Source organism: Phyllostomus hastatus, unplaced genomic scaffold (genome assembly GCF_019186645.2).
Source record: "Phyllostomus hastatus isolate PE091 unplaced genomic scaffold, TTU_PhHast_1.1 phas_contig_34, whole genome shotgun sequence".
Lineage (NCBI taxonomy): Eukaryota > Metazoa > Chordata > Mammalia > Chiroptera > Phyllostomidae > Phyllostomus > Phyllostomus hastatus.
Window position 1 is genome coordinate 16,317,861 of NW_025333857.1, and position 144,179 is coordinate 16,462,039.

The 144,179-nt window shown below is 37.5% G+C and overlaps 2 protein-coding genes across 2 annotated transcripts; both read left to right on the plus strand.

The window, feature by feature from the left end:
- Window positions 1-7,212: 7,212 nt before the first annotated feature.
- Window positions 7,213-9,801, plus strand: CER1 (cerberus 1, DAN family BMP antagonist). The gene is made up of 2 exons (XM_045840480.1): window positions 7,213-7,719; window positions 9,487-9,801. Exons 1-2 carry the CDS (start codon window positions 7,213-7,215, stop codon window positions 9,799-9,801), a joined length of 822 nt encoding a protein of 273 aa, XP_045696436.1.
- Window positions 9,802-26,713: 16,912 nt separating this feature from the next.
- On the plus strand, window positions 26,714-96,725 carry ZDHHC21 (zinc finger DHHC-type palmitoyltransferase 21). The gene is made up of 9 exons (XM_045840332.1): window positions 26,714-27,135; window positions 33,998-34,128; window positions 40,632-40,830; window positions 48,538-48,636; window positions 57,341-57,452; window positions 60,686-60,824; window positions 77,286-77,402; window positions 88,181-88,224; window positions 88,766-96,725. The coding sequence occupies exons 3-9, from the start codon at window positions 40,677-40,679 to the stop codon at window positions 88,896-88,898; spliced, it is 798 nt and encodes a 265-aa protein (XP_045696288.1). The 5' UTR covers window positions 26,714-27,135; window positions 33,998-34,128; window positions 40,632-40,676; the 3' UTR covers window positions 88,899-96,725.
- The last annotated feature ends 47,454 nt before the right edge of the window (window positions 96,726-144,179 follow it).

Here is a 144,179-nt window from a genome sequence, read left to right on the forward strand (position 1 = left end):
CATTGTGTAAGCAGAAACTGGCCAGGTGGCCAGTGGGGAAGCGGGTTTCAGACAGATGCCCCCTCCACTCGTTTTTGTTGGTGATACACCACCCCCAACTTCCAACTGGAGGAAAACAATTTACAACCTGCGTAAAGTCAATTAACACTCAGAGTCCTCTGGCATGACTTACATTTACTAGGAGTGTTATTCTCCTTCAGGAGAGACTTCCTGGGAACGGTGGCTGGTATGACCAAGTTCAAAGACCTAGTCTGAGGCTCTGGCCAAGCAGGGAAATAAAGGTGCATTCTGAGTCTTCCCAGATTCAATGGAAAGTTGATTTTAAAATGGGTCTACTCACCAAGAATTAAGGATATGTTCTCCAGGACAAAAAGTTGCCTTTTAGAGAGTAAAATACACCTAAGAACTGTGTCAGAAGTTTCTGTTCACATTTTTATTGGATTTGGTATGTTAAAACAAATACTCACTAACCTCCTAAGTGTAGAGTGAGGGGCTAGGAATGGGAAATAAACAGAAAAACGTCTTGAACCAAATCCCTGTTCTCAAAGTTGCTGACAATACAGTCTCCTGCAAACATAGCCATTGCCTCTGGGGAGCCTTCTCTCTCTGGTTAGGAAGACACACGCACACCCACACTGAGCCAACTCTGTGGAGTCACTCACTACATGGCAGCACAAATAAGGAACTTGCTTTGCTGGAGGCCCAGATAAACCCTGGTGTCATGGGTAAAACCCTGTGTTACCCTAGGAGCTGGCTGGATGGCAGGTCTGCTTTTGCAGCTTAGGACTTCAGGATTCTCCTAGTTCTTTTACTCATTCTGACCTTTTTTTCTTTCTCCATTTTATTTAGGACTAAATTCTTGATAAATGAGTTAAATGTTGCAGTGAGTTCCAACAGCTGCAAGAAGGTGCGGGTGACCCTGGGAAGAAAGATGCAAAGGTGTCCTGGAGGAAAAAGCTGGGCTTCAGTGGGTTGCTGTGTCAGTGGTTGGGGTTTGGACAGTTCTTTCCAAAATTTGTCTGTGAAGGCAAAAGACAGCATGGAAGCACAGAACCTGAAAGCTCTTATGAAATCAAAAGACATTTTTAAAAGATTCAAAACAAGCAGGCCTTATATCCATGCTGAGGGAGACAGCCAGTGAGTGAAGGGGTTTGACTGTAAAGGGGGAGACTGTTCAGCAAAGTGGGCTGGACAGGATGGAATTCCAAGGACGGAGTGCAAGGGAGAAATTAATTGGTGTGTTTTGATGGTCAGGTGGGAGGAAATTGTCCTGTCTGATCACCTCTGTCTTTTTGGGCGGAAGAAGGGGTGAGGTTATATAGAATAACAATAAAAATATTAAAAAATAATAAAAATAATTAAAAAAATAAAATCCTTCTCAGGTAAATAAAAAAAAATTATAAAAGAGGCAGAGAGGTCAAAGTTTTGAGATAATTAGAGAAGTTTTAAAATTATCTATATGGGAAATAAAGAGAGTTGACTAGAGCAATAAGAAAGATTCCTGCACCCATCAGTAAAACTGGAGATGGTTAATTTATATAGAATGGATTTTTGCCATTTTGTCATCATCTCTGCCAGTATCCCATAGCCCAGGTGTGACCCAGGAAATGTGGATAGCTGGGTGTTTCCGGGGTTAAAATTTTACTAGATGGGTGCAGGAGAAGGAAAAGAGGGCAAGAGAGTTAGGAATATTGCAAAAGTTTGAAGTAATGGACCATGAATACAACCTGGATAGGGAAGGAAGTGAGGCAGAGAACTTATAGACATTTTTCATTCATTCATTTATTCACTCATTCATTCACTCACTCATTCATTCACTCACTCATACATTTATTCATTCATTTTTAAACCAATATTTTGGAGCATCTACTACATGGAAAGAATTGTTCTAGGGCCTGAAATAGTGAATAAGTAAGACATAGTCCCTGTTCTGACCAGTGTGGCTCAGTTGGTTGAGGTTGCCAATTCAATTCCCAGTCAGGGCTCATGCCTGGGTTGTGGGTTCCATTCCCAGTCAGGGCACCTCCAAGAGGCAACCAATCAATGTTCCTCTTTCTCTTTTTCCCTCCCTTCCCCTCTCTCTAAAAAGTAAATAAAATCTTTTAAAAAAGAAAGACATAGCCCCTACGTTCATGGACTTTGAGTCCAATGTGCAGACAGATGTGAAACAAATGTGCACACCAATAACTATTTAACCACAAATGTGGCAGTACTGTTATAAGGATGGAGCGGAAAACACATGCTTGGGGACCACTGGGTGAGAGCACTGAAACAACAGAATGTTGCCACAAGAGAATGGAACATGGAAGTCCCAGTTTAGAGCGCGAGTAATTCCTAGTAACAGCAGGGTCAAAACAACGGGGGTGGGGAGTCCAGCTGAAGTGGGGTCATCAGATTTAGCCAGAGTGTTGAATGCAATGTCACATACACTGATGGCACGTTATCAATCAGACCTATCCATGTGGAAGCTGAAGTCATCCAGAGTGGGAGAATTAGGAGTGAAAAGAAAGGCAATGAGCCAGATGAGGAAGGTAGGGCAGGTGGTATTGTCCCTGCCAAGGTTTAGGGACATGAAGTTAAGTACCTGAGCTCATGTAGCTTATAAACTGTAAGGCAGAGTCAGGAATCAGATAAAGTTCTTCCAGCTTCAAGTTCAGAGTTACTTCAACTTACAGCGCTCTCTCTGAGAGCAGCTTTCTGCAGAACAAAACACGATTGAGGCAAATGTTAAAGATGGGGAAGAGGAAGCGTGACAGGGGTTAAGCATCAGTGAGGCCACCCTGGAGGGTGGGCAGTGGGGGATGGCTGGACCACGGGATGGCGAGGCACATGGTAAAGTCATCTCAGCTGCCACGGCCTACTCTTCAGAGTTGCAGGAGCCCTCTCACGATCTTGGCAAGTAGCTGGTCACATTCAGGTATAGTCCATGAGTTGTGTGCGTAACAGAGAGTGTTTTGGGCAGAGAGGCATAGGATGGCTGAGGCTGCAAACAGGATAATCAGATGCTAAAAGGTAACTCAGGGATCAGTGCCCAAAAGTGGAAATGGAGAGATTTTGTGGCATGCTATGCCATTTAATATTTGTCCTTTATCGGCTATAGGCTATATATTTTCTTCTCTTAGTAATTAGTTTGGTAGGACTGCCATAACAGAGTACCGCAGGCTGGGTGGCTTAAACAACAGAAATTCACGTTCCCACAACTCTGGAGGTGGGAGAGCAAGATCAAGATGTTGGTAAGGTCACTTCTTTCTGAGGGCTCTCTCCTTAGCTTGGAGACGGCCATCTTCTTCCTATACCTTCACATGGTCTTTCTTCTGGTCTTTGTCTTTGTCTTAATCTTCTTTTCTTATGAGGACACCATTTGTTTTGGAATAGGCCCACCCTAATGACCGCATTTTAACTTAATTACCTCTTTAAAGGCCCTGTCTTCAAGTATGGTCACACTCTGAGGGACCAGGGGTTAAAATTTCATCATGAATTTTGGGAAGGCATAATTTAGCCTATAGTAAGTGAAAATTTGAAAACATTGCACGTAAAGAAGTTAGTAACACTGATTGGCTCCACAGCAGGAGAGGTAGCCTGGGAAGTCAGAAGAAGAGTTGTTGGTCATCGTGCAATTTTCTGTATTACAGTGTTTGAATTTTGTTACTACAGATATTTAATACCTAGTCAAAAATAGAATGACTGCATGTCTATTGCACTTAAACATTTAGTGAATACAATGAGCAGAAACGCAGTGTGACCGTTCGCTGAACCTGTGGAATTGGGATCTGAGCGCCCCAATCAGTGCAGGAATGGGGCCTGCCTCGCTGTTCCTTGTGTAACTCGCTTTGAGTAAACTCGTCTCCCCGCTCCGTGGACTGTGGACTCCGCCGGACTCCGCCGGGCTTGGAAAAGGACACCGTCACTGTTTTACCCCCAGGTTCTCGCACAGAGTTGGCACTCAAATACCTGTTGTAGGAATGAACATACCCATGCTTCCGAGGAACAGAGCAGGTTTGGGGAATGAGCCCTTTCTGATCTGTGTTCTTGCTACAGAAAGTGGCAGGAAGGGTGGTGCAGGGCGGGGAGTTCTATGTTTTGAGTAATTTAGTAAACTTAATTATAACAAAAGATTCAAGGGGGAACCACTTAGTCTAATTTGCCTTCTTCTGTGTCTTTTGGAAAAGACACAGAAGAGAAGGATTCTGCCTCTTTGGGGCTGTTTTTAAATAATCTAAAGTCTCTTGACACCATTGCTACTCTTTATTTTGAAAAGAGAGGTAGTTATGAGGCAATGACATGCACCCTAAATGGATTTCTTTCACAAATCCATCAACCCCAATTCCCTTTCTGTCTCTTAGTTTAACTCCAGTGCCCACCTTCTACCCTATTGCTGCCTCTCACCTTTTGTTGATTTAGGCCTGGGGTTTTCAGGAAAAGACTCAGCCTTTCTGGTTCTCCCCAGAAAGCACAAGGCTCCCTTCTGAGAGCCTGTAAGAGAGGCTGAACAGGTGGCTCTGCACTGTCCTCTTACAGGCACTCTGGGAGCTCCACCTGGTCCTGAAGACATCTTAGCGCTTTGGAAAACCGGATTGGGTTGAAATGAGAGCGTTCAGGTCATGCTGTGCATGAGGTGTAAATGGGAATGAGTGAGTGAATGATGAGATCTGGCTCTCGAATGCAGGCACGAGGTTGTCCCGCAAGGAGGACTGAGCAGATTGGGCACAGGTAAGTACCAGCCTGCCTTCTGCTGTGGCCTCTGCTACTGAGAACACCAGCAGTTTGTGGAGTTCTCTCCTCACATCAGCTTCCTGCTGTGTCTGGGGGCCTCTCCAGACCCACCTCCATTTGACTTCTTCCAAACTGGGGTGGGTGGCACTAGATGCCTGTATCACTTGAAGATCCACACAGGCAGCATATTTTTGCTAAAAGCTGCAAAATGTCCTTAAGAGTAAGCTATAAAGTTCCTCATTCTTAGCTCTCAAGTTGATGAAAGGGTGAGAGGTGAATATCATCTGCCTTGGTGTGACAGACAGGGGCCAAAGACAGGCGTGTGCACCATAGTTCCCATCACAGAGGCTGGGCTTTGCTAGGTTAATCGGTCAGGATATTTGCACATTTTCTCAACAGGAATGACAAAACAGCAAAAGGAAATTCTCCAGTCCTCTTTAAATGACATTTATAAACACCGAAATTAGGATCAGAAAAAGGGGAGTTTAGGACTAAAGAAAGTTAAAAACGGATAACTGACACCCCACAACTAATATAACAAAGTTACAAAATGTACAAAACCACTAGGCTATACAACTTGTTTGAGGCCACGCACTGAGTGCTTATCATTTTGTATCATCTTCTAGTATCTAGGAGGACTGACCCACAAACTGAGTCTTCTACAAATTTTAATTCAGCAGAATTATTTTAATTGTATCCCATGTTTAGAGCCGAGCGACCTGAGACCCTGTGTGGAATCTCTGTGATAGTCTTCAGTTTGGGGCAATGCAAGGTCCTGTGATAGATGGCGATGGAACTTCAGGCATTAAAGTAAAGTTTAAAAGGAATCAGGAAACGTGTCCTAGTTCGCTTCTGTAGTGTATTTACAATTAGAAAAGAGTGTCCAGCTCTGAAAAGTCTATTGCATTCGCTAGCTGAGGGAATTAAGAAATCAAAGAGCAGACAATTAGAAAAACACCTGTAAAGAAATGGCAAATACTAATGCTCATTTAGGGTGGATTTACTGTATCTTAACTAATGGTAATCAATGGTATTTGGTACAAGTAAAATATATTTCTCCTGATAGAATTCTGAAAAAAAAATGATGGTCCATTTAAAAATAGTTCATCATTTCAAGTAAAGGGACATATTTGAGGCCTTATCTCACAGAATCGGGGATGACTATTAAAAATAACACGAGTCTGAAAAAGATTCCAGTGGAATTAAATCTTCGTAAAAAGAAAGCTTAATCAGTAGTCAAAACTGGGGTGGGAGGAAGGATGATCCAGGATGAGGTGTGTGACAAAAACCAAGGACTATGGTGATTAAACTAAAAGGGCAGAAACATAAGCAAGTATTAGCTCAATTCCCAATGGAAATACTGTTGAAATGGTGGGGAGGGTTGACTGGGCAAAATTCTGGCGTTTCAGTTCATGGATATGTTCTTTCTCGTATCTTAGCCTGCTCTACAGTGTTTCTGAAAGACAGTCATCTAACTAGTTTTCCCTTATTTGTCCTGGCCATCAATTACTGGAGAATAAGGAAGATGATGTGGATTCTGGAAAGTAAAGAATTGATCAGCCAGCTTCATGCCTGAAGCTATCAAGCCTGGTGCTTAGAATCCACGTTCTCAAGTCTGGCTCTTTGTTTAGACAAAGAAAAAAAAAGTCAGTGGGGAGGCTTGAGAGAGACATTTCCCCACCCCCAGTGAAGACTGAGGACCTGTCAGTCTATTACTTAGTATCTTGTTGAGAAATTGGTGAACAACTGAAAGAGTTTATCTGATGACTGACCAGGTGTGAATTTAGCACTGAGTATTTGATTCTTAGAGTGTGGGGATTAACTTGAAAGTTGTGTGTTTCCCTTCACTCTGTTTCCACACAAAGTCAACGATCTCAGCCACGTCTAAGAGGGAGAGTCCTCTGCTCGGCAGAGGATGCATCTTTCTCTGTCTTCTTTTCCCTTCCCTACACTTTTGATATTCTTCTTCAGTTGCTTGTTGGTGTATTGTGGGTGTGCGTGTGTGCATTTAGAACCTAAAGGACTGGATTTTTCCCAAATGTATGCCTTTGATTTTTATCTGGCATACTTCTCTATTAAAAACATGTTTTGTCTATTTGATCCCAGCACAAAGCAGATGCGCTGCAAATGTTAGCTGACTCTGGTCTTTCTAATAACAGTGATGGGAAATCCGGGCAAAGAATGTGTTGTTTTTGCAAATACTGCTCTTCAAATCTCAAGTGATAAAAGAGTCAGCTAATGACCCCCTGGGTCCCAGGCTTTCACTGGAGTCTTCTAAAATACACAAAACCGAAGTAAAGTCAGGACTCCATTAGCACTACATAATCCAAGCAAACAAATGTATTTACACTGCCTGACTACTGACCACCTGCCTTCCCATCCCACAAGACAGGTATCTATATATGGAATCTGATCTTCTTGTTCACAGTCCTGGGGGGAGAGAGCCTCTCCTTTGGGCCTCACCATCTGTGAATCTGAAGGAAGCTGGGCCCTGACAACATGACTCTCCTCTTACTTCAGCTGCTGGTGCTCTTGCCTCTGGGGAAGGCTGCAGGGCACCCAGGTGGCCTCCAGAGTCAGCGTTCTGTTTCCCTCATGCTCCTAGAAAGAAATCGCAGGGAGCTTCCCATGGGCAACCCGGAGGAGGCTGAGGAGAAGCCGGACCTGTTTGTTGCGGTGCCGCACCTGATAGGTGCCAGCCCTGCGGCAGGAGGCCAGGGGCACAGAGAGAAGATGCTGTTCAGGTTTGGCAGGCTCTGGAAGAAGCCTGAGAGAGAGCTGCACCCAACCCAGGACCCGGTCAGTGAGCACTTTTCACTTGGGACCCCAACCCTCACTCAGTCAGAGGATAGGATGCAGACAAAGAAGTCTCCTCTTCAGGAAGAAGCCAAGAAATTCTGGTACCACTTCATGTTCAGAATGAGTCCGGCTTCTCAGGGGGTCATCTTGCCTATCAAAAGCCACGAGGTGCATGAGGAGACCTGTAGGACAGTGCCTTTCAGCCAGGTATCTATTCCGGGTGAGAGGGGATCGGGGTTTGCAGGCAGGGGGTAGACATCTGGGACAGGTGTCCCAGAGGGGAAGAGGCTGCCAGGAGCCCAAGTCTTGCCTAACTCCCAGACTTGGTGCTTGGCCATTCATCATAGGGTTTGGCAAAGTATGATCATACTTCCTAAATTTCCTTCTGAACTTTCCATTATTGCTTGCTACTCTGGAAATGCTGCAGGGATAGTATAATTGATAGTATAATTAGTAATCATTTATGCTGATGGCACAGAGCTTTGTTTTATGTGATTTTATTTATTTATTTTTACAAGGGCGGGGTCAGGGGGTTATGCAGCGAGATAGACTTATCCTCAGTTACAGAACTGGTAATTTAGACCTATTAGCAGAACTCTCTCTAGCTGGATCTCTTTTAGGATGTGGATGGGCAGGTCCACTCGATTCGTAGCTAAGGAGGGATACACTGGACTCCCCCCATTCTTATGCCTGTGTATGATGGTCTTAATGCCTGTATTTCACTAACAGGGGTTCACTATGCAGTAAACACTGCATAGGTCTACAAAGTATGTTGAGGTTGTCAGGCATAAGTTACAATATTTTTAGCATTACCAGAGCAAGGTTGATTTAATTTATTTTTCCATAAGCTTTTAAAAAATAATCTTGATGTAAAATCACATTTTCTCCCCTTAATAACAATGATCTCCTGATTCATGTTGTGTTGGTTGATTTGTGGTTGACACAATTGATTCCACACTATTAAGACAAAGGGGCATTCTACCATCTATTTCCTACAGCCAGTCCTGGCAACCCCCATATTCCAAATGTTAAATTTAAATGGACAAAATTGCATCAGGTCCTTAAGCCTGAAGATACTGAAACAAAAGCAATGCTAGGTAAAGTAAAATTTTACAGTCCAGTAATGCTACCCCATTGGGCAGGTGGTATTATAAGGCAGTTGGGTATGCAAGGCCATTAACTATTCTGCCTAAAAAGGCAAAGATGTGTAGCAATAGCAAGTAAACTACTAATTAATAATGACTGCTTTGTTGGCCCCGTGCAGTTAGAAACTTGCTCCTAAGAATTGTGTAATTAAATTTCCTTTGAAACTTATATTTTGAATTCTACTGCTAATTAAATTGAAACTAAGATGTTTGGCTTGCATATTTTGAAGGCCACATAAAGCTAGGGGCACGGGTTATGGGCGAGGCACAGGCAGTGTCATGCATGGTGATTGCGGGCATGTGTGCTGCAACTTTGCTCCCAGCAACCTCATAGATTTAAATGTACTACAGGCCCTGCAAAGTAGAATAGCATTAAACTCATTGTATTCCGATCTATTCTATGAGAGATTGAACAAACATGTATTGAGAATCTATTATGCACAATGCTCTGTGAGGAATAGAAAGGTAAGGCGCATTACTTTCATAAGAAGCTAGCCCTTAGATTTTTTTCGATTGATAATATCCCATTAGACAAAATTTCTTAAAGTTTGGTAATTAAAAAACAAAAACTAGAGTAAAATATTTTCATATTAATTTAGGGATTTCTTAAAGACTAACTTACTAATTTACTCAGTAGAAGAAATATTTAGTTGAGGTGGCATTTTGCCCTTATAGATAGCATTACTTGAATATTGCAAAACATCCATAATTGGAAAGGTTTTGAAACTTTAGTCTAAATTATCCTCAGCCTTATAGTCTATAGCTTCTGTATCGTGTGTGTTAATGGAATGAAACAAGATAACTTAATAGAGATATGTTTGCCTTTTAGTCTATCACCCATGAAGACTGTGAGGAAGTAGTTGTACAGAACAACCTTTGCTTTGGGAAATGTGGGTCTGTTCATGTTCCTGGAGCTACACAGCACCCCCACTTCTGCTTCCACTGCTCACCTGCCAAGTTCACCACAATGCACTTGCAGCTGAACTGCTCAGACCTTGCCCGCGTGATCAAGGTGGTGATGCTAGTAGAGAAGTGCCAGTGCAAGGTGAAGACGGATCACCACGAGCATGGACACCTCCTGCAGGCAGGCTCCCAGGCAGAATTTCATGCCCATGATCCCTTTATCCCGGGATTTTCAACTTGAAAAGCTATCCCATTATTACCTTGAAAAGTAGAACCACAATTGCAAAGTTACTGATTATTCAGTCTAGAAATGTTCAGTGGGTACATAATACTTTAAAGGAAAGGTGGTTTAAAAAGTAGTAAGATAGAATAATTGAGAGGAAATGGCATTCATCTAGTTATCAGTATACATTTGGTATCTAGTTTTGACTCTGCTACTTGCTGGTCATTGAATATTAACAAGTTGCAGAAGCTTTCTCCACTGCAAGCTGTTCATCTGTAAATGAAGGACTTGAACTAGATGGTTGCTGAAGTCCTTTCCACTACTAATATTCCGTGATCCATTGTCTCCAACTTTGGAGAAAAGCCATCCATCTGAAGGAGTAAAAGAAATAAGCTAGACCATAAAAATGGGCTTCTTTAATAACTTGTTGAAGCACCAGCAAATGTATATACACATTAAATTGGTAGAAGGATATCTTATATTTATAGCTGCCTTTGCATCTCAGGCAGTATTTTATTTGAGTTCTATCAGATGATTAAGTAGTTCCATAGATATAAGTAGTAGCTTGTTTGGTTGCCTCTTTATTTTTGATACTCCCCATATAAAGTTCTCTGGCTTTGAAGAAGATCATTGATGTTAGTTTTAGTGCTTTACCTGGAATGAGAAGCAATCATTGGTAGCCAAACAAGTGCCTATATTATGGGAGAGAAAAAATAGGCCAATCCAGGTGTAAAGGTCAATCCAGAGATGCTACTGAAAGTAATCAAAGAATTCCAGTAGACATCAAATTAAATAAACAGCAAATGATTTAAAATTGAAACAATGTACTAGTGAAATCCTTCATCCACATACATTTTGGATTAGGTGTTAAGGGTTCTGTGTTTGGATGACTTTTTTTTTGCTACTGTATTTGAATTACAAATTTTATTCTGCAAATGCCACAGTTGCAAGTCCTGCAAATATTCTGAATATTTTAATGTATTAAATTTTAACATATGAAGCATTCTGGGAAACGTCATGACTTTCAATCATCTTATATTTTGTCCTTATTTGTTTTGTTTTGTTCATAGTTTAAATGCACTATCTGGAGATTACCTAGCTGGAAATGTTTTGGAAATGGCCTCAGAGTCCAATGACAATAGCCCAAGTGTTTTTTCAAACACCTTTCTGTCAAGGTCCTTTAATCACTCTCTTCTGTGATTACATTTGTCCTTCTGTATTTATTTCTATGTACATATTATGCAAAACTGGCTTTCTATAGCTGTTTTTTTCCATAATCATTCTTTAAAAATCCAGCTTAGAAATTATTTTAATTATTTGGATCCCTTTGTTTTCAGTATACACATAAAATGTGTTTCCGAATGATTATTTTCTAAAAACAGAAAGCAATGCATATTTTAATTCTATTCCTCTTTAATCACACTGTCCTGATGATCTGAAGAGGTGAATGCATTTATATTTAGTGTATATTCCATAACATCAGTATAATGGAATATGTGCTGCACAGATACACATGTGGCCTTTACGTCAGTATATATTATACCCTTTGGTGGTCAAAGACAACCTAATTGACCAAGATATTGTCATAAGGATAGAACTGTTAAGCATTAATGATATCCCAGCTGGTCAATATATTTTGGTGCCAAAAGCTATTGAGCAGCTGTCTGGTTTGCAATTGCCTAACCCTGATTGTGTAAACCTATCTCTGCCAATTGGACTACCCTTCTCTGCCTTACCCACTTGCAGACCCCTTTGATCTGTCCATGCAAACAGACTCTCAAGCCCTAAACAATTATCAGTTTTATTTAAACTCTGGTTTGCCCTTTCCTCACATGTGAATTCAAGATGAGATAGCTGATAGTGGTATCAGAGCTTACATTCACAGAGTAATACGTGAAACTCACAAAGCTGCCCACATTCAACCATCTTTACTTACAAAAAAGGCATTTCCAATGGCTCAATAGAACACATGGGAACATGAGAAAGCAAGAGGAAACACACAAATATTGAACATCTATTAAATGCCAGATACAGTGTTAGGTCTTTTATTTTTTTATTTAATTAAAATAATTAATTAATTAGTTAATTAATTTTAGAGAGAGGGGAAGGGAGGAAGAAAGAGTGGGAGAGAAACATCAATGTGAGAGAGATACATTGATCCGTTGCTTCTCATATGCACCCTGACCAAGGACCGAACCTGCAACCCAGGCACGTGCCCTGACTGGGAATCTAACCGGTGACCTTTTGCTCTGGGGGTTGATACCCAACCAATAGTGCTGGATTTTTCAAATAAATTATACAATTTATGCAATACAGATATATACATACATTACTCCCAAAACTTATGAGTTGGGCGAGTACCCTAGTTGAGAAGTGAGGAAAATAAGTTTTAAACTTTCCTAAGAAGCTCTGGCCTTGTGGCTCAGTTGGTTGGAGCCTCATTCCATATACCAAAAAGTTCGAAAATTCAGTTCCTGGTTGGGGTACGTACGTTGGTTGTGGGTTTGATGCCCAGTTGGCAATCAATTGATGTCTCTGTCTCTGTCTCTTTTTCCCTCCCTCTCTCCCCTCCCCTCTCTCTCTCTCTTCCTCTCTCTAAAATTAATGGATATCCTCAGGTGAAGGATATAAAAAAGTTTAAGTAACTTGCTTAAGGTCATTTGGAGTATCTTTCCTATTTGTGTCATGACTATAGGCCTCAAAGCTTATTTCCCGTTACCTCTGTCTGGCTCTCATACTTGAAGGATGTCGACGTCACCCCCTGAAAGGAAAGCGTGCTTGGGTCTGGTCCTCAGCCAAGCAAGCATTGTCGGGACCTGAGAGGTGATCCCTGCAGCCCCCTCATCAATCTCTGCCTCATTTTTCTCTCGATTAAAATAAGGCTGATAATGATCACTTCACAATAACTGGGATGGCCACGTGTAGCTGATTGCATCAGAAAGCTTTAGATCCTGTAAAATTACCAGGGGTTAATTCACTCTTCTCCATTCAGACTTTAGAAAAAAATGTTTGAAGATATTTAAAAGACGGGAAAATGCAAAGAATAACATATCACTCAAATTCTCACTGCCAGAATAGTTAATATTTTCTCATCTTGTGCTTCTTGTCTATTTTTTAAAAGAAAGAAACCATTTCACATGTAAGTAAAGTTCCCTTTAGCCACCATGCTGAGTCCCCATCCCCCAAACCCCTCACCCCTCACACCCTCACCCCGAAGACTCCTGTTTATAATTCCAATGTGTTTTTGCAAAGGTGCACACATGTCCATAAATAATATGCAGTATGATTTGTGTGTATATGTCCCTTTATCCAGCAGGTATCTACTTGTTCCCCAGCTGTGAGTAAGACACAGCTCCAGGGGCTGTGGATACAGCACGGAAACAAGCCAGACGAGATCCTGCTCCTCATTGGGGAGACAAGAAATCTTAAAACCAGTCAATTCATCAGTCAATCAACTGTAAAGGAAAAATATCAGATAGCTACAAATGCAATAAGTTTTTAAGTACATGCATGATGTTCTATTTGAATTTTCTGCAGTTATTTTTCTCCTCACACAAGATTTGGGCTTGTTCTTGTATGTTTTTGTGTTTTTTAATGTATTTTTTATCTCTATTCTAAATATTTGGCATTAAGTATCTCCTACAGAGAATGATTAAATTAGCTTCAAAATTTATTTTTTAACGTATGTAGTCTCTTTAACTTGTCAACTTAATTCTCAATTAAGAATTTCCTGTATCATTTGAATTTTCACAGAGAATTTCTTCGGTATAAGGCACTGTGCTGAGAACTCTGGGATAATCAAAGGTGAAAGGACGCATTCCCTACCACCCCAGAACTTACATTACAGTGGCAGAGATAATAGATGGGAATTGTAGATTATTAATGATAGCAATGATAGTAACAGCTACTAATTATTGAGCCCTTACTATGTGTTCAAGTGCTTTATATTCCTTATCTCATAGAAACAGACATTTTAAACCTATTTTTTTTTTGCCAAGGGGAGTGAGAGTAAGAGAGCTTCATTTATTCAGTTGCCAACTGTTTATGATTGTGGTGAGCCTGGTTGCTCTGCTGGACACAAAGAGTATAAATCAGTGAATATATGATTGCCTGAGTATAATTACTGATTTTAAGAATTTACAGTCCAAGAACACATAACTAAATATATTTGTTTCTGTAATGCTAGAATGATGATTCCCCCATCACACCCCAACCTGGCCTCAAACATCACTTTCCCAGTGAAGCTTTCCCTCACCCTGAGAAAAGGTCAGAGTCACCTATCATATGATTTCATGATGCGGTCGGTACGCCTTCACTTCACAGCACTCATCTCAGGTTATAATCATGCCTTTATTTGTATCATTATTAGTCAAATTGTAACCTCCATAAGAGCAGGAATTATACTGGGTTTCTTTCACCATTGTAACCAATGCTAGGAAAGTGTCCAGCACATTGTAGATATTCAAGAAATACTTTTTGTCTGCATAAAAGAAACAATATCAACAGATGTCATATGCTGAAGGTATACATGTTTTAGGCACTGTGCCAAGAACTTTATATAGATCATTTCATTTAACCCTCGTGAAATCCTATGAGGTAGGGAGTACTATGTTATTTTATAGAGGAGGATGCTGAGGGTCATATAAATTAAATAACCTACCTGAAGTACAACTGCTAGGAAGTAGCAGAAACTGAGTAACTCCAAAATGCCATATCTTTACTACTATGCTGCAGGGCTTCAAGATAGAAAAATAAAAATATATAAAAACAAATATGCTTACCACATTTTTCAGATCACAAGACACACCTGGGTTTTAGAGGAAAATAGGAAAAAAATTTTGAAGTAAAAAATGTGGTAAAATATGTAATAACATAAATAACATATTTCACCAGTGTAGATGTAAACAGAGCTCAACAGCAGCATTAACAACCATTACTCCTCCCAAATTGGGGTGTGGGGTGTGCGTCTTATAGTCCGAAAAAATTTATGGTATATACACATATACATGCATATCACACACACACACACACACACACACACACACACACACACATTCATATGTAACCAAGGTTAAACACCTGATTCAACTACTAGTCTGTTCCTTCTCTTATTCCCACAGCCCATTAACTACACCTGTCTTAAGGCACTTATGTCAGTGAAGATGCTTCCAACTCAAGTACCAGGAAACACAACTCAATGTATTAAGTTATAAAGGGATTTGTTATTTCACTGACAAGAAGTCTAGAAGGCAGTCAGTTCACTTATTGGTCAAGTCAGAAGTTCTACCATTCCATCCATGACTTGGGTTTCTTCTATCTTTCTTCTCTGTCCCTCTGTGCGTTCTCTGCCAGCTAAAACTCCCCGCAGTCACAATATAGCTGCTGTAGTTCCAGGCATCACATTTCACTGTTCACACATCAATGTCTGTAGTAGAAAGAATGGATTCTCTACCACTTGTGTCCCTTTTAAATAGCTGAATAAGGTCAATTACTTTGAGGAAGATTAAACAATGGAACAAAATCTTTGCCAGCAAGGAGTGAAGAGAACATAGCTATTGAATAGGCAAGCAGGGTGTCTACAACAGCATTTGCCACATTTTAACTTTTGCTATCATTACTTATTTACCTATTTTATCTATGTTTCTAGATTATAAACTCCTTGACAGCAAGTTCTGTATATTAAACATTTTTGTTATCCCTTTGCCTCTAATTTAATGTTTTATGTATAATATAGTGTATTATTTTAATATTATTAAATACATAAATATGTTATTTTATATATTATAAATACATATTGATAGAATATTTATGTATTTGCATGTATACATAAACATGGACATAATGCATAAAATGTATAATTTTTGTATTTTATAAGAGATAAATGTTCAGTACATGTAAGCTAAAGCTATGAAATTTGGGAGCAGTTCTTGGAAGGAAGGTAGTGTACCTAGTGTGGAGAATTTTGAATGGCAGCCAACAGGTTTTAAGAATATATTTGGGCCCTGGCCAGGTAGCTCAGTTGGATAGAGGGTCATCCCAATATGCCAAGGTTGTGGGTTCTATTCCCAGTTAGGACACATACAAAAATGAATAAATAAGTAGAACAACAAATTGATGTTCTCTCTCTCTCTCTCTCTGTTTTTCCTCTCCTCTTTCTCTCTCTGTCTCTCAAATCAATAAAAAAAGAGAATGTATTTGTTAGGCAACGGGAAGTATTTGAAGGTTTCTGAGCAGATTAGAAGGTCATAGGTTTCTAATAGTTGCTTCAGAGGGGCTCATGAACCCCCTGAAATGTGCACAAATGTTCTGTATTTGGGCATATTTCAGGGGAGAAGGTCCAGAATTTTCATGAACTTCTCAAATATTTCCATGAGGCAAACATCCTAATATCTGTATGATAAATGAGAATGGAGAGAAAGCACAGATGCCAGCAGAGCTGGAAGAAATCTTGGAAATCATGTGCACACATCTCTTGTGACTGGAACTCAGGAAAGTCAAGTTTCCATTTTAGGAACAAAGGATGGACTTAAAATACTCATCAGCGGGTCCACTTTACCTTGTGTAATCTGGTGTTCACATTCAGGAGTGTGCAGTGGTGAAATGGGTGAGTAATAATAACCTAAGCAAAGGAACAGACGTTCCTGTAATACTAGTTTTCCAGTGGCAGGTCCTATTTATCCACCCACATTTCCGGGAGGGAGCTCCAATTTTCATTTTATTGCGTGCCTCCCTCTTACTCTGTTTTGTTCCTCCTCCTTTCCTCCAAAGGAAACAATCGCCAGTTACCCACCTGTGGGTGGGGACTTGGGTTAATATTTTTCAAAGAAATTGTCACAACTTCCTCTTGTCTACCAGCTAAGGGAAACACACCTATTTCTGTCCAGTATCCAAAGAACAAGAATTTCCAGTAAGTACTTTTTTTGTAAGTCATAATTCTGTCACCAAAAGGAAGCCTGCATCCTGTCTAAACCTCAGGCAAGAAATAGGCGGAAACATAAATGGATAGGCAGGTTCACACCTTACACCAGCTCAGCTGAGACACTACAATGATGCCCCTTTCAGGGGACCTGGGATCCATGGGATTTTGTAGTGTCTTTGAATGTAAGAGAGAAATCAAGGTGAATTTATAATTGAAAGGGCTCCCAAATGTGAGTCTATGCCCCCATTCTCCCGCTTGTCTGTAAAGGAGATTATGAGTCCAGGCAGAGCTCTAAGAAAAACTGCAAAGCAGGTGGAATTTCCTTTGGCCTCTATTTTCTCTCCTTCCTGCCTATGATCTTTCCTTTGAACTCTCTCTCACCTTCATTTCAGGAAATTCAATTATCTACAGTTGCCCAGAGCTTCTGTTTCCTGTCCACTCACCTATTTGGCCCATCAATTGTATTCATTCAACTGATATCTATTTAGAACTTGTTAAATGTCAGGCATTGTGCTGACCTACTGGGGTTCCAAGATGCTGTGACAGGTTCCAGCCCTTGAGGCGATGTAATGTGCCTGGCTGAAGGCTTTGGATTCATTGTATGGTGAAATGCTTCTTAACCTAGAACCACCTATGAGCTTTTAAAATATAGACATACTGTCCCAAAAGGTGGAGGTGGGGATAGGGACAGTAGGCAATAGCCAATACATTTGCAAAGCTTCACAGGTGATTGTGTCACCAGGACAGATAATGAGGAAGTAGGAATCACTGAAGAGTTCTGGTCACAGGAATTCTGAACATTTGCTCAGATTTTTTCTAGAAGGAAAACATTGTGCTCTTCTCCCAATCCTTTTTTATTTCCTTGCTGTACCAAAACTCCTTCTAAATTTTTCAAATTTCATTTCTGTATGATTTCTAAGTAACATTACTCCTGCCCAGTTAATTAAATTGCATTTTCCCCAAGAGGAAATATAGGTGTTTTATTGAGTTGATTTTTCTCCCCCAAAGAAGTTGCTCTTTTTATCACAAACCTATTGCACTTACTCCTCCACCAGCATTTAGTACTGTAGTTCAATAATTCTCAAATATTAGTGGGCCTAAAACCTACTTAGAGTGCTAAAAGCAATGCTTTCTTGGTTCCACACCACCAAGGGCAATTGACTTACTGGTATGCTCAGCTACCTGCATTTTTCTACTTTTTCATTGTGAAGATTTTTAAAAACACAAAAGATTGAAAAATAGTACCAAGAATACCTCTATAGTTGCCACCTTAATTCAACAATTGCTGACATTTTGCCATGTTTTCTTTATTTCTCAGGTTTGTGAATGTGTGTATGTGTATTCACTACATATTTTTAGATTGTTGAACCCTTTGAAAGTAAATTACAGATATCATGACACTTCCCCCTTAATACTCCAGCATGCATCTCCTAAGAATGAGGATACTCTTCTACATAATAAGGATAATGATATCACTATTACTCTTAAGAAAATTAACAATATTTCCAAAATATCATCTAGTCATTTGCATTTTAACAGGTATCTTCTGAATCTAGTTCTTTAAGTTTCTGGGGCAGAATGTTCAGACATTATGGTGGACTAATGAATGAGACCTTCGGGGAGCAAGCAAGATTCCTGGAACAACCCAAGTAAGTCCTGAGTTAGCTGTGGGTAGATTTTACAAATCAGAGCAGACAAATCTTGCAGAATGTCTATTCCACAGAGTCTGAGGAAGCCAGACAGGTCATACAGCTCCTAGGATCACTCCCGTGCACATGTTTTAACTGTAGCAAAGGTGAAATGTTCTTTCTGCCCAGGGAACTTCACAGAAAATCCTTCCATCCTCATTTTTACAGTAGAAAGTTGATTGGTGAGTCAACTTTCTACAGATTTAACTACCTACTTAAGGGATACAATGAGCTTCAGTGGAAATAATCAGTTGAGTGATTCCCTGCTGTGATTAAAGAGTTAAAACTGTGGCCCTGAGTCTTGCCTCTGGGAGCTGTAAGAAATAGGGATCATGGGAGTTGTAGTGTGACATTTCTGCCCACTCTCTGATGTTGTCTCTGTAAAACAGCATCAGCTGCTGCTGCACATGGTGTAATTTTAACATGCTTTTTTAATATTTACAGTGTGCCCATAAAAGACTTCATGATGATAATCTGGTAATTCCTGTGGCATTTGGTCCATGACAGCACAACTGTGATCAGATTGCTTCAAAAACAGAGTCTCTCAGAACGCTGGTTTACACAAATCTAGGTATGGGGATCACTCCTGGGTGTAGGATTTTCTAAACCTAATAGAAACCCCATTTTAATGCCTATATAGTTCAGTCATGTCATATGTTCAAGTCCTTCCCACACCACAAAGGTAGAATAAGAAAAGGGAGTGAGTAAGGAGATCACTTGGTAGAACAGGCATAAGGTTGGGACTTTTTGTTTTTGTAATGCAGTTCCAGTGACAGTTACTCCTTGATTGAGAGAGCAAAGAACACAGACATTAGCAGAAATTGTGTGTGTGTGTGTGTGTGTGTGTGTGTGTGTGTGTGGTTGTGTGGTATATGCGTGTCTATGAGTTTCGCTACTATCCAAGGCGGCCACAGGTACTTATTAAACACATAATGTGGTCAATGCATTCTGAGTAGTTGGTCTTTCACCATTGCTTCCACTGGATTCCTCAAATATGTGTTTCCTTGCCCCATGCTGTTTGGCATCATGACACTCTGAGCCTGCATTGCCCATTGAATTTTCTCAAATATCGCTCCTTATTGTTGCACCCATGTTAACCACATTTTTACCAGCTAGGGCTAAGGCTTCCTGCTGTGGCACTGCAGGCTGTCAAAAAAATAAAACGTCCAGTGGCCTCGATTTTTCATCTATTGGACATAGATGCCATGAAACCGAAGCAGATCTGTTGAGTCAGTATATCTGGAAACCAATGAAAGGTGATTCTCCAAAGTGTTTTAGAACCTTATGTTATAACAGGAAATACTGTTTGTTATTACCTTTGAAACTTGGGTTTTCCTTGAAGGACTCAGATTATTTTTTCCTCAGTCAACATTATCTCCACATGAGCCATGTGAGCTGTCTCAGCTTCTTTATCTCCTTTCCTGGCACTGAACACTCCCTTCTTTACTTTCTTTTTCTGAGAGCTCAACATCTCCTGTTATTTTGTCTACATGGAGATGGAAACCATTAAATTTTAAATCTCAGCTTTCTTCCTCTCCCCTTCAAAATTTCCCACTTGGTCACCCTCTGGCTTTCCTTTTTTCTTCCTTCCTTCCTTCCTTTCTTTTTCTTTCTCTTTTCTTCCTTCCTTTCCCTTCTTTTCTTTTTTCTTTCCTTCCTTCCTTTCTTTTTCTTTTGTTGTTCAATTACAGTTGCCCTAATTTTCCCCCTGTTGCTTTCTCTCGCCCCACCCCCCACCCCTACTCCCTCAGTAAATCCCCACCCTACTGTCCATTAGCATAGATCCTTCATATAAGGTCCTTGACTAGATACTTCTCCCTCTTTCCCCTGTTTTCTTTTTCCCCTTCCCCTCTGATCACCATCAGTTTGTTCTTTATTTGCATGTCTCTCTTTCTATTTTGCTCATTTGTTTGTTTTGTACATTAGGTTCCACTTATAGGTGAGTTCATATGGTATTTGTCTTTCATTGACTGGCTTACTTCACTTAGCACAATACTTTCCAGTTCCATCCATGCTCTACCGAATGGTATAAGTTCCTTCTTTCTTTCTGTTGCATAGTATTCCACTGTGTAAATGTACCACAGTTTTTTGATCCGCTCATTTACTGATGGGCACTTAGGTTGCTTCCAACACTTGGCTATTGTAAATAATGCTGCTATGAACATTGGGGTGCATAGGTTCTTTTGAATTGGTATTTCAGGATCCTTAGGATATAATCCCAGCAGTGGGATCCCTGGATCAAAAGGCAATTCCATCTTTAGTTTTTTAAGGAAATTCCATACTGTTTTCCACAGTGGCTGCACCAGTCTGCATTCCCACCAACAGTACACTAGGGTTCCTCTTTCCCCTGCATCCTCTCCAACACTTGTTGTTTGTTGATTTCTTTATGATGGCCATTCTGACTTGTATGAAGCGGTATCTCATTGTGGTTGTAATTTGCATCTCTCTATTGGCTAGTGATGCTGAGCTTTCTTTCGTATGTCTATGTGCCCTCTGTATTCCCTCTTTGGAGAAGTGTCTGCTTAGGTCCTTTGCCCATTTTTTAAATTGGATTGTTTGTCTTCCCAGTGTTGAGCCATATGAGTTCTTTATATATTTTGGAGATCAAACCCTTTTGAGGTATCATTGACAAATATGTTTTCCCGTACAGTTGGTTCCCTCTTCATTTTGCTGATGTTTTCTTCAGCCATGCAGAAGCTTTTCAATTTGATGTAGTCCAATTTGTTTATTCTTTCCTTTATATCTCTTGCCCTAGGAGATATATCGATGAAGATATTGCTATGTGGGGTATCTGACAATTTACTGCCTATGTTTTCCTCTAGGACTTCTATGGTGTCACGACGTCTATTTAAGTCTTTTATACATCTTGAATTTATTTTGGTGTCTTTCTTTCTTTCCTTTTTTTATACCAAAGATAACCTTCTTATTTTGACTCTTGTATCTAGTAGTTCTTTGCTTTATACTTTAAGGTCTCAATTTTAACTTGTCTTCCTTTTTTCTATTTTTATAGTCTTGTCTTGGCAACAAACCCAGGGTTTCCACATTTCTTTTTATCATTTTCATTACAATAAAATCTTTCAATGAAAATCTTACTTATCAAAAGAGTTTGCAATAATCAAAATGGCCCTATTTTTAATGTGTTCCTTATGTTGAACCAGGGCAGAAATTTCCCTGGTGCTAGACTCATTTTACTTTTTTCTTGGAACTCTGTTCATTCACTTACTTAACATTGTTTTCTAAAATTACCACTCACAAAAATAGTTTTTTCTTAAGGCTAGGTAAGTATTTATTTAAAAAATTAAAGATCTTTTTATTGCCAAAAATCTTACATACTTTTCACAAGTGGATTATTAGCCCTTCAGGAATACAGATTTGAGTCCTGACAACTGTACTGATCTGCTGACGGACTGCTTTTACAAAGCATTTTGGCATCATAACTGGAAATTTCTGTTTCACAAAAGAATTTGATTCCACATTTAGTGCAACCATTTAGATATCATGGTATTTAACTGGTGAGAAACTATTACGATAAATGTATATGTGTATTATTTTTGAAATTTAATAGGCCAGTGAGTTCTGAATAGAACATAAAAGAATTATTGTTTTCTCTCAAAGGGTCAAGTCTTGCTTTGTAAGTTATCTGTCTTTGGTTATATAAATTTTCCTGGAGAATATTTATGCCATAAAGTTGCTACAAAAATAGTTTTTAAAAGCATTCTGCCTTATAACTTGATCCAAATTTCTCCAAAGGATGAGGGATTAGGGTGACCTGTCCAAAGCACAGTTCCTCCCATTTTGGAAGGGTGAAGCTGATGAGTCTTGTGGCTGAGAATGGCAGCTACTATACTGTGCCATGGACACAGGAAAGGAGACCTCTTTCCTGAAGAACCTTGACTTTGAATCCTGACTATGGGTGGCTTTCATTATCAAATGGGTTGTTAAAACTTAACGAGCCAAGCACTACCAGGAACAAGCCTGTAGCCTGACAAAATAAAATTTATTGCCTTGTGAGGAGGGAAGGCACTTCAGAGGAGTGCCACCAGCAAAGAAGGAGGAGTGAGGCATCTTCTGTGATTTAGGTCCCATTGAAAGATTTTGAAGATAATCTAAGAGAAGGACAGATCAGGTCTGGATTAGCTGTTTTGAAATGGGATTAGGAAAAAGGGAATTAACCAGGAATTGGGTGCTGTCATGAGGTGAAGGTGGCTGAGAAATTGAGATTCCCTAGTAATACATGAAAATAGCAAGTGGTCCAGGGCATCATTGGTCAGTAATCAGCCAAAGAGAGGGTCATTATGGTAATGCGTTATATAACTGCTACATGACCTTGGCAGAAACAGTGTTTTCTATTAACTTTGCAGCTGGCTTTATCTGTGTCTGTTCTCCCAGCCCAAAATTAGTGGCAGGGCTTCTTTTCTCTTTTCAGTCCAAGCTGATTGTCATTCTTCCCATTCCAAACAGAGTTTAACTCTTTAAAATCCTGGACTCTAAACTCATCTGATCATTCACCAGGATACATTTTACCACTGGTACTTAACCAACTGTAAGCATCTCAGGTTCATTTTCATTTAAGTTAATAGAAATCTCTAGAGCCCTGACTGGTGTGGCTCAGCTGGTTGAGCTGGTCATGCTGCAAAGCGAAAGGCTACAGGTTTGATTCCCGGTCAGGGCATATGCCTGGGTTGCGGGTCCAGTCTCCCACTGGGGCACTGGCGAGAGGCAGCTGATCGATGTTTCTCTCATACATTGGTTTCTCTCACTCTGTTTCTCCCTCCCTTCCCCTCTCTATAAAAATAAATAAATAAAATCTTTAAAAAAGAGATATCTCTAGAGCAAACATCAAGCAACTCTAAAAAGCTGATGCAAAGCTATGTGGCTTCACTAACAGGTTCCAATCTAGGACATTAGAAACATTTCCAAGTTCCCACCACTGTGCCTTTTAATGGTGCCACTGCCCTCACTGATAGTCTTTCCAGATTAAACTACTCTTCTCCAAAAGCTTAATGGCTCCTCATTGAAAATAGCATTGTATTTGAAGCTTATCATGATTTGATTCTGTTCTACCTTCCCATTCCCCTTTGTCTTTCCATGTAATTTGCATTTGAACCACACTAGATGGACCATTGTACTTTCATGCTTCCATGCCTTTGCTTATACTTTCCCTCATCCTGGAGGGATCCTTTGATAATATCAAAATCCTATTATCACTTGTCTGATGCAAGAATGTTTCTCCAGGAAGTTATCCTGAATCACCCTGCTGACAGTAATCACCCTGCTGACACTACTAGCTGCTTCTTTTGCACTCTCATACCACTTAGCTGGTAACTCTGTTTAGCATTACTTTTGTTCTGTTTCCCATGCACACAGTGTTTTCTTAGAGTTATCCTTGTTTTTGAAAAAAAGTTTGTTTTACCTACTTTCTATGTCCTAGGACAAGTTCTTAACCTGATGTTTACGACTTCATTGTAGTCCTCTGAAGGCGTGGGAAGGTGGAACACTTTGTGAAACTTCATATATAAATATGTATATATAAATTTATATAATTGTGCATCAATGTGTACGTATGTATACTTTGTTAAGAAGAGGGCCCACAACTTTCCACAGATGTTAAGAGATGTGTAACCCAAAAGTGGTTAAGAACTACTGTTAGAACATCAGACTGTTGTGGAATGGGCACTCTGCCACTCAAACAGATGAGGGAGATGACTATAAGCAACCAAGACATTATGAATGTGCATCAAATGTGGGTGCTTAGGGCATGATACCCAGATGGGCAGGTGGAGAACACCATCCACCCAAAGCTGCCAAGGGCTATTAGCCAGTACTGATTAAACTCTGGACTGTACTTGCACTCACTTTTGGAAATTGCAGTAAAATCCAGCCCTTCCCAGTCATGGCACAGAAACACAGGAGTTGGCTGAGCTTGTCCACGTAAATGCCCTGACTATGCCTTTGTTGAGAAGCCAAGTTGGCAGTGGCAGCCATGCTACTTGTCCTTGTCTATTTTTTTCAATTCTCAGATAAGTATTAGTTTGATTAATAATCATGTTCCATCAGTCACAGGCACCATGAAGTGGACTAGGCTTGTGGAGGGGAAAAAATAGTGCATGATGTACATCTTCTCTCTACCCTTATAGTACGTAGAAAAACTCCCCACAAGATTACATGGTGCCACATCTCTCTAAGCATATGGGTTACAATACAAATAGTCATGTTTATCATGAATGACAGAACTAGATAACTTGACCTTCAGTATAAAGAATAGATATAGATAGGTCCTTGATAATACTTCTTAACTTTCCATGCTGAAAAGGCTCGCGATTTTCAGAATGTTTTTTCTGCTACTTCTCTCTTTCCATGCCTTTTGAAGAAAATTCTCTGTGGTATTGATTTGGCTGAAAAGAAACAAATTAGCTCATAAAAAAAGCTTGAAAAATATGTGCACTTTCAATTGTCATGGGCATTCATATGCCTGCCCACTAATTCTCTTTTGGGCATGTTGAGATTATTTGCCACAAATTACTATGTATCACAAGGATATGCTAAGAGATCAACATTATGCAACTCAGTTATCTGACTGTAGGAGGTAAAACTCAGCATATTTCCTCTTTCCCTAAAGTGACGAATTATCTGTATTATTTCTTTCTTTTCAAACAAACCAAGTTACAAACATTCTACTACATAAAATGCATTGTGAAAATCAAAGATAATTCTTTCAAAAATAATTGTCACGGCCTTCTAAGTAGTTATGCATGAATTGAGCACTTGATTTCTTAATCTGAAAGGCAATAAAATTTGCATATAGACAAGCATTGAGTTCCAACTTGCATAAATCCCAAACCTTGAGTTCCTTTGGAGGCAGAGACTATACACTAGGTTAGTAATTCTAAAACTTGATTGTCCACTAGAAAGCCTTGAGTGTCACTTGGAAGGCTTGTTCAAATGCAGATAACTGGGATTCACCCTCAAGTTTCTAATACAGTAGATCTGGGGTGGAGCTGGAGAATATGGAACTTCTCACAAGTTCCCAGGGAACGTTGATGTTGCTGGTGTGGGGGCAACACTTTGATAACTACTGACTAGATCTCTAAGGTCCTAAGGTGTTTGTAATGAATTCAGAAACTGGGACGTAACACATTTTAAAATACTTAGCAAGACAAAATAACATAAGGGACCAGAATAATGTGTATAAGTGCAGTGGTGAGAGAGAACTTTGGGGTGCCAGGATTTGAGCTAACTCCAAAGTTTGTATAGAATTAAGATCATCAGAACGGAAGATGAAGGGCATTCTGGATGGGTAAATGAACCAAGTTAGTAGTTAGAGCTAAAACTGGTGAGGGTGGTAGGGACCACTTTGTGAAGGGCTTTCAATGACGTCGTGTAAGGAGTTAGATTTTATGCAGCAGGTCATGCTTCTTCCATCCACACATTATCTCCTGTGGCATGCAGGCACAAAGATTTACCTCCAGATTACGCCAATCGTTTTAACCTTCCCAAACTACTGTTCAGTTGAGGCGAGGGAGGAGATGGGAGGGAGGTTTTAAAGTCTCACTGGTGTTTGATACGATACCAATTATTTACTATGGTGGGTCCACTTATTTTTCCTTGGTTGCAGGATGGGAAAGCCGGTAACTTTTTTGGATGTCTCCTGAAATCCCAAGAAAACTTGTTTGGGTCTGAGTTTAGGTTGTTGAGAGGAAGAAAAAATCTTGGCTGGGTTGGGTAACATTGGTTTTTGCCCCATGGAGAGTCTGAAGTGGGCAAGACCATTAACTAGAGTCCAGTGCTTTTCAATCTTTAAGGTGCGGATGTAGTAATCATCTGGAGATGTGTTAAATTCTGATAAGCAGGCCTAAGACTGTGCATTTCTTACAAATTCCCACAGGATGCTGATGCTGCGGACTGCACTGTGGAGCAAGATACCACAGGACATTCGGAAGGAAACAGGCCGGTTGAGCAACTCCCCTTAAAGAAAGAGGGTAAATGCAATCCTTTAAGGAAGGCTCCTCGCCTGTCTCTCGGGAGAAGGAGCCAGTGAGGGTGTGGGGACAAAGAGAAGGTCGGCCGGGGCAGAGCTGGGAGGGTGGCACGGGTTGGAGGTGGGGGTGGGCCGAGGCGCCCAGGTGCTTCAGGTACCAGTACTTGGGTGACTTGAGGTCCGGCCAGGCCTGCGGCCGACCTCAGTCTGGGTGCGTCTCTTCCCGCCCCGCGATTTCTGGTCTTTCGACCCTCGGCGGCTCCCATCCCGGCTACCGGCGCGAAGCGGGACTGCGCTGCGGGTAGCCCAGCTCTCCGCAGCGTGGGTGGATACTCACCCCGCCGGTCTGGAGTTCGGGATCCCGGAAGCGGAAAAGGAGCACGGCTCTGCCTGGGCGGCGGAGGTACTGGAGGAGGAGGAGCTGGAGGAGCCGCTGGCGGCCCCTAGAGCCAAGGCGGCGAGAGGAGAGCCAGCCGGCGTCTGTGAGTGGTGCAGGTGCGGGGGCGACAGGCCACCCTCCCCTGGGCCCCGCCCGCAGCTTCTCGGCGCCCCGCCGCGCTCACCTGGCCGCGCTCCCGCCCCGCGCCCAGCCCCCTCCCTGCACCTGTCTCCCGCACCCGTGCAGAGCCCCGGGTATTCTGGGTGCCCTGCTTGCCCCTGGCCTGGCCTTCCTCAGAGCATCTTCAGCCAGAGCTGCGACCGTCCGCCAACTGCTCCTCCCATTAACTGGTGATGAGAGGGTTCCTGCTCTAGTCGAGGTCGTTTGGGTAAGGTTTTTCTTTCTTTTTTTAATTTATTAAGTCCGTGCCATGAATTTCTCGCCTGTGAACTACTGTTTACCTCTCTGAATCCCGCATCCAAGACCTGCGCTCAGGGGTCTCGGATTTATGCTACCATAGCCTTTCATTCATTTCCTGATCGCTGTGGTGAGACTGCATAGATAGGATCAGCAGGAAGAGATAATTTACTCCTTTATTGATCTTCTGCCTCCCTCTCTTAGATCCTAGAGTGATTTTTGAGAAACTGGCTTTTAAATGGTAGCAGTTGGCACTTGTTACCAGTCACTATAACAGGTCGCTGGATTTTAACTGGAGAGTCCATTCAAAGTTGTGGTCTTTCTCAGGCTATATTTGGGTCACGTTTTATGATCCAGTGTGGGCCAGTGGAGGATGTCTGTAATGTCTAGGACTGAGAGAACCTGACTAGTTATTACTTGAAAGTATTGCAATATAGTAGTCTATAAAAGTACAAGAAAGAAAAAAATCAAGGTCATTGTGGGCGGGTAATAAATCATAGTGTAAAGTTACAGTCTAAAGTAAAGAGGACTAAGGATAATTAAGCAAAAGTTAAAAACGGGTCAAATGGGTCCTCAGCCTCATATGCTAATATGTGTATTTAAAAAAAAATCACAACTTTCATTGTGGTGGTAATAACAGTAATGGTGATGATGATAAGGTAGTATATGCCATCCCTGCACTAAAATGCTTTTTATGTAATATCTTGTTAAATTCTTCCAACTTTTAGATTTGATTTATTTTAAAGATAAAACCCAGGGAGGTGCTTTCTTTTGTTTAGTTATGTCTTAATGTCAGAAAGGTTTTCGTAGGTGAGATGAGATGAGATGAGATGAGAAATTAACCAGAAAGAAGGAATGAAATGAGATTTGGTTTTCTGGATTTTTGTGTCATTACTGTCACAGTCCAGCTGTGGGCTCTTGGGTAGGCCAGTGACCTGTGCTGTTTTCTCATCTGTGCTAGGGAGTCAGGCTGAGTTCTTTGAGTAAGGCTTCTTCGCTTTTCCTTGCTTACTTGGCACAGGTATGTTTGTAAATAATTTAAGACCCTTTAACTGGTTAAAGGTGCATTTAAAACATTTACTTGAAGAAATGTTAGTAAAATTACATCAAAGTATAAGTTAAAAATGTATAATTCCATACTTTTGGAATAGTGATTTGTGGAGTATTGTGCTTTCCCAGAATTCCTCATTTTAAATGTAAAGCAATAGGATTATATTAGGACCCTTCAAACTGTTGTGATTTCTGTTAAGCCTAACATACTTTAGAAGTTGTAGTTGGAGTATATGAAATAGACCAAATGGTGATAGTTGTGTTACATTCCCTATCTCTAGGTTGTTTTGCTTAATAAAAGTAATGAGCATTTAAAAATGCGTACTCATAACCACTGGCTTAACAGGTAGGTTCTGAAACAAGATAATCAATGAACTGTAAAATTTTTACTTATTTGCCCACTGAGTCATTTCTTTAATTCATGGGGACTGATTCAGAACTTTTGAAACAAGCATGGGTAAAATAGTGCCATGTATTAGTGAAGAAATGAATGGAAAAGCCTAATGTCTCTATGGAGCTTTTTTTCTGGCATTGTAATTGAGTGTGAGTCAAAATCTTTTTCAGCTTAGAAGGCCACGTAGTGGTGGTATCAGTACTACCAGGCATACATAACAGGGAAGGCAGAGGAAAAGCTATCTTTATTACCAGAAAGTTGTTCCCGAAACTCAGTTTTACTTTTGTATTAAAGAATGAAGATTTTTTATTTAGTAAACTGTTAGGGCTCAGATTCAACTTTTAAAATGCACTAAATATAAATGGCATTTTAGCATTTAGTAGAATAAGCAGTGCATTAATACTGCTGAAGTTGAAAATGTTTGAACTAGTTTGAGTCAGTAAAAAATATAGGTGAAAAACAAGAATGGAAAAACACCAGTCATTCTTATTGTCAGAACAGTGATTTTTTGGTTGAGAATCATTGGTAAATTGGATCATTCTAGTTTGAAAAGCCCATCTTCATAGACATGAAGTAGCAATGCTCTCATTTTCACAAAATCTTCCCGGAGAACTCAGCAGTTGAACTAGAATTCCTTACTTCAGTTATGCATTCCTCATTAGCTCCTTAAATCAGGTCATGATTTTTTCTTCATGCTTCATTCCATAACTTACCAGGCCTCTGTTTTTACCTGAAAGAGATTTAGTTTGCAGGCTTCAATTCAGTTCTCTCTATTTTAGATTACTTCTCTATTTTGGGATTTCTGCTTGAAGAGACTTCATGTCAACCTCCCGACATGCTTACAGAATGATACTAGCTGAAGGGCTGTACCATCTGAGGTTTCTCATCTGAGACAAATAGTTCTCCGACTTAAGTGTTAGAGAAAGTAGGTAACTGGGGTATGATTAAATTGTGGCACCACTGTAATGATTGGGATCCAGAATCATTTTTTGTTCTGGAGTTTATAAGACTAGAAGTAAAACTCATCTTTAAGTTTCCCTTCCTTTCCCCTCTCGCATCTCCCTGTAAAGTTACCATTTTTGGAGGTGCTTATTTGTTAGGCATTTTCCCATTTAAGGACAACAACCTGATGAATTAATATTTTTTATCAGCATTTTACATATGGTTAACTGAAGCTTGAAAAGAAACTGAAGAGGCTGTGCCATACTTTGAATGTGGCTCTCTTTTTGCTATCGGTACTAAACTGATTTCCTCTTCTGCCGATATGCACTGACTACTGATGTGATAGTCAAAAAATTAAATACCTCGTTGGCTAATTATTAATGATATTTTACATAGAATTATTTAATTTGACCAGTTTTCAGAGTAGATGAAAATCAGAAGTTAAATAGTTGTATAAATATATGTTTAAAGGTATATAGTTGTAACTTTGTTTTTAGAACTTTGAGCTGAATTACAGGTTTACATATTATATATTCATATATATTTTAACAATTTTCTTTTGACCCTATGGGGAAAACTTTTTTCCTTTCTTGGTGTGCCCTATAAATTGTTGATTATATTCTTTTAGATACAGCAATGTTAAGAATATTTAGTTAACATCCCTGGCTGGTGTGGCTCAGTGGATTCACCGCTGGCCTGTGAACCAAAGGATTGTTGGTTTGATTCCCAGTCAAGACACATGCCTGGGTTGCAGGCCAGGTCCCTGGTGGGGAGCGCATGAGAGGCAACCACATATTGATGTTTCTCTTCCTCTCTCTCCCCCTTCCTTCCCCTCTGTCTAAAAATAATAAATAAAAAAAATAAAATAAAAAAGAATATTTAGTTAACATTTTACAGTTACGAAAGTTTGAGATATTCTTTGTTATACTAAATTTCCTAGGTTTTTAAGGCTAACATTGCTTTTATACCACATAGAGGAGATTTGATTCCACAATGGTTGTGATGTTGTTGAACTAGATGAAGTTTTCATCTCATTTTGTATATTATGGCTGCAATGAAGCTCTATTATCTGTAAGTGTGAAGTAGGATTTCTTTCTTAAATTTAAGCCAGGAAGTGACTGGGGTTTGACTCATGGATGGTTGACCTGTGCTATTACCTAATACTGTAACTGACAGGAACTGCTGTGCTGAAACATTGGAAAGCCATTGTAGAGTCATAGTCTTCATGGCATTATTGACCTTGGCCATGTTTCAGAATATTTTGATGTGCCATATTTAATTCTGCTTGAGATTTTTTTCTAGAAGAAGATGAATTCATTTCTTTCCCGTTACAGCAACAGTTTCTTTACTTGGTAATTCCATATTTTGTCTTTAAGAAACAAAGGTACAGCCAAGGAGACCACTTTACCTTAGTTTAGAAAGTTAGGGTAGAAATAATTACATTTGACAATCTAACAATCATAGACCATAGAAAAATTGACTCTGGGAGATAATAGTTTAAAACAAGTCTCTAAGGGGAATGGAAATGTAATGATGATTATTTTGATGTATTGTTTATATCCTCACTATGTAACAGTTTCTCATTGTTACGGTAAGCAGTGTACTTAACAAACGTGTAACTTGTCCTTTAATTCCTGTCTTGGAGAATGGGTCCATCCTTCACCCAGTCCCTAGGCTGAAACTTGGGAACCATCCTAGCATGTGCTCTTTGCTTCTAGTTGTTCACCAACTCCTATAAATTTTACTCATGAGTAAAAAAAATGTTCTTAATTTTCCTTTTCCAACATGCCTCCTATCTTAAGTGTTCCATCCTCACTTCCACCCCTCCCAACTGCTCTTATAAGTTACCACTTTGGGGATGCTTACTGTATGCCCTCATGTTTCTTGTGGGTTACTGCTAAGCCTGTCTAATTTCATTTAGTCAGTCTTGGAGCCTTATCATCTACCTAAGTCCATTTTTCAAAGTACTGCCCTTTTATTCAAAATGCAAGTTTTGTCATGGCATTTTATGTCTAAAATTCTTTAATGGTTCCCACTGTGTTTAGGGTGAAATCCAAACTCATGGACATGGTTTAACAGTGTTTTCTACTTTTAGATCATACTCTGCTTGTGGGTCATGAAATAATATCAGAGTGTATTGCATACAGTAGGGGTAAATATTTCATTAAACCTTTCCAGTTATATATTTCATACATGTAACATATACTTATAAAGCTTATATATTTGTGTGTACTAGTAACATTATGAAAAGCATTTTTTAGAGTGGATTGTGGTGAGGATAGACATAATTTGTCTCATCTTTCCACATGCAGTGACTTGTGCCATTTCAGCTTAATTGGATTTTTGACTGTTTTTATACCTTTGCTTATTTGCTCCTTGTTCAGAAGAATGTCCATTCTTCAATTTAGCTAATTCACAGATTTCACTCTCTCCAGAAATCTTTCCCTGCTGGCAGTTTACCATAGTAAATACATATTGTGTTGCAACCTAGTACACATATAAATTCCCACATAAGTGAAAAAAAGGTCCATGAAACAATATCCTACCTATATGAGATGCTTTCTTTCCCCCTTGCCTTCTATCTTACCTTGTCTCACATGGCGTTATTCTTATGTGTTTACTACTCTTTTTCCACTGAGGATAGGGTCCCTCTCTGGTATTATATCCAGCACCAAAGCACATATACAGAGTCAATAGATGTTGATTAAATTAAGGGAATATTGAATCAGTGTATGCTTCTAAAACTCTTACTGTTACAGGGTGCAGCCAAGAGGGGGACCCCCAATAGGCATTTGAAATGGGGTCCAGAACTCAAGGTGTCTAGGAGATTTTAGGACGTCTTCACCCCCCACCCCCAGGGTGTGGGTTGAGGGAAGGGACAAATGGAGCAGGGCCTTTGAGAGCTGTTTTGTGTAGCAACAGCCTTGTAGCTAACCTCTGATGTGGTCATTTAACATATCTATAACCTTTGGCTGGTGGCTTAGATGTGTTAAAAAGCTGTGGCCATGCCCTGAGCCAGGGGGATGGAAAGGGACCTCCCTCCAAGATGTGACTGGGGGGCAGGTCCCCTGAGTTACAGCACCTGTGCGGGAGCTGGGAGAAGATTGGCTCCAGGACATGGGGTCACACCTGCCCAGACCCACGATGGCGACCAGAAAAGCTGGAGAAGACAGCAGATTGAGGGCAAGTGTGCCCAAGTGTAGGAGGAGTCGGAAATGGGGCTGCAGAGGAAGATTGGCGCCAGGGATTTAAACCCAGAGGCGGCAGCCATTGAGAAGGAGAACCATGTGCAGCCCTGAGAGGGGGAACCATGCAGCTATGGAAGTGCAGAGAAGATCACAGCCCTGAGAGAGAGAACCACGCGGCCTTGACAGAGTGGGGACTCCCCCTTCCCGCAGCCCTGAGAGAGAGAACCATATGGCTCTGGCAGAGTGGGGACTCCCGTGGCCCTGGGAGAGAGGACCACGCGGCCTTGACAGAGTGGGGACCCCCGCAGCTTTAGAAGGGGGAACCACCACCTGGTTTTAGCAGAGATCCTGGTGGCTCAGTGGAGGGTGCCTGGAAGGAACCCAGGGAGGTCTCCCAGTGGAGATGGAGTACTAACTGGGAAGAACCAGAGGACTGCCTGAGCCATGGACTTCTATTTCCTTTCCTGAGATATGGTACTCTGGACTGGGCAAAGGGGGAAGGAAGGAAGGACTGTGCCTGTTTGTGGGTGTTTTAAGGGACTTTAGGATTTTTTGATAAAGACATTAGGTCACTACTTGAAGTTTGTATAGCATTAAATAAACATTTCCTTTCCTTTTCACGAATCTCTGGCATTGAGAGATGTCTTTCCTCGGGTGGCGGACATAACGGACCCGGGGCCTTCTTTCAATAATAGTATATTGTCCCAGGCCCCCCTTGTTTGTTCTGTAACATTACCAATATTAAGCCTTTAAGCTTGAGCTGTAGAAACTAACTTTTATGGTTGCTCTTTTAATGGTTTTATTACAGAAGTATAACTTTTTTCCTTACATTTTAAACTAAGACTTGCTTCTATTTTAAACTCTTAATTTTATGTTTATCAATTATGATTAGATAGTTCTAGCCTTTCATTATGATAGACATTACATTGCATTTTGTCCCATTAGTGACCTCAGAATTGATTGTCATTTTGTGATTTGTGATCAGGAAGTTTGACGAAGCCCAAATGCTGGATGCATAATGCTGATTTGTTTTATGGGAACTGAGTAGTTTCAAAAGAGAGAACTTTTCATGTATAATCATGAATCAAAAGCACATTTTTTAGGGGTGGTGTGGGATATGAAAACACAGAATAAGGTGGAGTTGAGTCATTTAATTTCTGAATTTATAACTTCATAACTGACATTTTTAAGGTTAGGTTATTTAGCTGCTTATGGTTTTCATCTTTGTGAGAGATAATTATTTGTTAAACCATTAATAGAGTCTTACGGAAAACTGTCATTGAAGAGAAATCCATTTGTTGGAATGCAGTAAAAAAAGAATGAATCAAGATCAAACCTCTAAATGCAAGTACCAGAAAAATTACAACACATCACAGTGAATTTGCAAGTGGTGAGTCTGTTTAATTTTACATGGGAATAAGTTTTTGAATTGTGTGGCATAGTGTCCTTAATTTTTATGTTTAGTTGTATTTAATAGTTGTTCTTTGCAAAAAAGTTATACTTTATTTAAAATTATTCATATTAAATTGTAACATTTTCTTTTTTTTTAAGATTTTATTTATTTGTTTTTACAGAGGGGAAGGGAGAGAGAGGGAAAGAAACAGCAATGTGCGGTTGCTCCTCACATGCCCCCTACTGGGGACCTGGCCTGTAACCCAGGCATGTACCCAGGACTGGGGATTGAACCAGTGACCCTTTAGTTCACAGGCCAGCACTCAGTCCATTGAACCACATCAGCCAGGGCTTACCTAAATATTTTCTTAAATAAGACATTTTTTAATAGAGAAATATAATCTGTAAGTAATACAAGTTTTAGAAACATCCTTCTGGATTATCAGTCTTACATGGATTTATAGCTGATGCTTCTGCATAGTTTTTTAAAAAATATTAACTTTAAAAGTATTTAAAGTCCCCTGGCTGGCGTAGCTCAGTGGATTGAGTGCAGGCTGCGAACCAAAGTGTCGCAGGTTCGATTCCCAGTCAGGGTACATGCCTGGGTTGCAGGCCGTGACCCCCAGCAACCGCACATTAATGTTTCTCTTTCTCTCTCTCTCTCTCCCTTCCCTCTCTAAAAATAAATAAATAAAATCTTAAAAAAAAGTATTTAAAGTAAGGATAACATATAGTGATAAAGAGAGGCTTAAATTAAACATTTTTTGGTAAGGTTGTAGTGTCTAATCAGACCCCCTAGGCTATCTTTATTTTTCAGTTGGCTAAAAACAATTTAGAAGTACATATGCTAACTAATAAACTTAGAAGAACACATTAATACATACATAAACTGTGAAAACCTTCTTTCTCTTTGCTCTTTTCTTGCTCAGCCCAGTGATAACCACTGTTAAGAGTTTTGTATGTGTGTTCTCTTTCACGCATTTTTCCTATTCATATACAGAAATTACACTTTTTTTCTAACAGAACCAAAAATCATTTCCTCCCCTCTTTCTCCAATACTTCAGCATACATATTATTAATTAGAGTCCGGTATTGGTTTGTAGGGGTTTTTTTAAAGGTAAATTTACATATCAGGAAATGCAACAGTCTTAAGTGTATGTTGGCTGAGTTTTGACTATTCGTAACCTGTGTATCTCAAACTCATATCAAGGTAGAGGTCTTTATCAGCACCATAGAAGTTCCCTTCTGCCCTTTCCTGGCTTGTCTTTTTCCACCTCTCCTTTCAGGAAACCACTGTTAAGGCCCCCACCCTCATTCCGCAATAGATTTGCCTATGTAACTTCTTTTTTCACTCAATACTATATGTGGATAGCTATATGGAGATCTAGATCTACCTTCTCCCCCTACTTTTTTTTTATTCTAAAATTGCAGTGACTTGGAAATAGTTTACACTATGGATATTATAATTTATTTAATCATTCCTCTCCCTCTACATGGACATTTAGGTTGTGCTGTATTTTTGTGGTTACAGAAGTGCTGTATGCCCTGGCTCACCACCTTTGGAGTATCATTAGCAAAAGGTTGCCAAATTGATTCTTAATCAGGACATATTTCTAGGTTACAGGTTCAGTCCCCCATCGGAGCACGTGTGATCTCTGGTCTGGGCTCCTACAGGAGGTGACCAGTCAGTGCCTCTCTCTCGCACCAGTGTTTCTGCTTCTCCCTTCCTCTCTCTAAAAGCAATGAAAAAATGTCCTTGGGTGAGGGATAAGAACATGCTATATACAACATATATCTGTATATTATAATAAGTATTTTTTAGGTATTACTAGAAATAAAACTGCTGGGTTAAAGAATTTGGTATTTTAATACATGCTGTCAAATTGTCCTCCAAATGATTGTATCAGTTTATATGCACACCAGTGTGACCTTTTCTGTTTGTCCTCTGAACATTGGATATTATCTGTCTCTCTAAATTTTGTCAATACAAAGGGTGAAAAGTATGCCTAGTTATTTCACATTTTCTTTTTTTTTTTTTTAAGATTTTATTTATTTGTTTTTGGAGAGGGAAGGGAGGGAGAAAGAGAGAGAGAAACATCAATGTGCTGTTGTTGGGGGCCGTGGCCTGCAACCCAGGCATGTGCTCTTACGTGGAAATTGAACCTGCGACACTTTGGTTCGCAGCCTGCGCTCAATCCACTGAGCTACACCAGCCAGGGTTTCACATTTTCTTAATCACTAGTGATGAGCCATTGGATTTTTTTCTTTTATGAATTGCCTCTCTAAGTATTTACTTTGTATGTTTCTTATTAGTTATGTGTTGTTATTTTCCAGGGATGCTTTTTGTCTTTTACCTTGTTTTTGGCATGTCCCGGGCTTTAGAACTTTTTCCTTTACGTGGTCAAACTTGGCTTATGAGTTCCATCTGTGAAGCCCTGCCTCATTCCAAGATTATAAAACCACTTGCTATTTTCTTCTACTAGCTTTGCTTTTTATTTGGAATTTAGAAGATAAAGAGAAATCACTATGAACTGAGGTGCCAGCAATATTTTTATGTGGAGAGTGAGATTCACATTGACCTTGAAGTATGAATTGAAGTTAGAGTAAGCAAAATGGCAAGAAGATTTCAGAGAGGAGAAATGGGAGATGGGGTGTATTTTCATATTCATGGAACAGTAATAAGACCACTGGCTGAGGTGGAGAGTCTGATAAAACTGTACTTTTAGAGATATATATTTTACTACATTTCTTGTCAATTATTTTGGATTTTATCATTTTCTAAAATCGGCATTCTGATATTATAGTTTTATGTCACTTTCTTTTTATAGTGACTTGAATGTTCCTCCTGAGGAAAATGTGAAGTTTAGCTGCCTGAAAAGGCAAAAAGGAAAGGTAATTTGCTGCCAGAGTAGTTTGAACATTGTAAATATTTATGTAGTCCAGTTTATTAGAGTTGAATTATAATTTCTTTAAAAAAAGTTTGTGCAGTAGTAATTTACATCATTAATGAAGTTAGTCATAGCACTCAAGTATAGTTAGTTACCAGATATCAATCTTAAAAAATGTTGCAGTACCAGTATGTCCACGAGTTACATCAAAGTTTGAGTTATGAGCTCACCATTTAATATGCAAATTAATATGTTGGAATCTCTGGCTAATGAAAGTATGTTACAAATGCCACCCTCAAGACGGAATAGCAGCATCGTGTTGCGTTTGGATGTTGCTCAGGATGTGCAATAGTTTCTGTTCAGCCACGAGCCACGCCTGGTGGATGTTACCCGAGAGCAGTGGTCCTGCAGCTCTGGTTTCTGGTGGGGATCTGCTTTGGAGCTCTGGGAAGACCACTGTTTTCTTCTCTACAATCTAATTGTAGGGGTGATGTGGCACTGATTTTCACTAATCAGGTATTTTTTTAATATTCAACATCTTATTTCCTTACTGTTTTATTTTTCTATCCTTTGCTCACTTTTTCTTGAGGATCTGTTCCTATATATCCGTGAGGATATATAGACAATTTGTTGTCTATGTATGTTTATATCCAGGAAAAATAGATACATTTTAACCTTACTTTTCACTGATGTTTTCTGTTGTGAGGAATCTCTCTCTTTTAGTGATAAGGAAAATTTAATCTCTGATAGAGGAGAATAAAAATAAAGCTCGAAATGTGAATGAGTAATTGATAATTTTGCTGCTTGTTTTGTTGGCTTGTTTACTCTCCTGTTTCTAATACTAATGAATTTAGAAATAAATAATGAAATTACCCTGTTCTGTATAATTATTGTAATGCATAATCTGTTTAGTCCTGAATGGAACTGAAACATTAAAAGAAAGTACACGACGTTAATAATATTGAATATGTCGAGAGACAGAGCCTTCTGTCATTTCTTTTAGCACTTGATGGTTGGCAAGACTGTAAATATAAATACTCTTTTTAATGTTTCTCTTTTTAGCTATGTAGATAGCTTATTTTTATTTGAGCTCCTTTAGTTTTTAAAATAATATCTTGCAAGTTAAATAGCATATTTTATCCTCTGTGACCTTTCTTGCTTAAATGATACTGATAGGTATATGAATTTTCTAATTAAAAGGTAATAAAGTTCAACTTTTACTTTTCTTAAAGACCTAGGGTCTATTCATATTTTAGACTTCATAGGTAAGGATTAATTTAGACCCTATCTGATGGAAGCAGTTGAGTGGTGTTGCATTTGAGTTCCTGTCTTATTTTCTGCATCCCCAACATTTGTAGGTTTTAGGGATGATAACATAGGGTTATTCTTTTAAAATTAAATAATCCTTAATCTTTTTTTTTCTTGTTCTGGTAGCCTTGTAGCTTTAAAGAACACTGTCAAGGTCTGTAAGAGATAGTGCCCTGAGGCTTTTCAATTAATGATAAATTATTCTTAGAATGAAGTAGTTTGGGATATAAACTGAAAATCTGGGCATCATCCTTGACTTTTTCCTCTGTGACCCCTAATATCCAGTCAATTAGTAAAAGTACTGGTTTGATTCTAACCATTTCTTTAGTTGATTTTTCTCCAAAACTAATTTTGGCTTTTGTCGTCTTTTACACTAACTGATCTTTTCACCTTCCTCACCAGAGCTTCAGTGATTCCTTTAAGGTATAAATCTTATGTTAACCCCCTGCTTCAATAGCTTTCTAATGCCTCAGAATGAAGTCTAAGCATTCTAACACGGCATCTTTGTGTACTTCGTGACACAGCCCCTTCTCACCACTCACTCTCTACTGAAGACTTGTGGTTTATGATGGTAATTTGTGATACCTCCTACAATTCTTACTCTTGGGTACCTCTTGCTTTTCCCTCTGTTTGCAGTATTGTCACTTTGCTTGGGTAACTTACTCATCTTTAAGACTAACCTCAGGTTTCAACCCCTGTAGGAAGTCTTGCCCTGATTTAACTAGCCCTGTGTTTGGTGCCTGTGGTAACAACTTGTCCACATCTCTGGAACTTACTGTATTATATTAAACCCTTTTTATGACTCTTTTCTCCATTAGATGGGTAGTTTCTTTCAGCAAAGACTATGTCTTATTTATCACTGTACCTACAGTGTTTTGCAGGTGACTGCTATGTAGTGGAGGCTCAATGAATATTTGTTGAACCTGAGTTCAGCTCTTGCTGATGCTCCTGGATTATGGATTCCTGGGTACCACTCAGCTGTGTCATACAGTTGGTGATCATTTTAAACATTTCGTTGGTGTTTGAACTGTACTCCAAAAATAATTATGACTTGATAGATCTGCAGTGGGACCTGGAAATAGCATACTTAGAAAGCTTCTGAGTTGATTCTCATTTGCTTACAGGTTTCAGAAACATCAGCCTAGTTTATCATTGTGTTATTCCATTTTATTTTATGTAAAAGTGCCCCTAGACCTTATAAGTAATTTATTGTTTAAGCTTTATGTCTACTAAAGTATGGACTTCTTTAAAGTTACTTTTTTGGTACCACAAGTATAGAAGTATCTTAACTTGAAGTACTTCATTGGGAGGCCTGTTTGCGTTTGGCTAATACTCAACTGACAAAAGCCCCATTTAAACAGGAGTCTTCTTGAGTTGATAGTAAGATTAGTTGGACTTTATTCCATGAATTTAAATATTTTTGGCAATTTGTAATTACTTTCCACTTTTTATGATTTTTCAAAAATAGTTTTTAAAGCATTTTACTATGGTTTAAAATAAACTAAATTGCGCAAATCTTAAGTGTACAGCTCAGTGAATTTTTATATAAGTTTATATCCAGAAAGCACTAACCATGTGAAGAGAGAGCATTTCTAGTCCCACAAAGGTTCCATTGTGTCTCTTTACAGTAAATAAATACCCCTCCTACCACAAAATTACTATTTTGACTTGGATGATCATCATTTAGTCTTACGCTTTAAGCTACTAAACATTTATATACACATATATCTATTTTGGTGGATATTTGTACCCATTTCTTTTGGGTTTACACATGGAATTGCTAGGTTAAGGTTAAGGACAGACTTGTGTTTAACTTCAGAAATTAGTACCAATTTGTATTCTATGATACGAGTTTATAAAGGAAATTGAAATTAAATTATTTGAAGTTTATGGTGAAATTTGAATATCCTAAAACTCCCCTTTATTTTCTAAAACGTTTTATTTTGTAAAAAATATACAAAGATGCCCTGGCTGGTGTGGCTTAGTGGACTGAGCACAGGCCTGCAAACCAAAAGGTCCCAGGTTTGATTCCTGGTTAGGGCACATGCCTGTGTTGCAGGCCAGGTCTGCAACCCAGTTGGGGTCCCTGTGAGAGGCAGCCAATCCATCTTTCTCTGACATATGGATGTTTCTCTCCCTTTTTCCCTCCTTTCCCCTCTCTCTAAAAATACATTAATAACATCTTTAAAAATATATACAAAGAAAATACAAAAAGTATCATTTTATAGTTGCCACTAAGGTAGTTTTGTTTTAGTCAAATAATATTTTTAATATAAATAACTTTTACTTTTTTCCCTCTCCTTAGGGTCATCCTTCCTTGTGGGTCAGCAGGCAGTTGTAGGACTGCAAAATGGGTCTCCGGATTCACTTTGTTGTTGACCCACATGGTTGGTGCTGCATGGGTGTGATTGTCTTTGTCTGGTTATACAATATTGTCATAATTCCAAAAATTGTCCTCTTTCCTCACTATGAAGAAGGACATATTCCAGGCATACTAATAATAAGTAAGTTTCTAGGTCTTTATTTCTTTATATAATTAAAGATTTTCCCTCATTGTGAATGTTTTTAGAATATAGCATTACTATGATAACCTTACTTTTAATATTAGTGCTATTAATACTAAGTTATTTCTAAATTATGCAAGTTTTAAAACATGATGGCCTTTATATACTACTTGGCAGGTTTAGGTAAATGTGATTATCTCTGTATCTAACTCTGGAAAATATATAAAGATCATTTTATTTAAAAGAAAAACTGGTAGAGTAGTGCTAACTTGTGTGTAAATTTTTGATATTTCTGGTATTTACTTATTGCAAATGTAGGCGTTTTAAGAATGAAGATGGTATACATTAATGAGAAGTGAGATTTTTATGATTTAGATATTATTATTATATTTGTTCTAACACTTTGAACCACTACATAATATTTTCTGCTGTAGTTCATTGGTAACAGCTTGCTATGATTAAGTTCGAAGTGACATATTTTACATGTACATGGCATTTATAGTTTCCATGTACATTATGTTATATTGACCTTGCAAGAGCTGTGGGAAATGTAATCTCTGATGTACCAATGATAACACTGAACAATACCATACGGACAGCCCTGGAGTTAGCACTTAAGAATTAAGTTTCCTGTTACAGAGGTAGTGCCTGCTTACCCCTCCCCCCAACAGAATGCTTATTTTTTATTCACTTAAAAGGTAGAATTGTGATGAATGAATCTGTCTTCTCTTACTGTTATTTTGACTAGTTTTGTATTTTAAAACTTGTAAAAAGTTCCTAGATTCTTTATTTGCAAATTAAATATCTTAAGATCTGTTGAAAGCAATAATTTAACATCACTAACTCAAAATAATTTTGAAGATAGCTAGTTAAAGTTAATGAAAAAGTTTAATTGTAGAATATGTTTTAAAATGCTACTTTAATTCATTTATAGTCCATGTAGTAATTAAAAGGGAACTCATTCATTTATATAATTATTTATAGGGAATCTCTGTAAATAAAGAACCTGATTTATAACAAGTTTATCAGTTATTCAAAGTAACATTTAAAAGTGGTAAATTTAAGGTAGTCTTCTTGGCAGTATTATTTGATGAATGAAATGAATTATTTAATTTTTTCATCTTTTGAAAATTATAAGGGGGACACCCCAAAAAACCTGAAATTTTTTTCTGGAGGGTGGGACCCTTGTAATATAGGCTTCCCCTGCTAGGTGAGTGTTCTAGGAACCCATCGGTATCATTGCACCAGCTGGCATTATTGTGAGAGGCTGCGTTCAGCTTCAGTGAATTTTTTTTTGAAGACTCTTTCATCTGGTTTGCCCATGTCATGATGGGTGATTTATGAGTGCACCTAACCACACCATGCTGAGTGTTCAGCAGTTTTTGACCCAAAACAGCATGACATCCATGCCCTACTCTCCCTATTTTCCCAATCTCGCCCTGAGTGACTTTTTTTTTGTTTCTCTGGATAAAAGAAGTCCTCAAAGGGAAACGTTTTGCTGATATAGAAGAGGTGAAATGAAAAACAGCAAAAGCACTAAAAGGCGTCAAAATAGATGAGTTCAAAAACTTGAGCAGTGGAAAAATGTCTCAGTAGGTGTATTGCATCAAATGGAGAGTACTTTGAAGGTGACTGAAGTTTAAACATGTAAGAATAAATACACAATCACTCCTACTTTCATGTGAGAGCTGGAGAAAAGACAGTGGCCAAATGTCATGCCAGCCTGTGAGAGGTGACAGGCACCTGTGGAACCCATAGGCCCTGAGATGGTGGAAGAGTAAGTGGAAGATACACTAACCTCCTCCCAGGGCTAGTCTGGTATTACAACTAAATTGTACAGAAATCATCCCAAATAACCAACTGAACACTAGTTGGAGAGAAGCTTTATAACTAAGGACAGACAGAAGAAACCACTTCACCACAACATGACTGTTGGGAGTGCAGGGGAGGTGTGAGAGTGCTGGCTGGGCTCCCATGGGTGGCAGCTGAAGTCCCGGAGGGATATTTGAGCAGCAGAGGGGTTTCCCCTGAGTAATGGGAGGTTTAAACCCCAAGCTGGGCTCCCTAGTTTACAGCACCAGAGGAACTGAATACAGATAACATCCAGCTGTGAAAAGCTGCAGGATTTCTGTCTGACAGGGAGAAATGGCTGGAAATGCAGAGAGCCTTTTAAAGGGCCAACATGCAAAATATTGTTTGTAGCCACTTACCCTGGGCTCTGGCAAGGGAGGGTGGGGAGGACTAGAGACACTAGAGGAGAGTCAGGGGTTGGTGGCTCTGGGGAAGGAACTGAAGGAGCAGCTGCCAGGATCCCTGTGCTGAGTCATTCCCCACACTGCAGGAGCCATCTTTCTCAGGCAAAACACTCCCGCCAAGTAGCATCAGCCTGAGGGGAAGCAGTAGTCCCACCCTTTGGAGCTTAAGCCAGACTGCTGGCTACAACTTGAGGCTATATCATTGATTAGTTTAACAACTAAGGGGGATCTTTGGGAGCTCTGAGATTGAAGCTGGCCTTCCCCCTGGGCCCAGTGCTGATACAGACTGGCCCTAATGCATGGCCAGGTTCTTTTTGCACAGAGGCCCAGCAAAGGGAGCCACATGCTGTGGCCCCAAACAGTTTGACCAGGGTCAGTCACAAGTAGCACATGACAAAGGCCTACATCAGAGTTTTTGCAGATCTACCTAATACATAGAAACAAATATAAAGACACAGCCAAAATGGGAAGACAAAGACACAGACCCAAATGAAAGAACTAGAGAATTCTCCAGAATAAGAACTAGATAAAATGGAGGCAAGCAATTTATCAGATAGAGAGTTCAGAGTAATGATTATAAGAATACTTAACAGCATGAAAAAAGACATAGAAATTAGACATAGAAAAAGACATAGAAATTATGAAGTAATACACAGGCAGGAATAAAAAGTAGGTTACATGAAGCAGAGGATTGAATCAGTGATTTGGAACACAATGTAGGAAAAACATCCAGGGAGAGCAGAAAAAAGAAAAAAAAGGATTTTAAAAAAAATGAGAAGAAGCATTTTGGACACCATGAAACAGAAGAACGTCTACATTATGTCAATACCAGAAGGAGAGGAGAGCAAGCAAGGGATCAAGAACCTATTTGAAGAAATAATGACAGAAAACTTTCCTAATCTGGTGAAGGAAAAAGAATAGAAGTCTAGGAAGCTCAGAGTCCCAAACAAGTTGGGCCCAAAGAAGCCTATCCCAAGACATATCATAGTTACAATGACAAGGCTTAAAGACAAGAGAATCCTAAAAGCTGTAGAGAAAAGCAGGTAGTTACATACGAGGGAATACCAATTAGACTGTCATCTGATTTCTCAACAGAAACATATCAGACCAGAAGGGAGAAATTTGAAATACTCAAGGTGATGCAAAGCAAGAATCTACAACTAAGGCTACTTTACTGAGCAAGGCTATTAAAATCGAAGGAGAAATAAGGAGCTTCCTAGACAAGAAAGCGCTAAAGGAGTTTGTTAACACCAAACCAGTACTGCAGCAAATGTTAAAGGGCTTGCTTTAAGAAGGAGAAGAAAAAGAGAAAGAAAAAAAAAGAGGAAAATAGTCTAACATGGTACTAAAAAAAATGGCACTAAATACATATCTATCGATAATAACCTTAAATGTAAATGGCTTAAATGCTCCAACCAAAAGACAGAGGGTAGCTGAATGGATAAGAAAACAAGACCCACATATATGCTACCACCAAGAGACCCATCTCATATGGAAAGAAGCAGATTAAAAGTTAAGGGATGGAAAAAGATATTTCATACAAGTATCTTGAAAAGAAAAAATAGCTGGGGTGGCAGTACTTACATCTGACAGAATAGACTTTAAAATCAAGGCTATAGTAAGACACAAAGAAGGATACTACGTAATGATAGAGGGAATAATCCAACAACAGAATTGGATGACAGAAATGTTTAACCCTAGTAAACATTTACACACCCAACATAGGGGCACCCAAATATGTGAATCAAATCTAGATGGACATAAAGAGAGAGATCGACAGAAATACTGTCGTAGTCAGGGATGTTAACACCCCATAGACTTCGAAACCCCATAAATCTTCCAGACAAAATCAACAAAGAGCCAGCAGCCTGAAACAACACACTGGATCAAATGTATTTAATTGGTATCTTCAGAGCCTTTCACTCAAAAGCAGCAGAACAGACACATTTTTCAAATGCACAGACAGTGTTTTCTAGGACAGACCACATGTTCGGACACAAAACAAGGCTCAATAAGTTTAGGAGTTTGAAATCATATCCAGCATCTTCTCTGACCACAATGGTATGAAACTAGAAGTCAAACACAAGAAGAACACTGAAAAACACACAAAGACATGGAAGCTAAATAACATGTTACTAAACAACAAATGGGTCAACAATGAAATCAAGGAAAAAATTAAAAGATACCTTAACAAAGGAAAATAAGGACACAACATTCCAGAAATCTGTGAGACACAGATAGCAATCTTAAGACGGAAATTCACAGCATTACAGGCCTATCTCAAAAAAATAAGAAAAAGAAAAACAAAGCCAGAAGTGACTGCAAGGAAGGAAATAATGGTCAGAGCAGAAATAAATGAAATAGAATCTAAAACAATGATGCAAAAGATCAGTAAATCCAAGATGTGGTTCTTTGAAAGATAAACAAGATTGACAAACCTTTAACCAGACTCATCAAGAAAAAAGAGTGAGGACCCAAATAAGTAAAATCAGAATTGAAATAGAAATAACAACTGACACCAAAAAAATACAAAGGATTGTAAGAAAATATTATAAACAACTATATGCCAACAAACTGGACAACCTGGATGAAATAGATAAATTCCTGGAAACATACAATCTTCCAAAACTAAACTAGGAAGAATCAGAGAATCTGAATAGGTAGATTAAACCTAGTGAAATTGAAGCAGTAATAAAAAATCCCAACAAACAAAAGTCCTGGACCATATGGCTTCACAAGGGAATTTTACCAAACATTCTGAGAAGAATTAACACCTCTCCTTCTGAAACTATTTCATACAATTCAAGAGGAGGGAAGGCTCCCAACTCGTTTTACAAGGCCAGCATTATCCTAATTCCAAAACCAGATAAACACACCACAAAGAAAGAAAATTATAGGGCAGTATCCCTGATAAACATCGATGCTAAATTTCTCCACAAAATATTAGCAAACTGAATACCACAATGCAGCAAAAAGATCATACACCATGATCAAGTGGAATCAAGGTTGGTACAACATTTGAAAATCAATAGGCGTGATTCACCACATAAACAAAAATAAAGGATAAAAACCACATGATCATATCAATAAATGCAAAAAAGCATTTGATAAAAATCCAGCACCCATTTATAATAAAAACTCTCAGCAAAGTGGGAATAGAAGGAACATACCTAAACATAATAAAGACCATATATGACAAACTCACTGCCAGCATCATACTCAACAGGCAAAAACTACAGGCAGGCCCCTTAGATTCAGAACAAGACAGGGATGTCTGCTTTCACCTGTCCTATTCAACCAACATAGTACTGGAAGTCCTAGCCACAGCATTCAGACAAGAAGGAAAAATTAAAAGCTTCCAGATAGGAAAGAAAGAAGTAAAACTGTCTTTATTTGCTGATGACATGATACTGTATGTAGAAAACCCCAAAGATTCTACCAAGAAACTACTAGAGCTGATACACAAATTCAGCAGAGGAGCAGGATACAAAATTAATATCCAGAAATCAGTTGCATTTTTATATGTCAATAAGAAACAAGCAGAAAGAGAGATTAAGAAAACAGTGCCATTCACAGTTGCTTCAAAAAGGATCCAATACCTGGGGATAAACCTAGCCAAGGATGTAAAAGACCTGTACTCAGAAAATTATGAGACACTGAAGAAAAATTGAAGAAGATAGAAATATGTTAAGTGGGAGCACTTACCATGTTCACAGATAGGAATAATTAACATCCTTAAAATGTCCACACTACCCAAAACAATCTATAGATTCAGTGCAGTTCCTATCAAGATTCTAATGACATATTTCACAGCACTGGAACAAGTAGTTCAAACATGTATATGGAACCACAAAAGGCCCCACATAGCAACAACAATCCTGAGGAAGAAAAACAAAGTTGGAGGAATCATGCTACCTAATATCAGACTATACTGTAAGACCACAGTAATCAAAACAGCATGGTTCTGGCATAAAAACAGACACACAGATCAATGGAACAGAATAGAGAACTTAGAAAAAAACTACACCTTTATAGTCAATTTTTGACAGAGGTAGCAAATAATACAATGGACTAAAGACAGTTTATTCAATAAATGGCAGTGGGAAAATTGAACAGCTATGTGCAGAAAAATGAAACTACACCACCACCTTACACCACACAAGAGCATAAATTCAAAATGGAGTAAAGACTTAAATGTTAGAACTGGAACCATGAAAATTCTGGAAGAAAACATAGGCAGCAAAATCTTGGACATTGCTTCTAGCAATATTTTATCAGATTTTCTTTCCCAGGCAAGGGAAAGAAAAGAAAAAATAAGCAGATGTGGTTACATCAAACTAAAATGATTTTGCACAGCAAAGGAAACCATTAACAAAACAAAAAGAGAAACCACAGAATGGGAGAACATATTCACTGATACATTTGATAAGGGGTTAATATCCAAAGTTTATAAAGAACTTATGAAACTCAACACCTAAAAAACAAACAACCCAATTAAAAAATAGGCAAGTGGACACTTATCCAAAGAAGACATAAAGTTGGCAGATCGACGTATGAAAAGATGCTCAATGTCAGTAATCATCAGAGAAAATCAAAAGAACAACTATCATCAATAAATCACCACCACCAAGTGCTGGCGAGGATGTGGAGAAAGGGGAACACTTTTGCACTGTTGGTGGGAATGCAGACTGCTACAGCCTTTGTGGAAAGCAGTATGGAGATACCTCAAAAAACTAAAAATGGTCCTGCCTTTTGACCCAGTGATCCCATTTCTGGGAATATATTCGAAGGAACCCAAAACACTAATTCAAAAGAACATAGCCACCCATATTTTCATCGCACTGTTACTTAACAATTGCCAAGATATGGAAGCAGTCCAAGTGTCCATCAATAGATGAGTGGTAAGACAACTATGGGACATTTACACAGTGGAATTCTACTTGGCTGTAAAAAAGAACATGTTACCCTTTGCACGGTATGGCTGGACCTGGAGAACATTATGCTAAGTGAAATAAGCCAGTCAGAGAAAGGCAAATACCATATGACTTCACTCATATGTGGAAGCTAATGAACAAACTGAACAAGGAAAATATAGACTCAGAGCAGGATGACAGCTTGTTGTGGGGGAGGTGAAGATAGCAGGTGGAGAGACTGAGCAAAAAGGAAAAAGAACTCCTGGAAATGGATAACAGTGTGTGATTGCTGGGAGGGAGGGAGTATAAGGGGACTAAGTGGTAATGGAAAAAATAATACAATAAATACTAAATCACAGAAGAGTAAATATATAATTTTTTATAAGTACTGGGTTTTGGGTCCTCCTTGTATTTATCTGGGTGGTAGTAATTAAAATATACATTTAAACTTTAAAATATGCTTATTGGTAAAATGTTTTAAAGGGTAAGTGACTAATTTTCTCCCTTCTCTTCCCCTCTCCCCTTCACTTTTCTTCTAGTATTCTATGGCATTGCCATATTTTGTCTGGTTGCCTTAATAAGGGCCTCAATAACTGATCCAGGAAGACTTCCTGAGAACCCTAAGATCCCACATGGAGGTATGGTCCTCTTCAGACTTATCACTTTTACTATGCCAGAATTATTATTTTTATTAAGGTATTTATTGCCTTTAGTTGTATTAGCATATATAGTTAATATGTTATAAATGCATTTTAATTATATACATATATTAGTTATATATGCTAATACAACTTTCAAGTTTTGTTCTCAGATTTTACCTTTGCAGACTTCTCTATTTAAAATTGCAGATCCCAGCTGATTCCTCATACCCTTGCTCCCCTTTTCAGTTTGTGTATTTGTGTGCCTCTCCTCCCACTCTAGATCTGTACAACCTCTGTGAGGGGGCAGCTTTGTTGTTTTGTTTCCATTTGTTCAGTGCTGTATCCTTAGTGTCTGGAACAGTCTCTCTATGTCACTTAGTAAATACTGAGTAAATATTTGTTGAGTGGCATATAATTATTTGAGAAATTATATTTTTATTTAATAAAAGAATTTTTGATGGTGCCATTTACCTCATGATATAAATATAATGTTGCCTATAGTAAATTATGCAGTATTATCATAACATTGCCTGCATTTGTCTAAATTCTAACAGTTTGAAAGCATTTAGTGTGAATTGAAGGTAACTTTTAATCACTTTATTACATGGTAACCATTCATATCCCAAAAATAAATTGAAAAGTATTGCTTGTTTTATTACATGCTGGATATAGTAAACCTCATTTACCCTTTTTACTGAGTTTTACTTTTTGACCATTTGTCCTGTAAGCTTTGAGAACTCTCTGAACTTTGTTCTATTAAGAAATTTATGTCTTTGTTGTACATTATAGAACCAGAATACTTTTTAGAGTAATTCAATGGTTTCCAAACTTGCTGCACATTGGAATCACCTGGTGGCTTTTAAAACTGTTAGTGTCCAGATCACATTCCATTTTAATTAAATCGGAATGTGTGGGGGTGGGAGCCAGGTATCAATATTTTTCAAAGATCACAGATGATTCAGTGTGTAGCAAACTTGGGGAACCAGTAATTCCTTTCAAAATTTGATTAAGTGGCAAGTCACTTTAGAGCCTCCCTTGAATCCCTGATTGTTGTTTTTTGAGACCTATCATTTCCAGGCTTGCTTACTTGGCATTGCAGGTTTTAATGATTAAATGGGAATGATATAACACTGATGTTTACACAGCTGTAGAAATGTCTGAAAACTATGTTGAATATTTAGTTTTTATTAACTTAGAGAAACAGTATCACTGTCACTTAGCAGTTAGTGTGTGTGTCTTTGTGTGTGCATGCACCCACAAGCATGTGTTTGGGCAGAGAGGGTGGTGCTCTGCAGTTTGTATGAAATCCCTCTTCTCAATTAGCCTAAATCAGAAGCTTAAAATACAGATAAATGAATTGTCTACTTCAACTTTAAAACCCAGTGTTTCCAGAAAATCAGAGTGGCAGGCTATTCCTAACCTAGGACCCATTTCTAATAAAATCTTTACTTTGCAGTGGTCTGACACTCATGTACTTACATGTGTCAGATACTGCAAATCAGGGAATGGGGCCAGTGAAGGTTTCCTGCTGAAAATTTCACATCTCTCTCTCTCTCTGTCTCTGTCTTTCTCTCTTTTTTCTTATGCATTTGAGGCCATGTGTGGTGGTGGGGGGAGAGAGAAAATCTCACATCTTATGTGAGGGGAGAGGCTGTTCCTCAGCTACAGAGAAATTGTCATGTAGTTCTAGTATTCTTAAATCTACCATTTTTGTAGTCAAAATAGGGAATCTCAGTTTTTCTGAGAAATTTCATATTTTTAAAACTATATTGGCAACTAATTCAAAATTTTAAAACATTGGTTTTAAATGAATACCGAACAGATTATATTTGTGGGCTTAATTGAGTTTACATGAAACCACTGTGTTATGGACTGGGGCTGACTCTTTGGATGTCTGTATTGTATCAGCTTCCAGCTGACATTTGAACTATTTTTCTTCACTGAGTTCAGAAGACTTCCCTTTTTCCCAATTGATAAAATACGTTAACTTATTACATTTTAATGTTTACTGAGTCTTGTGGTATCTCATGTCGTATGATTTTTACGGTAATTGTGTGGGGTAGCCTGGGGAATCAGGAGCATAGATTAACCATTGTAGGTCACACAGCAGCTTGTTACAGAATTGATCTGAGGCCCAGATCCTTGTATCTACCAGCTTTTACCATGGCTGTATATACAGAGTAATAATTTTAGCTCTGTTTTCACCTTTGATTTGATTGTGGGGAAAATTAGAAGTTATCAAGTGTTTTTTGTGTTGGTTACCTGATTATTTTGTAAATATAGTTTAAACTAGTAAATAGAAATTTAACAGTGAAAAATAATATAGCATGACTAAAAAGTTGGGGCTGTAGAGTAGTGACATTTATTCAGCATTGTTTTAAAGTTAAGGAATTTGATACAATTCAGTTCTTTAGAAAAGGAAAATGAAATCTTAATAATTTTATGATTTCAACCAATTTTTAAATTTAATTACTCTGCAATGTTTTATAGTGCCTGTTTTTTAAAACAGAAGAAATATGTAACTCCTCATATATGAGACAATTTGAATATAAGAGAATTTTCCGTTTTCCCATGCAAAGGTCCCTAGAATTTGATTTTATAAACTTTTGGGCATGTAGAGGAAATAGTCGAATGAAATCATTAAATATCTGTTATTCAAATTATTCACACATGTCCAAAATATAGAAATATTACCTTTGTCACTTTCAAATTTTGTGAAATTATTTTATTCAATCTCTTAAGTTTTTTAAACAGCTTTATTGATTATAATTCATATGCCATATAATTCACCTGTTTAAACTGTACACTTCAGTGGCTTTTAGTGTATTCGTAGAGCTGTGCCACCATCACCACAGTCTTAGAACATTTTCACATCAAGCTCATTCTTAATTTTGACTTCAGTGTCTTTTGTCATTACTAGAGCTACTTAAAAAAATTTTTTTATTGTTCAATTATAGTTGTACCCATTTTCCCCCCATTATTCTCCTCTGCTCTACCCACCCCGCACCTCCCACATTCAGTCCTCCCCCCACCACTGTCATCTTTGTCCTTGGGTCCTTTATACCTGTTTCTTGACTTGATCCTTCCCCTTCTTTCCCCCATTACCCCCCACTCCCTCTGATTACTGTCAGTTTGTTCTTTATTTCTACTTCTCTGGTTATATTTTGCTTGCTTGCTTGCTTGTTTTGCTAATTAGGGTCCACTTGTAGGTGAGATCATATGGTATTTGGCTTTCTCCACCTGGCTTATTTCACTTAGCATAACACTCTCCAGTTCCATCCATGCTGTCGCAAAGGGTAGAAGTTCTTTCTTTCTGTTGTGTAGTATTCCACTGTATAAATGGACCACAGTTTTTTGATCCGCTCATTTACTGATGGGCACTTAGGCTTTTTCTAGCACTTGGCTATTGTAAATTGTGCTGCTATGAACATTGGGGTGCATAGGTTCTTCTGAATTGGTGTTTCAGGGTTCTTGGGGTATAATCCCAGCAGTGGAATTGCTGGGTCAAAAGGCAGATCCATTTTTAGTTTTTTGAGAAGCTACTTTTGGACATACTGCTGTACAGCAAAATCTTCTTTTTTAAGTTTTAAGAAATATATCATGTTTTAAATTTGTTGCTTTCCCTTGAAAATTAACCCAAGCTGTAGAGATGTATGTACTGTTAATGCTGAGGGTTGCGTATTCACTCATAGTTTGGCGTCTTACCTCTCTCTTATATAGCTTTTTAAAAGTGATCTATGGGAGACTTACTAACATTTATTTCCTACATTGACAACCAGTTCTGTTAGTGAACCTCTATTAAGACCCAGACATTGTATTGATTTTGGTAGTTCAAGTTATATTTTTCCCTAAAACATTACTTTGTGATTTTAAATACAGTAATGAGAAAGGACTCTGAATATACAAATCTTTTTAAAAACTCGCATAGAAGGTGATTCCTTCTTTTCTGAGGTATAAACAAAGCAAAACCTTGCTGTATATTTATTCATGCATTTACAACATTAATAAGGATCCATGTTAAAGATTGTGATGCTGTTAACTTACATTAAACAGCCTCATTTATGGTTTGCCTTTTTTTCTTTGCTTAGTTTCATGTTTTGATTTTTCTCCCTTTAAAAATATTTCTGTGACTTTTAAATTTTTTTATAGCTACCATAAATTAGCAATTGGATTTTCTCTCCCATAAGCATTTATTTTATAAAACAGTTATTAGATGGCTAGTACTAAAGTCTCGTAGGTAGTTATCAGACATTAGGTTGTATCAGTCAACAAGCTCCTATTTGGGCATGAGTAAACCCTGAAGAAAGAGTTAAAGGGAGAAGGATAAGAAATGGTTTATAGATATGTAGGATAGGTTAAGATGGATGGATTTTTTTTCTTGCTATTCAAGCAAAAACAAAGATGATACTTTAATTAAATTTCTAGACTTTCACAATAGTGATTTTTACAATACATAAGCATGTGTGTGTGCATATGCACGTGTATGGAAATGAGTTTTCATAGGTATTTCTCATTTTAGGTACTTATATAGTATCTTAAATGTAGCCAGAGGAATGGCTCAAGCTCTTTTTTAAAATAAAGTTATGGTCCAGACCATAGAGCAGCAAACTCTATTTTGAAGGGCCAGATAATAAAATATTTTCAGCTTTATGGACCATATGGCCTCAACAGTTCCTCAGCTCTGCCATTCTAGTACAAAAGCAACCATAGACAGTACGTAAATGAATGTGCATATCTGGGTTCAAATAGAATTTTATTTATGGACATTGAAATTTGATTTTCATGATGTTTACATGCCACAAATTATTATAATCATTCATTTAAAATTGTCAAAACTGTTCTTACGTCAATGGTCACATAACAACAGGTAGTGGCCTGGATTTGCCTGTAGGCTGTAGTGTGCCAGCCTGTGGTCTAGACCACAGAATTACAGACTCCTTCTGACTGTAGCCACATGCTCTCTTCTTTTCTGAGGATATAACATGTTAAGTATGAAATAAAGAATTTTAGTCTCTAGAATATTATATATAAAATTGCTAATAATGAGTACACTATATGTTTTAGGGACTGGTTTAAAACTGTAAAGTTCAGGTCACATGCTTGGATTGCGGGCCAGGTCCCTGACATCAGTGTTTCTCTCCCTCTCTTTCTTCCTGCCTTCCCCGTCTCTAAAAACAAACAAACAAACAAACAATAATAGTTTATCTAAATGAAGTTTTACTATTGTTGCTTTCTCATTTGATATGTTTTCTTTAAAAGAACTGTAAGTAAGAAATGAAAGTATTTTATTTCAGGACTTCTGGTCAAGATGGAGATGTAGGTATACATGCTTCACCTCCACATGCAACTATAGCAAAAAATACAACTAGACCACAAAACAAGTGTCACCCAGAATTGTCAGAAAATCGAGCTATGTGGAAATCTGACAACCAAGGGTTGAAAGAAGTCGCATTCATCCAGACAGGTGGAGGAACGGAGAGGCGTGGAGACGTGGAGAGGCGTGGAGACATGGAGAGGCGTGGAGACGGGAGCGGGTGGTCCCACATCCTTGTGTGGTGGATAAAGAATAGGAGGGATGCCTTGGGAGCAAGGAGTCCCAGTCCCAGTCCAGACCACCCACCTCAGGGTTCCAGTGCCAGGAAGATAAGTCCCCATAACTTCTGACTGTAAAAACCAGTGAGGGGGTAGTGGAAAAAAATTGCAGTATTCTCAAGAGACGTAAGGCCTGCAATGGACTTAGGACTCATGCAGACCCACCCCCTCTGGGATTCAGCACCAAGGCAACAGCTGTAAAAGCTCCAGTGGCATATGGGGAGGAAATGAATTGTTAGTGCCAGCATACAGCTTCCTCCCAGGCAACACTCCAGAGGCTAGGCAGCAGCATTGTCCCCTCTGCAAGCCCTTGCCCCTCACAGCAACAGAACAGTGACACGGGTTGCCCCGCTCTGGTGATTACCTAAGCCTCTGCTCCGTACAGTGTAACAGCCGCACCTTTCTACAATAGGCCATGCTACTAAGACAGAGTGAAAGCAGCTCTACCTAATACCAGAAATAAACACAGGGAGGCTACTAAAATGAGGAGACAAAGAACTATGACGCAAATGAAAGAACAGAACAAAACTCCAGAAAAAGGACTAAAAGAAATGGAGATCAGCAACCTATCAGAAGCACAGTTCAAAACACTTATTATCAGGATGTTTCAGGAACTCATTGGGTACTTCAACAGCATGAAAAAGACCCAGGCAGAAATGAAGGTTGCATTAAATGAAATAAAGAAAAGTCTATAGGGAACCAAGAGTGGAGAGATTAAGCCGAGAATCAAATCAACAATTTGGAATGCAGGGAAGGAAAAAGCATTCAGTCAGAGCAGCAGGAAGAAAAAAGAATTAAAAAAAATGAGGATAGGCTTAGGAACCTCTGGGTCATCTTTAAATGTACCAACATCCAAATCATAGGCATGTCAGAAGGAGAAGAAGAAGAGCAAGAAATTGAAGACTTATTCAAAATAATGAAAGAAAACTTCCCTAATTTGGTGAAGGAAATAGATATATAGGTCTGGGAAGCACAGAGAATCTCGAACAGGATGGACTCAGAGAGGACCACACCAAGACACATCATAATTAAAATGCCAAAGGTTAAAGATAGAGAATCATAAAAGCAGCAAGAGGAAACCAGGCAATTATGTATAAAGGAGTTCCCATAAAGCTGTCAGTTGATTTTCTCAAAAGAAACTTTTCAGGCTAAAAGGGGCTGGCAAGAAGTATTCAAAGTCATAAAAGGCAAGGACCTACATCTAAGATTACTCTATCCAGCAAAGCTATCATTTAGAATGGAAGGGCAGATAAAGTCCTTCCCAGACCAGGCAAAGCTAAAGGAGTTCATCACCACCAAGCCATTGTTACTGGTATATGAAATGCTAAAGGGAATTATATAAGAAAAAGAACATCAAAACAATGAACATTAAAATGGGAATAAATTCACAACTAATAATTGAATAGAAATAACTAAGTAAACAAGCAGAACAGAAACAGAATCATAGATATGGAAATCCTTTGTAGGGCTAGAGGTTGGGAGGGGAAAGGGGGGTATGGGGGGAAGGTACAGGAACTAAGAAGTATAAATTTGTGGGTACAAAATAGACAGTGGTCTGTTAAGAACAGTACAGGAAATGGAGTAGCCAAAGAATTTATATGCATGGCCCATAGACATGAACTAAAGGGGGGATTGCTGGAGGGAATGGGGGTACCAGGTAGAGGGGAGGAAGGGATAAAAAAGTTGGGACAAGTGTAATAGCATAATCAATAAAATACACATTTAAAAAGATAATAAAACAAGATGGTGTGATGTGGGGGCAAAGGGGGGAAATGGTATTCACGATAAACAATAAAAATATTTTAAAATGAGATTTTTTAATGTGAAACTTAATTGCTCAATTTTCATATTATTGGAATAAACATGTTGATAGAGGTTTTATGTGTACTTTATTGATTTCTTCAGAGACATCTATAGCAGAATGTGTTTCCAGCACTTTACTATATAAAATTCCAACATGTTGACTTTACGCCTGGCCACTAAATTTAAAAAATGAAATTAAAATAATATTTTATTTTAAAGAATTAAACACTACCTGCTATTATTTCTTTTACTTATGTTTAGATTCTTATATTTATAAAATACTTAAACTTTTTATACCTTACCAAGCATTTAGTGACCTCGTGCTGTGTACAAGGGCCATCCTTTGCGTATCTAATGTTCATTAAGTGTGGAGTTAGGTGAATTTTCCTATGCCCAGACTTTTAATGATGTGAGAGTTTAAACATAAGTGATGGAAAGTTTAAAAATTTTGTAGAAATAAAGTTTTATTTTAACAAATATTAAAATGATATATTCTGTGTAATGAAGCAGTTGCTTTGGTAGATCGCTTTCCCATATAATTTTTATGGATCTGACTAGAATAATTTATAATGAAAAGGTGACTTTTCTTTTTATTATCAGTTAAACTCAAGTTTTTAGCACAAAATTTATTTGTATGGTCTTTCACTGTAGCCTAGGAAATTGTTCTTAGTGGTAGAACAGTTTTGTAAAGATCTTTACTTTCATCAATAGTAATTTCTTATAACTTTTCACTTCTGAAACTATTGTAATACCTCCTAAACCCATCTGAAATTCTTTTCCAAATATCTCCAATAAACATTTTCCAGCAAACCCAGTAATTTACAAAAAATAAAGTTGTTTAAGGGTAGGAATGCCATCTGTTTCTCTTTTGAGGTTATATGATTGATTTTGATTTTGAAACCAGAACTCGGCATTATTCCTTTGTCAGAGCATTCAGATAATTTCTATAAATTAATTAGTTTAATACAAGTTCAGTTTTAATAATTTGGTTTTACTTTAGGGTTTTGTCATTAAATTCTACTTAGAGCAATATGTCCAAAGCCCAAATACATTGCCTTCTATCCCTTAGTTTGACTATTAGTAGTGTCTTATTTTTATAGTGTTTAAAATCTGAAACATACAGAATCAGAGATACCTAGAATAGAGCAGCAACATTTATGGGAAACTCACTTATACTGGAGACTAGAAGAAAAATTTCATAGACATATACATTGAAGGCTTTCTATAAAATCTTCCAAACAGTTGTTGCTAAATTTCAACATTATTCGTTTGCCTTTATTAAATGGATTTTGATTTCTTTCTCTAGAAAGGGAGTTCTGGGAATTATGTAACAAGTGTAATTTGATGAGACCAAAGCGTTCCCATCATTGCAGCCGCTGCGGCCACTGTGTTAGGAGAATGGATCATCACTGTCCATGGTAAGAAATGAATAATTTACTTTTAGAAAAAAAGTAGTTAAAAATATATCATGCCCTGGCCAGGTGTCTCAGTTGGTTGGAACGTCATCCTGTACCTTGAAAGGTTGCAAGTTGACTCCCTCTCAGGGTACCTACCTAGGTTGTGGGTTCAATTCTCAGTTGGGGTGTGTAGGGGAGGCAACTGATCAATATTTGTCTCTCACATCAATGTTTCTCTCTCTCTCTTCCCCCTTCCTCTCCCTGTAAAAATCAATAAGCATATCCTTGGGTGAGGATTAAAAAATAAAATGAACTATAAAATAAATTGTAGTACTTAGCAGATTTAAACAAAAGTTATATTAAGGTGATATAGTTTAAAAGCATCTTTTAATAAGCATACCTTTGTCTGTGAGCTCCCAAAGTCATTTTTTCAGAGAGATTCTGTCTTTTCTAACAAGGAGATACTTGATTAGAAAGCTAAGAATTAACGTGCATCACAAATATGCACGTTCGAACTAAGGTAATTATATTAAATGAGACGATGTATATAAAGCATTTTGTACAGTATCTAAGGCTTAGAAAGTACTTAAATAGTAGCTCTCGTTTCTAACTGTAATGAATCATACATATTCCATTGTTTGTATTTCCTTCCCCATTTGTTTTAACACATTTCAGGTACCTTGAAATACCTCATTTCTCCCCTTTAAGCCTTTTCAGTATTAAGTATTTTAGGTATTAACATACACACATGCTGGAGATGTGTAAGTGGTAACTGATTCTGCTAATCTGCCAACATTTTTGGACAATAGGGGTCACTCTTGTAATATTTAAAGAAAATGTTTAGTTGAGAAATAGCATTTTTCAAACAAATGCTATGAGAATTCTGCATTGTATTTCATTTCAAAGCTTTCACAAAAATCTGTGAACAAGATATTATATTTAATTTTGTTTTTCTAAAGTGGAATCTCTATAAATATTTAAAGTGGTAAAGTAGGTCTAGCATTTATAAATATATGTGTATACATCTATATGTTTGTACACGCATGCATGTATTCAAAGTTAGCTATATAATGGGCTTGTTAAGTTTACAACTGCATTTATCTAAAGTTGACTCTAGGAAAGAGTTTAGCTTTGCCTAATAATGCTAATTGATTTAGAGTTTCCCTTACTTTTTGATAACTTACTTCAATAGCACAAGTTATTTGCAAGATTTTAGTGGAAATTTGGGTTTTACTGTAAACTGATTACTTAAATAGGGGGTAGTTTCCTGAGACTAGGAAAAATAAAAGCATTTGAGACAAAAGCACTGTTATTGTATATATATATTTCATCAATGGGATTGTATAGTGTATAACACATAATTGGTCTTTAAAAATGTGCCTTGAATTTAAACAGATTAATTCTCAAGTGTTTTCTACACCTCAGTGATGTCTGCAATTACGATAGTAATGGATTAATAAAAGCTGGTAAACTGCTAAGTGCCAATCACACTGAAAAGCTCAATTTTATACACTTTTTAGAGCAATGCTCTGATTAACTAAAAATATAATAAATGTTCATATACAGTGGGATAGTGATACTTCCTTTTAAAAGTATGCAGTAGTTTAAGCTTAAAACATAACTAATGAATTAGGAAATGTTTTGGTACTATAGAGCTTCGTGATATTATTTATTTACTTTTACGGAATGAAGATTAACTCAGTGAGAAAATAAAGTTCTATGTACCTGACACTCTGGGATGAGTTCCCTGATTCTAGGCCTCTTGCTTCCAATTCAGTCAACTATTCAGAGTATTGGTGGGAAGAAGAGAAGAAGTACAATGAGCTGGAAGATAGGAAAGAAGGGGAGACGAGGGGGGCCTAAATAGATTTAGGGGTTTTCATCATTGAACTCCCTAATCCAGAGCACTGTTGAGATATTCAGTGAGGGAAATTGTACAGTGTAAATGAGAAACAAGGAGAAATTTTGGTATTTTCAGAAACTGCGTTATAAATGCCTAACAGCTTTAGATTTGGATGTCAGTTCTCAGATCAGCCTAAGATTTCCTCTATTTCTGGTTGTGATCACTCTATGTAGTTTGTTACCAAATGAACTCTAACGTACATAGATTGAGTACCTAGTGTTTCTTAAAGCCCTCTGGTTAAGGAGACTGCCATGGTCATAGAAGTTGTTTCTCAAATTTAGGGGGACAAGAAGGAAAGGACAAGGACAGACCACCTGTTAAGCAGTATTTGTTGGAGAGTATTTTTGAGTGTATGCATAAACACACTTTTCTGACAGCCCTGCTTGTGGATAACAAAACACAGGAAATTCTCTTGTTAGTAAAGCATGAGCTCGTAAGTCTAAGAAATGCCTCTGCAAGGTTTTATGTTCAGTTCTATATCTGATTTAAAAAAATAATTTAAGTTAGAAATAGAGCCTATTTTAGAACTTTTTTTTTTTCAAACAGTGGCAGTATAATACTATATTGAAATAAAAACATTTGTTCAGGGTAACTTATAGTTTCGAACTAGGGTTTTCTACTGGAATTGTAAAATATTTTGAAAATTTAGGTACAATAAAATTTGGAACAATAAAACATTCAGCTTGCATTAGCTTTGAAAATTTTGGGATTATAGCATTAATCATTTTTCCTAGTTATGGTTCCTCACTGTTGTACTGTTGTGTTGAATTTGTAAATAGTTGTGGATATGTGTATTTTTAGCAACCAAGGATAGCTTTTAAAGTAAGAAAAATTGTGAGTGCTTAGCAGTTATGTCAGATTGGCAAGTTTAAGTTATTTTACTTTCATTCAAATTGCTCTCGAAGCTAGAATGCTGTAATGGCAGAGCAATATATGGAAGAGGGTTCTGGTTTCTTGACCACTGACTATCTGTACATACTCTGGAAAGTGTCTTAACTTCGTACATCTCTGGTAGGTTTAACTCCTTTGTTCCTGTTCCACAGGAGTGGAACAAGGAGACTGCATCTGCTCTTCCTGCCTGGCTGGGTGGTTGTGAGCTGAGGGGGGATCATGGGCTTCTTTTTGTAAAGTGTCAGTAGAAAGTGCTGTACAAATGTGAGAGGACATGTTTATATCTTTTTTCATGTACTGTTTGCTTTCAGTTTTGAGTGACTTCAGCCTATCTCCATGAAGTTAAGCATATAAGAAGTTCTTTATGTTTATTTTTAGTTTACTATTTACTATTTAGTTTTCAATTCTGAAATTAACATCTTATAAAAGTTTAAAATTTTGTTTTTTATTTTTTCTTCAGGATTAACAATTGTGTTGGTGAAGATAATCATTGGCTCTTTCTGCAGTTGTGTTTCTACACTGAACTTCTTACTTGCTACGCACTGATGTTTTCTTTCTGCCACTATTATTACTTTCTTCCACTAAAAAAGCGTAACTTGGTAAGAAATGTCTATGTCCACTATGTTAGAGCAGCTATGGCATACAGCTATCAACTTGTGGTTTCTTTAAGTGCAGAAGGGTGAAAAGCAACAAAGTAAACCCCCAAAGTAATAGATTTTAAAATATGGGATTGAAGAAGTAGACCCTAATCAGACATTTCCTTTTCACCAAATCCATTTATGATTATTTATTAATGTTGAATGACTTCCTTTAAAAAGCAACATAATAGATCTTTTGGTATGTATGTTTTGATTTAAAATATCTACAATAATGAAAAACAAAGTGAAAAATGTTAACTTGTTTTTTTTCAGGAATAAAAATATACTTAATATTTTCAAGTTTTTCAAAGGAACTTGAAATGGATGAGGAAGAGGACTTCCCTGCCCAACTTTTAACAGTAGCAATATGTAAGATGCTTTAGAAAGCTGTTGTACATGCAACTTTAGGCAGGGCAGTGCTTTTCCTGTTTTGTAGAGGAACTACAACAGATGTTAGTAATACCTGCCCAAATAGGAGCACCTGGGAATTTTAAGTCCTTGAGTACATATTAACACTATGGTATGAGCATGTCATTTTAATTCTCTAATGCTCATAACAACTACTTGAAGTGGGTACAATTTTTCCCCATTTTTATAGATGAGGAAATAGACTAACACTTTAAATAAGTAGGTACTAAAGACACAAAACTAAGGATTGATTATTCAGCTGGTTTTAGTTGTGGAGTTGGGGTCTGAACTTGATCTTGTGTTTTCTGAATCTTACCTTACATGTTTTGTGTGTAGAACTGGGTTTTTTGAGCCTGATATTGTATGTTATTTGGATTTGTGCTTTGATTGTGTTTTTAAAATATTCTGTGTGTGTGTGTGTATGTATGTCAGAGAGAGAGACAGCGAGAAACAAAGAATGCACAGGTGTGCAAATGTGCATATGAGAAAACAAGGGGAGGTGAGAGGTAAGAAAGAAAGAAATCCTGATGGAAAAGGGAAATTTTTCTTTCTTATATATATTATTTAAATCTCTTATATTAAAAGCAAATTCAGTGGTGTACATATAATTAAATTTTGGAATAAGGGAGAGAGCAAGAGGTCTTTAAGTTCTATGTATTTATATCTTTTTGTACACATGATCATTTTGTATAATTAAAGAGGATATTTGCTGTTGTTTCTGGGCTGTGATTATGCTTATTAAATATAGCTCAATCAATTAAAATTAGTTACTAGTAACTGAAATAGTTCAATATGTAGAACTTAAATGTCAGTGTTTAACATTTTCACTTGGTATTTTGTGCATGATAGTACTGTAATTTTAGGAATGTTTTATTTTATCTGTAGAATAATTTTGATATAATTTGTACTATACTTATATTATATAAAATATTATATATATTCCCTCAAGAGTAACCTGTTTCAAATAATTGAGCCTAATAAGAAAAGCATTAAAGTAAAATTCTGCAGTAAGATTAGGGTCATAATTTTTTAAACAGTGGGAGAGAAAAAAATTAGTGATGTTAATGAAAAGCTAATAGAGGTTCTCTAGGAGGGAATGCGTTATATTATCTTGGAAGAATTGGCAAACTGTGGGCGTTGGGTTAAATTAGACCCTCCACCTATTTTTGTGAATGAAGTTTTACTGAAGTGCAGCTACTCTCTCATTTGTTTACCTGTTGTCTGCTGTTGCTTCTGTGCTACAACAGCCACGTTGAGTACTCACAACAGAGACATATGGCCCAAAAAGCCTAAAATATTAACTGTCTAGATCTTTATATGAGTTTGACAATCCATGGTAGTGGACTGGCTTTGTATACAGACACACCTAGGTTCTGAGCCTGGCTTTTCTTATATGTATAACCTTTGACACATCATTTAGTCTTCCTGAATTGCAGTGTCTTCTTCTGAAAATGTGAATAATCGTGAGATTAAATGAGATAACACATGAAAAGTATCTGGTGTGTAATAGACATTCAGTCTGTGTTATATTTGATTTTAATGAAAGCTATCAGATGGAAGGAACAATTTTTCTTTGGCCTTTTTAATGAAAATTTTACAGACAGTTTAACAGTATTAGTGGGAGGTTTATCATATACTAGAGACATTTCAATACTCAACAATACAGTGTTAATATTCAACTGAAGGATTAGACATTTGAAATTACTAAATATAATTTCCTCTCCAAATGAAAGGTGGAAACTCTGGAGAAATTATTACTGCCAATTGATTTTTTAAGTGGAAGAACTGATTATAGGTGATAATATTTGAATACTTAAAAAATATATATTATATTTGTATGCATTTTGGATGTTGACAGAATAACAGCAGCATAGTAAAACTTTATTAAGAGATTATAATGTAGGAGAAAAATATTAAAAATTATGTATAAGTTGAGTTTGAAAAATTTAAACCAGATTTTCCTTACAGCACTCAATTGTAGAAGCAATACAGGTGATTTTTAATTTTTAAAAAATCATAAAAATATGATCCAATTGGGTTACTACATAAAAATCAAATAATTAGCTCGCTCATATTGGTTGTAAATAAGCTCCATAAATAGTAAGCATTAAGTTATAAATAGGTCTGGGGACCTGCAGGGTTATTCTAGTAGTGCTGAGCAGGATCTGTTCTCTTAGCCGAAGTCATAGAGTATCCTACTGTATTGAGTAGGGTGCTTTCATAATTACCTTCATTTGTAGAGAAAATGAAACTTTTGAAACCCAGAGAGGTTATGTTATGACATTTCTAAGATCATGTTGAGGAATCTAACATGTTTTAATCTTGTTTATGATATATTCTCTGAATGAATGGAGTGATTTATGTATTATCAAGTTAAGTATGTTGAGAACCTTTCAAAAAGGCAATTTTGTTTGACTCTTTTAAATTCATGAAAATAGAATGTTTATTATTGGTGTTTCTAACCTGCTTAAATTTACCAGAGTAAAGCTAAATTCTAGGACTAGAATCATAACTAAGCTTGGAGAAAATGCAATATTTTATAATTATATATCTCCAAGTATTCCAAGAATCTGAAGCAAACCAAATGTTCAATAGGCACTGAACATTTGTTGAAATAAATTCTAGTCATTTCATTGATTTAGATATTGATAATTTGAAGCTATGTTACTAGCTGCATACAATTTTACAATTCTAATATCTTTCTGGATTGAATGGATTGACTCTTGTATCATTATAAATACCTCTTTATCTGTAGTAATGATTTTTTATTAAAGTATTTTTTTCTGTTATTAGTTTGCTAGATTAACTTTCTTTTGGTTAGTATTTTCTCTTTTTACTTTCAGCCTTTGTCAGTTGCTATGTCTTGTCTTTGTGTCTTGTAGACAGCAACTATTTCATTTTTAAAAATCCAGTGTGAGAATCTTTGTCTTCTGATTAGAATACTTGGTATATGTTTATTTAGTATAACTGATACTAATTCTATCATCTTACTATTTTCTGTCTGACCTATCTGTTCTTATTTTCCATTTTTCTCCTTTTTTTGCCTGCTTTGGAATTTTCAGTTTTAGAAAATCCAATTTATCTCATTCTGATGGCTTTTATTTTTTTGCTCTTCTTTTAATGGTTTTCCAAAGATGAAAACATTCTTCCTTGATTTTTTGAAGTTTAATGAAATTAGTATTTTGGTCATTGCTCAGATATTGAATGCAATGGCCATAGACTACCTCCTTATCATCATCATTTTTGGTATTGTGGGGTGTAAAATAAATGTAGAGCTAAAAGACATGATAAGACATTATTATTGTTGTTTATGTATTATGTGTTATAATGCATATGTTATATGAAGTTAGTTTCCATTTAGAGTTATCTAAATATGGATGCTTTTCCTAGGTCTTCATGACTTCATAAATGTCTAGACTTCCTTCTAGGAATTTTTTTCCCTGCCTCTTGATGCATATTTACTATATCAAATTCTCCTAGTTTGGGTTCACCTGAAAATATTTTTATTTCTTTTTAATTTTTGAAGAATTTATTTGCTTGGCATAGAATTACAGGGTGGAGTTATTAAGGATGTTATCCCATTGTTCCATGGTTTTCATTATTTCTGTTGTAAAGTTAGTTGTGAGTCGTACTGTAACTTCATTGAAATAATGTATCTTTTCTTTGGCTGATTTTATGATTTAGTTAATTAGTTAATTATCTTATTTTAGCTTTACTGAGGTATAATTGACATAAAAATATAAATAATTAAATTGTACATTATGGTGATTTGATATACATACACACTATGAAAGGATTCCTTCACCTGGTTAATTAACACATCCACTACTTTACAAATTTATCTATCTTTTTTTTGTGAGTACATTTAAATTCTACTCTCTTAGCTAATTTCAATTATACAATACAGTGTTAACGAACTATGGTCGTCATGTCTTATATTAGATCGTCAGACCTTATTCATTTTATAGCTAAAGATTGTACTGTCCTTTCAACAACCTCTCCCCGTTTCCCACATCCCCAGCCACTGGCAGCTACTTTCCTTTCTGTTCCTATGAGTTTGAACTTAAAAAAAATTTAAAATAAATTCTACGTATGAATAATACTACGAAGTATATGTCTTTGGCAAATTTTAATTAGTATAATGTCATCAAGATATATCCATGTTGCAAATGTTCTTATGCCTTAATAATATTCCATTGTGTATATATACCACATCTTTTTTTACATATTCATCTGCTGATGGGCACCTAGGTTGTTTCCATATTTCGGCTGCGCTTATCTCTTGTTTTTTTGATGATGGCCATTTTAATGGGTATGGGGTGATACTTCGTGACTTTGATTTGCATTTCCCTGGGGATTACTGACATGGAGCACATTTTCATGTACTTGCTAGCCATCTGTATGACTTCTTTGGAAGAATGACTATTCAGTGTCTTTGCCCATTTTTTAATCAAAAAAAGTTTTTTGCTCTTGCATTGTAGTACTTTGCATATTTTGGATATTAACCATTTATCAGACAAATAATTTGCAAGTACTTCCCCCTTCCCCATTTCATAGGCTGTCTTTTTATTTTGCTGATGGTTTCCTTTGCTGTGCAGAGGCTTTTTAGTTGGATGAAAGGTCTCATTTTCATTTCTGATTTTGTTGGAGTAATTAAATGTTTGTCCATTTTGTTTATCTTTTCAAAAAAACAGCATTTAGTTTCCTTGATTTTTTTCCCCTCATCTTTTTAGTCTCTTTTTCATTTATTTCTGCTCTTTGCCATGTTCTTTGTTCTAACTTTTGGCTTGGTTTTCTTTTTCTAGTTATTCCCCCTTTTTTGGGCATGCAATGGAAGAAAGTTATCTTGATTCAGTCAGCAGTGTATATGTAACAAATATTTACAGAACATTGGTCTTAATACAGTAGTTCTTTTGTTGATGACATTTATTGTCTTGAGACAGTAATTGGAATACCTGATTTTAAGGTCAGATCTGTTTTGTAATACTGTATAGCAAATATTTCTAAGGTTACATAATAGAACATTGTGCTTATTATAGCAGTTCTTTTGATGACTTTTTTATAAAGATAGAAAATACTAGTAATTTCAGTATAAAAGTCACCACTAACATTTAAAAAAATAAATTTTTATGCTGGAACATTCCTGCCCTATAATTTTTTTTCTGAGTCCTTGCTGGTATCTCTGTCATACTGAAATTTTATAAGGATTTATGATTATTGGGCTTTGTCTTTGTGAAAGACTAGTTTCAGTTTGCCTTTTCTCTTATGATGTAGTCCTTTAGGATTCTCCGCTGAAAAACTTAGGTGTTTACTATGGGTTGTGTCTTGTTACTGTTTCCCCAGCTCTGTGATATTGCGGAAGGCTCCGAGCCTCCTTTTTCACTCAAGTCTTTCATAGGTACTGCTTGTGAATTGCCAAGTACCTTCAGGTAAAAAGCAGTGCAGAATGTGGGGATCACCTTAATGCATTTCTGCTCTCTGAGATCTTGGCCCTTTAAGTTCTAGCTACTTTGGCTACTTTCCGGTGTCTTCAGTCAAGCAGTTTATTTATCAATTAATTAGATTTTATCTGGCTTTTGGTAGTGTTCTTGTTGGGAGGGTTAGTCTCATATAATCTCTTTCCTCATAGGAGTCATTGGCAAGGACATTTTGTTTAAAAATTTCTTCCGCAATAGTTCTAATCAGTGGTACCCAACTTCACAACTCCAGCATGCAACATAGTCAAAGCCTGGGTAAACAGTATCCTGTGGAGTTGTGCAGAGCAATATTGTAGTTGTAACGTTGGAGATCTGCACTGTAGGGAATGAGACTTGTGATGGACTTTACAGTTAGGTAGAGATTAACCAGATGAAGAGATGAAGGAAGAAGTTGTTGCTGGACAAAAAAAGCCTTGGGACAGTAATTGAAATGACTGGTTTTACTTAAGGTCTGATGTGTTTGGTAATACTGTATAGCAAATATTTTTAAGGTTACATAATAGGACATCGTGCTTACTATAGCAGTTCTTTTGATGATGACATTTATTGTATTATTATAAAGGTAGAAAATATCAGTAATTTCAGTATAAAAGTCACCATTGACATTTAAAAGAATAAATTTTTATACTGGAATATTCTTCAAACAGTCCTGCTCTATAATTTTTTTTCTGAGTCCTTCCTGGTGTCTGTCTCATTTTTCTCTAAAAAAAACCAGGAACCTGTATGTAATTCTTTTGTTTTGTTTGTAAAGCTGGCATAGTGTCAGAAATCTCATTCACTTCCCTTGTTACTCTTTTCGTTATTTGGGATATGGCATAAAGATCTCCAATAATCCTCATTATCTTTGGAGATTGTATTAATTACTACTGTGTATCTTTCTTGTGGCAATAATGGTACAATTAAAGTATGCCATCAACTTTGACCCTATATTCTTCTGTCAGCCAGGGGAAGTGAAAGCTTTGGTCTGCATTTTCTTTATACCCTTTTGGGTAGATAGATGGCAGCATAGTATCTTTGTTAGTGCATCTTTCAATTCTGAACTTGAGTTCTCTAGGTGGGGGAAAGTGTTAACAACTCAAGTTTTTGTTTTGTTTTAAGACGAAAGCATTTATTCATTAAACAAAAGAAAAAATGAATTTCCCTTTAAACTTTGTTGTAATGGCACTTAACCTGTATTTAGTAGAAAACTGGTACATTTTGGTTGGGCTAATGGGAAAGAGCAAGTTGAAAGAAAGCAGTCTGTTCACAGACTCTGGGAAATGAAGGGTTTGGGACCCTTGATTTCCTTCCATGTCTCTCTCCTCTTAGCCTTTTCTTTTCAGGGGAATTCCTTCTATGCTGAATTGTTTAATCGCTTTGCAGTGGCCCACTGTTTTTCAGAGTAACAATGCTTTTTAGATTTCTTTGTAATACTTACTTTTAAAATAGCTGCCTCTCGTATTTTTAGGGACTTATATGTTTTTACTCTGTGAAGTTTTGAGGAGATACTTAATATATCCTTTGATGACAGAAGGAGGTAGTAAGAGTCATAGGAGATAAGGAATTTATTTGTCATGAATCATTGCCCAAAGTAAGGACTTATTTTTAAGCTATAAATATTGATTTACATTCTGTCTTATACCATAGGAGGCCTACAAATCTAAGAATTAATATTACAATCTTATTTGTAAATAGTAACTTTAAAAAATCTCAAAACTCTCAATTAAGAGTAAGAAAAAATTCGTATCTACAAAAACTTCAGAAACTTTTAAGGAATAGATGTCTAAATAATTGGGATAAATTAAATATTTTTAGTTAGAATCACAGAACCTAGACTCAATAAAGATTGTACATTTTGAGACAATTGGAAAAGTTTTTCAGATGATAAATGTCAAATTAGTTCCACCATCATTTCATATGTAATACCAATGTAATGTTAAATTTTACTTAAACCTCTCTTGAAACTAATGTCTTGGTTTAGTTATTGAGGAGAAAATCATTTAAAAAATTATAAAAACCTGTCATCTATAGAGTGTTTTGTCATTTTTAATGAATAAAAGAGGTCGATACTTAAGAAATTAATTTTCTTTGACTAAGGTCCATATTTGATTATTTTTCACAGAGTTATTTGAAATGTTTATAAGCAAATGCCTTGTCTTTTGGAATATTATAAAATTATATAATGTAGTTCATTTTAATATATGCCAGTTGTTTGCCAAAACCAATATTGGAACATTATAACTTTTTAATTAAATATGAAGGAAGGTATCACTATACTTAAAGATTATACTTTCTAAAGTTCTTCATTTGTTGTTTCATGAACATTTCATTAGTCATATATTTCATAATTTTTACTTTATATTATTCTGGATTTGTAAGCCTTTGAAGAGTGGAAAACATAGAGGATAAGTAGTAGGTTCCCATTGAACAGATAAGGTGACCGAGATTCAAGAGCTCCACTAGGCAGAGGTGTGATTTGGGACAGTTTCTGTTATTCTCTAAGTCAGTGTTTCTTCAGCGGTACCACCAGGCTGCTATTCCATCTTTTGTAGCAATGTTCATTAAAAAAAAAAAACATTAAAGATGCTCAAGCATCACAAAATCTACTCTTCAGATAAAGCTCATTGAAGCTCCTGATTGTCAAATTTATACTTTGTTGTTTTTGCTTTTTTTGAGGTGACCATTTTTAGTAGATTAATGTAAAGATTATCAAAATACATCTTGTAAAGGCATTTTAGTATATTAAAAATACTTTTAAAAATATATACCTGCTGGCAGTCACATATTGTAGGCAATACTGCCTCTCTACTTTCAAAAATAGGAGGGTTTTGTGTGTGTGTGTGTGTGTGTGTGTTTTAATAATTTGTGGCTCCTAGTGTGGAGATTATGCGACTAATCATTTATGACATACCACTTTACTTCTGAAGTTACATCTGTTCAATTGTTTTTAAGTGAAATAGATTCAGATAATTTCTAATTGATTCTTTTATACTTACTTTTATGTGACAGTCAAAAACTAATATACTGACTGCATTTAATACTATGGGGAGAGTGACAGAAGGAGGGAAGGAAGAGAGAGAATTTGAATAAAGGACATGCTGCCAATAATCAGAAGAGGAAAATAAATAATGTTTAGCAGTCCAGCCAGCTTTTCAGCTATGAAGGTACATTATTGTTATTCCAATTAGCTCATATCTAATAATGTTGCTAGGGATTTGATGTCAGATATAACCATGCCACAGAATTATTTGCCTAGTTTTTTGGCTAACAAAGAATAAAAATAGCAATAAGACCTGGTTGCAGATAGTTTGCATGTTGGTAAATCTCTTTAAAATTCATCTTAATATTTTATATAATCAATCTTGAAGTGTCCTGAGTACCTCTATTATTTATTGCTATTTATAAAAAATATTTAGGCTTTACTCAATAACCTATTTTTTTATAGCTACATAAGGCCATTCATTCATTGTGGTCACCTTAGAATGGCTATAATTGCTGAAACGTGTGTAGTATTCTGTGTTTTTTGGCAAGAGTAGTCAAGAATAGCCAAGAATAGTGTGGATTTAAAATAAATATGAAATGAAAATTATTTTTAATGCCAGTACTAAGTTAATTTGGTATTTTTGTTCGTGTATCCTGAAATGCCAGTGGAGATTGTCCCTTGGTAAAATTTATCTTCCTTCCTCCCTCCCTCCCTCCCTCCTTCCCTCCTTCCTTCCTTCCTTGGAAGGAATAGTGTCAGATATATAATTAGTTTATATTTGTAGGGGGGAAAAGCCTGTTTAAAAACACCCTGTATTTCAAAAAGTGTGAGTTCTTTGTATCAATATATTCCTGTGCTTTTCGTTACAAATGGAACACAGAAACTTTATAACAAATGTTGACCTTGCCATGCAATACCAGGTCTGTTGAATGTGTCCTCATTAAATTTATTTTATATAGTTAGTTATTTATGAATATTATAGCATTTAGCATAAAAGTTTGAGCAGTTTCTCTATAAGAATGTCTCAGTCAAGTCACTTTGAATTTAAATGGTGTTATCCTGGTAGAAATTTTATTGTTTCACTCATATTTTACTAAGCACTATAGCACTGTATTAAATGGCAAATGTAGCAAGGAAATACGCTATCTTGTTTTCTTTCTGAATTCCCCTAACTTTTCTAGAGTTTTTGCTGCTGAAATATGGAAAGGCAGACAAAAGAGAAAACAAAAATTTTATCCTCACTCATGCACCTGGCAGTCAGGTGCCAGTGAAATTTGCTCCCCTAGAAAGAAAACTTCATTTGTATCGGTATCAAAATTTAATGCATAATTCTAAACACTCAGTGATAGCTGTTAGGTATGAATAGTGATTTTTTAAATTTTATCCAATTTACTAGGATTTAAGAAGAATGAAAAAGTGCATTTTACCTGTAGGATGTTTTACATTTATGCCTTTTTTTGTTTATGTGTTTTAACTATCTTTTACTCTGTGGCTTACCTTTTCACTCTTAATTTTATTTATTTATTTATTTTTTTGATGAAGAGTTTTTATTTTTAATGTACTCCAACTTGTTTTTCTCTTCCTTTTTGAATTAGTGCTTTTTGGTTCAATTTAAGAAGTCTTTTTTATCTCCATGTTATCAATATAATTCTCCTATATTGTTTTCCAAGTATTATATTTTTCATATTCCTACCTGGAATTGATTTTTATGGTTCTTATGAGGTAGGAGTCAGGGTTTACTTTTCGCATAGATAGGTATCTAATTGATTTAGCACCATTCATTGAGAAGATAATTCTTTCACTGTGACATGCCATCTTTTCCATCAACCAAGATCCATATAGATGTGTATGGATGTGTATCTACTTCTGGTTATTTTATAGCTTATTGGTGTATTTGTTTATCCTCGTGGTTATATCACACTATCATAACTGTAGTTTTATAAATATCTTATCCAGTAGAGGAGTGTTTTTAACTTTGGTTTGCATTGTCATTGCTCCACTAAGGAGCCTTTTTAAACATTTTCTCCCCTCCCTTCTATGAAGTTAAATACTAAGGAATAAGATTTTGTCAGGGAGTACTGATTTGTATATGATCACAAACCATTGTGACAGCTAAGTTTGTTTTTCTCATTATGAAGGGATCTTTTAGCCCTGGCTGGCGTAGCTCAGTGGATTGAGCGCGGACTGCGAACCAAAGTGTCGCAGGTTTGATTCCCAGCCAGGGCACATGCCTGGGTTGCAGGCTATAACCCCCAGCAACCGTGCATTGATGTTTCTCTCTCTCTCTCTCTCTCTCCCTCCCTTCCCACTGTAAAAATAATAAATAAAATCTTTAAAAAATTCTTTAAAATAAAAAAAAAAGAAGCGATCTTTTCCCTCTTGGAGGGGATACTACCCCATTGAGAATGCAAGCAGTAGAGCCTTGTGTGTGTATGTTTTTTATAGGAGTGGTATGCTATTCTTTGTGTTTGTTCCTATAAAATTTAGAAACAGCTTGCTTAGCAATTTCTGCAAATCAAAACATAGTAAAACTAAAAAAATTTCCACCAGTAGAATACGTATTCCACTAGTGGAGAATTTTTATTGCAATTGTATCCTATATGTCAGTTTGGGTAGTTGACATCTTTACGTTTCTGACTTTCCTGATCATAAGCATAGTACAGCTTTGAGAAGAAAAGTCCTTCAATAAGAAATTGGAAACACGGGTAGTATTATAATAATGAGTTGTTAAAACATTTTATACAAAGAATATTAATATTTATAGATTTATCTGTGAGTTCTAGCTCTATTAAATGTAATAGTAACAATAATTACAGTATTTTCTACTTTTTAAAGATTTTGTTTATTTTTAGAGAAAGGGGAAAGGAGAGAGAAAGAGAGGGAGAGAAACATCGATGTGTGGTTGCCTCTTGTGCGCCCCCAATTGGAGACCTGGCCCACAACCCAGGCACATGCCTTGACTGGGAATGGAACTGGTGACCTTTTGGTTCGCAGGCCCGTGCTCAATCCACTGAGCCATATCAGCCAGGGCTACAAACTGTTTAAAAGAATAAGAAAGAAAACTGTCTCAAATTCATTTTATGTGCCTAGCATATACTTGATGCATAACCTATCAAGGATAAAAGAGAAAGAAAAGTATAGACTAGTCTGATTATGAACATAGATGAACAACTCAGACAAAATATTAGCAAGCTGAATCTGGTTATATGTAACCAGCCTGATGAAGTTGAATTTATTTTAGGAATGAAAGGTTTTTACATTAGAAAAGCAGTCAGTATATTACATAAACAGATAAGGGAAAAAATCGTATGTGTGAAGACTATGTATCAATGTATGAAGACAGATAAGATTCATCATCTATTCATGTTACTTACATTGTAGCAAACTAGACTTAGAAAAACTGCTTTGATAAGATAAAAGTTTTTAAACCCCCCACAAAACACCCCTCCAAGCTGGGGGACAAGCGCTGGGTGTTCCTGGCATCTCCTACAATGGTCGTTCTCACACACGGTACTGGGGGTTCACGTCAGTGGAGTGGGGCAAGAGAAACAAAAAATGGCATAACTTCTGAAAGAAATAAGGAAACCCTCATTGCTCTTAGATTGTATAGTTGTGTGAATGATTTATACCTAGATGTTTCTGGATTTTTAAGAAAATTTAAGAAGTGTAGCTATAAAACAGTATTTTAAAAGTTCTATTTCTATATGCTGACAAACAATGTTTTATATAATAGAAATTAATAGCAAAACTGTTCCTGATAGAATCAAGAAAGAGGAAGTTCTTGAAATAATTCTGGCAGAAAAGTATAATACCTCTAGGGGTAAATTGTGAAGCTTAATATAGAGAATATTATTTTTGTGTGCATGTCTAAGGGTGTATTATAACTTCAAATTCTAATTTTAAAAATTTTATGGAAATACAAATTATTTAGAATAACCAAGACATTCTTGAAAACGAACTAGGTGTGATGACTTGGCTAACTAGGTGTAGAGGCTTACTACAAAGCCAGTCACTAAGGCATGTGTCATTGGTGCAGGGATAAATGAACAGACCAGGAGAACAGAAGGAAGAGCCCATATCAGACTCATGTGTGTATGAATACTTGACCTCCGATCACTGAGGAAAGGACAGCTCTTTAAATAATTCATCCTCGAACAATGGAATATCCATATAGTAAAAATAAATTCAGGCCCCTGTATTTCAGTGCTCAAAAATTTTCAGACGAATTAATGAGCTAAATGTGAAAGACAAAACTATAAAGTTTTTAAAGGCTTCAGAACAGGGCTGTCAAATTCATTTTCACAGGGGGCCACATCAGCCTCAAGGTCCTTCAAAGGGCCTATTGTAGAGCTCCTTGCTCCTAGTTAAGGAGTAGTTACATTCATACAGTCCTAAAATTACATTGGGCCCTTTGAAGGCAACCACGAGGCTGATGTGACCACCAGTGAAAATGAGTTTGACACCCCTGCTTTAGAAGATAATATAGGAGAATGCCTTTATTACCTCAGGGTTGGGAAGGATTTGTTGAATGGGAAATAAAAAACACTAAAGGAGATCGATAAATTGGAGTTCATTAAAATTAGAAACTTGAGGTTATCAAAAGATGCCATGAAGACAGTTTGAAAAGGTAGATTCAGATTAGGAAAGATGTTTGCAATATGTGACTGAGATATACGTGTGTGAAGAAGGGATCAGTAATCATTACCTTTAGAGGGAGAGAATGTGATGGGGGAGGAATGCGCGGCACAGAGGAAAGGTTCTGTGGTTTTAAATGTTCTCATTCTTAAGAGGGTGGTCTCACTTTTCTCTAGACTAAACCTGTGTTTTATGCATTTATCTGAATATAAACACATTTCTTATCAAAAAAGTGAGAAGAAATGAAAACAAATACAGTTATTATGTTAGTTTGCTAGGGCTGCCATAACAAAATACCAGAGATGGGGAGGCTTAAGCAACAGAAATTCATTTTCTCACAGTTCTGGAGGCTAGAAGTCCAACATCAAGATGTCAGCAGGTTTTGGTTTCTCTCGATGCCTCTCCTTGGCTTGCAGGTGGCTGCCTGGTGCGGTGTCCTCACATAGTCTTTCCTCTTTGCTAAAGCATTCCTGGTATCCCTTTCTGTTTCTGAACTTCCCCTTCTTACCAGGACACCAGTCAGATTGGATTAGTGCTCACCTAGGGCCTCATTTTAACTTAGTCATCTCTTTAAAGGCCCTTGTCTCCAATTATAATGACAATTTGAGAGGGGTTTTCTGGAGACACAGTTCAGCCACAACACTGTTTATGTAGTAAAGATCTTAACTAGCACATGGGTTTTTGTGATTTTGGAGAAAATTTCTCAAGCCAGTTTTTGGGTTAAAAATGTGCTATGTCTAAAAAATTTTAAGCTATAAGTAAAGGTGTTGTGCTCTGGAGAACTGTGCTGAATGACTCAAGCTGTGGTTATGTAGGTGTGAACTTGGAGTACAACTTTTATTGAAAATGGGAGAGTGATAAAAAGCAATTTCAATTTAAATGACAGTATTGTTTTTTTTTATAAATTCCTTTAACTATAAATGTATAACTTAAGTGAATAAATGTAATATTATGTGTACATATTTTAGTCTTCACCCCTAACATTTATAAATTCGAGTTGGCAAAAATATTTTTTTTCAATCTTTTCACTGGGAGAAGAGAGGATACATTTTATTTGACTGTATTTTGTATTTTTATTACTGTAACACAATTTCTATATTACTAAAATTCACCCCACTATGCAAAGTCATGCAGTGAAAAGCAAAGGGCTTATGGGAAAATGGAGGCACAACACTCAAAAACTTTTCAGTGACACTTAAAAAGCTAAGAACTTAATAAAAACAGCACCACAGTTTTATGCATGTTAAATTGTTAAGAAATACATAAAATCTATAATGATCATGGCAGTTTACCTTAAAAATTAGCTGAAGTTTTCTTGTGGAAGTGGGCATGAGGAAGGTTGCAGTGCGTGAGTTTCTGTGAAGTGCTGGGAGGAGTGCCATCTGAAAGTGGAGGGTAAGTTGTGAAATGGGATGTAGATGAGCGTGGCTCACAATAAATTGAAGTCGCTAGTGAATGTTTGGGGGTTTGTGTATTCCAACACGGTTTGATTTAGCTGGCTGCAGTTTTTTGTGTTCATCTAGGGCTTTTCACAGATAAAATCATGCATAAGTAAATACAGAATGCTTGCAATGCTCAAATTACTGCTTAATTGGAACAAATTTGTGTTTCCAGACAGCAGAACTTGTATGTAATTTTTAATATCATTTGTAGCCCTATCTTTTCATTTTTATGTGTTGTAATGATTCTGTATCAGGTGGTTTTTACTGTGCTTTTGCAGTGACTGCCTGATATTTGACTGCTACACACCACTTTATGTGTCTTGGTAAATTTCAAGGTTTCCCAGGCTAGTTAATTGAGTGACTTGGGTGTGGAATCAGATTTTTGCTTGAGCCTGGTGGATGATCACTGTGATACACAGAGAAAACATCAATTCTTTTGTTTCAAGCAAGTGCATTATGTTCAGTGACCTCCCTGCTTTTGGTATTGCTACCAGGATACCTTTAAGCCATAACCTGAATCAAAAATATAAAAACATGTGGGTGGTTATGTTTTGGGGATCCTTTCCATTTATTTCTTACTTTTTTTCCACTGTAGCTGTTTTAAACCAAAGTTTAGCAAAGCAGGTTTCTGGGAGAAGTCTTTGTTCTCTCATTCTCTCTCACTCCTCTGGCAGGTGTGGTTAGTAACAGTGAGGGTGAATGAAGTGCTTCCCCTTGTTTTCCTGTCCTTTCACCATAATTTTTTGGGTTAACTTTTAAGATCCTCATATTATGTTTATGCCCTGAACCATGCACAGCATTTCTGTTTCTCCTTCCCATCTGGGCGTTTATATTTCTGCAGTTCTCTGGGCATGAGTCCCTGCTGTAGCATATACCACATTGTGTTTTGCAAAGTTGGACTCTCTCTAAATAAACTGCATGCTTCTTGAGGGCACGAACCATATCATTATCATGTCACATTTCTACTCCATAGCATAGTGCCTGAAGTGGTGGCTGGGTAAGTGAATGGGTGAATGAATAAAGTGAGCGTGAAGAGCTCTGTCCATATATATGATCCTGTCATTTTATTTACTTTTCCCCTTCATTTTGACTCAGTTACTAGGTATCTCGATCACTTGAACTTTAAGGGTTTTAGCAGTGCAGTAATAAAATTTACTTTTATGGAAACAGTGAATCTACACCATCTGTTTTGATTTTTTGGAGGTTTTTTGCTATAAATAGAAAGCAAGCATGGCCAATTTATATAACCTTTGGATTGAGGTATTTGACACAATAGAATAGTAAAATCCTATTTTTCAGGTTGCTGGTATGAATTTAAAAAATATTTTTGAAATTTAAAACTATATGTTGATTAAATGAAATAAACTCAAAAGAAGGGGAGAGTATTTCTTTTAAGATAATAAGGGAAAATGTTATGGCTGAATTCTTGATTATTATTGCAGATATATAAGTAACTTTTAAATTGTTTTTAAGACTTTTCTTCTTCTCATTCTCACAGGACCTCTTCGTTGTTAGACACGAATTGGCCATAATGAGACTAGCTGCCTTTATGGGCATTACTATGTTAGTTGGAATAACAGGACTCTTTTATACTCAACTAATTGGCATTATCACAGTAAGTATATTTTTAATGTAAAGTATTATATTTATGAACATATTCCCTAAGTATGAACTTAATTCTAAGAAGTTACAGAAAGTTTAGAAATTAGAGGAGAAAATTATCCGTAGTCATTTATTCCCATTTTCATAAGCCTTTGTAATTTTTAAGGTAGTTATTTATGATCAGTGTGTAGAGTGTATATACAATTTTTTATTCTGCCTTTAAAAATTAGCTTAAAGTAGTTTTATATACCTGTAGACTTCATAGTTAACCTTTTCCTGTTGATCAGGATCTAATGTACAATTATTGTTTTCTGTATTACAAATAAAATTACTTTGAACATCTTTTTCTTCTTTAAGCTATCATATAAGGTAAATTCCAAAAAAGTGGAGTTGCTGATAGAAACATTTTCTTTGTAATTAAATCTTTCTTTTGAATGTACGTTATTAGCTAAATCAGATTTAGCACGCACAACAGGAAAGATCTAAAAGTAAGAAAAATATTGAGTAATGATTTGAAAGTTTGATAATACATGGAGTTACAGAAGACTTAGGGTAAATAGACCTTATATATTATTGGTGAGGGTGTAAACTGGTCTATCCTTTTTGAAGGGCAAATTTTCAGTGTCTATCAAATTTAAAATGCACAGTTCTTTCACTATAAACTTATTTTGTAGAGACTATTTACTTGTATATAAGTAAGCATGTAAGTTAAAGATCATTATTATATTATTATGTATAATGTATGTATTGTGTATGAAAACAAGTGATTGTAAGAATGTATTCAGTGAAAGAAATGTAAGAAAAAATGCATCAAAATTTACTTTAAGGTAATAAAAAAAGTGTGGTACTGGCATAAGGATACACATGCTGATAAATGAAATGGAATTGAGGGTCTAAAAGTATAGACATACTTAACGGACAATTATTTTCAACAAGTGTGCCAAGACTCTTCAGTGGGGGAAGGAAAAGTCTTTTCAAGAAATGCTGCTGGACAACTAGATATCCACATGCAAAAGAATTAAATGAGACCCTTAGCTCACACCACGAACATGTATTAACTTGAAGTTATTCATAGGCCTAAATGTAAGATCTAAAATTATAATTATTATAAACCTCTTAGAAGAAACAAGGATAAATCTTGGGTTATGCATTAATATCTTAAATATGACACCAGAAGTGCAAATGACCAAAGAAAACAATTGATAAACTGGACTTAATCAAAACTATAAACTTTTGTGATTCAGAGGACACCATCAAGAAAGTGAGAAGACAGTTCACAGAATGGGAGAAAATATTTGCAAATCATATATCTGATAAGAGACTTGTATTTAGAATATATAATTCACAATTACTTCATAGTCCATTCATAAATCATTGTCAAAATTGCCAGATTATGCTTGCATATTTTGAATTTTCACTTTTGAATTTACTAAAATCATTGGTATACATTTATATCCCCTGGAATGGAATTTCTCAGATTTCCCCAAGTTCTTCTGAATAATGACTGGAAGTGACATTTGGGAGCTTTGCCGCTACCAGTAGAAGTTACTTGTGAGGGCCGTCATGGGTTTATAGCTGAGAGTAACAATTTCCTTTTCACCTACCAGCCCTAATAGTCTTAGAGAGGGGGGCTTGGCAACCAAGGCTTCAAGATCTTTTAAGAATCCCTCCTCCAAACTTCTTAGCATTTAAATACCTTTGAGTTGGATATAAAGTAAAATTTACCATATTTGTTGGTTTTTAAAGGATTTATAGCAGTCCCCTCTAATCTGAAGTTTCACTTTCTGTGGTTTCAGCTATCCATGGTCAACCATGGTCTGAAAATACTGTATCAAAATGGAAAATTTTAGAAGTAGACAATTCTTAAGTTTAAATTCTGAGTATCATGAAATCTTGCACCTTCCTGCTTCACTCCGTCCCACGTTGGACTTGAATCTTCATTGTCCAGCATCCCCACGCTGCATACACTGCCCGCTGGTCTGTCATTTAGTAGCCTTTTTTTATGGTTTTCAGATCAACAGTCATGGTGTCCCAGGGTTCAGGTAGCCCTTATTTTACTTAGTAATGGTCCCAGAATGCAAGAGTAGTGATGCTGGCAATTCAGATATGCCAAAGAGTAGCTGTAAAGTGTCTGAATGTGTGAGAACAAACAGTAAGTATAGGGTTCTGCACTATCCAAAGCTTTAGTCATCTATTTTTGGTCTTGGACTGTATACCATGTGGATAATGGGGGACTGCTGCATAATATCAGGTTCTGTTCTGATGATGCCACACTACCAATATGTTAATATTAATTTTCAAATTGCACAATGTTCTTTTTTGTTATACTATAGAACATTTCGTTGTCTTAACGTAGGGAGATTGGTTCTAACATTGTGTTATTTCTAAAACTGAGTGGATACCACATTTGTTAAATAATGCTCTCTCCCAAAGAGAGTATCTCTTCTCTTTCTGTATACATACAGTACCCTCTCAGAATACTCTGTCGTATAGAGGTCTGATGTATGTTTCACATTTGTGAAACATTAAAGAAACAATGCAAGTATTAAGAGCCAGAAGGACAAAGACTGTATTATATTTGTTAGTTCAATCTGTAGTCAATATACTTCCTTTTGAATCCAGTTTCTCTGAATAATTACAATAAATTCCAGTTCCATTTTCATGGGCTTTCATAGTGAACTTCGGGCATCACATTTTTGGATTAGAAAAAAAATTTTTAAGGTTTTTCAGAATACATTTCTTCCCACTTTGATTTAAGGTTCTTTAAGGTTTAATTATTTAAAGTTATTATGCATTTAGTATTTAATTTTAAGTCTAATAAATTATTAGCATTTATATGAAATAGTACTTAATATTTTAATTAAAGTAAAAAAATGTAGATTTTGCTTTCTTTCTTTCTAAAACATGCTTGCTGTTTTATTTTCATGAAGAATTAAGACTACCTACAGGAAATTTCAAACCTGGCCATGTTTTTGTCATAATCTGAATCTGTTGATCTCTCTTTACACTGTGAAAGAAGTGATATATTTGTCAGGTAGCATAAGAAAGAAAGGGAGGGAAGGAAACACAGTAAATTTAATCTTTCCAATGAAGTCTTCCTCCCTCCCATACTCCTGTACTCAAAGAGCAGGAGGCATTTTGGGAAAACACTGGTAGGAATATATCATTTCATTATATAAAGTATGTAATTAAATAGTTTGAATATAGGCCTATTAGACAACATACAAACACCAAATGCTATCTTTTTGGGGTTTTTTAGATTTAGACTGAAGTTTTGAGGAAACAACATATCAATATTCAGCAATTTTTTCCCGTTATTCTTTCTTAGAATAAATAAATCATTTCTGTGTAAGACGAAAATTACCATCTTCTTATTGATAGTAGAAGGATAATCAGTAATGATAATCTGATGTCATTTTAAACCTAGCAAGAACAGATTATCTGACTCAGATAAAATAATTAGAAATTACTTAAATTTAAGAACAGTGGATTCCTAATCTCATTTCTGAGGTTAAAAGTCAACACAACCAGCTGTTTCTGTGGACTAGACTAATCTTAAACCCAATTTTAAAGGATTACGTTTGATTATTTTTAGATTTAACTTCAAACAGGATTTAAATGCATGTGTTTGTGTATTTTTACTAAAATTAATATTAAAGTGTTTTCAAAGCAATCAGCTTTAAAGCATTCTTTATTTAGGGAACAGATTATTCTAATTATTCCTTATTAGACTGTTTAGCATTTTTTCCTGCTTCTAAGTGAAATGGATAGTGATGTTGTTATTAATGTAATTGATGTCAGGATTTCTTATTGAGCAGTAGTTCACACATAGCCAAGAATAATGTCCATTCTGACAACCAGTAATACTAATAGTGCTGAGTGATTGTGTTAGTCATGTTTTCAGTCACTGAGCTTGGAGAGAGTTAATCAAGAAGTGCTGTAACAGCTGGTACAGCGCCTTCTGGTGCGGTTCTGACAGTGAGCTATTGTGCACTGTGACACTGCTCTGACAGTTTATCTGAATTTTGTATACAAGCATTTTTGTTTTCTGGGCACCATGGAGTTTATGTAATAGCTTAAGCTTTTGATGGTGTCTCTAGAGCTCAGTGTTTTTCTCAGTTGTGGTGAGATTCATGGTAGGGTAGAAAAGATATATTTACTAGCAGTTTTGTAAAAGGCTTTAAATTCTCAAAGCAAAAATTGAGCTTTTGCATTTGGTCTCACAGGTACTGTTGTGGGACTCTGCTTGAATTACTAAAGGTAGCTTAAAACAAAGCTTTTCAAAATAAAAGGGGAAATGCTCCCCTCCCCCTAATACTGGCTTGTGGTTACCTAAATGAATACGGAAAGAAGTATAAATGCAGGATTGACTTATTTTTAACTTGGTTATGTTATGCAGTGAAAAGTATCTTATGTTCAAAATGTTAAGTTAGTTTAAATGAGACTATCTATTAAATATCATTCTCATTATGAGACAATTAGTGGATTTACCTGCCTTTTAAAAATACCCATAAATGTAGTGCTGAGATTATTAATCCTTATAATTAAAATTTGCCAAGTATCCTACTGAATCAATGTGGTGAATTTGTAGCATTCAGCTCCAAACCACCATTGCAAATATGGAAAACAATTTAAATCTATTTGTATAATAGTACAGGGGAATAGTGCACTTTAATTTTCTTAAAGCTTTACTTGTTTCTTGAGTGATTAAATGGAAGCTGAACATTTACAAGTTTCTTTTTACTTTCAGTTTTCCCCTCATCAATTTTTGATCTGACTTTAAAACATTATGGGATTGGAGGAAATAGTGACTCATTTATAGTTAACTTGTAGATCTTTTTCCGCAATGATTCATATGCTTTTCTCTGCTACATTTCATCAATATATCAGTTACAGCCCATGTCCCAGCCAGAGGGCACATTCGTTCATCTTACTTCTACTGTTAACCAAAAACCTTACTGGAAGTATAATTCTGTATAAAAAATGTAAGAGTAGTTAACTTGGAATGTTGATTGCAAGCGTAACTTTTTAGTTGTTTCTAATATTTAGTGTAAGGCTTATTTACACAATACATTACTGTGTATAACCATCCTCTCTGACATCCTTTATATTTCTGTATAATTGCTAGTATACTTCACTGCTTTCACTAGACTGTAAGTTCCTTGATGCTAAGGACTGTGTCGTAATAAGTACTTAGTACATTTTTGATAGATGGATAAGTGAGTAAATGAATCTTGGTTTTATGTACTTAGTATTTGATTTTTCAACTAGATTATAAGCCCCTTCTTGGATATTAAATTTTATGTGTGTAATCTCCCGGAGTCCTGATCATTTTAACTTTTGTTGTAAAATGCACATTTTCATTTAAATATAATTTTTTGAAAGTTACATTCTTATGTAATTGAAATTTTTATCTCTGAGTCTTTCAGAAAGTGTTTAGTGGGTAATAAAAGTAAGAACGAGGTCTGCCAATGATTGAGGAGTTTCTTAAGGGCTCTGATTTATATTAGCTTATTTAATCCCTCAAAAAAAACTTTTGAGGTAAGTATTATAATTTGAAAAGTAAGATAGGGAGTTTTAATAATTTTCCTAAGATTTTATCTCCTGAAAGTGGCTTGATATGTGGGAATTATTTTAGAAAGAGATTTTCAGTGACTATATCACATAAAATCTCCTGCCCTCTCACATTCGTTCCATGATTGATTAAATCCTCATGTGAATTTCAGAGCTCTAATAAAAGATATAGCTGGTCCTTTGTTGGAGATAGATGCTTTAAGAACCATTTATTTCATATAAGAATATAGTGAGTTCTGACTTCAGAGGAGAAATAGCTGATATTAACAGGAATTTTTTTTTGTTTTTGAACTGTAGGAATAAATTAAGCAATCATGCTGTTTCTATGTTCAGTTAGTCTAGTGCTGCAAACGTATACTGAGCACTCACTTTGAACAAAATATGCTGCTAGGTGCTGTGGAAGATGCAAAGTTAAATGAGCTTCATGCTGACCATGTGTTGAGCAGAGGTGCTAGGAAGGCAAGAAAAGGTCTGTCTTAGAATTAGTAGAAATTAGTAATAGATAAAACAGGTATAATATAATGTAGTTGTGAAAAGTTTTTTTGAATAATTTTTTTTAACTCCAGATGAAATTAACAGTCATTGAATTAGATATGTGTAGTGGAGTTAGAAGCATTGAGAAGATCCACAATGACGAGTAAAGAGTGCAGGCAGTCAGTGAGGTTAGTTAGAGTGACTTGTCTTCAAGGAGTCTTTCTAAGAGAATGTTTTTAACTTTCATCAGGTCTTCGCTTTGGCAGGTCTTAGAAACTCCATTTTGAAAATGTTTCCAAGCTTTGCACAGTGGCAGTAGTGTAGCCAATCAGGTTTATTCAAGGTGAGATTATTGCTAATTGAAAATGTTTGCAGAGTTAATTAGGCTGAGAAACAATGACCCTTACTTCCAGACTTGAAAGTGATAGTCATGGAAACCAGGTTGACAGTTTAGTCCCTTACGTCAGGTGTGTCAAAGGACTCTTCACATCCTTTCTTCCCTATCACAACATGTATGGTGAAGTGTTGGTTGACGAGAATGAACTCAAAGCAGGAAGTTAGTTGGATGGATTGTATCATCAAAGTATGTGTTCCAAGAGGACTAAATTCTCAGGTCTGTTAACCAGGAAGCGTCTGGTGATAAATTCTTCCTCTTCGCTCCTCAACCCTCCCAGTATTTCTAGGAGGCAGTGACTACCTCCCTCTTCTTTTCTGCCAAGAACTTTTTTTCTCTATTTTAGGTATAATCTTATTAGTTAGGATACAGCTTTATTTTAAAATCAGTCGTATTTTCTTAGGCTGAATCTGAAAGATCATTTCTTAGGGTAAGGTCAGCCATCAGCAGAAGTATAAAATATTGGTGGATAAAATAGGTAAAGCTTGTATCTCTGTAAGTCTTGCTTTTTCTAGTTTATTCTTATTTTTAGAAAATAAACTTTCAGTTTTAAAATGGGAAAGCATTCTCATATATCTCTTAGTTACATATGCCTACTGAAGAAAGTCGTAGCTGCTGTGATCACTAGACTGTAATCAAGACAAATATTTCTTTGGAAATATGGTATTCTGATTGTAGGCAACATAAAATAAAAACTTGGTTTGTATTATTCTTGAACAGTGAATATTTATGGATAGCTGAATTTTATATAAAATTAAGAGTTAATAAGTTATATGTATACTCTTTAAAGGTAGCAGTTATTTGTCATTTTATAATGGTCACTCAAGGTATTGAATCTTTTAAGTTGAATAGAATTGTGTGCACCAAAATCTGTTTTAATTTTCTTAGTTTAAAATCTTCTACATTTTCATGCTTTATAAAACACAAAAAGTATATTAAACCTAAGTTGGCAGTTGAAAATAACTTATACTTTCAGTGTTCCAGCCAGTCGTAACTTCTTCCTCTTCTAGTTTGCGGTTTCTGTTGTGCTTCCAAAGGTGATATACTGTGTTGCTCTGAGTGTGTTGTATAAATGTCAGTTCAAAAACTACATGATGTGTTTGGTTGATCACATACAAATATTATACTTTTTCGTGTAACAGTATTCAAGATAGCTGAGTTTTAGGTTAGCATCTGCTGTTACTAGAGAAAAAAATAGCCTTAACATTTACCCTCACAGACTGTGTTCATAAAATCATGGTAGATGTCATGCCCTCTGATAGAATGACCATCTATTTATGATGACCTAATTGGTAGTAGTCCCCTTTTTTCTTGAACCAGATTCTAGAAAGGTGTTAAAAGCACTTGAAAATAAAAGTTTTCTCATGTGAAGTCTTTCAAGTTGATTCTTTTATTCCACAAATAAGTTCCTCAAAGTTATAATCAGGTAGTAAATTTCTGCATAGTAAAAATTCCCTGTAATATTAGATTGTTAAAGTAGGCTGACCTTGTGATTGCTTTTTTAATCCTAAAATAATCCCCAGTGTTTACGTATCATTCACAACTGCAATTTTTGCCATTTATATACGCCATTTATATATACCTTTCTAAATAGCACTTGACCTCTGTCTCATCTTTTTGTATTTTTGTACAAGCTGTCTTATTTGTTTTGGAACAGCCTGTCACTCAGCATTTCTAAGACACAATTAAAATTATTTCAGTCACTTTCTATACAGATGAAACCAGAGGCTGAGCTTTCTGCAAGTCCCTAATCAATCTTGTCATGTATTTGCAGACTGTGTTTTCGCAGAGTAAAACATTATTTTGAGGAAATTATGCAACAGAACCAAGAAGGGTTAATTATAAATAAAATTGTCATCGGTTACCATGAATTTCAAAGTGTAATAGGAAAACTGATTAATATAGAATATGTTGCAAATCTACAGTTTGTTCCAAATTCCTAGGTAATCTGGAAAGAAACCTCTGTTATTTGCTACTTACACATCTAAAAAAAGACTTACTTTTTCATATGTTGGCTAACTTATTCAACTATTCATATGTAAGAAATTAATATTATAGCTGTTGATGCAACTTCTATAAAGAGTCTTTTAAAGTGAAGGTGCTTTTTATTATTTTCATTAGAGGAAAGTTTTACAACCAGAGAAGTTCCTGGGATTGCAGTTGAAACCACAAGTATTTGCGTGAATACTACTGCTTAGTAATAGTATAGTCCATTTGGTGTATAAGAGCAAGCTAGTAAAGGATAAGAGGAGAAACACTTCTCTGACTTTCTGGTGTATTTAAAAGAAGATAGGCTCTGGCTGGGTCACTCAGTTGGTTAGAATATCATTGTGATACACCAAGGTTGCAGGTTCAATCCCCGGCTAGGGCGAATAAATCTTCCTCCCTGCCTTTTTCCCTCCCTGCCTCCCTCTCTGCCTCCCTCCCTCCCTTCCTTCCTCTCTCTCTCTCTCTCTCTCTCCATACCCCCACCCCCCTGTTCTCTCTGAAATCAATAAACATATCTTTGGATGAGGATTCAAAAAATAAATAAAAAAGATATTTTTATGTACTTTACAGTGTATTTAAAATATAAATATACGAGGTCTGTCTGGAAAAAGTCCAGCCATTGTTAGTATAACAAAAACAGTTTGCACAACATCAGTGTAATCAGGCAGCCAAGGAGAGTGGACTGGAATGTACATGTGTGAACAATGACAACTTCACTTTACTAGTTAGTGGGGGCAGTAGATGCCATTGAGTAGGCATGTGTATTGTGTGGCTGTCGCATTCAAAGTAACTGAGTGAGCAGAGCAAGGAATCTGCATCAAATCTTGACTATTCCTCCGTGGAAACTACCAGATGATTCAGAAGGCCACAGCTATGGGCAACTTGTGATTAGCAGCTTCATTACGACGATGTACACACTCATGTATCATGTCTCATGCAGAGTTTTTTGATGAAACATCAAGTCATCCAGGTGACTCAGCCCTACTGCAGCCCACATTTGGTGCCCTGTGACTTCTGGCTTTTCCCAAAACGCAAATCACCTTTGAAAGGGCAGAGATTTCAGACCATTAGTGAGAATCAGGAAAATACAATGGGGCAGCTGATGGCAACTGAGAGAACTGTGTGAGGTCCTAAGGTGCCTACTTTGAAGGGGACTGAGGCATCATTGTCCTATGTTCACTGTTTCTTGAATGTTCAGCAAATGTTTCTGTTTTTGATATTACATGGCTGGATACCTTCTGGACAGACCTTGTATATCTAAACTGAGATTATGTCATTTGTTTTGATTATTTAGGTATTTATCATGTCAGTTTCTCAATCTAATGATAGATGTTCTGTTAACATAAACCAGCAAGTCAACCTTTTTTGGTTGAATTGTTTTTCTTATGCATTTGTTTGAGCCTTATAGAAAAAGACATTAGAAATTGTATTACTGCGAAGAGACTGATTTTTCTGTTGAAATGAAGGAAACAGTTTTTTGTTCATATGTTTATTTTTTGCCAAAGAACACTGAGTTCACTTGACTTTTCAGAGTACTAGGTGTTATAGTAGGCAAATGCATGGGTTGCCGTGTTCAATTGTGTTTACAGAAATCCAGAACCAGAAGCTCTCTTTGGCTCTTGGAAGTTTTTTGTTCAGTAGTATCTTTCATTTGTCATTTTTGGTATTTTTTAATTCATATTCACTGACAGTTGAATTAAAAATACCATGTTTTGCCATGTATAATATATACTTTTTTGCCCAAATTTTTGAGGGAAAAATAAGGATGTGTATTATACATGGGTAGTACTAATTCCCTATCTATGTGAGTGTGTTTAATTCTTTCATTTATGCTTATGCAATAAAAGCATAACTCTAGAAAGTAATAATGATATTCACATGCAAAATAATGCTCTGGAATATGATAATCTGTTTTGTTTTTAAATATAAGTAAATAAAAGATTGAATTAAGAACTTAAAACAAAAGTTTTCTTTTTCCTGAAAGTTTGGGCCAAAAATGTGGGTGTGCATTATACCCATGTGTGCGTTATACATGGCAGAATATGGGAGATACTATGTATTTTAAAAGAGTTGTCAAGGAGGCAAGTATAATGAAAAGTAACATGAATGAAGTGAGACTCCTACAATTTTAGTTAGGTTTTATCATTGAATAATGTTGAGGGGTACAAGGTGATGTTGATTTTGTTTCTTCCATTGGAATTTTGGCAATGTCTATAGATAATTTAGAAATCTTAGTACTCATGTATTAACTGTTTAAATCTTCAATATATTCTCTGGATATGACTTTAAAACATTGTAAAATTACTATAGAACAAAGCTCCTAGAACTTTATCTGAGTATATATTTTTAATTTTTAATAGGATACAACATCTATTGAAAAGATGTCAAACTGTTGTGAAGAAATGTAAGTATAAAAGTAAAGTCTGTAGTATTCTTAATAAAAATGAAAATAACTGGCCACATTTGAAAAGTAATGTGTATATGTAGTAGGAAAATAATATAATGATGGCTTTTTCTTGGTGCCTTGTCTAAGGCCTGAGCTGGACAGTCATGACCCCTTCTTACAGTGGGGTCTTCTGGCCATGCTAGTTTTCATAGAAAATAAGGACTGATCATTCTTGTTTCTGGTCTAACTAAAGTAAGTTAAATTATTTGTCCTGAAAGTACATCAAAAGAGATTTGCTACTGTGTTGTTGACACACATTCTGTTAATCCTGAGATTTTCCTCTGCTTCAAAAGTTGCTCTAGGTTGATTGACGACACAGATACAATATCCAGAGTTAAAACTCAGCTGCATGCCATAATGAAAGAAAAGCTGTGTTTGTGATGCTGGGACACAATTCATCAGAGTCCAGTAATGGATCCCCAGCCAACCTGTATTGTTTTAGTTGACTGAAGTGCACCATGGGAGTGCTGTCTTTCACTAATAATGCTGTCTTCTGTAGATCGAGGCCCCGAAAGCCATGGCAGCAGACCTTCTCAGAAGTTTTTGGCACTCGTTGGAAGATCCTGTGGTTTATTCCTTTCAGGCAGAGACAACCACTGCGAGTTCCCTACCACTTTGCCAATCACGTCTAAACAGATGGATGGTGGGCACAGATGGGTCCTCCATGCTGGAAGTGCGTTACAGGTTTTCTGATAATAGAACGATGACAGTCTTCAAGTCAATTAAAATCCACCCACCAATCTTAGGCATCATAATGTGCCCCAGGCTTTATTTTAATAGTGATCTTGATCCTGTTGTGGGACTAATACAAGATCTATATTTAAGTTTTAAAGCATGTTTACTTTCAAATTAGCGTTCCACAGGGATTTCTTAAAATGCTTTTGTTATTAAACTCAAAAGGCAGTGATTGGATTGAAATAATTGTACATAACTTCTTCTGGGACTGACAATATTATAGATTTTAATTTATGGGGATTTTCAGATGTTTATTTAAATTTTTCACTTTTAAACAGTACTAACCAAATCTGAATTTAATTCTTCAGGTTTTACAAAAGGTTTTACACCTTATATGTAAATTTTCTTTTTCAAATACAGCTTAAAATGTTAATACTTTCTTTTATATATGTTGCAGGATTTTATTAAATGCAGCATAGGATTGAACAACAACAAAAGGGCAATGTTTTCTTAGAAGTAGGTTTCTGATGCTTTCTTCTCTTCCCCCAAAACAAAAACACCACTAAAGTAAAGTACCAACTACCTACCTTATTGTAAAAGAAAAATTAATTTTTTTCATGTTAACATTCCCATTTCTTTTCCCTATACTGCTGTAATTTTGATTGTTGTTAATATATTTGCTTCGAGTAGAAAATTTTGACTAAGTGGGCATGTATTTGTGTTTTACCTTCAGATTTTGTTGAGCAAAAGGAAAGCAAATATGCAGTAATTCCACAGATACCTTTTCTGGTGCAGTTAGGCCAGAATGCGTGTCTTTAAAATGCTGGTATAACCAGATAATGTGTACTGTACAGTATAAAGAGGAATATTGTTCTTTTGAAAAAATACATGTACTTTTTACTTTTACTTAACAGTACCTATTAGTAGGTCTAAAATTACACATTGAAGCTTTACTTATAATAAATATTGGCCAATTATTCCTGAAATTTTATCATAGGAAATTACTAGTAAAAATAAGTAAATAACTTTTGTATACCTAAATTACCCAAAATGAAATTAAATTTTAGTTAGCTAACTATAATTTGGATTGAAAGACCTTTTTGTAGCTAATGTTAGGAAATGACCTTAAAGTAAGAAAATAATAATCTACATTTATTATTAGCCTTATACAGATTTAAACTGCTCAGAGTGATAGTCTCTTGGAAAGCATAGAACATTTGTTCGAGAAGATCTTCAGCATGCTTTGAAAAAAATTCAGCTTTAACATTTTTTTCCATTAGAATATTGCAAAATCCATGTATCTTTTTTGAAAATTTTTGTATTCAGTCTTGCCCTCGAAGAGAAGATTGAAGGACTCTACTTACTTGTAGCATATCAATAGTTTTCTTTTACTTAAATTAGATAGTAGGGAATCATACCTGAGATATCAAGCAACAGCTACCGTTGTCAGTGGGTTAACTCTACTGTGGTTACTTCAGAAATTGTAAATATCTTCTAAAATAATGGAATAAGCTGTTCTCAGAGATATAAGTGCCATGTCTTACATGTTCTGATTATATAATGTTTTATTACCTAAAAGTTTAGACATGGCAGATGAAAATATGTATTGGTGCTGATAAGATGCATAGTAAATTTAATATGAGAAATGTATTTATAGAGCTTAATGAACCACATTAGTATGTTCATGTCATGGAAATGGGTTGGATTTTGTGCAGGCTAACCTGTTGACCAAATTTGGCCTGGTGACAGAACTGTTACAAGGAAGTAATGTATAGGTAATATACAGATATCTATCTGTTGAATGCCCTACCTAGCTGTATACATTCCTTTCAAATGAGGACCTTGAGGAAACAGGAAAGTGAAGTGAAGATCCCTTAAAGAGCTTTATAGACACAGTTATACTTCACATAGTAGCGGGAGCGACCTTGAAATGTACCTGGGAGGTGCTCAGAGCCAACTTCTGCCTCAGTAATGAGAACCAGAGGTGTCCCTTTCTCACCCCACGAGTTTTTTGTTTTTCTTGGATTCACCATTTCTAGAGCACATTGTCTTCCCTCTTTTCTCTATACCCTCACTAGCCTGATCCCTCTGTGCCTGATTCCTCTGGTACTGCAATACAAACTCATACACTAGGCAAGGTATATATTTATTTTGTTTGAATGGCAGAAATGGTACATACCGATATATCAATATATTTATATAAGACTCTGTATTAAGGGATATACGTATATATTCCCAAATTAGCATGCTTAACTGGGTTTTGTTATTCCTTGTTAGACGAGAAAAAACCAACGGGCAGTTGTTGCTAGGGAGCGCATGAACTCTAGTGTTCTCTCTGCGCCCTCTTTTGGCTAATTGATGTAATTATACTGGGTCTAGAGACTTACTGCCCCACAAGTAAATTGTGTAGCCAGAATCAGAACCTGTCAGAGGTACAGACTTAGGGGGAGTGTATGTACAAAACGGTTATATTTTATGAAAATTAATGGTCTGTGTTTATGATGTCTTATCTAGTTCATACAAATGATGACTACTTTGTTTTATTTATGTATATTATATTTTTTACGGTCATTTACACATTTAGATCAGATCAGGGTAAACAAATGTAAACCATTTCATGAATTTTACTTTACTTTTTAAACTTTTATTTTTATTATTTTTGTTGTGTTTTTTCATTACCATTTGTCCCCGCTACACCTTCTTCCACCTCCACCCCCTTCCTCCCCCGCCCCTCCCCCACAGTCACCACACTGTTGTGTCTGTGAGTGCTTTGTTTGGCAAATTAAGTCCTTAGAATTAGAAAAGACAATACTTTAAAATTACTATTTATTAGAAAGCACAGAAATAATTATAGTTACATTGGCAAGCAGGTATCTAATGGGTCTTATTGAATATCTAAAAAATACATTTAGTTTTTTTAATCTCAGTTGTGGAATGATTTTTTTTTGCTGATTCTATTGCACTAAAATAGTGAGAGATTAATGATTCTTTTTATACTTCCCATTCTTTTTTAACTTTCCTGCTTAGAGTCATAGCTGTAGCTTTAGTAGCCAATTTATTATGTATTCTGTATAACCATGAAAATAACAAATAATGAGTTGAGTGTTAGAAAATAATTATGAGTCATGAGGTAACTGGTGTAATTTATATGTTGGATAAAGTAGTTTCTCATAAATATTTTATTCCATTTTAATAAGCAAAATATATTTTAAAGGATGTTTTACATCAGCAAAGTCATTAATTTGGCCTCTGGAAATGAGTTTTAACTAGACATTGTACGTTACACCTCTTGAACAATTATGTTTGTTGTTGTTCTTTTCCTTAAACAAAAATCTTAATGGGCTCAAGATTGTAGGGAAAAATTGACTGACTTCACTGTCCCCCAAACAGCAGGCATTCAGCTAATGCGCTTTTGGTACTTTGTGACCAAGACTGACAGTTTAAGAACATTAAGTTAACTGATGTTGCATTATAAGAAAAGTACTATTTTGCTTAAGGGTTGTATTAGAAATATTTGTGGTTAACATAAGAGATAGCTATATTTAAATTTTTAATGTATTAATCTCTGTAACAGAAGAAAGCATAGTTTACTTTTAATAGTAATAGGAGTAGAGAACATAAGTTACATAAAATTCAGTATAAAAGTGGAGTTAAAACTTCTGTGAGAATGAACATTAGTAAATTTTTGCTAATATTTAGAGGTATTTTTCTCTAAGGGTGGTAGCTAATTATAACTATTCCTCATCAGGCTTTTTCAAGTCACTTCCATACAAGCAGTTAGTTGAAAATACGTTTTACTCGAAAGGGGTTAATAATTCCGAGTGCTAATCATGAAGACTTAAGTTAGGACAACACTTTAGTCAGGAAGTGTGAAGTAATTAATTTAGAGTATGGCCACAGTGTTTTATGTGTTAGGTCGTGGGGCAGTTTGAGTGTTCTCAAGTGAATTGCTATAAAATCACAGTGTGTCCAGCTCTGGTTTCCAGTGGCATTAATACTAACAAAGCTGCTAGCCTCCCCCACATTTTTCTCTGGTCTCTCTCCTTCCCTTATGCTTCATGGAGAAACAGATCACCTAGCTCAAGTTTACTCTACTATTGCTGCTTCATTACATAAGTTTTATACATGACCTCCAATATATATAGATCTATATAGAATTTATTTGGTGAATTTATACTTACATTAAATAATTTACTAATAGATACAAATGGAAGTTTTTTTACCCAGTTCTACCACTGTGGCTTTCAAAAATGTAAGTATTAGTGAATGTAGTTAGTAAGTCATGCACATTTAGTATGTTCTACTTTCTAGAATTGTTAACCTATAGTTAACAAATGAATTAGTTTATTATTTAATGTTCACACTTGTTACCTTCTATTCTAAGAAGCGCCCTCTGAATTTATATCTAAATAACAAATGTCATGTTCTGAATTCAGTCATTCTCAATTGAATTCTAGAATAATCTACAGTAGAATGTGAGAAAAAAATAGAATCAGTTTGCTTAAAATATTTTGAACCAATGTTGTTATTCTATGTATTACTATTTAGCACTTCTGCTGCCTTCAGGATGATGATGGTTTAACTTCAGGAAAATGACTTCCTTCAGACATCCCCTTTTATTATCATGTAGTTTTTAACAACAAAATTTACTGTGTTTTTGTCTGTTCTTTAGATGTTGTAATGGTGACTGCTAGTGCTAATTTGAAATAGAAATAACAATGGTATTTAAAATTCTTAAGTTCTGGGTATTAGTGATATTTTCACCATCATTATATTTTTTTACTATCATGTCCTTTTCCCCTAGTCCATCATAGAGGACATAGAGTACAAGTGAGTAGTGAGGAGCCAAAATTGTGGAAAGAAATTAAGGGAACTTACTCAGGTGGTGAGAAGGCTGGACAGAGAGCATGGGGAATCAGCATCTCAGCAACAGGGTTGACTAGAAAAGGTCTGTGAGGCCAGGAAATCCCCCGGCTGTGATCATTAGCCTTATCTCTTGCAGATAACATTCTACTCTCAGAGTCCTTAATGCACGTGAGCATTTTAGTTTGAGTTATCTAAGGAATTTATATTGCTGATTCTCTTCAGCTGGTCAGATGCCTTTGAGAAATTATTTTAAATGTTAAATATTATAATTGCATAGTGTATGGTAACAGGAATTGTTAAGAAAGGTACAGCTAGTTAGTGCTGAGGAGAAATGCAGAGGTTGCCCAAAGTTTGAAAAAACTGGGACCCTTATCACAAGTCTTGTGATGAGTTTTTATGTAAGGGTTGATTTTCACTTTAAAATTGTGCTGTTTTGGAGTTTTTGATACCTCGACGGTTGTCTCCATACCAGTTAGTATTATTGTGAATACCTGTGACATGTAATGTAGTGCTTGCCAGGGTTGTTCAACACTCTGTTCTTCTCAGTGCTGATAGTTTTATGTATAAACAGTAGTGTGGATAAAATGGCAACAAAACAGGTATGTTTCTTGTTGTGGCTTTGCTTGCCTTTTTGACTAAATACAGGGTTTAATTGCATTGATTGTTAACTACAGGGAGAGGTTGGCTGCATATCACAAGCTCTGTGTTCTTGCCAGTGTTCATCAGGTGATGGTTTACCTGCCTGTGCCTGAAGTTAGTGTCCTCCAGCCTCAACAACTAAAACATCCTGGTGCTACTCATTAGCATTGAGTGACGTTTTTATTTCCTGTACCAAAGAGTTGATTTTCTTTTTGGTTGACTGAGAGTTTTCATCTCACATCCTTGTGTTTATAAGGTAAAATTTAATGTTACTAAGAACAATTTTGATTACTGGATCTTAGTTTTTACACACTGCTGCCTCAATTTAATTGGTTTTAAATGTCTCCCATTTGAACTTTTTTTCTGAGTTAGGCAGATTAGTATGTTTTATCATTTGGTATTTTTATATAGATTGGCTACTTTAAAAAGTCGTTTAATGGGTTGAAGTTGCAAAAGATAATCTTCCCACAAGATATTTTGGTTGTGCTTTATTTCTGCAGGAATACATGAGAAGTAATAAAAGGTATACTTTTATTTCTGTAAATGAACTGAATAGCTTATTTGGGCCCTTTTCATGAATGCTGAAACAAAATGCTAAAATGAAAAGATCAGGGCCCTTTCTTATAACAAGTGAGGAATTCTGCATCTCTGTGTGTGTATAATCCTTAATGCCATTAAAGAATGATATTGTCATTTGTCTAGTTTGCAAACAAAGAAAACTTTAAAAATATATGTATACATATATATAAACATTTCCCAAGAAGAAATGCAAATGTACTTGATTTAAACAAAACTGTAATAGAAAATTGAACTCAACCTAAAAAGGTCTCTCTATGTTGTTTCTCATTTCACATAAAAAGTTAAGAGTATTTTAAAAACTACTTCTGTTTAGTGATTCATTTTACAAACAAATGAGAGAAAAAACCCTTTAGAGGTACTTGTAATTGTCCAAATGTAATATTGCTATGTTTACTATTCTGGTTTCCTGTTTTCCCCATAAACTTTAAAAACATTCATTGAGTATCCTTAAAACTGTGGCCGAAATGGTTTAAAATCCTGGCAAGAAGGTAACAGTGTATATGTATAGGAAAAGTAGTCCCGTTTCAGAATGTTTTGCATCATTTTCACTCAAAAATTCCCTCATTGAATGTAGATATGTTACATGGTTTTGCATTGAATTCTAAACAGAAAAAAGAAATCAAGTCTAAAGCTTACAGTAAACATGACTTAGGATCATATAAATGATACATAGAAATAAAGATACACGTGTTGTTAGAGGTAAAAGCAAAATTTGAAAACAAAATGGGAAGAAGCAACATTACGTCTAATTGTCAACAGTGTATTCCCCATATTACTGCCACAGTATCAGTACTGAGTTATTTGGCTTGTTTATGTATTATTTAAATTAATGTGGCTGAATGCAATATTTGTTCAAGTTACTGGATGGTAGAGAGTTCTCTACTACTCTGTCTACCAGAGATGAATAATGAAAAGAAATTTCTACTTTAGCATAGGTAGAGTAACGCAAGTAAGTGATATAATAGGAAGAATTTCTACCACGGAGATACTTGGACAAGTGAGCTGCAATTCTGAAGGGGAAAGATCGGGCCTTGGGCGGACTGAGCCCAGGTTATTGAGCTTGTATGAGCTTTATTGTCCCTGCAATTAGTCTTTAAAAATCTGACTAACAAGTGTAATGAATGTGCAAAGTCTGTGATATTTACAGACTCCTAAAATTTTGTATCGACCTCAAATTTTGTCTAATATTATATATCCCTAAAACAGAAGACTTTTAATATGGTATGTTCCAAGTGCCATATATCTTGTTTTTAAATTAGGTGATTATTTCATTCAGTGTGTATGTTTACACCTGAGTGTTGTTCTGCTGCACTGTTTTTCCTTGTCTGTTCCCCTAAGATCATTTACAGAAAATCTTAAGTAAATTTCTAGTGCTAATGGTAATATGGGTTATAGTAATTGAGAAATAAGAGACTAGATTGAGAAGAGAGAGGGAAAAATGTACAAGTGTGAGATGTGTATCTGAGATAATACTTGTTTAACTGAAGAGTCAACACTGGTTCTTAAAATGAAAAACAAGCTATGTATCTACCTTAAGGATAATGTTGCTTTTTAATTTATTTTAGTGATTTAGTTTTATTCATGTAATATTCTATTTTTCTTTGCAGATTGTTTTTAATTTAAATCATGGAATTTTTACTTCTCTTGAAATGTATTATGTAATGTATTTTTAGAAATCTTATTTTTAAATAAATATTTTTTGAAAACAAAGGACTGTCTTTTCCCCCATTTCTTTATTTATTAAAATCAAACCAAATTCTAGATTTTAGCACTATCAGTGTAATGGGCCAAGTTTTTTTTTTTTTAGTTTTATGCAATTTGGATGATCATTCAAAATTATAGCCTTAGGGTGTTATTCTGTAATCTTAAAATTTGTTACATATTCAAGAAGAATTAGGTATATGTGCTTGGTTTAAAGTCAACAAACTCAATATTCTGAATGAGGCGTATTTGTCTTAGAGATGACCCAAATGGCTAGAGTTAGTACACAATTTATTTAACATTTATTGTGTCAAACACTATTTTATGAAAATATTTGCTTTTTGAGGAGTAACTTACATAAAATAAAATGTGTAGAGTTGAATTGTACGTCTAGGTATCATTTTAGATGTAGAAATATCGAATTACTTGAAGCCTTTGCTCTCATGGAGTTATGTTCTAAGCGGTTCTGCACATCTTTTTACTGACACATTTCCAGAGTCAGAACGTGTACAGGGAGTTGTCACAAAGTGCATATTAATTAGTATTAATTCGTCAGCAATGTCATCTGAAAAGAGAAATCATTATGTCTAGAAACAGTGAAAGAGCAAAATCTGCCCTGAGGGGGAAAAATAGGGCTTGACTCTATTTTCAAAGTTTTTATTGCCGTAAGAGTAATCTTGATAAATATTCTGGATTCATGCATAAATTAAATGACCTGGCAGAGTTGCATATACAAGTATAAACTTTGTTGCATTGGTAAATCAAGGCATTTCTGACAAAATTTCAACCATTATAAAACTTTAAAACTTGTTCCTTTTCCAGTTTCCTTTGCTCTGATTCTAAGCAGCATTTACACTAATTATGAGTTCTTAATGATGATAAATTATGATTCTCAATTTTTGGTCTCAGGACTCCTTTACACATAAAAGTGATTTCAGGATCTAAAGAATTTTTGCTTATGTAGGCTGTCTTTATCAATATTGACTTTATTAGAAATTAAAATGCATGTATTTTAAATGCTTATTCATTAATTTATTTGAACATAATAATAAATCCATCACATGTTAACAATGTAGTTTTATTTAGAGACCCATGATTTTACATTGTTTGCAAATCTTTAATATCTGCCTTCATAAAAGAAAGTTGCATTCTTACACTGCTTTTGCATTCAATCCATTGCATTGTTTTTCTGGTTGAACTCTCTAGAGAAAACCAGTCTCATGCAAATACAGTACAGAAGCTCCTTGACTTAATGATGGGGTTATGTCCCAATAAACCCATCAAATGTTGAAAATACTGTAAATGAAAATGCATCTAATCCACATAAACTACCAAATATCTTAGTTTAGCCTGGCTAGTTTCTACTGAATGTGTATTATTTTTGCACCATCTTAAAGATGCAAAATCTTAAGTCGGGGATCATCTTCAGTTGGAAAAAGATATATATATATATATCTTTATCCAAGGGCATGCTTACTGATTGTAGAAGCAGGGAGAGAGGAAGGAGGAGAAACATCAATGTGAGAGAGGAACATAGATTTCGTTGCCTCTCATACACACCGTGATCAGGCACCAAACCTGCAACATAGGCATGTACCCTGATCAGGAATCAAACCTGTGACCTTTCAGTTCATGGGACGATGCTCTAACCAACTGAGCAACACCAACCAGGGCAAAAAGGAATGTTTTAATAGTCTTTTCAGGTGACTGCAGTTCTGTAATATAACACAAGAACCCAACATGTGATGTGTTTTCAAAGTTAGTTGCAATTTTGGACCAGAAACAATACCAAGAAGTGTTTCATACTCTGTTACATTAAAATCTATTAGTCTCTTTTTTTTACTTAGGTAACTTCTCTTAACCCATACATGGCTTTGTGGCCTTATTCGTTGGTCATTTGGAAATAGTGGAGTAATCCAGGTCTTCCCAGTATGGACACATTTCATTCTATAAAATTAGATTAAATTAAATTAAATTTTAAAAATATTACCACTTCCTGCCAGAGAAGTAAGTACTGGAAATCTGTTAAACTCGTAATGATGTTACATTTTTCGAAATTCTAATTTTTTACTGGAAGACTTGAATATTATCAGCGGTAACCACATACTGTCAGTGGTTTTCCTTTAAGTGACACATTCACTTCACTCATTTTTGAGAAAATGTACCCACATGTGGAAAAAGCATAGTTTGTCAGCTATTCTTTCAAATAGAAAACGGGGTTCCAGGAAAAACATGGCTGGTTCAGCTCGTACCCCAAACAGCCACACCAGTGCTTACCCTAAAAAATAAGCAATCCTATTTTGGAATGCAGGGGAAATGGTCTGTGTACTGCCCATGTTGTTAAACAATGTTAAAAATAAATCAGAATTCAAGGTTTAATGAAGTTAATCATATTTACTGATTTATCAAGGGTATTGTTAAATATATTATTTGCATTTGAATATTCTGGCTTTTGAAGTACTTAAATATAGCATCCTTAAAGATTCATATCTATTTAGCTTTGTTATAAAGAGACAAAAACTAAAAATACATGATAATATTTTAATACTGCAAAATCATGGGAGAAGCTGCCAGATACTGTGGATGAACAAATGCGTACAGATGCTGCTCTGGGCTGACCAGTTACCCTGTGAGCTGCAGTCATATTAGCATGCAAGGGCAGTTGGAGGGAGAATTGGACCCTGTGGACATCCAGCTGAGCAAACAGGACTGAGGAAGGGTAGAGGATGTGTTAGTTTGAAAAAAATACATCTAAGCTTACTAAAAAAAATATTTTTATCAGTCACAGCACATTCTTTATATATCGTCTGGCTTGCCTAGTATTTTTCAAATTAGCCCTCTCTTCCAAACAAAAGAGCACCTCTGCTTAAAGATCAAACCCCCAAATAACAATGCTTTGCACATACAAAAGCCAGAACAATTCAGGAAATACAGAACATGGAATATGTATATCCGAACATTCAGATGCTGCTTGTACAATGCACTTGAAGTGTGTCAGTAGTAGTAGCTTACTTGTGGCATGCTCTGGACAAAATTATCCTTAATACAGAAATGTACTATGCCATACACACAAATTTTTAAATTTCTCACAATTCTTTACATGGTTCTTTTTTAAAATTTTTGTTCTATTGTTGCCACTATTACAGATATCCCCCACTTCCCCCCTTTCAGCCCTCCACCCAGCACCCCCACACCTTCACCACATCATTGTCTGTGTCCATGGGCTCTGCGTGTATGCATGTATGTTCTCTGGCTAATCTCTTCCAGCCCCCCCACAGCCCTCCCCTCTGAGGTCTGTCGATGTGTTCTCTGTTCCCCCGCCTCTGGTTCATTCTGTTGGTCAGTTTGTTTCATTCATTAAATTCTACATATGAGTGAGATCGTATGGTATTTATCCTTCTCTGACTGGCTTATTGCTCTTCGAATAAGTGTTCCCTAGCTCTAACTTGTGATGATTTTTGACAAAAAACAAATGATTGAGGATCTAATATGATGTGGAGGTTTTATAGTTGAACTATGGGATGAGTAATCCTTGATGAATAAGTGATGAATATCAAATGAATGAAATTTATTCTATAAATTATGTAAGTTGTATAGCAAGCCAGATACCCTCATTCCATTGAACAGGTTCATATTTTAATTGCAATTAGAAGTAACATATCAAAGTTTTATTGGTGGTCTACACTTGGCTATTTTTAGAAAGTTCTTGAATGCTTGAAAGTATCTCAAATATTTTCAACACGGAAAAAGTGCCCAAAATATGGATAATAACTTATCTAAAGCGTTCTAATTTTTGCTATTCACTTTCCATGTTCATTTTTTTGTTTTTGAAAACAATTTTAATAATTTTAGTGGTCACTGTGGTAGGCCACCTCTAAGTGGGCCTTCAGTGATCCCCACCTCATGATGTGCGCACCCTTGTAGCATCCTCTCCCCTTCCCTCCCTGGATTGAACGCTATTCTGAAATTAGGACTTATCATCACACATGTGTTTTTATACTTTTATGTGTTGTATATAAAATGACAAACATTTTATATAAACCTCCTCACAGTAGTCCCTGATTATTTTTCCCCCTCCATAGCACTTACCATCTTGAATAAAATGTGAAAAGTCCCCACTCCTACTGTCCTTCCCAAAGGTAGCTGCTGGCATTAATTTGGCATCTACTATTCTATATATGACATGCGTAGTTGTTTGGTTTTCTAGGGAAACTACTAACTTTTCTGTGATTTGCATTTTTAACTTAATATATCTTGGTGATCATCCATATCAAGAAATAATAGTCTACCCCATTCTTTTTTAACTTTTTGTAGATGTCATCATATCAATAGCCTATGATTTATTTAACCATGTCACTCTAACAACACATCAAATAGATTTATTAATTTTTTTCTATTAGTAATATTGCTATAGTAAACACTCATATGAAAATCTTTATGGCCACTTGCTAATATTTCTGTAGATAGATTTCTAGAGGTGAAGTTGATAAATCAAAGGATCTGTACATTTTAATTTTGATAGGAAATGCCAGACTCTCCTCAAAATTCTTTAATTTGCAGTCTCACTTGATACTATTAATTTTAAAACTGTGTCAGTCTAATAGAAGTGAGCATCTGTTCATTTTTTTTGTCTTCTCTAAATTCCTCATTTAAGTTGTTTGGGTCATTCACTTCTCTGTGTTCAATGTTACTAATTCTATAGTTTCTGGATATTATGTTTTTTTATTCAGTATGTTTCTAAATTTTAGCTCACGTTTCTTATTTTTCTTTATGGTGATTTTTTATTTCTGGTAAATACTGCTGTGTAACAAATAACCCCAAACTTAGTGACATAAAACAACCAACCCAATTCTTTTATGGTCACAGATTTTATGGGTCAGGAATTCAGAAAGGGCACAACAGTTGTCTGTTCCGTGGTGTCTGAGGCCTCAGCTAAAAATACTGGAAGACTGACGGAGTGGATTACTACAGACTGCCATTAGCTGAAGCCCCGTTCACTCACATGTCTGATGGTCGATGCTGGCTGTCGGCTGGGACCTCAGCGGGGGCTGTCAGCAAGAGCACCTACATGGGCCTTCCCATGTGTCTTTTTGGGCTTCCAGGAAAGAGTGGCTGGCCCAAGAGAACCAGGCAGAATCTCTATCACCGTCTGTGACCTGGGCTCAGAAATCTCAAGCCTGCTATCATTGTGAGCCAGCCCAGATTCCCTGAAGGAGCCTGGAGAGTCCACTCCTTGAGGTGAATGTCAAGGCACCTTCAAGAGAAAAGCATGGGGCAAGGGAGGTATTGTTGAGGATGTCTATGGAAAATAAAATTCACCACAACTGTTATGTTTTAAGGAAGAATTAAGTTATCTTAAAATTTAATTATTTTCTTTATGGAATTCTGGTCAAGATTGAGGTGTAGGTAATTTGGACACTTCACACAACCACAAAAAGAATTACAACTAGATCTCAAAACAAATAACACCCAGAACCATCAGAAAATTGAGTTTTATGGAAGTCTGACAACCAAGGATTTACAAAAGAAACCACATTCATCCCGACCAGTAGGAGGGGCAGAGATGGGCGGAGAGGCACAGAGATGCAGTGTGGTGTGGAGAAGTGGCAGCAGTGGAACGGGCTGTTCCACATTTGCATGTGGTGGATAAACGCTGGGAGGGATGCCTAGGGAGCAAGTGATCCCAGGCCCAGTCCAGACAGCACAGCAAAGGGTTCTAGTGCCAGGAAGATAAATCCCCATTAACTTCTGGCTGTAAAAAGCAAGTGGGAGTGGAGATGGCAGAAGGAACTACTGGATATTCAGGAGTCTCCATTTAAAGGGCCTGCATGGGCTTAGAATGTACGCAAACCCACCCCCTCTCAGATTCTGCACCAGAACAACAGCTGGAATGGCGCCTGTTGTGCAGGGTGAGTGCTGGGAAATCCTCCAGAAGCCGAACCACAGCATTGGCCCCTCTCTGAGGCGTCTCCCCACAAAGAGTCACAAAGTGGTAAAGCGGGTTGCCCATCCCTGACAATTACCTAAGGCTCTGCCCCACACAACTGATGGATGCCTTTTCCACAATAGGCCACACTACTAAGACAGGGAGTCAAAGAAGCTCTACCTAATACACTAAAACAAACACAGGGAGGCAGCCAAACTGAGGAGACGAAGAAGTATGGCCCAAATGAAAGAACAGAACAAAACTCTAGTAAAAGAACTAAACAAAATGGAGATGACCAACCTATGAGATGCAGAGTTCAAAACACTGGTGATCAGGATGCTCACAGAACTCATTGAGCAGTGCAACAAAATAAAAAGACCCAGGAAGAAATGAAGATTACACTAAATGAAATAAAGGGAAATCTACAGGGAACTAACAATGGAGGGGATGAAGCCAGGATTCAGATCAGCAATTTTGGAACATAAGAAATAAGCATTCAACCAGCCAGCAAGAAGAAAAATAATTTTAAAAAACAAGGATAATATAAGGTGCCTCTGGGACACCTCCAAACACACCAACATCTAAATCATAGGGGTGCCAGAAGGAGAAAAGGAAGAGCAAGAAATTGAAAACTTAGTTGAAAAAAATAATGAAAGAAAAACTTCTCTAATTTGGTGAAGGAAATATACAAGTCCAGGAAGCACAGAGAGTCCCAAACAAGTTGAACTCAAAGAGGACCACACCAAGACACATCATAGTTAAAATGCTAAAGGTTAAAGATAGAGAATGTTAAAAGCAGCAAGAGAAAAGGAGACAGTTACCTACGAAGGAGTTCCCATAAGGCTATCAGCTGATGTTTCAAAAGAAACTTTGCAGGCAAGAAGGGACTGGCAGGAAGTATTCAAAGTCATGAAAAACAAGGACCTGCAACTTAGATCGCTCTATCCCATAAAGCTATCATTTTGAATGGAAGGGCAGATAAAGTGTTTCCCTGACAAGGTAAAGCTAAAGGAGTTCATCATACTCCTTTAAGATCAAAACTATGAACATTAAAATGACAACAAATTCACAGCTATCAGCAACTGAATCTAAAACACACACACACACACACACACACACACACACACACACACAGCAAACAACCAGAACAAAAGCATAATCATAGATATGGAGATCATTTGGAGGGTTATCAGCTGGGATGGGGAAGCAGGAGAATGGGGGGGAAAGTGCAGGGATTAAGAAGCGTAACTGGTAGGTACAAAATAGACTGGGATTTTAAGAATAGTATAGAAAATGGAGAAGCCAAAGAACTTTATGCACGACCCATGGACATGAACTAAGTAGGGGGAATAGTGGAGGGGATGGGGGTATGGCCCAGGGGGAGCCAAGGGGGGAAATTGGGACGACTGTAATAGCGTAATCAATAAAATATATTTTTTAAAATTTTAATTATTTTATTTAAGACTTCTGGGTTTTATCTTGTTTAAAAAAAGGCCTTTCCTAAATCCAGATTATGTAGTTTCTCTTTTTTTTTCAAAAATCTTTTGATAGTTTTGTTCTTTTTTCTTTGTTGCTGGATCCATTTGGAATTTATCTTTATAAACCCCAATGCAACCTTAATTTACTAAATTCCAATGTTTTGTGTATTTCTATAAAATTTTATATTTGCAATAAGTGCATAGTGGGAAACTAAATTTTTTTAGATATACAACATATCACCAACACATTTTCCGCATAGTTCATTTTTTTCACATCTGATTTATAATGTTACTATGTTCTTAAGGTACATAATATGTATTTAATTCTATTAATTATTGGTAAGAACTTGAGAAGCATTCACCTTATTTTTCTAATTGTAACCTTCATGTAAGAAATGGTGTTTTTAAATACCTTCACCCATTTGAAATATATTTTTATGTTTTTATTCCCTGTTCCCATCTATTTTTTGCATATATTTTAAAATTTTATAGTCAGATCATTATTTTCTATCTTCCATTTAAAATAAATTTTATTGACGTATACTTTACATATGACAAAATGTACTCATTTTAAGTGTATATTTTAATTAGTTCTTACAAATATATGCACCTCTGTATCTACCAAAACCACCATGATATATAATACTCAGTCACTCCTGAATGTTCTGTGGGACAGCTTACTGTCTACTCTAGGAAACACTGACCAGCTTTCTTTCACTATAGATTAGATTCGCCTTTCCCAGATCTCCACTTAAATGGAATTATATGGTATGTCCTCTTTTTTTTTTTTTGGACAGGTTTCTGTTCAACATGTTTCTGAGATTCATTCACATTGTATCAATTTGTTTATTTTTGTTGCTGAGTGGTATTCTCCGGTATGAATTGTTCTGCTTTTTATCTATTCTATTCCTGAAATTTATTAAGGATTTGTATTATTTCTTTAAATATTTAGTAGGTTTCACTAGTGAAGCTAAGTGGACCTGGGCTTTGCTGGAAGATTTTTAATTACTAATTTCATTAAAAATTAGCTCTATTTGGATTTTATATTTCTTCTTCAGTTTGGGAATTTATGTCTTTCTTGGAATCTGTTTTACTCAATTTATGCAACTTGTTAGCATAAGGTTGTTTATAGCAGCAGTTCCCAACCTTTTTGGCACCAGGGACCTGCTTTGTGGAAGATGGAGCAGGCACAGAACTCAAGCTCGCCCCCTGTGTGTGAGGCAGGGGCGATGGGAGGCGGGCTGAGCTTCCCTGAGCAAGGCGGACAGCGGAGCTCCAGTGAGCTTCCCTCCTGGCCTGCTTCGATCCGTGGCCAGGGATTGGGGACCCCTGGTTCACAGTATTTACTTAGAAGCTTTTTAGTTTTTGTAGTGTCAGTAGTGATGGCCCCTCTTTAATTCCAAATTTTGGTAACCTGCCTTCCTTTTTTTGATGTTTTGTTAGTCTACTTAAAACTGTGTCAACTTGGTGATCATTTTAGAAGACATGTTTTGTTTTAATTTATTTTTCTCTATTTTTGTTTTCTATTTCATTGACTTGTACCAAAATATCTTATTTCCTCTATTTCTTTTCTTCTGCTTGTTTTGAGTTATTTGCTTATCTTTTTCTAGATTCTTGAGGTGAAAGCTTAAACTGATTTGAAACCTTGACTTTTTTCCAATAGAGACTTTCAGAGCAGTGAGTTTCTCTCTTAGTGCTGCTTTAGACATACCCCATAAGTTTGATATGCTGTATTCTGTTTTTATTCATTTCAAAATATTTTAATTTTCCTTGAGATTTATTTTTTGAACATAGATTATTAAGAAATGTGTTGTTTAATTTGCAAGAATATGAAAATTTCCCAAGTTTGTTTCTCCTGCTGATTTCAAATTTAATTTTGGTGTGGTTAGAAAACGCACTTTGTGTGATGTCCAACCTTTCACTTTATGGAGATTTATTTGTGGCCTAGCACATGATATTTCGTAAAGAATGTTTCCAATGTGTTCGAAAAGAATGTGTATTCTGCCGGTTTGGGGCACGTGTTCTATAAATACGTCAGTCGTGGCAAGTTGGCTGGTGTGTTTGCTCAAGTCTTCTCTATGCCTTAGTAGGTCTCTCTCTAGTTCTTCTACCAGTCATTGAGATTAGGGTATTGAAATCTCCAGATATTGTTGAATTGTGTATGTCTCCTTTTAACCATTTTAGTTTTTGTTTCATTTATTTTATGGCTGTATTGTTAGATTAGTATGGATTTATAATTGCTATCTCTTTCTGATTATATGCCATAATGTTTGGTCTAGATTATATATATACACACACACACACACACACACACACACACACATAAAATTATATATATGCACATATGTAATTATATATAAATTTTTATATGTATGCAAACCATTTTCTCTCCTTTATGTTTTGTTATATATAGCTATATATGCATTATATATAATTATATAATATATAATAAAGTAACACAAAGGAGGAAAGGAAATAGACCTGTATTAAAATGAAGTTTCTGTATTTTACTGGAGTAAGTTAACATTAATTCATAATAGATTGTGTTGAGTTATGGTGGGTATTGTGATCACTGGACCAGCCACTAAGAATATAATTTCATAAAATACAGTTTAAAATCAGTAGTTAAATTAAAGTAGTAAACTAAAAATAAATGTTTAAGACAAAAGAGAACAGTAGGGAAGGACCAGAGGAGAAAAGAATGAGTCATAGAAAACAAACAGTGAAAAGGCACATGTAAATTTAGCTGCATCAACAGCATTTTAAATGGAATAACAACTCCAATCAAAAGGTACAGATCATAAGACTGGATACAGAAGCAAGATGCAGCTGTCTATAAGAGACAAAATTTATGTTCAAAACATCAATAGATTGAAAAGAAAGGATTACAAAAGATACACAAGTAAGAAGTAATCGTAAGAGAGCTAGAATAGTTGTAATGATATCGGACAAATAGATTTTATGTCAAGAAATGTACTACAGGGATATACAAAGAGGGATATTTTCTAAAAGAGGTGTACTGAAGGGTCATAATTTAATAGTATCAATAATCTTTATTGCTTCATGAAGGATTTTCTTAAGTGAAACTAACTTTTTTCCTACACATTTAGTAATGATGAATAATGTACAGTGATTATTAGCATAGTTTGATCTGTGTTGATTTGGCCAGTTTTAGAACTGCTGATTTAATATCTTTACACTTGATGTAACTATTATTATGGTTGTCTTAGAATCTATTGTCTTTACATTTCTTATTTGTCCTGTCTTTGTTCTGTTTCTTGTGTTTTGGGGGGGATTAATTAGTGATTAATTAGTGTATCCTCACTACTCTACTCCATCTCCTCTACTGGTTTAACTGTACTTCTTTTACTGTTTCAATGGTTTTCCTCAGAATTACAAGATGCCGGTTTCATGTATCACTCTTTTTTCAAATATTATTTGTTTGCATTGTTATTCCTTTTATTGGTATATTATCTTTTAAAGAAGTTCAAAAGTAGAAAAATATTTATTTTTATTTTCATTTTTTCATTTTTTTAAATTAAATTTATTGGGGTGACATTGGTTAATAAAATTACATAGACTTTTGGGTGTACAATTTTATAATATATCACCTGTATATTGTATTGTGTGTTCACCACCCCAAACTGAGTTGTCGTCTATCACCAATGTCACCCCTACACCCTCTTCAACCACCCCACTCCTCCCTTTCCCTCTGGGGATCACCATACTGTTAACGTGTCTACGAGTTTTTCTGTTTGTTTTGCTTAATCTCTTCACCTTTCTCACTCAGCCCCACAGCCATCCCTCTGACAGCTGTTTATACAGTGGAATACTACTCAGCCATAAAATGAAGAAAATCACTTCATAAAAATGAAGAAAACTATACTTCTTTTACTTTTTTTAATAGTTTTCCTCAGAATTACAAGATGCCAGTTCCATTTATCACTCTACTTTTAAATATTATCATTCCACTTCATGCATAATATAAAAATCATACAACATTTTGTAGTACATTTATGCAATGGAACATTACTTAGCCATAAAAATGAAGAAAATCTTACCCCTTGTGACAGCATGGAGAACATTATGCCAAGGGAAATAAACCAGTCAGACATAGACAGATACCATATGATTTCACTCATGTGGAAGCTAATGAAAGAAATAAGCTAGCAAACAAAATGGAAAAATATTTTTTAAATTTACCCATCTGTATATCATTTCTGGTACTTTTCATGCTTTTTGTAGACCTTTGTTTCCGTATATATCTTTTCTCTTCTATCTAAGAATTTCCTTGTGATTCAAGTCTGCTGGTAATGAATTCACTCAGGTTGTGTTTGTCTGGAAAAGTTTTATTTCACTGTCATTACTGAAGGATATTTTTATTGAATATAGACTTCTTGGTCACTGGGGGGTTTCCCCCCTTGGATTCAGGCCTTTTTATTCCATTGTTTCCTGGCATGCATATTTTCTGGTGAGAAGTCTGTTACTATTCCTTATTTTTTTCACCTGTACCCAGTGTGTCATTTTTATGTTTGTTAGAATGGTCCCTTTGTGATTTTTGGCAGTTTAACTATAATGTATCTTGGTGTAGTTTTCTTTCTGTTTACTCAGCTTGGGGTTATTGAATACATTTAATTATGGGTTTATTCTTTTCATCAAATTTTGAAGATTTTGGCTGTTGTGTCTTTACATATTTGGTCCACCTCATTACTTGCAACATATACTATACCACTTGGTATTGTTCCACAGGTTACCGAGATTCTGTTGATATTTTTAATCTTTTTTTCTTTGTCTCTGTCCTCTTGAAGGAATAGTTTATTTGATGTTTTAGGTTCAGTATTTTTTCTTATACAATGTTTCTACTGTTATTAATAGTAATCTGTTAGTCCCATACAGTGAGATTTTCATTTTAGATGCTATAGTTTTCATTTCTAGAAGTTATATTTAATTCTTTGTATCATTCATTTCTCATGTACATTTTAAGTACTTATTCATGATTATAGCAACTATGTTTTAAACCTTGTGTCTGCTAATTCCATCATTTCTGTCATTTTTACATCTATTTTTATTGACTAACTTTCTTCATCTTAGAGGTTGCTTCTTTCTATGTCTAGTTATGTTTGGTTGATGCTGGACTTTTTGAATTCAGCATTCTTTAGCAATGCGTATTTTTGTCCTTAAGAGTGTAGGATTTTGTTGACAGGCTATTATATTCCTTTCAGGTCAGCTTGACCCTTGAGGCTTGTTTATAACCTTTTTAATTTTTTAAAGGTTTTTAGACAGAGGGATAAAGACAGGGAGAGAAACATCATTGTGTGGTTGCCTCTCATGCACCCCCTGCTGGGGATCTGGCTCACAACTCAGGCATGTGCCTTGACTGGGAATTGAATTGGTGACACTTTGGTTTGCAGGCCAGTGCTCAATCCACTGAGCCATGCCATCCAGGGCTGTTTTTAACCTTTTTAAAAAGGCTAATTTGATCATAGTATTAATGCCTGAGTTTTCCACTTCAACATCTCCAATCCTATGTGAACTCTGAAAATCTGTTCCACTCATGATTTCCCAGTCATTTTTTTTTTTTTTGCTCAGCCTTGCAGAGTCTCACCCTGCATAGGTGTGGCTCATTGTTCAGCAACAGTCTCAGAAATCCCCATGGAGTGTTCTGTGTGATACTTTTACTTGTGTACACTGACCTGCAAGTGCTAGCTTTCTCTGCCTCCCCAAATTCCCATCTCTTGTCTCCTTGATTCAGCGAGACAACCATGCTCTGCTTGGGATTGTCCTCCTTAAACTGCAGTCTATAAAACAACCGCAAGCAGAAATCTCAGGGGACTTTTTAAGACGTGCCTCATCTGTTTTCCCTTTTTTAAGGGTCTCAGTCCTGTATTGCCTGTTAGCCAGTGTCTGAGAACTGTTGTTTCATACATTTTGTCCAGGTTTTTAGTTGTAATGAGGACCAGTGTTACTTTTTAAGTATTTAAAATCTTCACCATTAAGGCCATGAACACACCCACTATTGATTATTTTGTGTGTATGTGTGTGTTTGTGGTAAAAACAGTTAACATAAGATCTACCCTTCTAGCAAATTTTAAGTATGTAATACAGTATTGTTAGATACAGGAACTGTGCCGTACAAATCCTTCCAGAACTTATGTATCTTGTAATCTCAAACTTTGTACTATTTTAACATCACCCTCCTTTCCTCCAGCCCCAGTCCCTGGCAACCACCATTCTAGCCTACTTTTATGACTTTGACTGTTTCAGATTTCACGTATAAGTGAGATCATACAATATTTGTGTTTCTTTATCTGACTTGTTTCATTTAGCATAATATCCTTCCAGTCCATCCATGTTGTCACAAATGGTGAAATTTCTTTGTTTATGGCCTTCGTGGTGGTGGTGGTTGCACAGGTATATCCTAATCCTCAGACTCATTGAGTTCTGAACATTAAATATGAACCTTTTTTTTTACGTGCTAATCACACTTGAATCGAGTGGCTTTTAAATCACTTGAAATTTTCTATTTTTAATAGAATTCATTCTTTAGATATATCTCTATTTCGACCTCTCAGAGTCCTCACTTGACTCACTGACATGATCTTCTTTATCTGAAAGACAAATTAGTATATGTTTCCATTCCAATTCTTCCTTGCCAGGAGACATGAGCTAGTGAACTCCTGCTCTCAAAGTTGCTTCTTTCTGCACGTGTGTCTCCAGTACTCTGAGCCCAGAGAAGGCAGAGGAGGCATGGAGACGTGCAAGGACCAGGGTGCATTTCTGTCAAGGCTCTTTCCACGGACCCCTCTTCCCAGTGCCTTGTGAATGCAGGCTGCAGGTGTTAGGCAGCACCACAGTTGGCCCTCTGATTTCTAAGCCAGGCTTTTTTTCTTTTTCATTCATTGCCTGCTTGGTTGCAAGATGATGCTGATGAGGACTGCTGGGAAAATTGTTTTCATAGAGCAATTCCTAGTGGGTGGAGTGGACTCATGACAGAACCATGTGGAACCCTTTACTCAGCCTATTTCTGTTTTATGAAACCAAGCCAGGGTTGGCTGTGAAGTGAAGTCTCTAAAACATATCGAAGCAAAAAAAAACACCCCACAAGTATTGCTAAAAAATTGTGCTTTGTTAATGGTCGTTTCCACCACTTAAGGGAGTGGTTACTCCCTTAATGACATTTTGCCTTTTCTTTCTATACCCCTACCCCAAATCCAGCTAGAGTTGGACCCTAGAGCTGCTTCCCACCCAGACACTCTACTGGCAAATAAGAACAGACACAGGCCAGCCTTCTGCTATTGTCTGTTCATGCCTCTCTGGCTTCAGCTGTCTGGTCACTCTTCCATGTGGTCACTTCCACTTGCTCGCTCTCTAGGGTCTCTTTGGAGGACTGTGGGAAAGACGAAGGATACTTTTCCACAGAGCCCTTGATTGGAGGGATCAGGCTTCAGCTTGGCTTCTTTTCTCTCTTTTGATATCACTGAAAGACAGTTCCAGCAGCCTCTTGTAGCTGGAATGCCTTTGCATTAGGTAGATGGAGCTCCTCACTGAGATACAGATGAAATAAAAAAAGTCCGGCTACCTCTAGATGGTGTCCACCCTGCCCAACTGTGGAAACTTCTTGCAGCCTTGCCATGAAAACAGTGGAAACGTGAGCACTTCTCAGCCACTCTTTGACTGTATGATCTCTTTCCCATGTGTTTCCCTAAGCCCAAGGAACACATTAGATACTCACCTGGCCTGGAGCCTCATCAGACACCTTCTGAGTAAGGATGGTCATTAATTGCTTGGTTAGTGAAAAATGGAGTGTTGGGAAACCCCAAACTTAGCTAGAATTTCTCTGAAGATCTCTCTCCTTTAGCTCTAGGGAGAAGAAACACCAGGTTTCCTCCCAGTATGGTCTCTTTTTCCGAATATTTATCCAGAGACCACACTTTGCCATTTCTTCTTTTGCATTAATTGGGGGCCTAGGGCCATTTCTTCCTAGGTTAGGAAGAATCAAACCGCACCTCTCAGTAAACCTAGAACATTTTGTGCTATTACTTTTTGCATTTGCTACAATTCTAGGATGATGGGGAGGGGGCAATAGTGTTTTACAATGACAACAATATTAACCAAGAACCTGTGCTACTAGTAATGAACCCTTACTGACTACTTGCTGTGTGCATGCATGGTGCTGGGACCTCTACAGGCATTAGCCTCTCTAATCCTCAGAACAAGCCTACAAAATTGTCCCCATTATCCTATTTTACAGGTGAGAATATTAAGGTTACTCAGCTACTAAATAGTGGAGTCAAATTCAGACCTAGAGTCCACATTTTAAACTACTAGTGCTATATTTTCCCAGACTGTACATTTGGCTCAGTCTCAGTGATGCTATTTAGTTTCCATCTTCAGGTGTGTGTATGTTCATGGGTATCAGTGGGAGAAATTGCCCGGGAAGCGGTGGTGCTGTTAGGAACCATTCTCAGGCAGAGGTCTTGTTTTCCCCTTGGGAGTCTTTTTAATTTTAGGATTCTGTGATTCAGACATAAATAATAAATATGACCTAGTAGAAGTTAATAAAACACTGATTGACTCACTGCCAACTTTACTCTAGGTCGTAGTTTCTTTGGCTCTCTTAGGGAATAACTACCTCTTTGGGAATTAGTTTCCTCATGTGGATTTGAATGAATTCCCTCAGGCCACAGAATTGTAATCTGGACAAGTTCATTTAGCAAATGGCACCCAGCTTTTCTCACCCTGGTTTGCCAAAGATGCTGTGAGGCTTTGTTTGAACACAGGCAACAGTGCTGGACGGCACATGTTTGCAAATACCATTTGTTTAACTGCTCAGGCACTTTGTAATATATTTTTCTCCTAAGCTGTGGGAAACACATCCTTTATCAGCTTTAAAACAGAGCACAACTTTGGAGGGCCCTACTGTCTGTCTTTTTTCCTTGTGCATTGGTCCACACAGATCAAGCGAACAAAAAGAGGAAAAGGCAGAAGCTGTTGGCAGTTACGGTCAGCTTTGCCTCTTAGTAGCAGCAGCAAAACAACAATAAATACCCGTTCCCATCCTTCTCCTCAGCCCCTCAAAACACAAACAAAACAAAAAACCTACCAGCAGAAAAGCATTCACAACCTATTAAGGTAAAAATACAGTCAAGGAGGTGGAGGCTCGCATGGCAGCAGCTCTTCCCAGCAGCACATCTTACGGCGTCTGCAGGTGCTAGTGTCTGAATTCTGGGAATTTCTCAGGCACCTGGCATTGCCTTATGTCTGGCATAAGCACTCATGGGAAGCTACGTGGACACAGTGAGAGTGTCCGGCATGGACTTTCATGCTGTGTGTGGTAACTCATCTTACACACATTGCAGAGTCCCCAACAATTGCACCTTAGAGGACATGGCGTGTAACAGTTGGTCTAGGTTCCCGTCGTATTGCCAGTCCTGGGTGGGCCCATGACGGGAAATGAGGCTGTAAAGAGCCACCTTCAATGCTGTCTATAGCCCCAGACTTTTTCTGCCCCAGACTCAGCATGCCACATGTTAGAACCACCCTTAAAAATTTCCCAGTGATGCCTCCAGATCTCCACGCTGCTGGGGAGTGTGATTCAGTAGGTCTTGTGGGAGCTTGGGAATCCGCATCCCTGTATCAGTCAGTCTACAGGTGACTCCGATGTGCAGTGGGGCTGAGAACTACTCACTAAGTGGGACACTAAGTGCATTCTTTGTATCTAACAGTTACAAGAAAGGTCCCCAGACAGAGCCCAATACTGGCTCTGCCATTCATTAGCTGTATCACTTGGACACATTACCTCTCTGTGCCTTATTTCCATAATCTCTCATGTGGGGCTGGATGATCATAGGCTCTACCTCATGGCAGTTCGAGGATGACATGGAATAGTCCATATAAAACACTTAGCAGTCTCTCAATAAAATGTTGAAAGTCTAAACTTATTTAAAAGAAATAAAAGATGACCATATTGATGAGGGGCTTGTTTTGTTGAATCCTGTGGGAACACAGGAGACTGTCTTGCTCTACAACCAGCTGTCACAAAGTCTAGGCACAGAAAGGGCCTGGAGCTCCTCCCTCCAGGGCCGGCTGTTTCCTTTAACTCGCACTGTTCTGTGTATCTCTCTCAAACACTTTCTTCCAGAAGCCAGTTTTAATGAAAGAGAAATTTTATTTTTCAACAAACTCTAAAGCGATTACTTTTGGCTTCTGTGGGAGTCAGCCTGTTAACCAGCCAGGGCACCAATGTCCCTGTGACAAACACACACATTCTAGGCACTTACTCTTGTATTTTTTCACTTCAATTAGCTTTAAAAAATATTTGGTAAGTTTATACTAAGTGTGAGGCACTTTGGAGAAAGGGAAGAAGTAAGAGAAAGAAACCTGACATTTATTCAGCAGCTACTTTATACTAAATACCGGAATAAAAACTTTATAATTGCCTTTTTAATTTCTGTGATTGATGCAGTTAGCTGTATTTTACAAATATGAAACTGAGACACCTAGAATTCATTGTCTTAGTATTTTAAAAAATCCAAGGCTCTACTCTTTTCACTGCCATGCCACCTCAGAAGGTACGAAGGCAAAGGTGGACCAAGATCTGACCTGATTTGTACAGCGTATTGTGGTTTGTAATTACACGTACGTCTACATCCTATCTGGCAGCATAGATTCCAGAGCCGCTCTCTGTCTTGTAGCCTATGTTACTTTTACAGAGCTTACAAATAACCTGTGTTTGTGGGCACCTTGATGCTAACTAAGGAAATAGTTTTATTTTGCACATAATTGTCACAACAATATTATGAAGGAATTGATAACAATCATATGAGCAATATTTAAGAAGTACTTAGCATGTGCCAGGCATCATACCAAGAGCTTTTCCTATTGTCTCACTTAATCCTTAAAATAGCTGGTAGGTCCTATGCACACCCATATTTTGCAGATGAGGCTGCTGCAAACTGCTGCAAACTGCTGCGACCTACATTGCAATGCTAGGGTCAAAGTTCACCTCTGCCTTTCTCCAGAGCCCAAAGTCTTAATCACTGTTGTCCTTATCTGCACATTATAAACAAGGAAGCCCAGGCTCAAAAAGGTGTGGACTTGCCCTTGGTATCACAGCTAAACTGAGAATCAAGCCCCTCTCTGCTGATGACATGTTTCTAGTCAGTCTAGGAAAGACCAGCTTAGTAAACAAGTATCCAGACAACTGTACTCATAGGCAGAATAGGAAAGAAAATAGAAATGGAAGTAAACTGGGCCTAATAGAATGAATAAGATTTCTAGAAACAGAAATATGCAGTAAAGATATTTCAGATGAATGTAAGGGAATGAGCACAAGTAGGAGACAGAGAGTTCCGAAAGCAACAGGTCCCCTCCTGTAAATCCACCACAGTGTGAGGTGTGAGGTGAACATAGGGGGCTATAGGAGCCTGGGCTAGAGAGTGGTGTGTGCTTGAAGGCAAGTATGAAGTTTGTCCCTACATTGTTGAAGAACAGGGGCCACTGAGCGTTTTTGAGCAAGGAGTGTGTCATGATCAAAGCTACCCTTTAAGGAAGATCATTGTGGCAGGGACAGGGAGATGAGGAGGTGGCCATTGCAGTGGTTCTTAGGACAGTAGGAGGATCGGAACCAGTGTCAAAGGTGTAGAAGAGGAGAATTCAAAAGAACATTACAACATACAGTTGGCAGAACCTCACAACTGTCTAGATGGTGAGGACCCCAGAGAGTGAGGTGTCAAATGCAGTTCTGGGTTTGAGCCTAGGTTCCTAAAAGAATTGTGTTGCCATAAATGAAAAGAGGGAATTAAGAAAGAAGAGTTAATTTAGGAAGAGAGATAGTGATCTGAGTTTGGAACAGGGTAACTTTGAGGTGTGGACTGGTTATGAAAGCTGAAATATGTCAAGTTGAGTGGAAAATGATGCTATTGAATACATACTTTGAAGAAGCATTCAGATGAAGGTGACAGTGGGTTGGGCCATCAAAGGCGCAGGTGCAAAAGAGGGGAGAGGCCATAACCTTTGGAAATTCCTACTTTTAGAGGGCAGGCAAGTGATGAGGAGATCTTACAAGAAAGAGGTCAGTAAGTAAGTAGAAAGGTAGAGGGAGAGTCAAGAAAATACAATGATGAAAACCAAAAAGAGTTTCTAGGGGGAAAAATGGCTAACATTAGAAAATGGACAGTCAAGGAGGTTGAAATCTGAGAAAAGATCTCAAGAGCGAGCTCGGTCTGGAGTGGTGGTGAGTGGGGAGGGCTTGGTGGTGAATGAGCCCGACCAGGCACACTGAACTGGCTGCTAACTTTCTCAAGTCTGTCATTAAATTCAGGGGACAAGATGAATTTAATTTTATTTTTTCAGTGTGAAATGGCATACTGCATGCAAGCCAAAGGGTATAGAAGTCACTTTAATATATGAATCTGCATTTTCAGGAGATTTGGAGAAATTTTTAAAAAAAGTGTTAGGAATCAATGTGAGGGAGATGTGTAAGGTGGTTATTATAAAGAGGTTGCAAGAAAAATTCAATACCACGGGCTGGAGATCAACTTGCAACTTAAGATCACAGCTTTGGCTTTCATACAACGTTCCACTAATAATTAGAGAGGAGAAAACTATAGCCTCTGGGAGGAAAAATGCTGAAGTCATTTTCAACCCAGACACTAAGTTTCTGGAAATAGTTAATAATGCACCTGGTTCCACACGGTCCTTATCTGGTAGATAAACAAGACAGCTTCCTTATAGGGACACAGTATTCAATATTTTCTTATTGAATGCTTCATTTCAAAGCATTCAGCTCATCTCTTCCAACAGATTACAACAAAAGATTTTCCCTTTTTATATTTTGCAAGCTGTTGTCTCCATAACATGTTACAGTGATGGTAGATTAAAATGGGTCCTTTCAAAAACACTCAGAGAAATATTGGAATATCTGGAGAAGATACACAAACTCACAGTTTGTAAGCTGTATGGAGGTGGGATCTCTATCATATGCTTCTGGAATGAAAGCAGGTTAAGCAAAGAAGAGACTCTGATTCCAGATGACCCACACTTTCCTCTGACCTCCAGTCACACACACACACACACACACACACACACACACACACACACACGCCAGAGCTAGAGTGGGGTTCAGAGTGAGTCAGTCCGCACGTGGTTCTCTCCTGGAGGCACCATGACCTCTCTTTCCTGGAGATGTGGAAGCCTCAGTTTTTTATGATTTCGGTAGGTTCACATCTCTGCAGAGCCAAGAACCAGAAACCAACTAAGGGCTCCCTGCCTAGGGGCCACTCTTCCTCCGTCAGGCCCTTACAAGGTGAGCAGCCCCCGTTTGCTCTATTCCTACATGTGCCTTTTAGTTACAAAAACTGTAGAATGTGAAACAGTCACTTCATTAATTTTTAATGTTATCTTTAACCAAATCACATGATAGATGATCCAAAAAATAAAGAAAGCATAACTGTATTCTAAGGGAGACTATAATATTTTTTTTCTGACTAAATGAGTCTTTATTCCTAGTAAGATAAATTTTAGACTGGAATGTCTATCTTTTTGGATATTTAAATTACTTTGTATGTCTTCATTTTCCTACTATATCCAAGAAAATCCTCTTAGAACTTTTTTACTCCTATGAGAGAACATGGTCTTTATTTTGACGTATTCCCATCCATTTTTTTCTATGCATATTTACTATATAATTGTACTCACAGCCTAATGTAATTTTGTATTTTTTCACTTAACTTATACTGGAAACACCCACTGAGTCTCCAGGCCTTGTCCTAAGGACTGACACAAAGATTTCCTACCTTGTCAAGCAAAGCTGCTGGGAGACGGGTATTTACCAAGTCTTCCCTCTTGAGGGAAATGCATTTGTTGGTTAGATCTGTTTACATTTCTTCTAGTGCCTTAAAGACAAAGGGACTACATCACCATCCGGAAGGCCTACTTGCCTCTCTTTCAGTAATGTGACAGTTCTTTCACCTAAAATCCAAAGAGAAGTATGTCCTTGCTTTTCCATACCATCTAATGCCTGCTCACTACGCTCACTAGTGGAACTGAGGTTATCACTCCAGCATTAGCCTAAATCATGGGGTTACAGGGTTTGTACTGAGGATGAAAGATAAGGTGTGTATTTCCATTTCTCAGCAATGGAGGTGGCTGAACAGGAGCCTCCGGTGTGTTTCCATCAGTAGGAAAGTGTGGGTCTTGTTTAGCAGTGTCTGCCTCAGACACAGAAAGAGGGAAGTTATAGCACACAAGCCTAATATTGTCATCCCTTAAACAAGCTATATATTTAAAGCCTACTGTATGCCAGGTACTCTGCATATGTTGTATGATACATTCCTCAGAGCGATACTAGGAAATGGATATCCTAGTACAGGAGGGCGAAAGTGAGGTGCTCATCCAAACTCAAAAATCAGGAAAGTAACATTACCTTACATGGTTAAGCTGTGAAATCAGCACAAAATGAAACACAGAAAAGGGATTTAAAATTTTATGCTGGAAAACAAAGACATACAAATGGCCAACAGGTATGTAAAATGGTGCTCACCCTCTCTTACCAGGGACGTGCAAATCAATACCAGAGTGAGATATCACCTCAGACCTATTAGGATGGCTACTATTTAAAAAAAAAAACAACAACTAAACTAAACTATACTAAACTAAATGAAACGAAACTAAACTAAAGATAAGTGTTGGGGAGAATGTGCAGAAATTATATTTCATGTGCATTTGGTAGAAAGATAAAATGGTGTAGCCACTGTGGAAAGACAGAGTGAGAATTACCCTCCAGCGTTAAAAATAGCACTGTCCTAAGATCCAGGGATCTCATTCCTGGGTTTGTATCTGAAAGAATTTAAATCAGATCCTCAAGGAGATATCTGCCTTCCTATGTTCATTGTGACATTATTCACAATAGCTAATATATGGAAACAACTCAAGTGTTCAGACCAATGGATGAAGAAAATGTGAACATACAGGATATTTTGCAGCCTTAAAAAAGAAAATACTATAATTTTCCCCAACATGGATGGAAATGGAACAGTTCACAGACTGGCATAAATCCACAGACCACACTTTGAGTGGCCTCGTCTTACAGGACACTCATCAGCCAAGAGGACAGCCTGAGTGAAGACGTGGCCATGAGATTTCAGGAGTAGAGGGTGGAGCTGGGAAAAAGGAAGCATCATGCAAATTCTTTCGGTCATTTGAGTTACTTAAATTTCCTTCTTTCCTTTCCCTCCCTCCATTCTTCCCTTCTTCCTTCTCTCCCTCCCTCCCTCCTTTCCTTTCTAATCTCTCCATTCTGCCTTCTGTCTTTCTTGTTTTAAATAATATGATGGTGTGACTCTGTTAAAAACAGGCTTCCATTTGCCCTGATATCCTCATTTATTTCTTTTATAATTGGATATGTTTTAATAAGTCAACTTAAATTTTGGGAATTACCCTTGTTCCCAAAATCTTTTTTGGGAACAATGGTAATTGTGAATACATAAATTAATAATAAATAAAGTGAAAATACAGTGAATAAAGGGAGAAAATTTTGCCTTATGAACTGGCTGTGATTTAATCACGACTGCCATCCCTCACAGGTGGGGCATGGCTTTTGACTGCCCGGCATTGAATTAAGACTTAGCACTGACCTCAGAAGCATAGCCTGGAAGGAAGATGGACAAGCAAACAGATACATTCCAGATAAAATATGGTTAACGTCATGAATGTGTTCTCAACAATGTATTATTTCATGAATGTTTGAATAAGCTAGTCCTACGACACAGTCGTGTGGAAACATCAAGTAGAGTAGTAGACTTGTTTGGTAAGTGAAGAAGTCTTTCAATAAGAGATGGCATTTTAAGTAGGTTTTGTTTATTTAAAAATACTATTTTTCTATCCCAACGAACTAATACATGCATATAGTTTAGTATGTAAACCAGCCAAGCCCTGCTCTCTCCTCTCTAGAGTCCCACACCCAGAGCCAATGATTTCTAGCACTTTTTAGTTTTAGTTCTGCCACATATCTATTTCTAAATACTATGCTTTTGATGCCACTTATTTTTTCAAAGGTAAGTATTGTGTGTTCGCTCACGTCTATGGAAGTGTGGACTTGGCTTTCTTATTGCCTCACCCCTACTGCCCATCTCTTTGATTGGATGTTGGTTGTGTTGCTGTTTGTCATAGTGGAGGTTTCCTTCAAAGGTCTCTTAACCTTGGCAGATTGATCCTGTGGCTGGAGGCTTCCCAATGGGGGACTGAGGCGGATACCTTGACATTTTACTGGGCAGCTCACAAATGTCAATATTTGTATGTCTTTTGAGATGGTCAGTTTCCCAAAGAGAAACCCTACAGTTTCTTGCTTAGGATGCATACATCTGGTTGCCAGCTTTCTTAGAGACGAGCCAGGCAGACTGCTGGGAGTCTCTCACCTTCTCATGTGTAGACTTCCCTTTAATCCCTGTTCCCGGAATGGTGCTCTGCCATGAGCTATGCCTGGTCCTTCCAGCTCCAGAGTTCCTCAGGCTTAGACTCTTCTCGATTCAATCTCCAGGCTCCTGGTTGAGAAGGGTATTCACCTGGCTGTGTGGAGAGGCTGAGAAAATCAAGGGATGAATGGCTTCTTGTACATTCAACCAGTCCTGTTTTCAGCTCCTCCCACCCTCCCTCCCAGGCATCCAGCCCCTGGTTCCTGAGTCCTGGGTTCTGCGATAGGATGCCCTTTGTTGCTTGGCTCCCCAACACTTTCCGACACAATCCTTTTCTGGTCTACTACGTCAATCACTGTGTGTCTGCTTTCCGTATCCCAAACTTTGTTGAAATACTTTATCACTTGTCCTATTCTTTTCTTTTTGCCCTTGTAGGGTTATGCATCTTTATAAAGAGTACTCTTCATTACTGGGTTTTCACGAGGAAGCAGAGGAGGAAACATCTTCAGTTGGCTGCTTTAACACGGAGTTGTAAGTTATACTTTAAAGAGTAATTTATGGGTGAAGGCGTGAGGGAATGAAAAAGACATTTTAGGTCAAGGAAATAGCAAGTCCAAAAATGTGCATTTCTGAAAGGATCTTGTATCGTGTTTGGGAAATAGGGATTACAGTTTGGCTGGTGCATAGACTGTAATGGACAGGGAAAACTAAGGGAAGTAGACAAGGCCCCTGTGATTGATTGGTTGTCAAAATGACCCAAATTGTTTCCCTTTCTCGCACGTGCCTTGCAGTGGGACTTTGCAACTTCCTCCATCAGAGGCAGAGTCGGTTCTTCAGCCCCTGGAAGCTGGGATGGCCTAGTGATGGTGCTGACCAACAGAATGTGGCAGAAGTGGCGGTGTACAGTTCTGGCTAAGCCACAGGGGCTTGCATTTTCCACTCACTGCTTTGGAGCCTGCCCAGGTGCCATGAGAACAAGCTCAGCTGGCCTTCTGGAGGAGGAGAATCATGTGACCCAGTCTTCCCTACTGTTGCAGGTGATAGCCAGTCAGTCCCCTAAAGCAGCCATCTAGCTGACCTGCAACTGACAACACACATAAGGGGGCTTAGGTGAGACCAGAAAAAGCACCCCTTCCTCAGACAAATGCAGGTCCCTTCTCAAGCCAGACTGTGTGTCAGGACCACAGTGTGGACTGGACACAGCTATTCAATGGCAAAGAAGGGAAGGGGATGGATAGTGCTATAGGAATTAGCTACCTCCAGTCAGGCACTACAGGCTGTGGGACCATAAATACATTCTTCACTTGAATTTTCTCCTCCTCTCAGTCTCTCCTTTATCCAACGCGAACCAGAAAATTAGTCAAGAATGTCAGAGCTGTTCGCACTGTGTTCTCCAAGGTAGCTCAGTCCAAAGGAACTACAATGCAAGCCATAAATGTAATCCAGAATTTTCCAGTAGTCACATTTTTAGAAGTAAAAAGAAGCAGATACAGTCAATATGTTTCATTTAACTCAGTATATCCAAAATTTTAGCCTGTCATAACAGTTAAAAAATTCAACATTAATTTAAAAATTGAGACATTTTCCATTCCTTTTTTTATTTTTGGTACACACCTTTCTTCAGATTACAGTGTGTCTATTAAATTTTCAGCACACCTCATTTCAAACCAGCCATTTGCACTGCCTCAGTAGCCGCCCTTGGCTAGTGGCTGTGCTGGTAGAGTGTGCGCTCCACTGGGTTTGCCTCAGAGACCAGACTGTTCAGCAGTGTGGCCAGTCTTTCCTCACCTGTGCCTTCCTGCTGGGCATGCCACTGCAGCTAGTTCTGGACAGGGGCCCCCTGGACTGCTGCTCTGATTCTGTTTTCAAGGAGGCTGCTTCGTCTCTCCTGTCAATGGTCGATTGGCCACAGGGAGACTTTAGCCTCCCTCAGGTTCCAGCTCCCAGCAGGCCTCCTCTCCTTACCGTGAAACATGACCGCTGGCCACGCCAGGCCTGCAGGCACGCCTCAGAGCAGCCCCCTGTTTGCAGCTCTCATGAATTGCCCTTTCTTTTCCAGGGTGCACAAAAACCATTTCCCTGACTCCTCTTACTTCCACTGCAGCACTAAAACGACCTGCGGAGGGAGTTAGACAAGGCTTCCTTTGTTTCGTGGCTTGGAGTTGTACAATGTACCTGCTTTCGATAAAAGACTTTACCCTGAAAAGCCACATTTTTTTGTCCCCTTTCTTCCTTTCCCATTTTTAGAGAGCCAACAAGCAAACCTTCACTTTCAACATTAAACCTTATAAAATATGAGCAGGTTTTGATGTTGGCAACGGACTTGAGAGTTTCCCAGCTTCTGCCTGGGCTTTGGCTTTCTGAGAGGAAGGCTAAGAACTGAAGGCTAAGAGGCCTCCAGAAGTGACTTTCTGTGATGCCTCTTGATAATTTGGTGACTCTGTGTCACCCTCTTTTTCTTAGTAAAATCTTCCCCAAACTGCAGTGGGAGATGGCCTTTAAAGGAGTGGGCAGCTACAGAGGTCGGAGAGAATCCAGAAGCCTGGGCATGGGTGGAGGGCCATGAATGCCAACCCCAAGGATGATAGCTGCTTGTGTTCGTACATTCGAAAATTGAAAATCGAGCCAGCACCTCACCTCACTGTCACCACCTTAGGTGACCTGCTCCCAAGAGGATGGGCATAATGTGGGCCTGCAAGTCACAGGTAACTTTGTCCTCTTATTTTAAACCAAGAAACCTTACATTTGCCACACAGCAGGACAGTTGGAAATCCTATCAAAAGATTTTTCTTAGGTTCACCTTAAAAAAAAAAACGGCTGAAAACAAAGCAGCTCTGTGGAGGATACAGACAAGATGGCTTTTCAGAGGCTTGGTACAGAGGCCTTGGACATAGGATACTTTTCATGTGGGCGACTGCAACTTTTACCTTTGGAGAAGAGCCTTGCTGTTACTGAAACCAGTTTTCCTCTGACAGGAATGAAGTTTGGTACTCCTTTCCTTCTGACCCTCCCCAGTTAATTCACTCCAGACTCAGTCCTCCCCCTGAGTTTGCCTTAGAGAAACTGCAGTTCAGTGCAGTGAAGACATACTGGGTAGCTATGACTCAGTGCTGGAGATGCAGTGAGGCCCAGGAGATGCCCTGCCTTCACCAGCTCTCAAGGCAGATGTTGTATTTCTACTCTAAGAAGCGTTACCTCCTGAACCTCTAGACCAGGAGGTGGCAAACTAAGGCCTGAAGTACAAGTTTGGCCATTGACCAGTTTATTTGTTTTTTAAATTTATTTCTAAAGAATTATGGTAAAATACATATAACATAAAATCTATCATCTTTCCTATTCCTAAGTGTACAGCTTGGTCTGGCACAAATAATGGTCCTTTTTTACTATAAAATATTTTATTATGAAATCATAAGCATGTGATTCTGTACAAAAACAATATCACACTCAAGCATACCATATGACATTTGAGGTGAAGTGTTCAAATTAAAACTGCAAATTATTACACCCGTATTGTTACCCTGCCAACCACACTCAAGCAGGCGTTACTTCTGCCAGACCTGTGTATTCACATTGTTGCCATCCCCAGAGCTCTTTTCATCTTGCACAGCTCGAACTGTACACCCATTATACAACAACTCTTCCTTCCTCCTGCCCCTAGTTCCTGGTAACCACCATACCACTTTCTTGTTTCTATGAATTTCACTACAGTAGGTGCCTCAAGTAAGTGGAATAATACAGTGTTTGTCTTTTTCTGACTGGTTATTTCACTCAGCATAATGTCCTCAAAGTTTCAACAATGTTGTAGCATGTGTCAGAATTTCCTTCCTTGTTTAGGGCTAAATAATATTCCATTGTTTATCACCTTTTGTTTATCCATTCATCCATCAGTGGACACTTGGGTTGCTTCTACGTTTTTATTGTGAATAGTGCTGCTGTAAACTTGTATGTACAGATATCTCTTTGAGACACTGCTTTCAATTCTTTTGTGTTATCTACCCATAACTGGGATTGCTGGATTGTACTATATGTTAATTGTATGTTTAATTTTTTTGAGGAAACTCTATACTGTTTCCTACAGTGGCTGTACCATTTTACAACCCCACCAACAGTGCACAAGGATTCCACTTTCTCTACATCCTTGCCAACACTTATTATTTTCTGTATGTTTTATAGCAGCCATCCTAATCTGTGAGGTGGTATCTCATGATGGTTTTGATTTATATTTTCCTAATGTTGGGCTTTTCGTGTGCTTATTGGCCATTTGTATATCTTTTTTGCAGGAATGTGTATTCAGATCCTTTGCTCATTTTTAATCAAGTTGTGCCAGTGGTGTCTTTGTGAAAATGAAGTTTTATTGGAACACCCCCTGGCCCATTCATTTACATATTGTCTATATCTGTTTTCCACATTATAACTGCAAAGGCCCTATATATGTTTAAAAATGTGTTTTTCCCGAGTACAACCTGATCATGCCCTTCCTTTGCTTAAAAAGGTGTGTCTTGCCTTTCTTGCCTTCTGAAGCCCTGCACAGCGGGCTCAACCAGCATCACCACTCCGTGCAACCATTGATTCAGACATTTCAAACTGAACACAATTCTCTTCCTGCATTTCAATGTATTTAACACTTGTTCATATCAAATTAATACATGTCTATAGTTTGCATAGTGAAAAAAATGTTACTTTACAAGGTTTATTTGAAAAACTAACTGCTGCCTGTGCTTTTCCTCCAAGTGTCAATTTTTAACTCTGCTAGCTGTTTATTTTGTGTTTGTTTGTCCCTATAGTTAAAAATAACTAAGTGTCCTATTTTGATTTTTTTAAAGAAAACATTCTTTGCTTTCTTCTTCCTTCTTGACTGAAAAACACACATATTCTATATCCTCTCATTGTAGTTACAAGTTTGTTGCAGATTTTAATATAAGTAGGTGAATAGTTTCCCACCACTGAGGCATATTGTATATTATGACTACATTTTCTTTCTTGAACAACCTCTTACTTGTTTTGGAGTTAATAATTGCCATGATTTTTTTTAAAAAAAGATTTTGTCATTTATTTTTAGAGAGAGGGGAAGGAAAGGAGAAAGAGAGGGAGAGAAACATCAACGTGTGGCTGCTTCTCATGTGCCCCCTACTAGGGACCTGGCCTGCAACCCAGGCCTGTGCCCTGACTGGCGATTGAACTGGTGATCCTTTGGTTTACAGGCTGGTGCTCAATCCACTGAGCCATACCAGCCATGGCAATTGCCATGATTTTTTAATTGTTTACTTTTTTATGTATGAATCAGTGATTCAGTCCTAAGCTCATTGCCAGCCGTTAAATTTTGCTCTTGGTATAGTCACATACATCAGTTGATCCATCAATTTTTTAAAAACTATATTTAAAAATACAATGAAAAACAAAAGGGGTAGGATTGAGGGTGGGAGGTGGGTGTGGGTGGGGTGGGGGAAAGTGGCGGCAGAGAAATGGAGGCAACCATACTTGAACAACCACCAGAATTATATTTTATTGATTATGCTATTACAGTTGTTCCAATCCCCGCCCCCCCCCCACACACACACTATCTCAGGCAATTTCCCCACCATTTTTCATGTCCATGGGCCATTCGTATCTAAGTTCTTTGGCTACTCCATTCCTATATGTACTTTACATTTGCATGGCTATTCTGTAACTACCTACTTGTGCTTCTTAATCCCCTCACCTCTTCACCTACTCCCCCATACATCCCTCCTATCTGGCAACCAACAAAATGCTCTCTGTATCCATGATTCTGTCACTGTTCTTCTTGTTTGCTTAGTTTGTTTTCTTAGATTCAAATGCGATAGATTTTTTTGCCATTTTACTGTTCATAGTGTTGATTTTTTTTTTTAGATTTTATTTATTTATTTTTAGAGAGGGAAGGGAGGGAGAAAGAGAGAGAGAAACATCAATGCGCTGTTGCTGGGGGTCATGGCCTACAACCCAGGCATGTACCCTGACTAGGAATTGAACCTGCAACACTTTGGTTCGCAGCCTGTGCTCAATCCACTGAGCTATACCAGCCAGGGAACAATCTTATTTGTCTTAAATAAGACCCTTTAACATTTCATTTAATAGTGGTTTGATGATGATGAACTCCTTTAGTTTTTTCTTATCTGGGAAGCTCTTTATCTGCCCTTCCACTCTAAATGATAGCTTTGTTGGGTAGAGTGATCTAGGTTGTAGGTCGTTGCTTTTCATCACTTTGAATACCAGTTGCCAGTCCATTCTGCCTGCAAAGTTTCATCTGAGAAATCAGCTGACAGTCTTATGGGAACCCCTTTGTAGGTAATTCTCTGCTTTTCTCTTGGTGCTCTTAAGATTCTCTCTTTACCTTAACCTTGGGCATTTTAGTCATGGTGTGTCTTCAAGTGAGTCTCTTTGCATCCATCTTGTTTGGGACTCTGTGCTTCCTGGACTTGCATGTCTATTTCCTTCACCAAATTAGGGAAGTTTTCTTTCATTATTTTTTTCAAATAGATTTCCAATTTCTGTCTCTTTCTTTTCTAGTTTTGGCACCCCTATCATGCAAATGTTGGACCCCTTGAAGTTTGTCCCAGAGGCTGTTTATACTTTCCTAATTTTTTAAATTCTTTTTTCCTCTTCTTTTTTGCTTCCTTATGTTTCATATCATTGATTTGAATCTAGGCTTTACCTACTCTACTGTTGTTTGCCTGTAAATTGTTACTTATTTCTATTAGTGAATCCTTCATTTCTGACTGGCTCTTTTTTATGCTGCTGGGGTACTCACTGAGTTCCTTGAGCATCCTTGTAACCATCGTTTTGAACTCTACATCTGATAGATTGCTTATCTCCATTTCGTTTAGCTCTTTTTCTGGTATTTTGATCTGCTCTTTCATTTGAGCCATGTTTCTTTGCCTCTGCATTTTAGCAGCCTCCCTGTGTTTGTTTCTATGTATTAGGTAGAGCTGCTTTGATTTTGTGTCTTGGTAGAATGACCTAATGTAGTAGGTGTCCTGTAGGTTCCAGTGGCACAGCCTCCCCTATCACCTAAGTGGGGTACTCGATGTGTGCATTCTGTGTGGGCATAGTATACCCTTCTCTTGTAGTAGAGCCTTGGTTGCTGTTGGCAGATCAATGGGAGAGATTTACCCAGGCCAGTCAGCTGCAAGGATTGGCTGTGACCACTTACCACCAACCTTTGCCCTTGTGGAGCATCAGCTGTGCAGAAGCAGGGTAGTGTTTCTCTGATGAGCTCTGTAGTTCTTCACTGGGTGTGCTGGCCCTTGGGTTTCCCCAGTGGTACAGGCCAAGGCCAGCCCTCACCAGTGTTTTTCCATCTCTTTTATTTATATTCTTCATCTTTATCTTCCCAAATCACTCTGTCTTCTCATCTGATCTTTCAATTTTGGGAGAATAGAGATGGAATTGGGGAAAGGCACTCAAAAGCAAAATACATTTGGGGGGAAGAGAAAACACTTTCCTCCAGATGTAATATCCAGTTACTTTATTTTAAAAATTAATTTATTTCTTCTGTCAAGGTATTGCATGTATCCTTGGGCTGTATGGCCTGGGATTTGCTCTGTATCTGGTTCATGTCCAGCCACATATAGCTGGAAGGCACTTGTAAAGTATAGCCTTCTCCATCAATATATGGGGGGTGCTGAGGATGACAACGGCTCTCCAGAAGATAATGAACACACATGTCTGAGCTATACATACATTTTCATCTTTCAGAGCACAGAGCAGTCACAGAACAGGAACAATGGGCAGTGGTGTGTGTTTTTTTTTTTTCTGTGGGGCTGCATGTGATGCTCTGAGGAGCCACATGGATTTTCAGTGGAACATGGATGCACATTGGGTGTGCCTGTTAGGAGGGCTTACATTTCTCCAGTGTGTACGACTTCCCAGTTGCTGAGTGTGGTGCCTGAATTGTCTCACTCCATCTGCACAACAGCCCTGTGAGACTGAATTATTAGGACTCCATTTTACAGAGGAGAAAACCCCGTTAGCTTGCCCAAAGTCGCATAATTAGTATTTAGGGGACTCAGGAGTTGATCTCAGGATGTCTGACTCTAGAACCCCACACCTGACTATGTACTGTGCTGCTCCTGACCTTACAAGTGATTTACAAGTGGTGGCACCAACCTACCGAGTAACAGTAATTGAAATGAATACCAAGGTGTGTGCAAGAACAGTGTGCCAACTACATTGTGAGTGTTAGACCATTGGGGTCTTTTAATATTCCTCTCGGTGTTCTCAGGATTGCCATGGGTATATTTGCTGAATTTAATTGAGTAGAACACACCATTTTCAAATATATATTAGCATATGTTGTTTCTATGAAGAAGGGACAAAGTACACATGTATTTAGCAATGCCTGTAAGGTTCTGCAAAAGCATAGGTAGCTCTTTTTCCTCTGGTCTCACCTCCAGACTTAACATATGTCTTCCAGGTTATTAAACCTTGTCATTCTCTCACCCTCTCATGTCTTTGGCACCTCTGTGCTTTTGCTAATGCTGTGCCACTGCTGTGAAATAAATCCCTTCCTTCCTATTCCATATAGAGAACACTTACTCACCCATATGCCAGTTTAGATGGCACCTCCTTGAGGGACACTTTCCGTGAACTTCTCTTGTCCATGTTCTGCAAGGACACAATTTATCTTGCTTCCTGTATGGCATGTCCCATGCTCTTTACACCAGCATTTGCCTCTCTGAAGGTATTTAGCAAAAGTTTATTTAATTAATGAACAAATGAATAAATGGATGGATATTCTTAAGTAGACTTTCTCCATCAACCAAGAACCCTTAAAATTCTTCAGAACCATTTTCCCTGGATAAGAAAGTTTTCTAAAACTGCTTCCCCCCATGGCTACCTTCTCCTATTTTCATCTTTGTCATTTATTAAAAATATTACATAATGGAAAGTGACTGACCCTTAATTCCTGACTATTTTTATTGTACCTAACTGAAGGCAAATATTCCATTCCATTACTGTGTTTTTTTTTCAATATTCAATATACATATTACTCATAAAAATGTGACTTCCTGCTTTATTTCCAGTGTAACATGTGAAGGGTCCATAAAATCTACCAGAGAAAATGAAATGTAGTGCAGACAGGAGATTTTATCTATTCATGTGGCTCCCCACTGTCGACTCGTATCATGTAATTCTACTTAGCACTTCTGGGCCCATTTCCTTCAGTGTACTTTCCAAGCATTACCTAAGTGATGTAGTATATGTGAGTGGATGGGACGCCAGGAACTTGAGCTGTAAACGTAGAACTGTTAAACACAGTTCTGAGGAAATTAGATTTTAGAGTTGGAAAAGAAATATGGTCCAGACACTAACACCCTGTCTCAAAATTCAAATGGCCAAACCTCCACCTCCCCTCCGACATCTCCTCTATAAGGACAAGGGGGATATTATATGAAATGGAAGAGTGACTGAGAGTGGTGTTCCAAAGATTATGAAAAGATATAATCCCCAATGGGCAGCCACATGAAAGGACATTCTTTTTAGGGTTGTCGGAAAAAGAACTGCCAACACATCATAATCACAACATAGTATATCACACCTGGAAAAGCCAGTGAGGGTTCAAGAACAACCACTATTTTAAATTATAATAATAGCAGTCAGTATTTATTAAGTGCCTACTGTGTGCCAGGTGTTTTACACATAGTGTGTTTAGTCCTTTTCACACAACTTAGGACACGATAATGATGCTATACCACTCATGAGTTTTGCCCAATTCTGTCTCTGTGATCCCTGTTAACTTGAGTCTTTGAGGATTCTCTCATGTAAGAAGGACACCTTTTAGAAAATACCACTGTGTAGAGAAGGCCAGAGGCTAAATACAGAATGGTGCTTACAGAATGAAATTTTTCAGTTTTCCAAGTTCATAGAAAAGTCTGGAAGGTTCATGTTAACACAGTTGTAGCCACTGGGGAGGGGACCTAGAGAGTATTGAGAGAGGGGTTGCTTTCAGTTAAAATACTTTATAGAATTCTGTATCACTTGCAATTCTTTAACAATAAGCATGTAGTTGATTTAAGAATTTCAAAGTATTATCATGCGAAAAATGTATAAAGATCCTTTAGAATCCAGGTCCTGTTTTCACGTGTTTCTCCCTCCCAGTTCCATGTCTTCTGCAGTGGAGAAGCAACCCCTTGGTTCCACCTGTGGGTGGCAGTGCACTGTCCAGTTCATCACTGTGTCTACAGCATCTGCAACTGCCTGGGGCCCAGTGACTCCTCACCATTGGTTAAATGAGTTCTCTACAGGAATCTTGGCATCCCTGGTTTTCTTTCAATGACCCTATAAAAAGTGAAAAATTACAATTGTCTTGAGATCAACATGGTACTTTGGTGCATGTGTTTGCATTAATGTTTTGCTGCATGTTTTTATTAGTGTTTAAGACTATGCTTGTGGCAAATGGTCCAGGCTACTTAGAAAAGAAAACTAGGCAACTAAATGTGTAATAATATGTATGTGCTGAACTTATGCCAACAACACCGCATCAGGCTCTGGAATGATGATGGCAGAGACATCACCAGGCCCTTTCAGTGTTGCCATGGGGAGCTCAAAGGCACCTGCCCATGCCATCAGGACCATCTGAGGTAAACCAGTCATTTGGCATCAGCCAAAGAATATCGCCTGTTATATTAGTGTGTTCATTTGACTTTCATGGGGTTAGCATTTTATTTTTAAGTGTTAGCTTCGTAGTTCTATGAAAGCCATAAGTAACATCAAGAAGAAAAAGAATTTTTTAAAAAATGAGCATAGTATAAGGAGCCTCAGGGACATCTCCAAATGTATCAAAATCTGAATTATAGGGAGGCCAGGACAAGAGGAAGAACAAGAAATTGAAAATTTAGTTGCAAAAATAATGAAAGAAAACTTTTCTAATTTGGTGAAGGAAATAGACATACAAGTCCAGAAAGTACAAAGAATCCCAAACAAGTTGGACCCAAAGAGGACCACACCAAGCAAACATAATTAAAATGCCAAAGGTTAAAGATAAAGAGGGAATGTTAAAAGCAGCAAGAGAAAATGAGATAGTTACTTACAAAGGAGTTCCCATGAAACCATCAGATGATTTCTCAAAAGAAACTTTGCAGGCTAGAAGGGACTGGCAAGAAGTATTCAGTCATAAAAAGCAAGGACCTACGTCCAAGATTACTCTATCCAGCAAAGCCTTCATTTAGAATGGAAGGGCAGATAAAGTGCTTCCCAGAGAAGGTAAAGCTAAAGGAGTTCATCATTAGCAAGCCCTTATTACATGAAATGTTAAAAGGATTTATTTAAGAAAAATAAGATCAAAACTATGAACATTAAAATGATAACAAACTCACAACTATCAATAACTGAATCTAAAAAAACAAAGTAAGCAAACAACCAGAACAGGAACAGAGTCATAGACATGGAGATCATTCAGAGGGTTATCAGCTGTAAGTGGGGAGGGGGAGAACAGGGAAAAGGTACAAGGATTAAGAAGCATAATTGGTAGATACAAAATAGACAGCGGGTGTCAAGAATAGTATAGGAAATGGAGAACCAAAAGAACTTACATGCACACCCGATGGACATGAACTAAGAGGGCGTTGTTGGAGGGAATGGAGGTACTGGGCAGAGGGGAGCAAAGGGAGAAAATTGGGATGACTGTAATAGCATGATTAATAAAATATATTTAAAAAATAAAATGTTCCTACTCTATGGAATAATTAATTAATCTTTTAGGAATGTATGCCATATCAATAATCAGGTAAGTGTGCCTGGCAGTATTTGAGAGGATATTTAATAGCATCTGGGGAGGATCATGAAATGGGCAAAAATTTCTCCATCCTTATGTGTGCACTTCTCGGAATGGGACATTGCACGTTCTCCTACCACAAGCAGTGGGATCTGTTTCTCCATCCCTTCAGACTGGGCTGACCATGTGACCTGGATGGGTTCATGAGACATTCACGCATGTGTTGGAGGCAGAGGTGTGAAAAGCACGTGTGCACTGGAGTTGCTCTCAGGGAGCCCGAGGCTGCTGTGTGAAGGAGCCCAGCCTCGCCCATGGTGGGAGGAGGGACCCCATGGAGAGAGGCCCTGTCCTTTCATCCTTGCCACGACTCCAGGTTTCCTCAAAGAAACATGAACTTAAAAAATGGTTTTTATTTTAAGTTATGAAGTCTTGGGTTAATTTGTTACATAGTGAGAGCTAATCGATAAGGTGTTATTTATAATTGCCAAAAAAGCAATCCACTTATATGTCCAACAGGAGACTGGTTAAATGAAATCTCATTCATTTACACAGTGAAAAATGAGACTACCATTAAGAATGATTATCTTGATGTATGTTTACTGATATGGGAAGCTCTTCTTGATGTGCTGTTAAGTGAAAAAATAAGACAGTAGGTAAAACATGATCTCTTTTTGTGTAAAAGACAAAAACCTAAACAAACTAAGAATATGTCTGGCAGGTTATACTCTAGTGGTTATTTCTGGTGATTATTAATTATTTGCTTATCTCTTTTGTCTCATTTGTCTACTTGGATTGAAAGAAATAATAAAAAGGTTTTGCTTTTGTAGAAGAGATGCTGAATGCAGTCTGATTTCTGTAAGTAATATTTTATGAACTAACTTTTCGAAAGCCATTGTTCACATGCAGGTCCTGGTCCCTAGTACTGACCTCCTCCATCTCCTCTCCTCACCTCTGCTGTGTGGACCGTCCTTCACGTCTCCACTGGTGGGTCCCTTTCTGTGTCTCTCTCTTTTGCTGCTTTTCTCCCTGTGGTTGTCAGCCACCATGAAACATTCATTACAATTTCATTCTTTACTTCTGTCAAAGTGCCCTTCTCTCTCTACTCGGTTTCCCATGCTGGATCTGTGTTTGTGGATGAAACCTGAGAGCACTTGGCAGGAGACACACTTTTGCCTTCTCGGTAAGTAACGTGAGAAGTCCACGGAAGGAGCGGATGCTACCAAGTGCGCAGGGATGGCACTGATATGGGAGTTGGGAGATGGGAAAAGAGTGGATGGGGAAAATGTTTCCAGGCTCAGTGTTACTCTCCCAAATACCTGTTAGTATTTATATTATGGTTTTGACTAAGGAGCTAAATATCTTTTTCAGAGTGATTTTCAAATTCTGGCTAATCCCAACGTAGGCACACAGCCCCTTTTACGGATGGAAATATTGCGCATCAAAATGACTAAGTGATATGCCTTGGGGCAGAGGACAGCCTGGTGTTAACTTGGTCCTCGGATTACTACCAGTGGTTTACATGCTTGATGCTTCCACAGGTAGGCACTCCGAAAGGAAAAGTGTCGCAATACTGCTGGGCATTTCTACAAGTAAAACAATAATTTTCCCTTAAAAACTTTAAAACCAATGAATATAAAAGTAACAGTTAATGAACTCAGATCAAGACAATAACAGTAATATTTGTTGCTGCATTTCTACCTCTCCCTGCACCCATCTCTCCCTATGCAGATATTGTGGAAACATGTTCTCAAAGAGAGAATTTACACAAGTAAACGCACCATGTTTATAATGCACTTGGGGGCAGTTTCTGAGCCTTGGTATCAGGTTTTCCAAATGATCAAAATGTTAAGTGTTGCAGGATAATTATGTGATTTTTGTGAGCTTGAGGATACTTTTTATTTTTTAATTGGTTCTGCCCTATATTTTCCCTAATGGTTACACATGATTTGAGGCTTGGAGCTATGAAATCTGCTTAGAGGAAGGTGATCCTGCCCTGGTAGACATTCACTGTGCCTGGGGGGGTGGGGGGGGTGCGGGGAGGAGGAGTGCTTCTTATATTCTCAGTGTACATGGCTGCACTGGCCATGGGTGTGTGTTAGTCCATAGTTACCACTGAACTGCTTTCTTGGTGTAACCAAAGATTTGCCTATTTGGGGTATTTTAATACCATGCAGTAATATGGAAATAAATTCCTCAAGCCGTATAAAATCAGATTAAAGCACATTTTTTGTAGAAGTGCTCTCTACAATCTGTATCCAACTCTCTATCCTTTTATTGGAAATCCATATCTTATTCAGCTATGCATTTTTTTCTGGGTGTTTTTCTTTATAACTTACCACCTTTAAATCAAAATATATTGAAGAAGTGCATAGCAGTGATCTAAAATAATGTGGTTTGAACTAAACATTCTTTTTTTCTTTTTTCATTTTTTAAAAAGTTAATCTTTATAATGTTTTTTCCATTACCATTCAGCCTCCATATATCCTCTCTCCCCAGCAATCACACACTGTTGTCCATGTCCAGGAGTCTTTTTTCCTTTTTGCTCATTCCCTCCACAGCCTAACCTCCCACCCCTGCAACTGGCTGTCATGTGTTCTCCATCTATATGAGTCTGGCTCTGTGTTGCTTGTTAGTTCAGTTTGTTCATTAGATTCCACATATGAGTGAAATCATACAGTATTTGTCTTTCTCTGACTGGCTTATTTCATTTAGCATAATGTTCTCCAGGTCCATCTATACTGTCACAAAGGGTAAAAAAAATTTTATGGCCCAGTAGCATTCTGTTGTGGAAATGTCCCATAGTTGTTTTATCTACTCATCTACTGATGGACACTTAGGCTGCTTCCATATCTTGGAGATTATAAATAACACTGCAGTGAACACAGGTGTGCTTATGTTCTTTTGAGTCAGTGTTTTAACTAACCATTCTCTTTTTAATCACACAGAAATTGTTGAGTGCCACTTATTGCCCACCCTTCCCCATCAGCAAAGGTTAAGGGCTGAATAACTAACAGGGTACTGAGCTAGAGGTTCCCCCTAAATGGGAAGTTCCCCACTAACCTGGTTGAGGAAGGGGATGCAGAGCAGGGCCATTGAGAGTTACTTTGCATAGCTAAAGAACTTGGCCAGTGTTTTAGTAATGCTAATAGCTGTGCCTTTTCGTGCTGTGCTCAGAGTCAGGGAGATGGACACGACTCTAACCCATGATGCAGCTGGGAGGTGGCCCCCAGTGACTGCACCTGAGCCAGTAGGAGACTTCCCACATCAGAGGACCGAGCCTGCCTGGACTAACAATGGCAGTCGGGAATGGCCAGGTGTAACCCTTTGTGGGAGCAGTTGGAAATGGGGTTACAGAGGAAGATCTGCGCTGGGGTTTAAACCTGAGTGTGGGACAGCCATGCCCCCTGAACCATGTGACTTGGGAAGGAGAAGCTCTGGACCATGTGGCTTGGGAGCGGGCTTGGCCATGAGGTTTGAAAGGATGCAGAAGGACCGCCACTGGCCCACTGTGAGGAGGGGCCATGTGGTTTCAGAATAAGAGCAGGAGCCTAGCCAAGCACAGATTACTGGGAAAAGCCAGAATGCTGAACTGAGACTGGGGGAATGCTGAGGTACAGACTTCTGTTTCTTTTCCTGAGAGAGTACCTCTGACTGGCCTGGTTTGGCAAGGGGAGGCAGGACTGTGCATGTTTGTGGGTATTTCTTTTGTTTTTAAGGGAGTGGGATTTAATGGAAAAATTCTGCCCTTATTTTAATCCTGTATAACTTTTGAATAAATAGTTCCTTCCCTTTTCATAAGATGCTGTCATTGGTAGTCACAGTTTTCTTATTTTTATTTTTATTTTTTTTATTGGTGGTGGGCAATTGAACCCAGAGGAATAGAGCCCAGAATGGTTTTGTTTCATTGCCACTATGCGGGGATGGTGGGTGTCAGTACTTAAACTCCAAGTTTACACTCTTCAATATGATGTGTACAACCTATTTGCTAATTCATCAAATCTTTATTACCTATTATGTACCAAGAACTCTGCTAGCTTCTCTGGCTATATGTTGTTGAGACTCTGACCTGAGGAGGATGTGATTGAGGTCTCACAGGAGACACAGGCCAGCAAACATACCTGCAGTGTGAAAAGTGAAAATGACAGAGGAAAGTATGCATTACAGTTACTTGGTCAAATTTGGTAGAGAAGGCCAAAGGCGTCTTTCTTCAGAGAAGAAATGGTGATTATAGACATAGAGGGTTCCAACACAGATATCAGGGCAGACGGAGCTGAATGCAAATTGAACTTCTCCAAAGAAACTCATGACCTTGGGTGGACTTACTCATATGCAATTAGCTTTAGTTTCAGTATCTGTGAAAATGGGATAAATAACATCAGTGAGGAAATATGTGTAGAAAGCATAGCACAGTCCCTGGTATGTTGTCAGTTCCCATTAAATGATAGTTATCATTATTGTCATTATCATTACCACCCTCACTTTTTGTATGAGGAGCTTAGATGGAGACCTGTGTTACCCCAGCTTGCACAGCTGCTGGTAGAAGGTGTAGGAGCAGAGCCGCGTTTTCGGACCCTCGTGTGTCTTCCCTTCCACAGCGACACCCGGGAAGCCAAGAGTACCGAGAAGCCAGCTTTCTGGCATCTTTTAGTTTCTGTCCAGGCTGTGCCCTTCTGTGTAACAACAAGCTGATGGGCATGTTTCCTTTGTACCTGTGGGAATGACGTTTCCCTGGCAGGGCAGAAGGTTGCTATTCTCTGTCTGTGGATTTGGTCTGAGGTGAGCCAAGCCGGAAAATTAGATGGAGGAGAATGAAGGATAGAATGCCGAAGGGCAGTGGTACCAGAAAAAAGGCTCCTTTCTCAAGCCGTGGACATTAAAAAAACTAGTGGAAAATTGGCCTCTTGTCTCCAAAAGCACTTTAGTCGGAGCAGTATTGAGTCACTTTTCTCCTCTGCCATGTCTTTGCGTTGGGATGAAACAAAGCAGAGAAAATGGGTCCCTTCTGAAATGCTGACCTTAACAGTTGATGGGGGAGGAGTTATGTCTGGAGTCAGGGGCCCCAGCTGGGCCTCATGAATGAATTTGACCTGGGGGCCACAATAAAGATGGGGAGGGAAGGAGATTTTTTCTAAGAGTTGCTCCATGTGTAAGATTGTTACAGAACAAACAAGGGGGGCCTGGGACAATATACTATTACTGAAAGAAGCCCCCAGGTCCGTTATGTCCGCTGCCAGAGGAAAGACGTCTCTCAATGCCAGAGATTTGTGAAAAGGAAAGGAAATGTTTATTTAATGCTATACAAACTTCAAGTAGTGACCTAATGTCTTTATCAAAAATCCTAAAGTCCCTAAAAACACCCACAAACAGACACAGTCCTTCCTTCCTTCCCCCTTTGCCCAGTCCAGAGTACCGTATCTCAGGAAAGGAAATAGAAGTCCATGGCTCAGGCAGTCCTCTGGTTCTTCCCAGTTAGTACTCCATCTCCACTGGGAGACCTTCCTGGGTCTCCAGCACCCTCAGCTGAGTCGCTGGGATCTCTGCTAAAACCAGGTGGTGGTTCCCCTTCTAAAGCTGCGGGGGTCCCCACTCTGACCAGGCCACGTGGTTCTCCCCCTCTCAGGGCTGTGGGAGTCTCCACTCTGTCAAGGCCGTGTGGTTCTCCCTCTCTCAGGGCTGCGGGAAGGGGAGAGTCCCCACTCTGTCCAGGCTGCGTGGTTCTCCCTCTCAGGGCTGCCATGTCTGGGTTTAAATCCCCCGTGCCAATCTTCCTCTGCAGCCCCATTTCCGACTCCTCCTACCCTTGGGCACACATGCCCTCAATCTGCTGTCTTCTCCAGCTTTCCTGGTCGCCATCGTGGGTCTGGGCAGGTGTCACCCCATGTCATGGAGCCAATCTTCTCCCAGCTCCTACGCAGGCGCTGTTATTTAGTGGACCTGCCCCCCAGTCACATCTTGGGGGGGAGGTCCCTTTCCATCCCCCTGGCCTTGAGCATGGCCATAGCTATTTAGCATATCTAAGTGACCAGCTGAAGGCTATAGGTATGCTAAATGACCATGCCATGGATTAGCTGCAAAGCTGCCCTGCATGTTCTTGCTCTGTGTGCCCCTTCCCCCAACTCACACCTGTGGGGGAAGGGGTGAAGACACCTTAAAATCTCCTGGACACCTTGAGTTCTGGACCCCATTTCAAATGCCTATTTGGGGTCCCCCCTCTTGGCTGCACCCTGTAACAAGATTACGGTAAAATGAATAAATAAAACAAAATGGGCCTCCGTGGGCCCATATTTCTGTGGAGTCCTTTGATAGAGATCCTTACACCTGTTCAAGGTTCCAGAGTCCCCTGGGGGACAGCAAGAATGGAGGTGTGGTTGGGGTTGGGGTTTTTGGCGATGCCAGGAGAAGGGAGCAGAGGTGGACCCTCTGCCTCCTGAATTACATTGGAACTTGGAGAGCTGAGCCACAGCTAGTGACACCCGTGTCTCCTCATCCCCCGTCACAGAGGAGACAAACTGACCTCATCCAAACTCCATCCTCCCAGGAACTTTTGACTTGTGCAGCTTCCTTATCTGGCCCTCCTAACACTCCATGCAGCCAGCGGCTGTGGAATGACATCATTCTCCTCCAGGCGAGGGGCCTTGTGGCTTAGAGAGGCTGAACGATTTATGCAGTTGACAAGCTAGTTTGTGGCAAGGCCAGGACTTGACTTTGGGTTCTTCTGATTCTGAACCTAATTCCCTTTCCCCTGTGGTCTTCTCTGCTATGAGGCATGTTTCTGTAAATGTGGATTAGCTCAGGCACAGTTGGGTAAAGGGAAATGATATTGGTATAGTGAGGAGATTACGTCTGTTCACACACGATTCATCGTTAGCTTGCCAAAGGGACCTGGAATAATGAGAGCAGACTGCTAATCTTCAGTGCAAGTGAGAAAAACCCTTAGCTTGCCATTGCACTGGCAGCAGGGGCCCTATCAGCTATCTTCTTAAATATTCACAATAGAAACTGACCCCTGGACTTCCACCTTTTGCTTGCATGGCCTCCAGCTCATGGCAGGTTTGTATGCATCCTAGGCCCACCTTAACTGGCTTACAACTCCACTTGTAATTGCATTGTTTCGTCTCTTATCAGCCTGGCTCTCTTTTCTATCAGTTCCACTCTATTATTTTTGTGCATTTTTTAGTATCTTAGGTGACAGCTTCCAGCTATGCTGAGGTGCCTCCTGGCAAGTCCAAGTTATCTCCCTGGCTATCAATGGTCAGCAAGTCTGATGGTGCTCTGGTTATGAAATTGCATAGGTTTTGAATCGTCTGCCCCTAACCTTATGCTTCACATTAGTCCTGTAACTTGATCTCTCTGCTCCTCGTGAGGAACATGTCTTTATTCTATTACACACAGTATATACATTATTACAGGAACTCATCACAAGAATTGGTAATATACAGTGAGTTTTATTATTATTCCAATTTTACAGAAGAGAAAACTGAGACTCTGAGAGGTTAAAGTAGTAACATTTCCGAGTGGCAGAATTTGAGTCAAAGCCAAGGGCTGCCTGACTGCAGTTGGACGTGTGGCTGGCAGCTGCCATCCTGGACAGTACAGCTCTAGACCATTGCACTTTGCACCCGTGGGTCAGTGCTCTGAGTTTAGTGGCATTCTGGACTTGCAATTTGTGACATTTTAAAATAAGGCCAAATTACCTGTCAATTGTAAATGCAGAATCGATGCTCAGAGTCATAGAATGGTTGTTTTATAAGGGATCCCCTGTTTTGTCACATTTTAATGAAGTGTAGTGTTAAGATTTTTTAAAGTATTTGACTTTTTCCCTTTTTTTTCCTTCTAAGACTACATAGATATGGTTAACCAGGGAAACAGAAAACTTCAAGATATTATAATAGCAAAGTTCAACTATCCAAAAGGCGATTCTATGGAAAAGGACTAAATCTGTATGACCCAAGAGGAAGAACGGGAAACAGTGGAGATGACCACAAGGATGACAATAGATGAAGTCAGCTCTGTGGGAAGGGGCAGGGGCAGGGGAAGGGGGCTGGCTTGGAATGTAGTGGACTCCTCGCCTTAGAGCTGTTCGTGCATCTAGTCCAAGCATCTGCTTGAAGGGCGTGTTGTGAAGCCAGCCCATGCCCTGGGACATAATTGGACTACATTCTTACATTCCCCAAGAGTCTGTGAGTTTGGAATGGCAAAGTATGTTTTTAAACTTTGTATAGTCACCTTCTAAATCTAAATTTAGGCCTCAGTATGTAGATTTTGGCACCAGAGTGAAGATGCCTGTCTAGTCTGGATGACTAACATTCAGGCAGTAACCTAGCTTGTGTGAGGCCTGCCATTCGGTAGAGCTTGGATTTTTGCAAAAGAAAATAATGTGCCTTCTTGGTTTATTTTGGAAACATCCAATAAGGATTCTTTAGCCTTTGAATTGATGTTGTGATGTCAAAACCATACTACCAAAATGAAATCTGCATTTCAGAAGGTGTGCCACTGATTTGTTATCAAATCTTGGAAGCAGAATATGATGGGAATCTGAGGATTATTTCCTTAAAAAAATGGCAGAAGGTGAGTCTAAAAGATGGTAAGAGATCCAAAGTGAGGAGGGGCCTTGTTATTTCCATGTTAAGCACAAATCAGACCACAGTAGTCATTTTATAGTCTCAGGAGGACTTGCTGTACATTTCAGATAGGTTAGGTCTATGTTTCTTAAACTTTAATGTGCATACAAATCTTTATCGCTGAATTGTGTCATCCCAAATCCATATATTGAGGCCCTAAACTGCAATGCCTCAGAATGTGTCTGTATTTGGAAATAGTACCTTGAAGGAAATAATTTAGTTCAAATGAGGCTCTTAGAGCAGGCTCTAATTTAATGTGACTAGTGTCCTTAAGAGAAAAGGAGATCAGGATAACCAAGAGATCTCAGAGATGCATGCACACAAGGAAAATGCCACATGAAGAGACAATAAGGAGGCCGCCACATGCAAGCCAAAAAGAGAGGCCTCAGGAGAAATCAATTACGCCAACATCTTGATGTTGGACTTCCAGACCTCCGAACTGGGAGAAAATAACTTTCTGTGTTTTCATCTCCTTACACCGTTGTACTTTGTTATGAAAGTCCTAGCAAGCTAATAGATGAATTACCTGGAGGTCTTCTTAATATGCAAATTCTGATTCAGTAGGTCTGGAGTATAATCTGTATCTACATTTCTAATAAGCTTCCAGGTGATACTGAGCCCGCTGGTCCAGGGATGACACTCGGAGTAGCAAGGAGCTGGGTTATGTTGCAACAATTTTTACCCTGAAATGACAGTGGCTTAGCAAAATAAAGTTTACTTCTTGCTGTATATCTAATGTGCCTGGACTTGGGGGAGGGCATTCACATAGCCATTCAGGAACTTAAAATTGCAATGGTTCCATTACCTGGAGTGTCATTTGTTACCAAGTCAGGGAAAGAAGTTGTTGAAAGGCTGCCCGTGAACTATTCATCATTACCTTAGTATGAAGTGATGCATGTAACTTCTGTTTGTAACTCATTGGCCAGACTAGTTATATGGCCTTGCCTAACTGTAGGAAGTCTTGGAAGTGCCATCTTCCTTGTGCCTAGAAATTAGAAGAGACCTGGAATCAGTGGGATCTAGTAATTTTTACACTTCATTCTGATTTTAGCCTTTTAGACATTTTACTGTTATCCAGCTAAGTAGGAACAGAAACATACTTTTGAGAAAATGGAATGGTAGTGTTTTTACCTTAAACCCACTAAACTTTATGTTGTAAACTGATATTTGGGGTTGTGAACAAAACCTACGTCCTCAAAATGTTATTAAAGACTCTCTTTGTTGTGGGATGTCTTCTTTCAGGGACTATTCAAGATGCAAATCACTGGAGGAAATGTTAAAGAGATATTTATTATTCTTAGTCCATGTATTCTTCTATGATATTTTGAAACATAAACTTACTACCAGATACCATTTCCTTACAGGTTTAGAATATATTTCTAAAAACTGCAATCAAGCTGATTGCACGTCTTTGAGGAACTATAAAGTCTAGTTTCCATAAAAGAAGCCTAGAAGGAAGACAAGGATTGGAGTTTTGCTCTTGCAGATGTCTCTGCAAGATGAAAACCTTAGAGACCAGAATGTGGAAATGGTGGGAACAGGATGGGATGGGCAAGAGGTTTCGACACTGCTTTGTAAAGTCTCCTCTCTAAAATCAGGAGTCATGGTATCCTACTTCAGACCATGAAACAAGTCTCAGCAAGTTAAAATGAATGAAATTACATAAAGAATGTTCTGTGACCATACAGTATTAAATTAGGAATCAATAAAATTAAGCTATCTAGAAAATATCCAAATAGTTTCAAAGTTAAAAACACAGTATATAATCTATGAAATTAAAAAAGTTAATCACAAGAAGCAATAGAAAATATTTTCAAATAAGTGATAATAAAAGGCAATATATTTACATTTGTTGGGTATAGCTAGAGCAGTGATTAAGATTAAGGGAAATTGGTAAATTTCAGAGACTGTGTGAGAAAGAATAAATCACAAAATCAATGATCTCTGATCAACTTTAACTGTACTTGAACAACAATAAAAAAAAGAAAAAAAAAGGACTTAGGAGAAGAAAAAAGTAAACCCAAAATTAATTTTTAAAAAGGATATTCTAAAAATAAGAGTGGAAACACATGGAAATAGAAAACATACAAGCAATAGAGGAAATCAGAAACATCAAATTTGGTTGATTGAGAAGATTAATAAAAAGATTAATAAAAATGATTAGGTAGACTGATCAAAGAAAGAAATGAGAGAAAAGGAGCTACTAATTCAGGAATTAAAGAAGAGTCATTTTGACAGATCCCCACAGACATTAAAACAATAATAAAGGGCTATTATAAATTACTTTATGCCAATTAATTTAACAACTTAGATAAAATGGATACATTTTTAGAACATATTTTATTAAAACTGATACAATAAAAAATAGGATATCTGAATAACCTGTAGCTGCTAAAGACATTGAATTTAATTTAATCCTGTTTCTGAAAGAAAACTCTGGCTCAGATGGCTTCACCGGTGAATTCTATAAAACAGTTAAGGAAGAAATAACACCACTCTCACACAATATTTTCCAGAAAACATAGAAAGAGAATGCTTCTCAGCTCATTTAACGAGTCTAGCATCATGCTGATCTAAAAAGCAGGCCAGGTGATTACAAGAAAATAAAATTATAATGAATGTCTCTTATGAACACAGATACAAAATTCCTAAAAAAGTAGCAAATCAAATTTAATAATATAATATTTCACCAATGGATTTATCACAAGAATGCAAAATTTCTTTGTTTTCAAAATTAATTATTAATTCACAGCATTAGGAGATTAACAGAGAAAAGTCCTATGATCATTTCAATAGATGCAGAAAAAAGCATTTGACAAAATTTGACTCATTTATGATTTTTAAAAGATTTTATTTATTTTTAGAGAAGAAGGGAGGGAGAAAAAGAGGGAGAGAGTATTCCATTGTGTAAATGTACCACAGTTTTTTTATGCACTCATTTGCTGATGGGCACCTAGGTTGCTTCCAGCACTTGGCTATTGTAAATTGTGCTGCTATGAACATTGGGGTGCATAGGTTCTTTTAGATTAGTGTTTCAGGTTTCTTAGGGTATAATCCCAGCAGTGATATTACCAGTCAGAGGTAGTTCCATTTTTAGTTTTCTGAGGAAATTCCATACTGTTTTCCACAGTGGCTGCACCAGTCTGCATTCCCACCAACAATGTACTAGGGTTTTCTTTTCTCCATATCATCTCCAACACTTGTTGTTTGTTGATTTGGTTACTATAGCCATTCTGACCAGTGTGAAGTGGTATATCATTGTGGTTTTAATTTGCATCTCTCTGA

Coding starts and splice junctions, on each gene's coding strand:
- CER1 (XM_045840480.1), top strand. CDS start 7,213: ATGACTCTCCTCTTACTTCAGCTGCTGGTGCTCTTGCCTCTGGGGAAG. Junction 7,720..9,486: donor GGACAGTGCCTTTCAGCCAG/GTATCTATTCCG, acceptor TTTGCCTTTTAG/TCTATCACCCATGAAGACTG.
- ZDHHC21 (XM_045840332.1), top strand. CDS start 40,677: ATGGGTCTCCGGATTCACTTTGTTGTTGACCCACATGGTTGGTGCTGC. Junction 48,637..57,340: donor CCCTAAGATCCCACATGGAG/GTATGGTCCTCT, acceptor TTCTTTCTCTAG/AAAGGGAGTTCTGGGAATTA. Junction 77,403..88,180: donor AACTAATTGGCATTATCACA/GTAAGTATATTT, acceptor AATTTTTAATAG/GATACAACATCTATTGAAAA.